This window comes from Heterocephalus glaber, unplaced genomic scaffold, assembly GCF_053883595.1.
Source record: "Heterocephalus glaber isolate CG9 unplaced genomic scaffold, H.glaber_assembly_v1.0 deba00001429, whole genome shotgun sequence".
NCBI lineage: Eukaryota > Metazoa > Chordata > Mammalia > Rodentia > Bathyergidae > Heterocephalus > Heterocephalus glaber.
In genome coordinates this window covers 17037098-17181276 of record NW_028258294.1, presented here as the reverse complement: position 1 = coordinate 17181276, position 144179 = coordinate 17037098, and the positions used below count along the sequence as shown (strand labels likewise).

At 35.3% G+C, this 144179-nt stretch overlaps 1 protein-coding gene and 1 long non-coding RNA gene across 7 annotated transcripts; one reads left to right on the top strand and one right to left on the bottom strand.

Moving 5' to 3' along the window:
• Positions 1 to 40104: 40104 nt before the first annotated feature.
• Positions 40105 to 73324, bottom strand: LOC147827898 (uncharacterized). 5 transcript variants are annotated; one of them, XR_015451632.1, is made up of 6 exons: positions 73152 to 73324; positions 69773 to 69828; positions 69412 to 69467; positions 67282 to 67438; positions 48153 to 48204; positions 40106 to 43643 (listed from the first exon to the last, which is right to left on the bottom strand). It is a non-coding gene; the product is annotated as an uncharacterized LOC147827898 (long non-coding RNA). The 5 variants fall into 5 exon arrangements; XR_015451630.1 differs by lacking the exon at positions 69412 to 69467 and adding an exon at positions 70359 to 70420 and having other exon boundaries at positions 40107 to 43643; positions 69773 to 69842; positions 73152 to 73293; XR_015451631.1 differs by lacking the exon at positions 69412 to 69467 and adding an exon at positions 70359 to 70420 and having other exon boundaries at positions 40107 to 43643; positions 73152 to 73291.
• Pgr (progesterone receptor) lies at positions 70726 to 135048 on the top strand. Of its 2 annotated transcripts, none has more exons than XM_004870806.3 (8): positions 70726 to 73156; positions 74355 to 74506; positions 91903 to 92019; positions 102224 to 102517; positions 110491 to 110635; positions 112412 to 112542; positions 116499 to 116656; positions 119234 to 135048. In XM_004870806.3, the coding sequence occupies exons 1-8, from the start codon at positions 71541 to 71543 to the stop codon at positions 119387 to 119389; spliced, it is 2769 nt and encodes a 922-aa protein (XP_004870863.2). In that variant the 5' UTR covers positions 70726 to 71540; the 3' UTR covers positions 119390 to 135048. The 2 variants fall into 2 exon arrangements, with proteins under 2 accessions (XP_004870863.2, XP_087068443.1); XM_087212317.1 differs by lacking the exon at positions 70726 to 73156 and adding an exon at positions 73397 to 73530.
• Positions 135049 to 144179: the final 9131 nt, after the last annotated feature.

Here is a 144179-nt window from a genome sequence, read left to right as displayed (position 1 = left end):
GACATCTTTCACTCATTTGTGTATCCCCAAAGCCTAATAATGACTTTGGCACATGGTAGTTGCCCAATAGGTATTTGTTAGAGGGAAGGAAGGAAAAAAAAGAGGAAAAATGGAAAAAGAAAAAAAGTAGCAAAGGTGAAGGATGGAAGGAGGAGGGGAGGGAGGATGTGAAGGAAGAAAGGGAGAGAGGGAAGGCAGGGAGGGAGGAAGGAGAAAGAAAAAAAGAGGACAAGAGGGAGGGAAAGAGAAAAGAAAGGAAGGAAGGAGAAAAAGACCAAAATTTTAAAAAGATACAGTTAGTGGGAAAGAGTAGCACAAACTGGCTTTCTTTTCAACAGTTTCTTTCTGTTTTGGGGTTTTTTTTGGGTTTTTTGGTACTGGGAATCGAACTCAGGACCTTGTGCTTGTGAGGCAGGCAGCAGAACCACTGAGCTAAATCCCTGGCCCATCTTTTCAACAATTTCATATGCTTCAATTTTACTTGCTGCTTGGAGAGTTATTATCTTAAAAGCAAAATGCTCACATTAAAACATGCATTAAGAAGTTTGGTTGACTTTCCAATAAAAGAAAAAGGACAGATTCATAAAATAATTCTTTCCAAACTTAACTTCTGCTACCATGTCCCTAAATTTCTTGCCAATCCCTAAACTCATTATAAATTTCCACCATTCAAGTGCTATTATCTTTTTCTGTAGCTCAGTCTCATTCTTGCTGGCAAACTTTTACTCATTCTCCAAGTACCAGCTCAAACATCTTCACTGTGAAGTTTTCTTAGAGTCTTTTAAACTCAGGCTTTTCATGGAATTTTGTTCCACCTTCACTAGTAACACTGTCTGGTTACATAGTTGATTTTTAAATAGGTTGATACATATAGTCTGGTCATTAAAATGAGGGATTGTCTGTTCATTTCCCAAACTCTTGAAATGGAGGCTTTATATGAATGAATGAATGAATGAATGAATGAATGAATGAATGAACTGACCTTCTTCATTTTGTTTCTAGAAAGATCAGTGGTCCTCAACCAGCCCCTGAACAAGGGTGGTGCTATTTTCAAAAGAATCACTGAGCAAAAGAGTTAAAGGTTCAAATCATCAGACTCTAAATCAATTGTTCTCAAGTGCAGTCCAGTAATCTGTGTTTTAACAAGCTCTCCAGGCAAGACCAGTGTTTGCATCAGCATTTTCCTCCACAAGTGCATCCAGCTACAGGTGTAGGAGCTGAAAGAAAGCTCAGGTGCCTTTCTTCATGCCAATCTGGAGTCCTCTGGGAGAAAGGTGTGCAACTGCTAAGATTAAATAAATCACTTTGGATGCTAGTGAAGCCCTTCTACAAGGATGCTAAGTTCAGTCAGAAATAAAGAGGTACTTATTGATCATATACTTGATTAACTTGTAACAGTATATAAAAGTAAATTGTGAGTTTCACCAACCTGGCCTGTTTATTCATTTTCTCTGCCTGGTAACATTGTACTTATTCTTCAAAGCCATCTGCAATATGTAATTCTCTTATAAAATATATGTAGCACTGGCTCATTGCTATGATTTTCCAAAATTAAAGCCAATCTCTGAGGGAGACAGAAAGCTAAAATGTAAGAGGTCAATAGGCAGATCAGACTTTTCCCATTTGACATATATTTTGCTAAATATTTGTACATTGTATTCAAGTACATACACAATGTATAATAGTACAATGGCAAGTTTAATATTCTATAGAGAGAAAGCTGGAGTTTTGGATCCAGACAATTCTATTAAGTAGTATCAGGAGCTAGGGAGTGACATCTACTAATGAAAGTTTAACTAGCATAATATGTTTCTGTTTGAGTTTCCTTAAATTGAAAATAGTATTCATGTTGACCTTATTATATACAGTATAAGGATTAAACAGTAAATGTGAAAAGATAGCACATACTGTACTGGATGCCAAATGCCTAAGAAATGGCCAGTGAGAGACACCGTATTTAGTGTTATCCAGGGAATGTCATGGTATCCAGACTTTTCCCAAATTAATAACTCTGTTTTCAGCTCAAAATTCAAAAATTAAGGTATTTTCCCACAAAAAAGCAACTTTTCAGGTAGAATATGAAATACTGATTGAGTGGAGTGAAAACAGCCTAGTATCAAGAGCATTTTGTGGAACAAGCAGGGAAAGGCCATTTCTTAGTAATTAATGCCAGATATTTACAGAGAGTAGGTTGAATAAAGCTAATATTCCTACTAGTAAGATGAATATTTTCTAAAATGAACTTTGAGGAAACGCAAAAGCCAAGAATGAGAGCTTGTTGGTAAATAAGTTTTATGAGGTGATTTCACTCTCTCAGCATTTGTACCCAAGTTATTCAACCTGTTTCTACACAAAACTACCAACTGGTGCATGGTTTGTGACTGTACTAAGGGGAAAGATGTCTGATAAGCTTGTAGCAGAAAGAAATGCAGAACAGACAGAAAGGACTGCAGAGCCTGAATGAAAGGCAAAATAAAGCAAAGTGTGGCGGCACACACCTATAATCCCAGCTCTTGGGAGGCTGAGGCAGGAAGATCACCATGAGTTTGAGGCCAACCTGGGCTACATAATGAGCTCAAGGCCAGCCTGAACTGTGGAGTGAAACCTTGTCTCAAAAATGAAAACAAAAAAAGAGTAAAATAGAAACATTAGTTAGAATAGATTGTCTATCTTCTTTTCTAAAAAAGTAGACTTCAGTTAACCATAGTTGACCTCATGGTGATGGTACAGGAACTTGAAATTAACATGTAGATAGCTTGTTATACACAATTTGCCTTTAGCTTTTCAGTAATGGTCTCACTGGTGTTGATATGATCCTCAATATTTTCCCCCTTTTTCAGAAAATACAAGTCTCCTCAATTACTGGTAATATTGTTCTCTGGACTAATTTCAGTGCCTACTACCTGTCCATTGTAATAACATTTCTGATATCCAGAGTAGGTGTATCAGCTAATTAGAATATAGTTTGAAAAAGTCTTCATTCTAACACAACTATAAGATTCCTAAGGAAATCTGGGGAAAAATAAAAATTACCAAGGAATATTATTTAGTCTCATTTATTCACATGCTCTTTTATTTCTCTATCAAAGTCGATCATATATTAAACCCAAATTCCCAAGTTCTTTAGGGTAAGTTATCTTCAGCTTTGTCATTAATATTTAAATATAGGCTGTTTGTAACTGACTAAAAATTGAAAAAGTCTCTGCTAAAATCTAAGTCAGAAAAAAGGAAAGAAACAATTTGGAACTTGCCTGTAGCATGTCAGAATGTATTCAATAGGACACCGTGACCCAGAGCATTGAAAGACAGTAATATTTTAGACAATTCCTGCTTTAAAAATCACCAGCCTGTTTGGTTTGAAGGCATTGTTATTCCAACCTTACTTCATACAAATAAATAACACAGAAAAAGCGGAAGATTGCAATGTAGGTTAGAAGAAGCCTCAAATGATTTTTAGTGGAATATTATGTGCTGAAATCACAAGAGTTTAAATTAGTAGCTTAAAATGTTCCATTTACCACACATCACAGAAGGAAGAATCTTTTTAGTTTCTCTTCAATTTCATTCCTCCAAACTCTTGACCAGCTGAACTGCTTGTTCCAGGTCATCAAACCCCTAAATAATTTAAACTCCTAAGTTCAGAGTGAAAAAGGATATGGCTGGCTGCAAATCGCTGTCAGTTCATGTGGCAGGAAAAAAAATAGCACTACATATACACACTCACATGTACACACTCACACTATCCACATACATGCACGGTTCCTTCAGAAGCACAGAGTAAGTCCAAGCTCAGAGCTAAACAAAGCTAAGTAGAAAAAGGGATTTTAATATATAAACCAATCTATTGGCAACAATGCCAAAGCTTGATTTAACTTTCAAATTTTAAATTCTTCATAATCTTTTTCATGTGATGCCATGTTCTTTGACCTCACTTCAGATCTCTGGCTGACATGTGATCCCATATCTCTATGGGGTTTAGATAGAATTCGGTGGGGAAAGGTTGATCAATGGGTACTGATTTGCATTAAAGTAGGAGCAAGAAGTTCTGGTGTGCTATCGCACAGTAGGTGACTGTGGATAATGACAGTGTATATTTAAAAAGTGTAGCAGAAAGGGTTTTGAATGTTTTCACCAAAAAGCAATGACAAATGTTTGAGTAGACTGTTTAACCTGATATAAACATTACATTATATATATATAAAAACATCACATAGTACCCAAAAATATGTATAATAGTTATGTATCAGTTAAAAGATGAATCAAGTTTTTAAAATTAAGTAGGTCAGAATTTCTCAATACAGCTCTAAAGAAAGATCAGTTTCATAAGATGTTAATTTTTACATGGGGGAAAGAGTCTCATGAGCAAAGTAGGTAATGTTTAGTTGAATAAAGCTAAATGGGCTTTAATTTTTTGTTTCCTAATTGCCAGGCTATGTTACTAGGGTCGTGTGTGTTGTTCATATGTGTTTCTGGGTGCTGTGAATTTGGAAATGGATGAAAAGTCGATGCTAAATGTGGTGTACAGCATTTCCCAAAGCTATCTGAACATCTCATGGAAGAGCTCCTAAATAATATTTTCTAAGATACAGCCATGTTGTGTATAGTTTGGATTTATTACTTTTCGTTGCTACATAATATTCCACTATACAAATATATCACAAATATATCAATCTATCTATTTTTCTACTGATAGTAATCAAAGGTATTTTTAATTTTGCTATTATAAACAGTGATGCTATGAATATTCTTGAACATGTACAAGATGTTCTTTAAAGTACATAGAAGAGAAATAAGAAATCGTATATGAAACTTTAAACCTAAATTCAAAGTGGATTGAACTAATATATAATCCCACTGGGGGGGAAACATACGTGTGTATATATATATATATACACAGAGAGAGAGAGGGACAGTGAGAGATACAGAGAGAGACAGAGACAGAGAGAGTTCTTAGGACATTTGGACATTCACATCAATAACAGGATTATTTTACTTGGTAGAAATTTAGAATTGCTATCAAATCCTAGTGAATTAACCTATCATTATATATTAACCTTCACTATGCCAAAGAATTCATTTTATCAAAAATATATTTTTCTAGGCCAGGGATTTAGCTCAGTGGTTCTGTCGCCTGCCTTGCAAGCGCAAGGTCTCAAGTTTGATCCCTGGTACAAACAAAAGTAATTTTCTGATATTAGAATAGCTATCCTCTTTTTTACCTCCCCCTTTTGGGTTAGTATTTGCCTAGTATATAATTTTCTAATCTTAACTTTCAAGGTTTTTGTCCTTATATTTCTAGGTCTTCAAAAATAATACACAAACTATTTTTATTTCTACTTGTTAAGTTTAGTCCATTTATATAATGATATTCATGATCATTGAATATTTGGAGTTATTATGATTGGGTATATTTCTTATATCTGCATATTTCTATCTAACTTGTTTTTACATGCTTCTTTTATGTTTCAATTTCAATTTCATTGAATGAATTTGGCTGTTACATTTTTGTGGCCACCATATAAAACACTCAGTATTTTTAAGCCCTCAAACAAGAAAAATGCTTAAGGATCTTGTCACCCACTATAATCTGCATCAACACCGCAGGCTTTACTGATAGTTTATTTGAAATGAACAGTCTCAGGCTCTGCCCTCCACAGCTGTTATAGCCACTGCTGTAAAAGGATCCTAAATTGGGTTTGAATGTCAAATTTGAAGATGCCATGCACATAGAAAGGTGTACAGGGTGTATTAGTGCTATAAGGAGGCCTTCTGGCAAGTATGCTGCATCAATAGGTAGAAAGACAACACAAAGACAGGAGACTGGCTTGGAGTTAACATGGGGGACAGTGGCAGGGCACAACTGATGCTGTGAGCTGGATGTCCAGACCACAGATACTACCACCAGAAGTATTTTTTTTCCCTTGCTTTGTTTTGTTAACTTTATTGGCTGCCTGCTAGCAAACTTCCACTTTGAGCTGTGCCATTTTGTGCTGAGTTTGCTGAGCCCTGCTAACCCTCTCTTATAGATTTAATATACCTCAGTCAAAAGTTTTAACTGGCATTTTAAGGCCAGGTGTATGGTATCAGAGCCTTTGTTAAAGAGACTCTGCCTCATGAGTCTTCATCCCACACCCATCTGTGTGTTTCATATTAAATGTAAATTAAAACAAAGACTTCAAGAATTAAAACTCATTATATCTATTTAGAGAAGACCTAAGGCCTACTTAGAGAAGGAATGATTATGCCTACTGCTTCTACATTTACTAGCCCCATTTGGCCTCTTCTTAAAGTTGGAAAAAAAGAATGGTGCCTCACAGAGTTTTGCCACAACCTTAATACCACCAGCCATGGTCCCATTCAAGACGCTCATACCCAATATTTTTTAAATTATTGATTCCATTTAGTCAGAAAGTGGTGCATATTTTGGTGTTTTATATTTGGCTAATGTTTAAAGTCTATTTCAAAAGTCTTTCACCATGATTTATCTTGACCTTCAAAGAAACATAGTATATCTATTAGGGGCTATGGTGTGACGTCTAAATATTCATATGTTGAAGTTCTAACCACCAGTAACTAGGATGTAACTGTATTTGGAGGTAAGATCTTTAAAGAGGTAATTAGAGTAAAATGAAGCCATGTGAGTGGGCCCTAAAAATATTACAAGAAGAGATGAGGACACAAAACACACAGAGACTGGGAGGTGACCATGCAATCACACAGGGAGAAAACAATCATCTAAAAACGAGAGAGAGAGGCTCCAGAAGAAATAAAACCTGACAACACCTTGACCTTGGACTTATAGCCTCGTAGACACTCAAAATATAGATCATTTATAAGGAAATTCCCTCTTCTTTTAGTACCTGTGAGAATTTAAGACCACATATAGAAACTCTGAGTCAACCCAACCTGTAAACACTGTAAAAACTTCAAACCAGTTTTTCATTTCTGGTACTCTCAAGCCATTTTTGGAAGGCTTGGTAGCTTCCCTGCTTTTCCCAGCAGCAGCAGCATGTGAACTGTACATCTTTTCATACCCACTAGGGCGTGTGTGTGTGTGTGTGTGTGTGTGTGTGTGTGTGTGTGTAGGGGGGTCATTAATATTGACAACTGAGCCAAATTTTGGGTGAAAGTTGTGGCTACACAACTCACTAAACGAGAATCTACTTGCTTAAACTATGCACAAGTAAATAAATAATTATATACTGTTCTACAACACTTTAATATTACTCTCTCTTCCCAGATAACAAGATTTTATTTAATGTTGTTCCTTTTTTACCGATAAAATAAGATAGTACTACTTTATTATATCATAAAGACTATGTTTACCAACTTGTTTCTTCTGCATTCTTTTTCTCCTTTCCTCCTGTACATTTTCTCTTCTTTTCTTTAGCAATTCTTTTATCTTACAGCTTCTATTATTATCATCCCTTTGTAGATGACCTGTTTCGTCTCTGTCTGCTGTTAAGACCTTTTATTCAAGTTTTATTTTGTCTTATCTCAAAATGTGAAGGTATGGATCTTTTTTCTAATTTATCCTGCTTAGAATTTACTTTCATTCTCTTACGTATGGGTTCATGTTTTTAATTATTTTTAGCCAATATCTCTACAAATGTTGCCTTTCCTCCATTTCCTTTATTTTGATTTTCTGGCAAACTCTTCAGCTGATACTGGATATTAGTTTTTCTTGAGTCTAGCAATGCATTCATTAGAAAAGTATGTTTTATTTAATTGATTTATAGCAGAAGGACCAAAATTAGCCTTATTCCTAGAAGCAGAAACTTAAAGATTCAAATTTCAGCCTTTTGTACTACAGATATACACAGCAGAGGTAAGCTGTGCCTCCTAACTTACACCCCAGCAACGGCTGTCCCTCAGCCTACACATGACAGAGGTCACACACTGAACAGAAATAGGAGCATCATCATTATATAACTTTCAGATTTCAATCTTTGCATTGTCTGCAAAAATATCTTTATTAATAATGTTTTTATTTTTATGTGATTATTTCTTTGTTTTATTTTTGCTACTTATTTCATATTTAAGTCACTAAGAAGTATTTTTTAAATGCCTTAGGGTGCAGGTAATAATTACTAAAAAGATCCACCCCCCAAACCATTTGTGTTTCATTCTGAAAAACTTGGACACATTTTAAACTTTTGCCTGGTTTTGTCAATCTAGATATTTGAATTGCATATTGAAGAAAACTAGTTTTGACTCTGTGGAGAAATTACTAAATATTCATTGAACAGTGCACCTTTCCTGAGTGACAGTTTTCAGTTAGTATAATTATTATAATTTAGAATCGTTGTATGCCACCCTGGTTGTTTATCATAACTAGTAATTTAAAAATTCTAAAAGAAAAACAGTTTTAAAAAGCAAAATAAACTTAGTGGCAGTTAAATCCAGAGTCATCCCAAAGAAAATAAATAATAACCGATTCATGTGTAAAATGAAAAGCTGCAAAATATGTTTCTAAACATCTTGTGGAAAAGTGACATTGTACCTATGATTTTCTTGTTTCAGCACTCTTTAGTTATAGAGATAAAAAATTTGTACTATATACTAAAGCTCTGCATAAAAATACACAAATGCCAAAATGGTCTCCATATGTTAGTACACTCTTAAAATATAGTTTTTCTTTCTTCCTAAGAAAAAAATTAATTTCTGCTTCTTACTTATGAAAAAATTATATGATTAAAAAGACCAAGAATTCTACAATCTCCTTTAATAACTAGAAAGACTACATGGTATAACCCTTTCCTGTCCAACAAAGGATTTCTCTTTGAATTTAATCTTCATCAAAGTAATTGAATGATTTGCTTCTACAATAGCTTCACTTCTAGCCATAATGGAGTAACTGGAATGGACTCACCTTCCGTCCATAAACAATGACAAAATGATGCAGGTTTATGATTTTTAGAAAAAGGAAGGCATCCATGGGTATCATGTTTTCCTGGACAATTTCCATGGAGGCCCATACAGATTATGAGACTGGGAGGTCAAGCCAAGTGCAACAGAGTGATCTCACTCAGTGGAGAAGTTCAAGGCTTGAGTTCAGTGTAAGTGAGACAGCTGGAATGTACAGAGTATATCACTTTGCTTATGAATCTGCAATTTGGGAAGGACTCAGTAAAGACACTTAAGTTCTGCACCACTCAGACACTGGAGCACCTTAAAAGCTATGAGCTAGAATCATCTGGAGCTTTTTGTTCACTCCTAAGCATGATGGTTGAGTCTGGGAAGACTTGAAGTGCTGAGTTGGGGAAGGCTGGAATTCCTTGGGATTCTCCATCTCTATGTGGCCTCTATATAGTGTTCTTTCCAGAATGAAGCTCAAGGTTAGTAGACTTCTTTTATGTCAAGGCAGGGCTCCCCAAATGTGATTCTCAAAAAAGGAAATAGGCAGAAGCTGAGTTGCCTTTCTAACCCAAACTTAGACCTTATGTTTCTTCTCAACAAAAGACCCTATGGAGGACACTCAGCCATAGCAAGTAAGAGCATCAAAAGGAGCCTTAGCTTAGCTGGAATGGGGGTGAGGCTGGGATAGCCAAACAGTGTAGTGAAAACTTAAATCTCAAAGATTTACTGTAGAAATAGGTCCAAACAAATCTTGAAAATGGAAACACCTGCCTTAGGGTGATTGCAGTTCAAGAGGATAAACTTAATAATGAAAACAAATTTGTGTTATATATTATTTAATTTCAAGAAGCCTCTTTAATAAAAATAAAGCAATGCCAAAGGGAAAGAGTAAATGAATTAGTACAAAAGGTCTTATACAGGGTTTGTTTTGGTACAGAAGCAAAAGAGCATGAGATAAAAAACTAAGCATGAAAGTAAACAAGGAAAAGATAAAAGAGGAAGTCAACAGTAAAGAGAGGGGAAAGACACTGAATTAAGAATTGAATCTGAATCATCAATAAAAATGGTGAATCCTCGGGTAAAAGGGGAAATTTTATTACTGAAGTATTTCAGCTACAGAAATATAACAGTTTTTTGGCAATAGAGAGTTAGACAAGGAATTTTTTAAAATAGGCAAAAATTTAAAGTTATCAAGCATATTTATTAAATATATAAAAACTAAATATTTTATCACAAATAGTCATTATTTATGGGAACTGCAAGGCCTTTTCTGGTATACAATAACAATATTCCAACATATGATAATATGCTAGGATTTCAGCATAGATATTGCACTTGCTCAACACCTTGTTTTTATAAATTATAATAACATAAGTAACAGATTTTAAAACTAAATGCAAAAGACTATAAATTGATATATAGGAGATTATAGATTGAATAGATTTCTGGAAACACATTTTGAAGTAAGCTGTAAATATTTTATTTATTATCTAGTGATGACAGAAGAGTGAATAATGAATACAGTAAAAAACACATTTATCTTCAAACATAGAAAGTCATGGAGGTTTTTAAATCCTTGTTCTGATTTGATGTGACTTTATAAGAACATCCAAGCAGCGTCCAAGGAAATTTTCACAAACATCAGTAGCCCTAGGATAACCTTGCAAACAGATATTACATGGCTATTATCCCTACGTTCTCAAGGAGATACAATGAGCCATGAGATTACCTCTGAGACACTAGTCTATGAGTCACTATCAGGATTTGAACCCAGCTCTGGCTCACAAGGATGTACTTCATGACAATGATGAGGGAGCTAGGCAAAAATATGAATTTGAGGGTAAATTTAGAGCTATATCTAATTAACACTTCTAATCACAACACCTGCACATATGCCCATCAACACATACCTGTACACAAAAAGCATCTGAGCACCTAAGAAGGTCAATGTTGGAGCCAGAAAGACTCATTTGGTATGGAATAAATTAACCATGGTAATATATATAAAACAAATTTTTATTAATGCAAGATGAATTAATTTTTGGTTAGTTTGTGCTTTATTTTCTATTCATCCTCAAAAATTCTCCCAGTAAATAATATTAAGCAATATAAAGCCCAAGTTTACAATCTTGGATGTTCAAAATATTTACATTACTCTCTCAAAAGGCCATATTTCTATGTATGTGTATCCCATCACTCTTGTGACTTTCTGAAGCAGTTCTGGAAGTCCTCTTTTGTAAGTGTCTTTATGAGAGGTGATCAAAGCTATGGTGAATGCGACTGCTGACACAAAGACAGGCTTGTGTCCTCACAAGTGAGTCCTCATCCATTTTATTCACTGGATGTGGCAGCCTGTGACTTCTGGCTCTTCTCCAAAGTCAAAATGTCCATAAAAGGCAAATGTTTTCATTCAATTTAGTATACCTATATCAAGACATGCACGTGACTACACACAACAGCGGACTTCTAGAACTGCTTCAGAAAGTGGCGAAAACAATGTCTCAAGTGTGTTTGAAGCAAGGGAAGTATTTTGAGGTTGACTGATGTTGATGTGTCTTTTAATACATTTTAAAATTTCGATCTCTGGTACCAAAAATAAATAAATAAATAAATTTTTAAAAATTAAGCATTCACTATATTTACCAAACTTTATATATGTGCAAGTATACATTTCTTTATTTGTGTCATCTAGTTTTCTCTCCCCCCACACACACATACACACACACACACATCATTACACAAGAGAAAACATTCAGCTCGATACTACCTTGAGAAATATCTATTTTAAAGTCTTTATTCTACAATGGCTGTATGTTATTTCAAAATTCATATTCTGACTGAAGGACAAGGCATGGCATTTATATAGTAGCCCTATAGTAGTATACCTTTAATTTTACATTAAATTCAATCATTAGGATTAATCTAACTTTTTGCTTGATAATATAATGAGCTAATAAAAATGCAACTACCTGAACTCATGGTGAGATAAAGCTATGGCATTCAATTTGTTACGAGAACATATGCTATCCAAAAACCCAGAAAATGTTATTGGTTATGACCATGAATGATTGGGGACAAATGGGAACCTATTTTAGAATGACTATTTCCTAATACTTTTTCTAGCCCCAGCTGTCATGGTACAGCCTAGAAAAGCAAAGCAGTGGTTTTTTTCCCTTTATTTTTTCTAAGGAATAAAAACTGAGGGAAAATTTCAAAGTGGATTTTTTGTTTAGTGAGAGTCCAACAATACTTACTGAATTAAAGATTAAGGAAATACTATGTTCCAGAAGCAGAAGCCTATTTTATAAAGCTGACAATGGTGATTTGGAGATGAGAGAGTTGAGCATGTTCTTGGTTCATTAGACATATGTATTATCTGAAACTATAAAACTAAATTCATAATACCTCTCTCTTATACAGCAACATAGTATGGAAATTACTGTGTAGTTTGGAGTCTGTCCAGAAAGATTTATTACTAGAAGTGGCAGAACTATTTTGATATAGTTATCTATGGTGCTACTTATTCACAGCAAAAACTCCTCAACCTAAGAAACATCTTGAATCCTCATTCAATTTGTATGACAGTGTAAGGTCAGTTAATATGCTACAAGTCCATGTCATAACAAGACTAATGTCTTTGACTTTGTAATAATTGTTTTTCTATATAGAGTAAATCCCCGACTTATGAACATTCCAGGTTCGAACTTTCACAGATAGGAACAGACCTCGAATTATCAACATTTGTATAGAGGAAAACAAATCACAGAAGAACCACACGCATCTGCTGGACACTCACAGTTGTGCTGCTGTGTGCTTACTGTACAATGTGATACAATAGTACAGTAGAGTCAGGGACTCACTGTATTTTTTGTGTGCATTTTGTTTTTTATTTTTATACTTTACACTGTATATTTGTCAAAGATATATATTGTGTTAAAGATTTATAAGACTTACTTTATTGGACTTATGAACAAATTTGACTTATAAATATTGTCACAGAACAAAGCTCGTTCATAAGTCAGAGACTTGGGGCCAGGGATTTAGCTCAGTGGTTCCACCGTCTGCTCCTCAAGTGCAAGGACCCAAGTTCAATCCCCAGCACCAAAAAAAAAAAAGTCAGAAACTTACTGTACCAAAAATTTAGATAGTTGCACCTAAATAGGATTGCAACTCTATGATGCCAAAATTTTTGAAAAGGAAAAGAAATGGAGACTGTAATATACATTAACAATTAATTCCTATTTTATTACCCAAATATACTATAAAGGAGACAAGAGATGAACCAGAGAGAAAACCAGCCTTCGTAGTGAAACCCAAAGACTTCAAATTCCACACTTGTTAACTGGTAGCTATGTGACCTTTGCTAGTGTCTGAGCTTTCATCTGTGAGATGGAATGAAACATACTTTGTGAAACTGTTAGTTGATGAGAAACGACTCAGGAAAACCTTTAAGATGTAATATGAATATTAGAGAAGTACAGTTATTTAAATTAGCTGAACTGAGCTGAAATGAGGCTTTCAGTTGAATCTGCCTTTTTAAAAATAATTTAATCAATATACACACTACCTTAATGCGTATATGTTATATATGTATATATAAAATATGTTTGTAATATGTGTATACATTGTATATATTATACAATATATATTATATTGTAATATGTGTCTATATAATATGACTTTAAAGTTCTTTAAAATGGATTCATTTGTCTTTGATGGAAACTTTCAGGTAGACCGAAACTTAGAGCTTGCATTTGTTTTCCGAGTGGAGATAACGGTAAGTTCAGTCCATTTGTTTCCTAGTGGCTTCTCTGTTGGTTCTGTCATTTTTCTCTTGCCTCGAGTAATATCTGAAATCATTTTTTAATATGTTACTTTCCTATTTGCCTTTGAATGAAGTTGTTGAAGGTCATCAGTCTGGCTCAGATCTCCCAGAACTAAGCACAATAGAGATGCAAATTAGACCACATCATAGATCAAAAATATTACTAGCTTTCTCTCCTTTTTCAAACAAATTTCTTTATTTTTCATACAAACCAAAAAGGACATTTTGAGAGACATTTTTCATATCGTTGGATCATGTTAAGTTCCATTAACTACCATTTATAATTTTTACTTCATGGAATATTTAGATGACTATCAGTCCCTTGTCAAGTAGCAGAGTCATAACAAAAGTTTGAAATTCCTTAACTTCTTAATACTTGACATTCCTGAATCAATTCCTATTAATTCTACTTCCTTGAAAAGAAAACTATAAAACCCTTCAAGCAGTTTGTAACAGAATGTAGTTAAATCTGCATTATAAATTTATTCGTATCAGTGTAATTTACTTACACTGTCTCTGTTTAATTCTATCATAAGGCCATTAGAATCTAACAATGATTCAAATGCTTGTTTTGAAATAATTTATTATTCATTTATCTTTTTAATGTTGAAGATAGTTATGTTACCTCCAAATGAAGTTAATATATTCAATAAGGAATACAATATTGAGTATCTAAAATTTTGCCACTATTGCAAGGTCAAATGTGGTATTTTTTAACTTTGGATTCACGTTCATGACACAAATGAGGTTACTGCTTATGCAGGGTACAATTAAATCAAGGTTAGACAAGAAGACTTTTCTAACACAAGATAGAACACAAAAAAATTGCATAGTATTGTTACAATCTGCATCATTGCTCATTCCTGATATATTACCTTCTTTTCTTAAATATTAACATAGATCTTTATCTGTAGTATTTTCTAACTTTTTATAATATACATATTGATAATCTGATACATTTTTAGTAATGTTTAGCCATGGCTGTAACATAAAATATTTCTTGTACAGCACATTTAAATTAGAATTGTAATAAATTTCATTGGAATACTTCCAGATTTTTCTCTTAAAAGTAGTCAACCCATAATTCTATTTAGAAGTATACTCTAACACAAAAGAACATAAAAGTTCTCATATCTTAAGTTTTTAAATAAGTACACAATGAGTAATATTATTAAAATTTGCTTTTTAGAAAGAAATTTATTTAATGAGTTATAGATTTTATAGTTATATTTGGGGAAAATATCTTATTATTAAATGTTAAGTTATAATAAATTTTAAAAAATATATCAAGTAGGGTAATTTGAAATTATGTCATAGTAATCCAAAGTGTATATTGTCTGGGATTTGCTATATACTTTAAGAAATAATTTTTTCCTATTGTTTTCCTGTTATTTTGAGACATAACTACAAAATATACACAAGTGGATTTGATGTTTAATGAGTAAGAATAGTTGATCTTCCTGTATTTTGTGTTACAATGAGATAAGTATGTTGGAGTGAGGTAATCTAATTACACTTATACTGACCTCATTTGTTAAAAAATAAAAACAGCCATATAAGCATGCAACACATGTTGAACAATTTCATTATTGTTTCCAAAGCCTGATTTTCTTGAATAGATATGTATTGGTAGAACTGATGTGATGTATGGTGCATGCAACTGCTTATCTTAGTGTCAGCTTTCACATAAAAACTATTACACAAATTCCATCATTATCAGGATGACTCTGTGTGCCAATTCAAACACTAGCTGAATAATTCTGCTGCAGATTTTTGAAATAGTAAGGAACGTTTTCTTCACCTTATGCCTTCTTTTAACTTTCTAAATCCTCAGAAAACCCTCTATATAAATGATTCCCTGATCCACATGGTTTTGCTAAACTCAAGATCTAAGACATGGATGTTTTTATGTTAATGTCCACTACCAAACCAAATTATACTTACTACAAACATAAAATAGTACTCCTATGATTTCTATATGCTTGTCTTCCTTCAGTTGAAAAACAAGGCTCATCATCCTTCTTCTAATCCTTCCTTCTAATCCTTTTGAATACCAGCTTCTAATGTACTCAAAGTAGTCATTGCCTTCTTGATTATCTAAAAACCTAAAAGCATAGTCGAAGCTTTCTCTAAAAATGTATCCCTTCCTCTCCATTTTCACACTTGTATTACTAACTCATGTATATTCACACATAGTAAACTCCCCTTGAAATTCCAAATGTTACCTTTTCTATTATTATTGATAATATTTTAAAATTATAGTACATGTTTGCAGCACATGCAGTTTACAGTCATCTTGGAGAGTGGGTACAGGAACATAATACAGTTTAGTTCTTTTTTTAATCCTTTCTCCTTCCTTCTACTTTCCTACCCTCAAAATTAGATACCTATTCCTATTCAAGTTCCCACTTACTGTCTGACTTTTAAATTCAAGTATGTGATGAATAGTCCTTCAAAATCATGGTTAGCTCAAATAAAAGGGCATAGTAAACACAGTCTAGCAAGTGAACACAAATTAATTAATTTTCCAGTGACAATAATAGTTTTTCTTTCCAATTTTTTTTTCTGTGTTAAAATATCAAAAATGCTAAGCAAATCCCCGCCAGCACACAACAGGTAAGCCGCTCCCAGCACACAAGAGGAGGCTCCAGGGGCTGCTGTACCACCCCTGCCAGCACACAGGAGGTGAGCCACACAGGCACCAGCAGCACCCCCCCCACCCCTGTCGAAATGAGAAGACACATAAACAAGTCTCAAAACCAGACTTCCAGATCACCTACAGAAACCCAAAAGGGAAAGGAGATGGAACACTCTGATACTCAACCACCTGGACTCCCTGAACTGGGAACAAAAGAGGATCTGCAAAAAATGAAATCAGAAATAATTTCTCAGATAACAGCAGAGATTGTGCTCATAGTGCCAGACATGATTAATAAATCTAGAGAGGATGTGAGGAACATGTTGGAATCCCAACTTAGGGAACAAATGGAATCCATAAAACAGATGCAAACACATTACCAGGAGATTAAAATCTCCATTGAAAGTCTACACAGCAGAATGAGCCAATGTGAGGACAGAATTTCAGATACAGAAGATAAGATTGCAATTAGTGACCAGGAAAACAAAAATTGTTTCAAAATTGTAAGGGACAATGAGAAATCAATCCAGCAGCTGCTAGATGATGCAAAGAATAATAACATAAGACTGATTGGAGTCAACGAAGAAACAGGAGAGAGTGCAGATGATATAAAAAACTGTTCACAAAAGTGATGGCCAAAAACTTCCCAAGCAGGGGAAAACAACTTGACATATAGATAAGTGAGGCATATAGGACTCCAAATACTCTTGATCAAAAAAAATCTACACATAGGCATATAATTGTTAACATTCCAGAAACACAACAGAAGAACAAAGTTCTCCAAGCAGTCAGAGAAAAGAAACAAATCGCATACAAAGGAAAGCCCATCAGAATCACAGCAGACTTCTCAGTGCAAACCCTCAAGGCAAGAAGAGCTTGGAGTGATGTATTTCAAGCCCTAAAAGAAAACAGCCTCCAACCTGGATTGATGTACCCTGCAAAATTATCTTTCAAAATTGATGGAGAAATAAGATACTTTCATGACAAAGAGCAGCTTAGGAACTTCATGAATACCAAACCAGCACTGCAAAAATGTTTAGACAATATCCTAAGAAAAGACAATGAGGATCACAACCCCAGGAAACCCAGCAGAATGAATCCATCAGGCGCAACGAAAAGTTAAACGCAAAGGGGGAGAATCCAACAAAAAGAAAAAGTCATGACAATGATAAGTCAATACGTATCTGTTATAACCATCAATGCTATGGTCTCAATTCACCAATCAAAAGAAAGAGACTGGTAGAATGGGTCAAGAAGGAAGATCCAACAATATGCTGCATACAAGAAACAGATTTTATTCAAAAAGAAACTCATAGTCTGAAAGGTAAAGATTGGAAAACAATACTCCATGTGACAGGAACCCCCCAAAAAGCAGCAGTAGCTATCCTCTTTGCAGATCAAGTGGATTTCAAATGAAAATCTGAAACACTCTGGTCCCAAGAATTTCAGATAAGGGATAGTCAACTTGTATGTACAAATCTATTGTGAACATGTGTTTTCATTCCTCTCAAGTAAAAACTTCAGAAAAGGACTGTTGGTTCTTAACAGTAATACAAGATATTTCTATATTGTTTTCCAAAATAGTTTTATCATTTTACATTCACATTAGCAGTATTAGAAAGTTCTAACTCGTTCACACCTAGCTGACATTTGTTCTTTTAAAACTTTTAACTTCATCTCCCTAATGAGTGTATAATTCAATCTTGTTATTGTACTGATTAGTATTTTCCTGATTCTAGTGTTGCACACCTTTCCTTGTGCTGTACTGGCTATTTATCATCTTCTTGTGTCTACTTTTTAATTGAGTTGTCTATTAATGGTCTGTAATAGTTCTTTATATATTCAGGTCAAAGGTTATATGCATTATAAATATGGTCTGTTTAAGGACTACTTTTCATTTTAATGATGTCATTTAAAGATCTAAATTTTGATGGAATCTCATTTATCAATTATTTTCTTTTATACATCATGTTTTTTGTATCCTAGGAAATTCTTGCCTACCCTAAATTCATAAACATTTTCCCTTATAATTTCTTAAAGCTTTATAGTTTTCATCTTTCATATTTAGGTTCATAGATCCTTTCGAGTTATTTTTATGTATGGAAATAAAGGGTTGAGGTTAATTTTTTATATACGGATACCAGGTGTTCTAGTGCCATTTGCTCAAAATACTATCTTTTCCTCTGCTTTTGAATTGAGTTTATGTTCTATAAAATGTTAATGTTAAATAATCTTTCAAAACTCAGTGGACCATATATGTGTAGCTCTATTTCTAGATTCTGTTTTATTCCAATGATCTATGTGTCTTTCCTTACACCAGCACTGCCTTGATTAATGTAGCTTTAGAGGAAGTCTTAAAATTGGGTACTAAATGTCTTTCAACACTGTTTTTTTTCTTCTTCTTTTTACTTTTGTAGGTCCTTTGTACTCCTACATAACTTTTAAATTTCAATATCCAATTCTTCATTTATAGTAAGTATGCATAGACCTAAATTTTTATATATAGCTTGTGTTTTCTAATCTTGCTAAATTCAAATACAACTTCTAGGGGCTCCTAGAGATTTCTTAGTATTTTCTCTGTAGATGATCATTTCATCTACATATAAAGATTTTACTTCTACCTTGCCAATTCTATCCTAATTATGTCATTTTATTAGCAGGTTATTTTGGTTTGGGCCTATGTTTCAAAGTTTAATGGGCAGATGAAGAGTAGCATATCTGCCCTTGTTCTCCACCTTAGGGAGAAAGCATTGTATCTTCTCCTTTCATATAAGGCAATTTTGCTGGAAGTATGGAGTACTTGTCTTTGATCTGTTGAGAAGTTTCTGTTCTACTCTAGTCTCCTGATAGCTTTTACCATGAATAGCTGTAGAATTTAGTCCAATACTTTTTCTGCAACTAGTGACAGGATCATATGGCTTTTTCCTTTCCTCTATTAAAATGATGACTTTTGGGGGTGGATCTTCCAATGCTGAACCAACACTGCCATCCCTATAATAAACCACTTTCTACATACGGCCAGATCTGACTTCTAATAGTTTGTTTCCTTAAACAAATTTCTATCTATGCTCATACTTTTTTCTTCTATTATATTTATCCAGTTTTAGTATTAGCACAATGTTGATTTCCTAAAATGAGGGGAGAGGTGTTCCTTCTTTTTTCTGCCTTAAATGTGTGATATAATTTATCAGTTAAAATGCATATGAGCCTGTTGTTATCATATAGGTAGGTTTTCAAGCTAGGAATATACTTTCTTTAATAGATGCTATTCAAATTTTATATTTCCTCCAGAGTTAGTTTCCTTAATTTGTCTTCCAAGGTACTTCTCAGAAGTTGTCAAATTTATTTCAAAAAAGATTTTTGTAATATGCTTTCTATATCCTTTTAAATTCTGTAAAAATCTGTGGTAATGTCTTCTAGATCTTGATATTGTAATTTTAAAAATGTATAATTGATATTGTCTAATAGGAAGAAAAGGTCTAAAGGAGCAGGGGAAGTGGGAGGGGTAGGGCAAAGGAAAGAAGGGAAAAGAAAAAAAAATGAGAAAAGGAAAAAATGGAAACAAAGTCTTTGCAAATAGGCAAGGGTAGAGGGGGTGAAGAGAGGGCAGGGGAAGGGGTAAAAATAAGAACCAAGATACTCATGTAATGGTACACAATCTCAGTGATGACTGTAACTGTATTTTATGCCTAAAATGTACCAATAAACTTAATGGGAAAAAAAAGAAAAAAAATACACACGCAGAGAGGAAAAAAAAATGCCAAGCAAGTGGGAAGAAAAAATAGTTTGGAGGTTAGGTGACAAAGTATAAATGTTTTAAATTCTTTCTGGAAGAAGATACAGTAAAATTGGAAGCAAAGAGGATGATGGACTTTGTGAGATGTCTATGTAAACTAAGTACAATATTATAGTATCTTCAACATACAGTATAGAAATTGTTTCATGATTGGCTTCTCTACCTGTTGACAATTCCGCTCTAATCTCTTTCTACCAGAAAACATGATAAATCTTCCAAAACAATGCCTTTCATGCATTATTTTATGTATTTCGTAGGTGCCTTGTTTCTTACACAATAAAATTTATAAACTTTGATTTAAAATTTAAGGTACTCATAAACCTACCTGTAAACCATTATGATCACTTTTTTTTAAAGCCCTGTGCTGAAGACCTGTGATGATAAATTTTATTTTTGAAAATTACAATTCTCATGACCACATCCCATATCACAAACCAGAGAATCCCAGGTACAAGACAACTTATCCAAAAGTCACAAGAAGGGCACAATGGCTGAATGTACCAGATGCCACCCAGGTCCCCGGAGGTAACCAAGAAAGTTTGTCGGATATTTCATGTGTATTCTTCCAGATATATACTATGTAAAAGTAATAAAACTTATACCCCTATGGTATCTGCTATGTTTACACAAATAGTAGTGTACTAAACCAACCTACTAACCCTTGGGGGTTATTCTTTATCGATACTTACACAGCTTTCTCCTTTTTTTCTTCTTTTATTGTTAAAGAACATTCCATTGTAACATAATCACTTTCCCCTATCCAACAGTGATATTGATGCCATTTATATTGTTTATAGTATTCTATAATCATAAATAATGTTTCATTGGATAACTTTTCATATGTCATTTGAATATGTGCCATTGTATCTATGGGACAAATTCCCTGAAGTAAAATTTCTGTTATCTAGGGGTGTGGTGCATTAATAATTTTACATGGCAGAATTTACCAATGAAACCTTGCTTTTTTCATATCTTTGCCAACATAGCGAGGTTATCAAGTATTTTATCAAGATGATATGAAAACTGGGCATGGTAGCAAGCCCCTGTCATCCCAGTACTCGGGAGGCCGAGGCAGAGGATCGCTGCAAGTTTGAGGCCAGCCTGGAATATATAATCAGTTCAAAGGAAGCCTGAACTACATGGTGAGACCTTGTCTCAAAAAGGAATAAATAAATAAATAAATAAATAAATAAATAAAAAGATGATTTAAAAATATGGTATCTTATCTGGTATGTTTTCATGGCATACTTCTATCATGGGTGAAACTGAGCATCTTATGGTTAATAAAACATTTGTTTCACTTTCTGGGAGGATGATTATATGTTCTTTCTCCATTTTTCTACTGATGAAATGGTGTTTTACTGAGTTATGAACTCTTAACATGACGAGAAACTTTCACTCTCAGAATTGACAATATTTGCTGAGTATCTTTTGACTTTGCTCATAGTGTTATTTGCTACTTTGAACTTGCCTTAAATTCAATTTAATTAAAATTTTTTCTTTGAAGGATATTCATTTTTATTACACTTATAAAGAGCCTCATTCAAATAATTTTTTAAATTATCTTAATTTGTTAGAGTTTAATTATAATATGAAAATCTAAGCCTAGTGTAAACTTCTTTTAAAAGCTTTCTTAGGTCCTAATTTCTAGGCCTATAGTTTTGGGAACACTTCTGTTGTCATGATAACATTATATTTAGAACCTGGAAACAAATCATTTTTTATCTATTCAATAATCCTGTTAAACATATTTCTATGTGTACTTGAGCTCCTCCAGAATATTTCCTGGCCTCTAATCCTTTCTGTTCTTGTAAAGTGGTATATAACCTCTTACTATTCTTTCTCCATCACTGATTTCTCATATTTTCATCTCTTTTAATGTAGCTCTATCCATCTTTTACTCAGCATTCTCTGTTGATGGTCTGGCAGCCTAATCACTATGTCCTCTAAAACAAATTATTTCTTATCTATTATCATATTTACCTCATTATTTTAACTGAATCATTTTCCCCTTGAGAATCCTATTTCTTTCCTGACCTAGTCAAGTTGGGCCATTTATTCTTTAAAAAGGAAAGTTTATATGCCTTTGCTCTCAACTCGTACTTCTAGAGTCTCATTCCATCCATATACTCAACTACTCCCTTCTTTGTGGTCCCTTCTACTCCCCTTTGTCATAAAAATCTCTTCCTACTCACCATGTCATCTACTGATATCTCTGACTCATGCCTATATTTTCTCAAAAAATGTTAGCCCTTAGTTTGAATTCAACTTAGTGCAAATCAATCTTCATTAAAGTGTAGGTGCTACAGTTAGTCCATGAGGATTAGATTGTAGCTTCTCCATTAATGTTGTATGCCACAAACTTCTTGTGCCTTAGTTATTTCATTTATAAAATGAGACTGGTACTTCTATCTACATCCTAAATGTGGTAAGATGATATAAAAATTAAATTAGATGTTATGAAATTCTTAAAATAACTACCATATAGAAGGTACTCGATAGACGTTAATTATTCTTTCAGCTTTTCCAAAGTCCCCAATATCTTCCTAATTAATAAATTCAATGCTATTTTTCTGAAGAATTTGATTGTTTTTTATTTCTGCTTACATGTATTTCTACTCCTTTTAATGGCTGTTCTTTAGATTTTTCTCAGACTGCTGCTTCTAATCCCATGTACTTATTATATATAATATGATGTTTTGAAATAATTTTGCACTTTGGAATGGCTAAATTGAGCTAATTAACATGAATTACCTCACATACTTGTCATTTTTTGCAGTGAGAGCACTTAAAATCCACTTTCCTTGTGATTTCCAAGAATATAATATATTGTTATTAACTAAAATCACCATGTTGTGCCATAGGTCTCTTGAACTCATTCCTCCTCTCTAGCTGAAATTTTATACCTGTATCATTTCTAATTTTTTGGCTATTCCTACTTTATCTCCTTCATGGTGCCTTCTCTTTTACCTGTTCTAAATATAGATTTTCTCTTGGTTCCTCCCACTCTTCCTTCTATTTCAGTGTATGTTGAAATTTGTCCATGTCAAGTGGATTCTCTTTCATCCTAATTATAAAAAATAAGAAAAATACCACTTTAAAGAATTTTGAATCAAAAAAAGAAATACTGAGACATAGGTGGAAAAGACATGGACTCTGCCCTCCATACTGAGAAACCAGACCCAGCAAGTATGGTTTTCAGAGGAGGCTGGATCTGAAGGTGTTGCCATAAGTCCAACAGTTTGCTTGAACCTCTGACCTGCAGCCTACATCCAGCAGAGAGCAATGGGCTGATTGCTTTACCCATCTACAACATCATCAAAGAAGCACCTTGGCTTGAATGGTTGCCACAGTCAGTGGTATATAGTCAGAGGGGCCCATGGAGCAGGAAAGGCACCTCACAAACACATAAGCCATAAAGCTAGGCAGAGAAAATTGTGATTTGCTGGATTCCAAGAATGCAGATCCTAGAAAGAAACAACTCATTAAAAAACAAAGTAATTTTTTAAAAAAAATTCATTGTTTTTCTTTTTCCTTCATTGGTTTCCTTCATTCTCTTTTTGTCTCTTCTCCTTTTAACTTTTTTTCTCATCTTTTAAAAAATTTTATATTACTCTCTGTTCTTTCTCTTTTTCCTCTTTCTGTTGTTCAGTTTTTTTCTGTTACTGTTGTCTAATCATATTAATTTCCTTTTACTTTACTTTTCTTATCCTTTGGTTCCCCATCACCTTTACCTGTACAATACAACCATTAAGCTTTATGTATCTTTAGATAGTTAACTCTATGCTATTTTTGTTGAATACTGTTCAATTGTTAATGGAGGTGAACTTGTTCCATTTAGCAGATATTACTGAAGGTCAATATTTGGTTTGTCTTAGCATTTATACTATAATTATAGATCTCTTTTTTAAGGTTAAAGGTGGTACATTATTGGTTCATAGGATATGTCAATATCAAGTTTGTCTTTAATGCTATTATTGTTGCTAATTTTATTAATATAGCCAAGGTAACACAGTTGTTGCTGTTAATTGGTTTTCTAATTATATGCTAATATCTGGATTGCCTTTGTGTCATTTAACAATGCTACAGCCCATTCCTGGAGAACTGGGTACAGTACTAGGCTAAATACAATGAAGAGTCCCCTCCCAAATAAATGGAGGGGGTTTGGATTCTGAGATAGAAAAAAAAAACCCTATAGTTAGCCATGCCCAGAGGTCATCACTGAAAAACAGACATTAACTAAAGAGGGCTCCATACTAGGAACAAACCCTTATAATCCACCAGCAAGCCTCAACACATAAAACAAACAAAAATATAAAAACATGAGACAACATGGCAACAAAATACATCCCAAAACCCCAAAGTCTCCAAAGCTGATCCACAGACCATCAAGGGGGAGGAAATCAAAAGCCATACAGCTGAATTATTTGAAAAGATAACAAAGAAGATAATAAAACATCAAAAAAGTGCTTGATGAGCACAAGGAAGACATAACTAAACAGATACTGAACCAATCAGCAAGTCTACAGAAGACATGAATAGCAAGGTAACTAAGCTAAACAAAATGATACAAACATGAATGCCCAGCATAGAAAATAATTAGAATCTACAAAAATGCATGAAACAGAAATTTAGGAGATTAAAAATTCTATCAAAGGTATAGACAGCAGAAATGACCAATGTGAGGACAGTGTCTGAACTATAAGCTGTTATATAAAAGCAACAAAACACTCATAAAGGAATTACAAAACAACAAATCACTCATTAGAAATAAAACAGGCTTCTCAGCACAAAACTTAAAGCCCAGGAAAGATTAGAGTGAAGTGTTTCAAGCCCTAAAAGAAAGCAACTTAGCCCAGATCAATGTATCCTGCAAAACTATGTTTCAAATTGGATGGAGAACTAAGATATTTTCATGATAGATAGGTTTAACTGATCTAAACATGATCCAATGTATACATTATTGAAATATCAAACAATATCTTCATTAATAGGTGCACTTTTTATGTTTTATGTATAATTATAATTTTTTGTTAAAATAAACCTGTATGCCTATCAACAGATAACTGGGTAAACACATACACAATGGTGTATATATACACACTGAAATACTACTCTGCCATAAATAAAGGTAAACGAGTCATTTGCATGAAAATTAATGCACCTTGAGACTTTAAGGTTAAGTGAAATAAATCAAACAAAAGCTTAAATATCTCATGGTTTCTCTTACATGAGAAACCAAAAATATAAATAAAGACCAAAAATAACATAGATAATAGGAAATAGGGAGTCAGACCTTTTTCAAATGAGGAGATCAAGATGGAGGGAGAGAGGAGAAAGGGAAGTAGGGGGGGAAAGGGAATGAAAAGGTGAATTGAAATGTGTTATATACATGTACTATCCCTCTCAAGGAATGCAATCATTATGTAATGTAAACATGTATTAATAAAAAATTTTAAAACTAAAAAGAGAAAAATAATGTATATATTTCCTATGTATTTTTATTTGGTTCTTTAATCTACTGGCCTTCTGTAAAAATGTATGATGGCTTCAAGATGTTTTTTATGGAAATAAAAACAAATAACTAAAATTTAAAAATATTGAGATAACTTTATTAGTGTATAGTGGCAAGTATCTGACCCTGAAGAGTGCCTTTGATGTGTAAAACAGGGAAACTCAATACCTTTACCAATAACTAGGCATTTTATTGTATCCATTTCATGGTATATACATCATGAAAAAGGTTAAAATCATGGTGATGGTAGTGGTAGAAGTTCTACTGGTAGAATATTGATTTTCCTATAATTTCGGTGTTCTCTCATTTTTTGAACAATAATCTCATTATTCTCCAGTGAGGCACAATAATTTTCATTGATTTTTATATCATTTAATCCTAGTTGTGATGAGATTCCTGACATTTTTCTTTTTCTTGATTAAGATCACAATCCTTACCTTAGGAACCATAGTGACTCATATGGCTCTGAATTTGATTCTCTAGATTCTAGACCGTTTTTCCTACTCTTATATAATTTAAAAAATTACTCTCTCTCTTTCTTGTATTTGTCCTCTGATGTCTACCTGAGAAGATGTATAGCTTCTATTTTGACTTTGACTCCATGCTTCCATCATTAGATGTTACTGTCACTGCAGGTTTCTTCATGGATTTTATTTATTATGTATTAATGTGCCTGAATACATTTAATTTCCCTATGAAAAAACTGGTCACAAAGTATTATAAGATTTAACATATTTTGTACATGAATACATTAAAAAATGAATTTAAGTTAAAATGTAATTCAGGAAATACTGGATAGGAATTGAAATACTAAGTCTTTGGTAAAAAATTATTTTTGCTAATAGTTACAAATATAGAAATAAAGTTGCATATATAAAAGTGAAATAATAAGGTAAGCTGAGCATATCTGATATTAAATAACATACTTTCAGAAGAGCAGTAAATATAACATATGATATACTCTTAGAATTCATAAATCAGTTAGTAAGTTTTAACCAGATTGTGTGGCTCATGCAGAAGAGAGCTGTAGGGGCCAGGAATGTAACTCAGAGGTGCAGTCCCTGCTTGGCAAGTGCAAGGCCCCAAGTTTGATTCTTGATACCAAAAAAAAAAAGAAGAAAGAAAGAAGAAGAAGAAGAAGAAGAAGAAGAAGAAGAAGAAGAAGAAGAAGAAGAAGAAGAAGAAGAAGAAGAAGAAGAAGAAGAAGAGGAAGAGGAAGAGGAAGAGGAAGAGGAAGAAGAGGAAGAGGAAGAAGAAGAAGAGGAAGAAGAAGAGGAAGAAGAGGAAGAGGACGAGGAGGAGGAGGAAGAGGAGGAGAAGGAGGAGGGGGAAGAAGAAGAGACCTTCAAATTATCCTAATCCTCTTTTAGCTGCTTAAGATATGTTCCAAAAACCCTAGTAGATGCCTGAAACTACAAATAGTCCCAAACTCAAGTGTACTGTGTTTTGTTCTTATTACAAATCTTAACAAATACAGCATACATTTTTTTTCTTTCCTTAATAACATTCACCTTTTTGCTTTTGTTATTAAGGAAAGGAATATCAAATTTGGAATATCAAAATTGCCAACATTACTACTGTTGTGTTTTGGTATTATTATTGTTGTTGTTATGTAAAGTAAAGGTCACTTAAGCACAAACAGAAGCACTGTGATACTGACAGTGGATGGGGTAGCTGAATGAGATGGCTACTGAGTGACTAATGTGGTTGGGTAGATATCCTAGACAAAATGATGATTCTTGTTCATGGTGAGATAGAGCGGGAGGGTGTGAGATTTCATCATCTTCCTCAAGCCAGAGCACAATTTAAAACATATGAATTGATTAATCTCAGCAATTTTCCATTTAATATTTTGGGAAAGAAAACTGTGGGTAAGGAGGGACTAGTGTATACTATATATGGATTACTTGCATGCCTGACATTTGAGTTATCCAATTACTTCTTAAATCAAAACCAATGATTTGCAGTGTTGGTTTTTGTGTCTCATTCTACCTTAAAGAAACTTTCAGGACTGAAGCCACATATATCTAGCAGAGCTTCTAAAACTTCTAGAGAGCTTGTATAAGGATGGGTTAAGCCTCTTACACTGCTGGATTATTGCTTCAATGATATAGTAAATATCAATTTCATCTAAAAAAGAACTGTGATGATATTGACATGGATTTAAACACTTCTGAAATTCCAAGCTTGAAGGCAAAAGTGTCTATTGATCACCATAATACCTAAATGAACTGGTCTTTTGTGATGCAACTATATAATAGTATCATTGGCAAAGAGTTAAAAGTATGTTATTCTCATCACCTCTAATATGAGGTGAATTGTTATTCATTTCTTATTGAATTAGCACAACATTCAAGTGAATAAGACTCTAAAGACACATCTCTGGAATTTCTAGTTTCTACTCTAATGGTTGAAACAATTTCTTAAATTTAAGGTTTTGGAGGCTGAGTCAGAACTGTATGTTTTCCGTGAAGTGGGACCACATGCCTCATATGCTCACCTCTCTACTATGAGTGCTTGGCACATAATGGATAAGTAGATAAATTAAAAGCTATGCATTCATCTACATGACTTCACCAGAAAGAAATTCCATGTAGCATATAGCTTATACTTCTAGTAAAAATTTAACTAGGTTTGAATAATTACAAGAATCAAATAGAGACAAAAAGCTATTCTTTTCTCTGAAGCTTTGCCTTCTTTCCCACTAACTAACTTTTTAATATCTTGCCATGTGTTGAAACCCTTTTCTAAGTCCTTCTTTAGACTAGGCTAAGAGCTCATCTGCTGCATAAATATACTTTCTGGTGAAATGAAGAATCAAAATCAATTTTATGCTATTTGAAAAGAAAAGTGAGAGTAGCATGAGCTAAAACTGGGGAGGAAGGAGGAAGCTGGGCCATAAAACTTTGTCACATTGCTAAGGGGATTGAAGATTGTTATCTTGTGTATGATGTGATGTCACAAAAGGGGTTTAGTATGTAGTGGCATTGACATATTTTAATTCAAGATGAATAATTTGGAGAAATGGTAGAGATTTCTTATTCGCTTTCCTGTCACTAAGACACAACACCTGACACCTACAACTTAAAGAGGTTTATTTTGGCTCATGGTTGTAGTCTATAGTCAGCTTGATCCAAGGCATAAAATGGCATGGTAGAAGGGTACAGGATAAGAAAAGCTGCTCATTTCATGGCAACTAGGAAGCAGAGAATGAAGGGAAGAGACAGGGAGAGAGATGAGCCCTTCCAGGTCATGGCCCCAGTGACTTGCCTCCTCTAACTAGACCCTAGTTCCTAAAAGCAAATCAGCTGTATCAACCACATAATTCCATCACCTTTCAAAACTCTGCCTATGAGCACAAGAGGACTCTGAGGGACATTCTTGATCCAAAACATAAAAAGAGGGAATAAGATTGAACAGAGATTACTACATCAGGCTTGATAAGAGATAAAGGGACCTGAATAGAACAGAGGTGAGAAGAGAGAGAATATTAAATATATAACTATTTGGGAGATAGAAATCTTTGAAAATGGTTTAGATATAAAGAGGTGAACAAGCATGGGGACTTTCATCCATTAATTTAAGTACTTACTGACTACTTTCTTATCCTAAGTGTTGTTCCAAGTAATAGAGAAAAGATGATGAATAAATATTATCCTTATCTTAATTACTTTTCTCTCATTGCTGAGACAAAATACCTGACATCCAAAGTTAAAGGAGGAACAGTTTATCTGGCTCACAATTTGTAGAAAATTCAGTCCGTTGTTGGTTGCTCCAAGGCAGGGTGCCACGGCACAGGGGTATCACAGAGGAGAAACAGTCCATAGCAAGCAGGCAGGCAAGAACAAATTAGTCCTCTTTCTGTCCCTTATATTTTATTCAGGCTACTCACTCTAGGATACCCAAACCCTTAATTCTAGACAGTACTATGCCAAACCAATCAGTGGACTAGTATAATAATCACACACCCTTGATCCCAAAACCACACACACTAGACCCAGCCACTGCTGAAAAGCACCCCCTATGACTACGTGAGGCTTCGGGGAACATCTAGACACAAGTCATAACAATCCTCAACCTCAAGGGGGCTATAGTCTAGTAGAAGAGGGAATAGTGTTGAGTTGAGCAAAGGAATGAGGTTTTGATGACATCTAGTTTCCTAGCTTGGGCCACTGAATAGATGATAGTGCCCTTAAGTGAGGAGCAAATATTGGTAGAAAAACAAGACATAAAATGTTAAAAAGTCAATCACAAGATGTCTTAGTTAATTCAAGCTGCTGTGATGAAAAGTTGTAATTTTTTATTGGTACATTTTAGATAAACATGATAACATTCACCATAAGGAAGTTGTATCTGTACATGATATATCATGCTTCTTTTTTCTCATTTCTCTCCTTTTCCTTCAACCCTTCTTCTCCTCCTTATTTACAAAAGCTTTGTTTCAATTTTTTTCCTTCTATTCTTTTTTTTCTTGTCCCTTCCTTCCTTTTCCCCTCCTCTCTCTATTGTTCCCCTTCTCCTTTGAAGAATTTCTTCCCACTTCCCAATATCTGTTATACATTTTGGTCCTGATTTGCACTTTGGGTTTCTCACAGGAGAGAAACAATTCAGTATTTAATTTGTGTCCAATTTATTTCACTTAAGAATATGGTCTCAAGATGCATCCATTTAGCTAGAAATATTTCAAGTGTATTCTTCTTTATGGCAGAGTGGTACTCCATTGTATAAAAAAAACACATCTTCTTTATCTATTCATCAGATGATGGACATTTGGATGTTTCCAAGACTTAGCTATTACAAATTATGCTGCTATAAACATGGGTGTGCCTATATCACTGTGGTATGATGCTTTTAAGTCTTTCAGGAAGATACCAAGAAGAAAAATAGCATTAGGTCATAAAACATGCTTATGTAAACGCAAAGGAATTGAAATTATCCCGTGCATATCATTAGACCATAGTGCAATGAAATTGGAAATCAATGGCAAAAGAAACCACAAAAATTTCATAAGCACATGGAAATAGAGTAACACTCTCCTGAAAAGACAATGGGTAACAGATGAAATTAAAGAAGAAATTAGTTTCTACAATTAAATGATAATGCTAATACAACATACTGGAACTTACGGGACTCAATGAAAGCAGTCCTATGAAGGAAATTCATAGCAGTGAATTCCCAAATCAGAAAAACAGAGCAAAAAGTTATAAATTGAGTAACTTATAAATGAAAGAAACATATTTCTCACATTTCTGTAGGCTAAGAAATACAAGATGAAGGCACTAGCAGATTTGATGTCTGTTGAAGGTCTGCTTTATCACAGCCAGCACCTTCTCACTGTATCTTCTCATGGTAGAATGAGCAAGGCCTTCTTTTATAAGGGGGCTAATCCCATTTACTAGATCTCTGACCTTGTGATCTAATCACTTTCAAAGGCCCCCCATCTCCTAATACCAATCACAGTTTCCAAAATATAAACATTCATACAACATATAAATAATATGATTATTAATTTAAAAATTAGTGTTTAAGACTAAGCAGTTTCCTAAGACTAACATCCTATGAGTCCGTGATCTTTATTTATAGAAAAAAATCAGAAAACAAGTTTCAAATTAAAAGGGAAAAAAACTATATAATTTTTCTTTAAACTACTTCTTTGATTTCCTAAGCAGAGTAATTTCTAGGAAGTTTATTTTAAATATTGAGCTCCCTCTAGTGAATTCAAAATGTGATCTGCTCTGCTAATTCTCAGAAATTTAACTCTCCTTTAGCTACTAATAAATATAAATAAGGTAACACAGAACAAGGAGTGATTAAAATGGAAGGCACTGTAATGACTAAGAGTTTGTAAACTGGGAGCAAATTCAGAAACTTAAAAGAAAGGTGGAATGGGTTGGAACCAGGAGCTCATACTGAGTAATAACAAATGAGGAACTAGGATGACCTTGAGACAGCTGTATCAACTAAGAAACTCCGATTTGGTTTCATATGAAAGAAGGCATTCCTGTAGAGTTGCCAAGGGAATGACCTATACATGTTTGAAGAAATTATCATGTCACATGTGTCAATAATGATGTAGATGCTGGAAGGATGGAGACAGGGTCACTAACGCTGTGATGTAAGCAACTGGGGAAGATAATTGTGACATGATGGGACAGTGCAGCAGGGATAGGTGTAGTGCCTAATTCTACACATGAAATGTCTAGAAAAATGGGTTGGATGGAAGAAGCACATTCCAGAAGTACACCTACATTTTATAGGGCTCCTGTGAGGTTATTTGCAAAATATCACTCTTGAGAGAGATTCCTTCACAAAAAAGTCATAGCAAAATCTTAGGATATTGAAATTAACACGAAGTGCTTCAGAGATCTCAGCCATAGGAAAAAGCATACTAACAGAAGGATGGCAAAGTGATAAATCTTATATCTGAAAATATTGTGAGAGTATAAATGGCATTATAAGATTAACTTAAATGACATAACATTAGCTGAAGCATCAAGGAATCATCAGAAAACAATAATATTATAGATACAGGGATATTTACTGCATCAAGAAAATCTAGGTTCCTTAGATTAATAGTAGAAGAAATGGGAACAAAAATAAAACATGTTCCGTAAATAATAATATACTTCCATGGCCAAATGTCATCACAATGACATTTATGAGATTAAGTCAAGCCAAGTTTCTCATTTAATCCAACAACACTTGTTGCAAAAGAACTAGAGATCTGGCATTTATCTGAAAGTTCAGACACAAATTTGTTATTTTTTGCTTTTTTGGTAATAGCTATTCTAAGTAGGATGAGAACTCATAGTGGTTTTGATTTGATTTTCTCTGATAACTAATGATGTTGAACAATTTTTCATATACTTCTTAGTCATTCTTATGTCTTCTTTTAAGAAATGTCTAATTGGAGTATTTTATTTATTTTATTTGATTATTTGTTTTGTTATTATTGCTATATTTTTTTGTTTCTTATATATTCTGGACATTAATCAATAATTGGAAATATAATTTGTAAAATTTTCTCCCTTTCTCAGGTTGTCTTGTTATTCTGTTTGTTCTTTCTTTTGTAGAAGCTTTTTTGTTTCATATAATCATACTTTTTATTCTTGGTTTTATTACTTATGGTTTTGAGGGCTTATGAAAAAAATCATTGCCCATGTTAATATCTTAAATCCTATGTTTTCTTCTAGTTGTTTCAGGTCTCACATTTAGAACTTTGATCTGTTTTGAATTGACTTTTGTGTATGGTGAGAAATAGCAGTCTAGTGTCATTCATAGTATAGACCTTTTGAGTTTATACATAAAGAGTTACACCTGTCATTTTGTTAATATTGTTATGTTTCTTTTGTATATCATTTAGTCTTCTTTTGTTTATCTTTGTGCTTTGTGTGTCTTCTGTGTTAATAAGGTTTGATTCTTTTCTTATGTGTTGTATTGTCACAGTTCACAACTGTGGTATGGCATAAAGAATGAGAGATTACTCAGTCAGTGTCCAATTCAAACTTCAAGAAGACCCAGAGGGTCTCCCCTCATTTGAGACCCCTCAGCATGAAAGAGTGTCATAAGGAAAGCCCTAAACCGAAGCTTCTGTGGCTTTTTATTGATAGAATCAGGAAGCAAGGATAAAGGACAAAAGAAAGATGTCTGTGCAGGAATTCATGTAGAGGACAGGGAATAACAAGGGAAGGTCAGGTTGGTCTGTTACATGATGGATCTTAGGTCCACTCCAACTGATAAATTGGAGTATGAGGAGGAGAAGACCAGAGCATTCATTTCTTAAGGCAATGTGTTTTGATCCTACTTGGACTTGTGGCCCTGTAGGCTATCTTTTAATCTCTAACAATGCATTCTAGAAGGTTTTGGGTGTGTGACTCCAAAAGTTCCTTATCTCTGCATATCCATCTCATATGTACCTATTTTGGTGTGTTTTCATGGTGATAGTTTATATCCTTTTGCTTCCTTGCGAGTTTTAAGGACAGTCTTGTAGTGATGAACACTCTAATGTGTTATGTACATGTACCAACAGCCTGTGATGAATGTAATCAGTATGTACTGCAAACATATACTAATAAAAATTAAAATCTAAAAAAATTTAAATACTTAATCTTTGGAAAATTTTATTATGACCTCTATACCGAAAAATATCAAAGAAAAAATATACATTACTTCATTATGTGAGAAGATTGTTGACACATGAAACAGGAAGGATGTAATTTTTTAAACGAAAAATAATCACTACTCGTGTTGATAAAGAAACAACTAAATATAATCTAAAAAATAATCTTAGAGGACAAAATACTATAGTTCATACAGATTTACATCAATCCAGAAGAACGAGAAATATGATCAACTGTTAATATAAATGTACATGTAGATTAAAATCCAAAAATTTAAGTTAACCAGTTTTTAATTAAAACATATACACACATATCAATCATTTAAAGACATTAAACACTAATATAGTTTCAAAAAACAAAACTTTCCCATTTATTTCTGAAGGATAGCTTTGCTGAGTTTTGATTGTTTTTGTTTTTTTTAACTTTGATTATGCCATCCCATTCTTTCTTTGTAAGACTGAGAAGTCTACTGGTTTTAGTTTATTGAGGTTTCTTTTAAAAGTGACTTGGTACTTTTGTTGTTTTGAGAATTCTCCTTGGTCTTTTGACAGTTTGACTATAATATGTCACAAAGAGGACCTTTCTCTGTCAAATCTATTTGGGGTCCTTAGAGCCTCTTGTGCCTAGATGTCTGTTTCTTTCCCAGGATTTGAAAGGTTTTCAGCAATTTCAAATGATTTTTCTATGCCTTTTCCTTTGTAGTCTATACAAAATATTTTTTTTCTTATTAACATGTCCCACAAATCTCAAAGGCCTTTTTCATTCTTTCTTTTCTTTTTGTCTGACTGGGTTATTTTTAAAAGTCCATCTTTAAGTTCTGGAATTCTTTCTTCTACTTGATCTTCTCAGTGGTTAAGGCTCTCAGCCATATGTTATCCTAAACCTAATGAGTTCTTCAACTTGAAATTTGTTTGGTTCTTTTTTATTGCCTCTACTGTTTGGTGAATTTTTCATTCATATCATAAATTATATTACCAATTTCCTTGAATTGTCTAAATTTTCATGTATCTCATTAAGTTTCCTTAGAGGTATTAGTTTGCATTCTTTTTCAGGTATTTCATTAATTTATTATTCTGTGGGAGCTGCTTTGAGGCAGTTATTGATGCCTATGGAGGCATCATTTTGCTTTGCTTTTTCATACCTTTTGTGTTACTATTATATTTGTGCACCTTGTGGATCTGTTGTTTCTATCAAATTTACAGGGTGGCTTTTGTAGTAAAAGACTTTCTCCTAAAGATGTGTCTTTGGGTTGTTAAACTATGTTGGGTGTAGTGCCAGCTGGGCACAGTAGTGTAATCTCTGTATAGCTTTTTCAAGCTGAAATCAATAGCTTTGGGTATGGTAGGTATGGCAGCAAAAGCCTGAGCAAGTGAGGTGGTACACAGTACCAGGGTGGAACACTCCAGCAGCCTGGGTGAGTCCCGTGCAGTGCAGTCTACACAACTGTAACCAGGCTATTCTTTAGTCATTGGGGTTTTGGTCCAAATAGTAGTTCTGATCCAAATGTTTGCCAGTGATTATGACTAACATTTACTTGAGAAAACTGCACTCCATCCTCATGAATCATCCATCCTGTATTCTTCTGATAGTTCAAATTGAACATGATCCTTGTTGACTGTTGATTTATTTTTTGTTACTATGGCTTGTGTCTAGATGTCCCCTCAACGCTTCATGTGGTCAAAGAGGGAGCTTTTCAGAGGTGGCTGGATCTAGAGTGTGTAATGCTGGGATCAAAGGTGTGTGATTACTGTATTAGTCCACTGATTGGTTTGGCACAGTTCTAGGTAGGATTAAGGGTGCCCCACCCTGGGTGTGAGTGTTACCCACCATAGGACCAGTACCTTGGATAAAATACAAAGGGCAGTAAGAAGGGTAGTGTTGCTTATTGTTTGTCACTTGCTGCTTGCTGTCTTCTGCCTGCCCTGCTTTGCCATGGTCTATTTCTCCTCTGCCATGACCCTTTTCCATGCCACCCAACCTTGGAGTCAGGCAACTTGAGCTGAAACCTCTGCAAACTGTGAGCTAGATAAACCTTTCTTCCTTTAACTTTGGGTGTCGGGTATTTTGTCTCAGAAATGAAAAAAATAACCAAGACATGCAATATCTTGCATAGCAATATGCAATATCTTGCATAGCGATACTGTGCTCTTCATAATGTTCATTATGTTCTGTGGGTCATAGACCTCAGCTGTTGCTCTGATCCTGGTGACCTTTATGATAACTGAATTCATCTGGCTTCTGAAAGTTACATGCTCCCACTAGTGTCAATAGTTTTGATTCCCATCACTGCCATTGTGGTCAGTGAACCCAGTTCTAGAGTGATCTCTCCTACCATCAGCCTTGCCCTACAAAAAAGAGTCTCCACTACACTTCTCAGTGATGCTGGCACTCCTTCCATGGATGCATTCCTTCTGGTATTATAAATAGATTTTCCAGCCTTGCATAAATATCCACTCCACATGCCCAGTTTTCTGAATTTATAAATCTCTTCTACTATTTCCCACAACAACTCTGGCATTTCAACCTCACTTAGCATATATCATTATTTTTCCCATGCTAGAACTAGAACCTGCTCTAGTAAAATTCCTAACAACATTTTGGGGTCCTTCTTGGGGTACAAATTCCATTATCTTGAGAGAGTAGTCTCAGGATGATTAAACTTATCTGTCTGTTCCTATGTTCCTGTTCCTTTGATCTAGCACCCTCAGAGTCAGTCTTACCGAGAGTCCTCTGGTTCTTGTCTCTTTCCTTCCTTTTCAACCTTAGTATTTCTTGGCTGCCTTATTCCATTATGTAACAGTTGTGATGGATGTGAGAACAGATTTTGAGGGGTCACACGTTGCCTGTAAAGAAGAAGCCTCAGTACTGTCTTCAAGCAAAAGAGGTTGAGTGGTTGCTCTTAATAGTGAGACCTGGCCAGTTCTGTAAGCGCTGAGACTTTCGGGGATATACAGGAAATAGAGGCTGCTTGAGCAATAAGACAGAAGTTCCTACTGCATGTGTCAAAATGCTATTCTTTTGTAACAGACTTGCTTTGACTAGGTGTTTAACCCTCCTTGAAGCTCAGCTACTCTGACAGTTACATTCACAGATATCATACATTCACTAATGTCAGTGTATCAAGTGTTTATGTATTTTATATATAACCCCTAGACAAATCTTACAATATTAGATGTATTCCCAATTTAATTATAAGAATATATGTCCAAAGTCTCACAGTTATAGATTGACCTACCATCCAAGGGACTGATGTGTGGACTTTCAGTGCTAATGTTGAGACTACATAGTTTCTCAGGCACAGAACTTTCAGGATTAAAACTGGACATATGTGGGCAATCCAGGAGTATTATTCACTCTACTGATAGCTGATGAGCCAGGTTTTAGCATTGAAGCCATGTTTTTTCTACTGCCTTATGTTGCATCCTCTAAGAACTCTGTTTTTAACTCTGTAATATCTTTTGAAGATTCATTCATGACAATGCTTACCTTTAGTACTGTATCATAAGCACATGCATATTTGTTATAATTCCTCCAGTAAACTCCTTAAGTATGAGGCTATGTGTAACTCATCTTTGTAACTCAAAATGTACCTGCCATGGGATCACGTTCTTGACCCCCAAGTTACCTCTCTTACCCCATCACTTACACCTTTACCTTCTCAGAGGCCTATCTTCACTGTCCTACTTCAAGTTGCACCCCAGGGCACAATCAACTCCCTTAGGTCACTCTAATTTTCTTTTTTTACCTAGCATTATCACTTCCCAATATTCATGTCATACACCCATTTATTATTAGTGGTTATTGTGATAGTCTTCTGTGATTAAAAACTCTGCTAGGACAAAATTTTTCTCTTTTGTTACTGTGTATGCCAAGAAGCTAGAACACTGTCCAGAACATAGAATACTGCCAATAACTATTTGACAAATAAATGTAAGAATGGTGTTTTTTAAACACAATAAATAGACATTGCAACAGAATTATTGTAGCTAGGAATATAATTATTAGAGTTGCAAACAGTGCAAAAAAGAGACATGTCAGGGTGTAGATTTCCTGTTAGTTGAAATTCAGTGCATCAGAGATGAGCTTTCTGTTTTCTAAGACAGATGTTCCCAGACATCTCTAAACACCTCAGTTCAATACAGTAGCCACTGACTATGGAGCCTGTGAGTATGAACTATGTTCTAGTAGTTCTGATCTCAATTGAAATCTGAAGTATAAAATATACATCAGACCTCCAAGTGAAGGTAAAATATCATATTACTATTTTTTATATTAATTGCACAATGAGATGGTGATTTAGATATATTAAATAAAATAAAACAAATAAAACATTAAGTTAAAATTAATGTTATCTACATTTCTGTACTTTTTGTTAACGTGGCTACTATAAACTTTAAATATATGTTCAAGGAAAGAACTTCTTTTAAACAGTCTCATTACTAATGATGCAAATACCGTGAGAAAGACAAAGATGTCAGAACTTAGGACTGACTAGCAACAGAATAGACTAGACTCAGTTTGGTGAAGATTCAAATGCCACAGTCTCACAAGAGAAAATCAGGTGATCTTCAAAGTTATAACCTGAGATAATGCTACGATGCCTACACAGCTAAGTACTCAACATCAGAGGGAGGTCTGGAGCAGCAACAGGTACAGATCCTACCAGGTTAGCAAACTGCACTCAGGTAGCATATAATCACGGGATATCCGGGACAAAAAGGCGAGTCAGGAATCACTGAAGACAACAGAAAAAAAAAAGTCTCAGGAAGACTCCTGCATCTGAAGTTGAGGGGAATGAACCAAGCTCTTGGTAAGAAAGAAGAGAGCAAGAGCTTGGTCAGGAAGAATATTAGTAAGAACAAGGTAAGTACTCAGATTTTAGCAGTGGAGTTTACAAGAAAGAAAGTCCATAGAGCTGAGTCACTGAGCTAATGACCCAGGAAGTGTCATATTTCCCTATCTCTGTGGAGACCACTGTCCCCAAAGTCACGTATGAGTCAATGGCAGTGTTGGAAGGAAGTGAGCAGAAAGTCAAAAAATCATTCATTAGCTCCCATAACCTAACCAGACCTCAGCCATACCACTTTGATGAGAGTCCAAGCTCTTCTGCACTGTGCTATGAAGTAGAAGGAGTGTTGGAATACAGCAAGCAGTGAGGAAAATCCATTACTTGCTGAGAAGTTAAAGCAGGGTCTGACCTTAGAGGATGTCAAGGGAGGAGCAGAACTATAAATCCCACAACTATGAACAAGGACCATAAACAATAACAAAAGCATACTGTCACTGCTGCCTTTCTTATTACCTATTTATCTCTGCCACCCCCAATAATCTAGTGCCTGCTTTCATTACAGTTACTTACCAGTGACCTCCAAGTTTCTGAATCTAATGGCCCTTTTTCACTTCTCATCTTTCCTGGTGAACAATGGAAGCTTAATAAATATTTGTTGAATGAAATAATCCATGACCCAAACTCTACCCAGCATTGGTGACAACAGACTTGTTCTGTGCCTAGAACACATTTTTCTCTCCTCCCTCCCTGGTTATCTGCTAAAATAGTTTCAGGGAAGGATTTTCTGACTATTCAAAGTAGGCCAAACACTAAGTTCCAAAAAATTCTTATACTGTATTTTCCCAAGGACACATGGGTAGTCATTACCAATTACTACTTGGGTAGACACTTGTTTGTGTTGGTTTAAACTCTATTTGCAAGACTGGAAACTCTATATGAGATTGGTTTTTGTTGTTGTTTGTTGTATCATTTTAAGTGTTTTAATCACAAGACCTGAATCACAGTAAAGACTTAATAGCTATGTGATAGATAAATAAAGTGACTAAGCAATTATAACAATAGTAACATTTCCTTTTAACTTATGGTTAATAAGTGAAAGATGCTTAACCTCATAAAATAAGTCATTTCCATCAGCTGGAATAAAACTCAAAATATCACAGATGATCATATCACAGAATCACAAAATCCTGAATCAGTAAGCATTCTAAAGCTCTTGTAGTCAATTCTCTCCATTTATTTATTCATTTCTTCATCCATCTATTCACTAAATAATTAGGGGGTCTATCTACTGTAGTGTAGCATGGGCTCTGAAGTCAGACTGCCTGAATTTGAACACTAGCCTTGCTATTTGTTCAGTATGTGACATCGAGTATGTTAATCTGTTTTTCCACCTTACAATAGGTATAAGAATAATGTCTATATTAAAAAGTTGTAAGGCAAGCATAGTGGCACATACCTGTAATACCAGCACTTGGAAGGCTAAGGCAGGAGGATCAGCATGAGTTCCAGGACAGCTTAGGTTACATAGTGAGTTCAAGGCCAGCCTGGACTACGTAATGAGACAAACAAAGAAAAACAAGAAACAAAAAGGCTGTCCTTAAACATCACCTGGCACACAGAAATGTGTAATAAATATTAATGTGTTTATTACTGTTGTAAGTACTGAAAATATGTAAAGAAGACAATCTTTAACTTCAATAAGCTCATAGACTAAGAAGAAGTTTAAAATCTAAGAATTTCAGATGTAGAGATACTATACATACCAGTCTTCAAAAGAACTTATCTTTCCTGATATGTGGAGGAAATAAGCTTTATTTACATTAATGGAGTCATATTATTATTTATAATAACTGTAGAGATAATATGTTTGTGGTGGGTATAATTTACCTATAAATAAAATATACTTACATATTTTTTTTCTGGATGGATAAGTCAAGTTGAAGCTACTAGGCATATTTACAATTATAACTGATGCCACAATGCTACCTGTTCCAAAAGTATGCTGTAACGTTATGTTTCACATTCCTTTAACTACTTTACATCTGTGTGTTCATTTTAGAACATAAGGACAAGATAAAATATATTTAAATAACATGTCTGAAAGGACCAGGTGTAACTTCTGGCCAAAAATGAACAACCTGAATTTAACCATTAAAATAATCAGACAAACTTCAAATAAGAAATGCTGAGTATCCCAAGTGCCTAAGACAATAGCATGTTCCCAGTAAATAGTATGCATCCATCTGGTGAATGGATGCATTATTAAATTAAACCAAAGAAACGAAGAACTGTTCTTGAAGCAGAGGAAGGCATGATGTAAAAGAAATCTCCAAGCTATTCACCAAACTTACAATCTCTCCTCTTTTTTTTTTTGTATTAAATTCTTTAATTGGTACATTGTAGGTATACAACACAATTACATTTCTCATTGGGAATTGTACCTTTACATAATGCATCTTGGTTCTTATTTCTTCCCCATTCCTAGCCCTCCCTTCAACCCCTCCACCCTTCCCTATTTACAAAGACTTTATTTCCATTTTTTCCATTTCTCAGCATTTTTTCCTTTCCCTTTTTTCCTTTCCCCTGCCCCTCCCACTACCCCTGCCCCTTTGGACCTTTTCTTCCTCTTTTACATTATCGAATATTCATTCTAATCATTGGTACATTTTAGGTATACAATATAATGACATTCATCATTGGAAATTTGCACCTTTACATAGTCTCTCTTGGTTCTTATTTTTCACCCTTGCCCAGCCCTCCCTTCAATGCCTCCAGTCCTATTTACAAAGATTTTCTTCCTATTTTTCCATTTTCTCATATTAATCCCATTCCCTTCTATCCTTTCCCCTAGCCCTCCCACTTCCTTCCCCTTTGCCCCTTTTCTTCCTATTTCACATTACCTATTATACATTTAGTCCTTATTTACACTTTCAGTTTCTCACACCAGAGAAAGTATTCGGTATTTACACATATGTGTGCCCTATTTATTTCACTTAAGAGTATTGCCTCGATGTGCATCCACTTAGCTATAAATGTCTCTAATTTCTCATTTTTTATGGCTGAGTAGTACTCCATTTTATAAAAAAACCACATTGTCTTTATGCAGTCCCCAGTTGATGGGCATTCGGGCTGTTTCCAAGTTTTAGCTATTACAAACTGTGCTGCTATGAACATGGGTGCACATATATCAGTGTGGTATGATTTTTTTAATTCTTTGGGGAAGTTCCCCAGCAGTGGAATAGCAGGGTCAAATGTCCTAGTTCTTTGAGGTATTTCCATACTGATTTCCACAGTGGTTGCACCAGTCTACACTCCCACCAGCAGTGGAGAAGGGGTCCTCTTTCCCCACAGACCCACCAGCATTTGTTATTGGTTGATTTCATGATAGCAGCCATTCTTTCTGGAATGAAGTGGAATCTCAGCGTTGTTTTCATTTGCATCTCTCGAATGACCAGTGATGTTGAACATTTTTTCATGTATTTATTACAATCTCTTCTTCCTGGGCAATTAACTAGACCATACTTTTCAGATTGCCCTGAAGTTAGGTGTAGTCAGGTGACTTAAGTTCTAATCAACAGAATGTGAACCAAGATCATAAGCATTATTTACAAGTCTGCTCACAAAATCCTCCATGTGAAATCCTCCACTTTTTTCCTCATCTTTGGGCTAACTACAGAGGATTCAGAGATCCTAGGGGACAGTGGTGAGTCACAGGTTATAAGGTGCCTCTGTACCTGAAAGACAATGATGAATGCTGTCCACATCAGAAACTCCATGCTTGGGCTTCCAGTGAGTTATACATTAATTTGGCTGTGCAAAGCCACTGTGATTTGGCTTTGTTTATGGCAACTGACTGCATTTTTCTGATCATCTGAAAGTCACAATACATTTAAGAGATTCCTCTTCAGTGGAATCTTACATGTAAAGGAGTATAACAGAATAAGATCCCATCAGGAAGGACAAAATAGTATCTCTAAAATAAGAATAAGTCTTATTTAAGCTAGTTTGTTTAAAATAGGTAATCAAGGGGCCGGGGATTTAGCTCAGAGGTTTTGCCACCTGCTGCGCAAGCACAAGGACCCGAGTTCTATCCCCAGTACCAAAATAAATAAATAAATAAATAAATAAATAAATAAATAAATAAAATAGGCAACCAGTCTTTAAGTAAAATGAATCCGTTAAATTAATAAAATGATTAAAAATTTCTAATGAAATATATTAAGCAGAGCCAATAAGCAGTCAATTTGGCCAAACTTATTTTCAAAGTTACATTTTTTCAAGACAAAGGAAAAAGAGTTAAAATGGAGACTTCAATAAATGAACTCCCAAATAAATTGTACCATGGAATAGCATAGATGTTTCATTTAAATTGGACACATGAACACTTTAAAATATATTTAAATTCAGTATTTAAATTCATTGGATTTGGCTATATTGTGCAGAATTCTCTAAAAAGCTTAACTTTTCTAATTTTCCATGCATATAAATGTAAACAGGCATAGTACTGCTATTTAGAAGCAAAGACTATACTCATATCTGCAGCAAATTGTAACATTAATTAATACATAAATGCAGTATCAGACTGATCAAATAAAATTAATTGCAAAATCTTTCAACTCCACTGTCAACCTCATTATTTGCAAAGATGTTTTCTATATATTATTTTACTTTTTTAAAAAAACTAGTTCTTTTTTAAAAAATGGTAATCTCTGAGTTGCAAAAGAGTCAGTATCTCCTCATCATACTGATTATTGTGAAAGTGTACTTTCACCAATACAGCAAACTGTTAAAATTAGAAAACATCATAGTATTCCTCATTATACATAGCTATCTACATATGCCAATTCATACTACAGAAATAATCACGAAAGAAAGAACCCTTAAGGTTTCATTGCTATGGAGCCCATGAAAGTCCACTTATTGTTGAGTTTTGTTCCACATTAAAGTGGTTTGTCTACTTTAGTCCTTCAGTCAAGCACCTCCAATGGACAGTTGCACTTTGAATTGTCACTTAAAAATTTCATCTGAGCAATCATCTACGCAAATACTTGCCACTGTTCGTCCCAAAATGTTGAGCCTCACTGGTGAAGGTGAGAACCAGCTTAATGAAAAAATAGAAAGAATGAAGGAATAAGGGAAAAAGTTAATTACCAGGTATTGCAATTATTAAAGAAGTATGACATTATTGGGCTAAGGAAAACTAGTTTTTGAGATTAAAATCTTCAACAAATTCTGAAATAGCTCTCAACATAACCTGAATTCTCTCTGAACTGTCTCTCCTCTAGGTCTATGAAATAGTGACTACAAGTGTTCACAAAGATTATGTTTTATTTTGAAAACGAAATTTAAAATGGAAATACTTAAAAGCCTACCAAGGCAAGGGCAATTAATTATTTTGGAATTAAGCTGTAAAGATAGTATATACTATTTTTAAAACTGCAAATTTTTGAAAATCCTGAGACACTTTACAAAAGTAAAAGATAGTACAGTGTCTGGTCTAATAGTATACTAAATAGTATTTAGTATCATACATAGCATAACTGTGTTTGTCATCTAGTTATATGAAAGTAGGTATGCGGAGGGCATGACAAATGAACAACTCTTTGTGAGAGTGACCTTGACTGAGCTCCTCCACTGCGCAGGAAGAGTCCCTCCCCTCTTGCCGTGGAAATGGCAGTCTCCCTGGATGAGAAAAAAAATTTCTTGGACCTAAATTATGCTAATAATTTTCTATTAAATCTTAATTTCGGAGCCGGGGATTTAGCTCAGTGGTTCTGCTGCTTGCCTCGCAAGCGCAAGGTCCCAAGTTCGATCCCTAGTACCAAAAAAAAAAAAAAAAAGCTTAATTTCAGTAGCCTCCATAGCCCATTCAAAGAGAATGTAAAGCACTGAGAATGTAGTGTTACAATTTTTTTTAATTACATAGTTGGCTTTTTCAAGATTTTAAGTTATTCATTAATCATATCAATATTTTCTATTGCTTTCCTCCATAATTTCTAAAACTCATAGGTGAAAATATTTATCTATGAATGAGCTTTCCACATAGGGTTAAGCAACACATATGATTCAGATGGGATAAGATTAGTGGAAAGTAATTTTTACTTTGTTTTGGCAGTAATTCACTTTTATTTCAAAATCTGATACTAGAGGAAAACAGATGTCTAGTGAGATTGTACTTTGTACAGGAAAACAAAAGAATTTAATATATGATGCTCTGGAAGGTGCTAGTAGTCGAGTTCAACAGGAAAGAAACACTTTTTTTGGTTCCCCTTCTAAATTTACTCTTTGTTTCTAGTGACCAGTTCTATAGAGTTTTCTGCTAATAAATATCTCCAAGTAATCTGCCAGAGAATTGTGCTGTCCAAAGCTAGAAAAGATCATGTAGATTTTTAGTCCAGTTGTTTGATGCTTAAGAGGCCACACAGAAAACAGAAATGACTGGAATCGAGTATGGGTACTGGAGCAGAGTAATGGGGCTGTGGAAAGCTCAGGAATAAAGGTCCCATTGAAAAGCATCCAAAACAAAAAGGCAAAGAAAAAAAGTTTCAGCAGCACCTAAAAGTCTAACAAAACAGGGATGCAGACTGAATACCAGTTTGCCCTCTCGGTGAGCTTTTTATGCTTTCAAAATTGCCTTTCTTGCTTTCTCTTGAGACAAGAAGCTAAAACTTAACTGTACTTAACCTGAGTGTTTTGTATTTTGTTAATTTCTATTTTGCTCTCCCACCTACTCCAACATCTTACAAAGTCCTAAGAACGTTCTGTGTTCAATGAATGTATGAATTGAGCATTGAATGAGCTCCAGGAACTCTGGATCAAAGCCTATCTCTCTCTGTCTGGTTGTAACTCCATCTTCTTACCATCCAGAACCTTACTTCCTTTTCCTCATATATTTTCAGTCTTTCTTATTTCTACAGGCTCCTTTCCTTTATGCTATATACATTTTCCAGTTTTTTCTTATGAGAAAAGTAAAATAAAATTTTTCCTTGGTCTTGTAGTTACTACTGTAGTAGTTGGCCCTTTCCTAAATTCTGGTAATGTAAGAATTCCTCCCATGGAGTCTTTCTTCTAGCAGGAAGCACAGATAATTAAACAGGGAGATAAAATGAATTGCTTCCCAAAGGAGGCACATTTGACAGAGAGCTGCCAGGGCACATTTCTCATACACTCTTACCATTCAAACCACTGCTTTTTTAACCCTGTTACTTTACACTGGTGGTATGCATTGAAAAAACAGTAACATGGCATACAATGAAGACCTGCTTTGAATAATTTCTACACATTTCACGTAAATTTTTGAGGAAAGCACATATTCTGTTGTTTTGGGGTAACAGTTCTTCCTTTATCTTCAAGTAGGGGACTGGAACTAGACAGAGAGCGACCCAGGAGAAGAGCAGAAAAGTGGACTCCTAAATCTGAGTAATGAAATTTCTTTTTAATATTTCTTCATTCTTTTGCATCCTATCCCCAAGGGAGCCCCATGACAGTGACATCAACTGCAGCTATCATAAATAAGGAGGGTGGTGTCTTAGTCCATCCAGAACATTGTATAACAAAATTCCTCAGACAGGGTGGTGAGCAAACAGTGGAAATTTGTATCTCCCAGTTATGAAAGCTAAGAAGTCTGAGATCAGGCACCAGAAGTTCAATGTCTGCTGAGGACCTATTTCCAGCTTCAGAGAGTACTTTCTAACTATGTCCTCACATGGTGGAATGAGTAAAAGTTCTTGCTGGGGTCTCTTTTATACGGGCACTAAACCTACTTATGACAGCTCTGCCTCCACGCCCAAATCATGTTCTAAAGGCTTCATCTCCTAATATTATCACATTGGTCATTCAGTGTATCAATTATTGGGGGTACACATATACATAGACCATAGAACAGGGGAAATTTCTACTTTGATCAGATAGCTGTGGTCCAAAAATGGTAGAATGAACATGTTCCTTGCACTTTGGGATAGTGTGCATGTGAACAGGAATGGGGTCGTTAAAGGCTCAGATCTACGGCCAGAGAGCTACAATGATAACAGAACTGAAGAGTACTATACAGAGGAAATCATGGAGAAAGTGAAGCACAGGAAAATGACTCTATAGAATTAAGAACTGCCAAGCTTAACCTGGACTACATATATGAATCAGATACTAAATGTCATATTAAAGACAATAAAAATAGAACTATGGGATAGGTTATCTCTCTAATCCCAGCCTAGTCATATATGGCCCAGAATGAAGAAGGACTGCAAAAACATCATACATGGAACTGACATTGAAACACAATAGAAAACAGGCTAGTCAAAGCTTGCATCCTAAAGCCAACCAAAATTACAGTTTTCCAAAGGAGTTTAGAAAGTCCCTGTGTTTCATAATGTAATAGTCCAAAATATCCAAAATACAATCTATACTTACTCCATGTTCAAAGAAATAGGAAAATGTCCATTTGCATAGGAAAATATAATCAACTAATGCTAATACCAAGATAATACAGATATAGGAATTATTAGAAAAAGTTTTCAAAGCAAGTATAAAAATGTTCAGAAGCAGGTGGTGGCACATGTCTGTAATCCCAGCACTTAGGAGACTGAAGCAGAAGGATTGCTGCAATTTTGAGGTCAGCCTGGGCTACAGAACAAGTTCAAAGCCGGCCTGACCCAGTCTGAACTACACAGTGAGACCCTGTCTCAAAAAACAAACAAAAAACATGCTCAAACATGTAAGGCTACATATTTTTTAAAAACTGAAATGTATAAAGTATCAGCAAAGAAGTATAATACATAATAAGATCCAAATGAAAATATTTAGAACCATGGATTACAAAAACTGATCTCTCTTTCCACTTAAAAATAAAAGATGAAAGAAGAAAACGTTAGTCAATTTGAAAATAGAAAAAGCCAGGCATGGTGGTGTATGCCTATAATCCCATCACTTGGGAGGCTGAGGCAGGAGGATTACCATGAGTTTGAGGCCAGCCTGGGCTATATAGTGAGTTCAAGACCAGCCTGGACTACATAGAAAGATTGTCTCAAAAAAACAAAAACAAACAAAGAAAAAAAAAGAAAAAAGAAAGACACCACCGCCAACAAAACTCTCCCAAAACAGAATAGTATCTGGTATCTGGTGAAATCTAATAGGGTATTTTTATCCATCTGAATTTTAAAAAAATGTTTAATGATTGAAAAGAAAACATAACATTTTCTGAAGAGATTTAATGTGTGGATATGTCACACAAGACAATTACAAATAAAGAGATAGGGCAAAAAACTTAATGTTGCTAAATTTTCTACATTCCATTTCAAGTAATAAAATATTGGTTCTAAGCAGACTGTTAAATGTTAAATGATTTTAATCTCTAGAGCATCTGTTCAAAAATTAGACAAAGAGGTATAGTTTAAAACATGATAAGGTAATAAAATTGGGAAAATAAAAAATGTTTAAAGAATAGTTCAAAAGGCAGCAAAGGAAAACAGGAACAAAAATTAAAAAGTAACAATCAGAAATTAAATAGTGCAATGATAGATGTAAACCTAAACACAAATATAAATTTTCTAAATACCAATTCAGATACATAAATTTTCACAAAAGAAAGAAGTAGAAGTCCTAACCATATACTTACTATAAGAAAGTCAACTTGGGCCAGGAATTTAGCTCAGTGGTTCTGCTGCCTACTTCACAACAGCAAGGTCCCGAGTTCAATCCCCAGTACTGAAGGGAAAAAACAAAAAGAAAGTCAACTCAAACATAATGTTTTAGGTATATTAAAAGCAAAAACTGGTCAAGTATAAGAAACATAAAAGGAATAGAGACCACTTTCATAGATACCATAGTCATTCCAACAATATTGTGTTTTAAAAATAGGAAAAGAATAAAAAACAAAGAAAAACAAAATATTCCTATAGAAAAAAACAATCAACAGTTTTATAATCAATTTCATGAAAATTATAAACCAATACTTGAAAAACTAAGGAAGCAATCACTATACTGAGGGAAAACCATAAAGAGAAATACAAGAACTCAGAGACAAGACGGCCAAGAAACAGTGGGTTATGATGGGACAAGAACTTGAAGAACTCCAGTGGAAATAATAGAAGAAACAGGGAAAAAAATTCAGAAGTCAAAAGTAAATCTGAAGAAAAATAAACATTAAAAACCTTGGATAAGCTGGTCTTGGTGGTACAGGCCTGCAATCCTAGCACTCTAGCAGTCTAAGGCAAGAGAATTCCAAATTTGAGCCTATCCTGGGCAACTTAGCAAATCAGCGAGCCTCTGTCTCAAAAATAAAAAGTGGGCTACAGATGTAGGTCAATACAAAGGCCTTGTGTTCAATCCCTAGTACCACCACTAAAAAAATAAATAAAGTTGGATAAAATAATGAAGTTCAAATTCATAATAACTAAAAACTCTTGAAACAATAAATTTATGATTAAATTAAATATATTACCTTTCAATATAAATTAGGTATAGATATAGATCTCATAATCTTATAGCAACATTTCACCTAGTAGCAAAGCCCTACAGGATTTCAACTAACTTCAGAAATAAGGAAAGAATGCCTACTATCTCTACTACTACTTAGCATGATACTAGAGGTACAAGTCAATGCATTTAGACCAGACAAAACAGAGGCAAATGAATTAGAAAAGAAGAAAGTAATCTTTTTAAACAGATATGATAGTATACATTGAAAACCTATTTATTCAAACAATATTGTTTTTTTAAACAATAAATATTAGAAATAAAATTGGAATATTCAAAACTAAAGAAAACTATAGATGGGAAGATATGCTTTTTCTTGGCTAAAGATTCTCAAAATCAAGACAAGCAGGTCGGCCCACACCCTGCCAAGGTCCCCAGTCGCACGGAACACAGGCTGAATCAGCCCGCCCCAGACAGGTCTGTGCACGCCCTACCGAGGTCCTGAGTCAGGCAAAAGATGCTGAATCAGCCTGCTGCAGACAGGCAGGTCTGTGCATGCCCTACCGAGGTCCAGAGTCATGCGGAAGACTCCGAATCACCCCACTGCAGACAGGCAGCCACCTGATTCCACATTACAAAGGCGCAGAGGACACCAGACCACCAGACCAAGGTACAGTGTCCCACTGTTCCCGGCCCAGAGATAGGGGCTTCTGAGCCGACATCCCACTGCTCCTGGTCCAGAGGAAGGGGTTTCCCGGTCACCATCACTCCCGCTGCTCCCAGCCCAGAGGAAAGGGCTTTTAGGCCACCTTCTGTCCCGCTGCTCCTGGCCCAGAGGAAGGGGCTTCCAGGCCACCATCCCTCCCACCACTCCTGCCCAGAGGGAGGGGCTTCTGAGCCACCATCCCACTGTTCCTGGTCCAGAGGAAGGGGTTTCCCGGCCACCATCCCTCCAGCTGCTCCCAGCCCACAGGAAAGGGATTTTGGGTCACCATCCCTACCCCACTGTACCCAGCCCCTGTCCCACCTCACCCACCTCAGAGGAGGTAATCCGAGCAGGCGCTAACAGCCCCCCGCCCACCCCAGTCGAAATGAGAAAACACACAAATAAGTCTCAAAACCAGACTTCCAGATCACCTGCAGCAACCCCAAAGGGAAATGAGATGGAACACTCTGATACTCAACCACCTGGACCCACTGAACTGGCAACAAAAAGGGATCTGGAAAAAATGAAATCAGAAATAATTTCTCAGATAACAGGAGAAATTGTGCCCTTAGTGCAAGACATGATTAATAAAACTAGAGAAGAGCTGAGGAACAGGATGGAATCCCAACATAAGAAACAAATGGAATCCATAAAACAGATGCAAATAGATTTCCAGGACATGAAAAACTCCACTGAAAGTCTACACAGCAGGATGAGCCAGTGTGAGGACAGAATTTCAGATATAGAAGATAAGATTGCAATTAGTGACCAGGAAAAGAAAAATTGCTTCAAAATTATAAGGGAACATGAGAAATCAATCCAGCAGCTGCTAGATGATGCAAAGAAGAATAACATAAGACTGATTGGGCTCAAGGAAGAAACAGGAGAGCGTGGAGATAACATAAAAAATCTCTTCACAGAAATAATGGCAGAAAACTTCCCAAGCAGGGCAAAAGAGCTTTACATACAGATAAGTGAGGCATATAGGACTCCAAATAGCCTTGATCAAAAAAAATCTACACATAGGCATATAATTGTTAACATTCCAGAAACACAACAGAAGAACAAAGTTCTCCAAGCAGTCAGAGAAAAGAAACAAATCACATACAAAGGAAAGCCCATCAGAATCACAGCAGACTTCTCAACACAAACCATCAAGGCAAGAAGAGCTTGGAGTGACATATTCCAAGCCCTAAAAGAAAACAGCCTCCAACCCAGATTGATGTACCCTGCAAAACTATCTTTCAAAATGGAGGGAGAAATAAGATACTTTCATGACAAAGAGCATCTTAGGAACTTCGTGAATACCAAACCAGCACTCCAAAGAATTTTACACAATATCCTAGGAACAGACATTGAGGATCACAACCCCAGGAAGCAAAGCAGAATGAACCCATCTGGCATGACAAGAAATTAAATGTAAAGGGGGAGAACCCAACAAAAAGAAAAAGTCATGGCAATGACCAATCAATACGTTTCAGTTATAACCATCAATGTTAATGGTCTCAATTCACCAATCAAAAGAAATAGACTGGCAGAATGGGTCAAGAAGCAAAATCCAAAAATATGCTGCATACAAGAAACACACTTAAATCCAAAGGAAACTCATAGACTGAAAGTTAAAGGGTGGAAAACAATACTGCATGTGACAGGAACCCAAAAAAAAGCAGGAGTAGCTATCCTCTGGGCAGATCAAGTAGATTTCAAACCAACACTGATGAAGAGAGATGAAGAAGGACACTACATCCTTGTAAAGGGAAGAATCCAAGAGGAAGAGATGACAATCATAAATATCTATGCACCAAACACTAGTGCACCCAACTATATAAAACAAATACTAATGGACATGAAAAGTCATATATGCACTAATACAATTGTAGTGGGGGACCTCAACACCCCACTGTCACAAATAGATAGATCAACTAGACTAAAAATAAGTAATGAAATACTAGAACTCAATTGACCTCTTGAACAAATGAACTTAACAGATGTTTACAGAGTCTTCCACCCCACAAAATCAGAATACACATTCTTCTCAGCTGCACATGGGTCATTCTCCAAAATAGGCCAAATACTCACACATAGAACGTGTTTCAGTAAGTGCAAAGGAATTGAAGATATCCCCTGTATATTATCAGACCATAGTGAGATGAAATTGGAGATCCATAGCAAAAGAAACTCAAAAAATTTCATAAACATGGGGAAATTGAACAACACACTTCTGAATAACCAATGGGTCACAGAGGAAATTAAAGAAGAAATCAGACAGTTCCTTCAATTAAATGACAATGACAATACAACATATCAGAATCTATGGGACACAATGAAAGCAGTCTTACGGGGAAATTCATAGCAGTGAATACGCATATTAGGAAAACAGAACGAGCCCAATTAAACAACCTGATGCTGAACCTCAAACTTCTAGAAAAAGAAGAGTAGCACCACCTGCTGCGCAAGTACAAGGACCCGAGTTCGATCCCTATTACCAAAAAAAAAAAAAACAAGAAAAGAAAAAGAAGAGCAGGACAACCCCAAAGCTCATACAAGGAAGGAAATTATGAAGATCAGAGAAGAAATCAATGCAATTGAGACTAAGAGAATGATACAAAATAATCAATGAAGCCAAGAGTTGGTTCTTTGAAAGAATCAACAAAATTGACAAACCTTAGCCAACCTTATCAGAAAAAGGAAAGAAAAGGTCCAAACCCATGCAATTAGGAATGAAAAGGGTGAAATGACAACAGACCCAGCAGAAATCCAGAGGATCATCAATACTTACTTCATGAACCTATACGCCAATAAGATGGAAAACACAGAAGAAACAGACAGATTCCTAGATATGCAGGAATTACCAACATTGAATGAAGAAGACCTAAAACATTCTAAATGACCCAATATCAATCAATGAAATTGAAAATGGAATTAAAAACTGAGCAACTGAGAAAAACCCGGGTCTTGATGGCTTCACTGCTGAACTCTACTAGACATTTAGAGAGGAACTACTACCACTAGTGTTTAAACTCTTCAATGAAATTGAAAGGGAAGCAATACTCCCAAATTCATTCCTGGAAGCAAGCATCACCTTGATCCCCAAAGCAGAGAAAGACCCAACTGAAAAGGAGAACTATAGGCCAATCTCACTAATGAACATAGTTGCAAAAATCCTTAATAAGATACTGGCAAACAGAATGCAGAAGATCATCATGAAGATCATACACCCTGATCAAGTGGGATTCATCCCAGGGATGCAAGGATGGTCCAACATACACAAATCAATCAGTGTAATACACTATATCAATAGAGCCAAGGACAAAAACCATAGGATTATCTCCATAGACGCAGAAAAAGCATTTGACAAAATCCAACATGCATTTATGATAAAAACCCTACAAAGAATTGGAATAGATGGTCTCTACCTCAAATTGATAGAAGCCATCTGTGAAAAACCAACAGCCAATATCATACTAAATGGTCAAAAACTGAAATCCTTCACACGAAAATCAGGAACAAGACAAGGATGTCCACTAACACCACTTTTGTTCAATATAGTTCTGGAAACATTAGCCATGGGAATTAGACAGGAGAAAGAAATAAAAGGAATAAAGATAGGAAATGAAGAAGTCAAATTGTCATTATTTGAAGATGACATGATACTGTATATAGAAGACCTCAAGAACTCCATCAAAAGTCTTCTAGACTTAATAACCAAATTCAGTCAAGTAGCTGGTTACAAGGTCAACACACAAAAATCAACAGCTTTCCTCTACACGAATGACAGACTCACTGACACAGAAATAGGTCAAATAATTCCTTTCACAATAGCATCCAAAAAACTGAAATACCTAGGAATCAACCTAATGAAAGAAATCAAATACCTCTTCTCTGAAAACTATAGCACTCTAAAAAGGGAAATTGAAGATGACATCAGAAAATGGACAAACATCCCCTGCTCCTGTGTAGGAAGGATTAATATAGTAAAAATGGCCATACTTCCAAAACTGCTATACAGATTCAATGCAATTCCAATTGAGACCCCAGTAGCATACTTCACAGACCTTGAGAAAACAATCCAAAAATTCATTTGGAACAAGAAGAGACCGAGAATAACAAAAGCAATTCTAGGTAAAAGAGGCATAGCAGGGGGTATCACAATCCCCAACCTGTAACTATAATACAAAGCTACTGTGATAAAAACAGCATGGTACTGGCAAAGAAACAGACTTGAGGACCAGTGGAACAGATTAGAAGATGCAGAAACAACTACAGACCCACTCAGCCAGCTCATCTTCTATAAAGGAGCCAAACACCCTCACTGGAGGAAAGACAGCCTCTTTAATAAATGGTGCTGGAAACATTGGGCTTCAACTTGCCAAAGATTAAAACTAGGCCTATACTTCTCACCATGCACTAAACTAAAATCAAAATGGATTAAAGATCTAAATATTAAAATAGAAACACTGAATCAGCTGGAACAGAGGTTAGGTAGAACTCTTGAAGACATTGGTGGAGGAAAAGATTTTATGAACAAAACCTCAGTTGCCCGTGAAGTAGCACAAACAATCACAAGTGGGATCTCCTCTTATTAAAAAGCTTCTGCACAGCAAGAGAAACCACCAGCAGTGAGAAGAGACAACCCACAATGTGGGAAAAAAATCTTCACCTGCTCTTCCTCAGACAAAGGTCTACTATCTCGAATCTATAAAGAACTTAAAAAGATCAGACCTCCCAAATTTAAAAACCCAATCCAAAAATGGGCATCTGAAATGAACAGACATTTCTCAGACAAAGAAGTAGAAATAGCAAATAAAGACATGAAAAAATGTTCCACATCACTGGTCATTCAAGAGATGCAAATGAAAACAATGCTGAGATTCCACCTCACTCCAGAAAGAATGGCTGCTTTCATGAAATCAACCAATAACAAATGCTGGCTCAGCTGTGGAGAAAGAGGAACCCTGCTCCACTGCTGGTGGGAGTGTAGACTGGTGCAACTACTGTGGAAATCAGTATGAAAATACCTCAAAGAACTAGGACTGGAAGTCTCATTTGACCCAGCTATGCCTCTGCTGGGGATCTTCCCCAAATAATTAAAAGAATCATACCACAGTGATATATGTGCACCCATGTTTATAACAGCACAGTTTGTGATTGCTAAAATTTGGAAACAGCCCAAATGTCCATCAACTGGAGACTGCATAAAGAAAATGTGGGGTTTTTTTATAAAATGGAGTACTACTCAGCCATAAAAAATGAGAATTTAGAGACATTTATAGCTAAATGGATGCACATATTGAGGCGATATTCTTAAGTGAAATAAATAGGACACACATGTATAAATACCGAATAGTTTCTCTGGTGTGAGAAACTGAAAGCGTAAATAAGGACTAAAATGTATAATAGGTAATGTGAAATAGGAAGAAAAGGGGCAAAGGGGAAGGAAGTGGGAGGGGTAGGGGAAAGGATAGAAGGGAATGGGATTAATATGAGAAAATGGAAAAATAGGAACAAAATCTTTGTAAATAGGGAGGAATGGAGGGGTTGAAGGGAGGGCTGGGCAAGGGTGAAAAATAAAAACAGAGAGATTATATAAAGGTGCAAATTTCCAATGATTAATGTCATTATATTATATACCTAAAATGTACCAATGATTAGAGTGAATAATCAATTATGCAAAATAGGAAGAAAAGGTCCAAAGGGGTAGAGGTAGTGGGAGGGGCAGGGGAAAGGAAAGAAGGGAAAGGAAAAATGATGAGAAATGTAAAAAATGGAAATAAAGTCTTTGTAAATAGGGAAGGGTGGAGGGGGTGAAGGGAGGGCTAGGAATGGGGAAAAAATAAGAACCAAGATGCATCATGTAAAGGTAAAAGTTCCCAATGAGAAATGTAATTGTGTTGTATTCCTAAAATGTACCAATAAAAGAATTTAAGAAAAAACAAAAGGAATCTGTGAATCAATTTTGATAATGAATAAGGATGGAAGGAGGGAGGAAGGGAGGGGAAAAAGGAAGGAAAGAAAACAGATCTTTTACTTATAGGAGTACGCTAATAAAGATGGAAGAAGAGTTGGGGTAAGGAACTCAAAATTATTTAACTATAATAGTAAAAATTGGAAGAGAAAAATAGCAACTACACGGTAAATCAATATCAGCAGTGAAGGGCAATAGGCCTCCAAAAGTGATATCCTCAGAATATAATATCACAAATCCAATGTTTTAACCAGCAATTCTTAAATCTAATCATAAGAAAATATCAAAGAAAAATGAAGATTATTCTATTTTTATAATGGCCTGTATATTTCACAATGTCAAAGTCATAAAGGAGCTATTCCAGAATAGAGGTGACTAAAGGGAAATAATAGCTAAATATAATACATGATCCTGATATAGAGGCAAAATGCTATAAGGAATACTATTTATCAATTGATAAAATTAGAAATATTGTAAGTATTGCACCAATATTAATTTTTCTTAAGATGATAACCATACTATGTTACTGTAAGAGAATATACTTCTTAGGAAATGAAAACTGGAATACTTTGGGGTAAAACTATGATTTGTGTAACTTATTCTTGAATGGTTCAGAAAAGAATTTATATCTATTTATAGGACTATTTATAGTCATATATTATATTGTCATGATTAGATTAGATTAAACAGACAATAAGGCAAACAGTACAAAATGTTGAAAAATTTGAGTAAAAAGTATATGGGAGATTCTGTACCTTTCTTGAAATTTTTCTGCAAGTTTGAAATTATCTATAAATAAAATGAATTTTTAAACTTGAAGGAAAAAGATTATATACTATGTGTTCTAGGTTGAATTGTGTCCCTCTCCAAAGAGACAGTAAATTCCTAAACCCTTACACTTGAGGCTTTGACCTTATTTAGAAAGACGGTCTTTGCAAATGTAATAAGTATCTTGAGATAAAAACCATACTGGATTAGGGTGGGCCCTAAATCTAATGACTAGTGTTCATATAAGAAGCAAAGATACAAAGAAGCACACAGAGAAAAGGCCAGGTAAAGAGAAAGGCAGAGAGAGATTAGAGACATGCACACACAAAACAATGCCAAAGATTTTGAAGAATTAATTCACTTGATCATGTATTCTGAAATTTTATTTACTCTATTATATGATTTGTCATCTATATGGGTATACTCTTACTTTACCTTTAAGAGCCCAATGTTTTGCTATTGATAATACTTATATATAGTAGAATATATAATGAACTGTACAACTGCCGTGCTTAGCAGGGACTTCTCACGGAAATTGCTGGGATGTAAAAGGCTTATGGAAAAGTGATGGGTCAAAATATCCATAAAAATGTATGCTCTTGTAGATGTGAAGACATTATGCATTCGATTTAGACATCCTGAAATTCAGCCATCAGGTCCTTATTTGTATAGTAATAAAATGAATGATGTTGTGAACAGACTTGTTGCTCCCAACTCCCAAACTAAACAGAATGTGACATTCAATAATTGGTTTATCAGTTTCCAGCTGATGTTACATTTGCTAACAGGGCACAAGTTGACCAGTGCAGGAACTATATGCTGAAACAAAGCAGAAATTCCAAATGAAATATTGCAATTTCAAAACAGATTAATTGTATAGTACAATTTTTGGATTTCAGAAAGATTTACATTGGCCTCGTATATGGCAAAGAAAACTAAACTGGTACTGCTGTCAGCATTGCACCATGATAGAAATATTGATAGTGAAACCTCAACAAAATGGAAGCCTGAGATGGAAACTTCCTACAATAAAACCAAAGGTGGAGTAGATGCTGATGAGTTATGCAGCAACTATGATGTCGCTGGAAACACAAAGCATTGGCCAATGGTTTGATATTTTATTTTATTGATACTTTATTTCCCTGCTAAGTTCATGTTGTACAATATGGTAAAAAGCTCCTGACAAAACAGGAAAAGAAGAGAGGTGACAACACCGCCACATAGGAAAGGAAAGCTAAGCTTTAAGTGCTGTCAGTGTAAGCAAGACAAGTGCATTGAACATGCAGTTGTCATGTGTGAAGCCTTGGGTTTGACGATTGAAGAAAGCTTATTTTTGTTTTTGAGTTCTAGTGGTATTTTCATTATAGTTTATATAGGAATTTATTTCTGATGTTATCTTTTTGGTATTGTAAGCAAGTAGACAGCTAATGTGAAAATGTTGATGTAGGGGCCAGGGATTTAGCTCAGTGGTTCTGCCGCCTGCCTCGCAAGGGCAAGGTCCTGAGTTCGATCCCCGGTACTAAAAAAACAAAACAAACAAACAAACAAAAAAGAAAATGTTGATGTCTATTCCAAATGCACAATACATATTAATATTTTATTTTATTGATATTTTACGTTCCTGTTAACTACACATTGTATAATATAATAAGAAACTCCTGACAAATCATCAAGACCAGTGAGATGTCAAATATGTCCTATAAAAAGGCCAGGAAAGCAAAACACATGTGCTGTCAGTGTAAGTGATACATGTGTATGGAACACGCTGTTGTCATGTGTGAAGACCGCCTTAAGTGTGACAGTTGAAGTAAAGATACTTTGTAAAGTGCTACTGGTATTTTCATTGTAGTTCCTGTAAGAATTTATTTGTGATGTTCTTTTTTAGATTTTGTACAACAAAACACAGTCAATGTTGAAAATTTTGATGCTTTTTTATAAACACTCAGTAAATATTAAAAATTCAACACCATCTTTTTGTGATTTATTCCTGTTAAGTACTCATTATTTAATATAATAAAACTCATAAAATTAAAATTAATAATTCATCAATAGAAAAATTCTAAAGAATAAGCGTTGGTCTGGCAAACCCACGTTTATGTGCCTTTACGACAAAGTTAGTATTATGCTCCTAACCCTAACCTCAGTCATCTGTGAAAAGCTCCACCTATGACTGCATGAGGCTTTGGGCAGACATTTAGATGCAAGTCAAAATATGGTTCTTGATCTTCATGTTCCTTACTAATACTATGGTACCTTTACTCTTTTTTTGGTTGTTGTTTGTTTTTTGTTTTTTTGGTACCAGGGATCGAACTCAGGTCCTTGTGCTTGCGCAGCAGGCGGCGAAACCACTGAGCTAAATCCCCGGCCCCCAACAGTTACTCTTAATAATACAAGATTAATGCTTCCTGGTAAACATCAACTATAGATTAACTATGAAAAATTTCTATCTTTAGCACTTATATTTGCTAATCTTTTCTCATCATAAAATGCCTACACATAGGCTTTTTTTTTTAAGTTCTTTTATTGGTACATTTTAGGTATACAATTCATTTACATTTATCATTGGGTGTTTGTACCTGTTCATGATGTATCTTGGTTCTTATTTTTTCCCCATTACCTGTGCGCCCTTCACCCCCTCCACCCTTCCTTATTTACATAGACTTCATTTCCATTTTTTTTTCTTTTCTCATAGTTTTTCCTTTCCCTCCTTTCCTTTCCCCTTCCCCTCCCTTCACTCCTTCGTCTTTGGACCATTTTTTCTATTTCAAATTATCGATTATTCATTTTAATCATTTTAACCCTTGTTTACACTTTCAGTTTCTCACACTAGAGAAACTATTCAGTATTTACACATGTGGGTCCTATTTATTTCCCTTAAGAGTATGGCCTTGATATGCATTCATTTAGCTATAAATGACTCTAGCTTTTTGATCTTTATGGCTGAGTAGTACTGCATTTTATAAAAAAATGGAGCTTTTAAACATAATTTAGAAAATTCCCTAAAAACTATAGGAAGAAAAAAAACTGTACTACAAAATAAAAATTGAAATATTTTTTAATTTTATTTTTTATTAGTACATGTTTATAGCACATAATCTTTACATTCCTTGTGTGGCATCAGCACATGTATATAACACATCTTAATTCCTTTTTTCATCCTGTTTCCCTTTCCTTCCTCTTCCTCTATCTTTTGATTCCTTTCCCTATGAGAAAGATCTATCTCCCTACTTCCTCTTATCTTGTATTTTATTCTTTATTCTTTGGGGTTTTCATATAAGAGAAACCATGTGACATTTAAGCTTATGTGTCTGATTTATTTCACTTAACATTATGGTCTCAAAGTGCACCCATTTTTTTTTAACCAATGACTAAAGTTTATCTTTTTTATGGCAAAGCAGTTCTCCATTGTGTATAAATACCACATTTTCTTTCTCCATTCATCTGTTGGTGGACATAAAAGATGCTTCCAAGATTTAGCTATTATGAATTGTGCTGCTGTAACAATGGGTATGCATGTTTTACTATAAAATGATGTCTTTAACTCTTTTGGGAAAATAGTTAGAAGGTGAATAGCTGAGTCAAATGCAATTTCTAGTTTCAGTTTTTTGAGGACTCTCCATACTAATTTTCAAAGTGACTGTAGTAGTTTACATTCCCACTAAAAGTATAGAAGGGTTCTTTTTTCACCACAGCCTCACAGCATTTATTATTATTTGATTTCTTGATGATGGTCATTCTTTCTGGGGTAAGATGAAACGTTAAGTGTTGTTTTAATTTGCATTTCTCTAATGGCCAGTGATGTTGAGCATTTCTTCATGTATTTACTGGCCATTTATATTTCTTCTGTGAACCGTCTGTTCATTTCACTTACTCACAGATTGAGTCTCTTATGTGGGGGGGGTCTGATTTTTTAAAATTCTTTATATATTCTAAATATTTTAAAACTGAAGTAAAAGTCAAACCTATTTAAGTGTATGTAGAGCAAGGATACAAGGGTGTAACAAATGTATCTGAACATAACTCTGAAAGCCTATGTTCTAAACTTTAAAACCAAAGAAATGAGAACCAGTTACCTGTAATTAGCACATAAAGTTAAAAAAAAAGTACGTAAGGGAATATTTTGAGTTGATAGTCATTGTAAAGTATTATCACACATAGAATATATAGTGCATATATATTTTAAACCACTGTTAATATAAATGAAAATATATTCACAAAAATAAGTGAGATATTCATGTGAATTTCTCAGTTTAGATAAAGTATTGTTTAGGAATCTGAGGGAAATGAGACTTTGGTATAATGTCAGAACCTATTCATTGAATTCCAAACTTCCATAGCCCCAAAACTCTAAGGAGATGTTCTTGTCTGAGTGAACCCTAATTTTATTCACATACTGGTAGCAAAGTACGCAGAGCAGTAGACTCAGCTGCAGGAGATGAGTCATGATTAGTCTAATCAAATTCTTCTTTGAGTAACTGGTTTAGTGCTGGGCAGATGACTCAGTTCTAGCCAATAAGTCTTGATAGGATATCAATGAAGTGGACTTCTGTATAAGATTTTCTTCCCTGATAGAGAGGCAGGGGGTGGGGAGGAAGAGAAAATGCCAAGAGAAAATCTCATGCTTCATAATTTTGGGAGAAGTTATGTGAGGCTCTGATACTTGCAGCTTTAGCAGTTATGTTTGGCACTAGAGAACAAGGAAAAAAACAAAACTTCAGCCCCTAAAGCCAGCCGAATAGAAAGATGGGGAGTCTGGGGCTCTGTGAACATTACTAAACCACTGATTGACCAGGCCTAGAGTTACTTTCCTCCAGACCTCTTGTCCTGTCAGGCAATCAGCACCTACTGTATATGCTGCATGTTGTTGGGAACTTTATGACTTGGAGCCAAAATATATCCTACCCGATAGGGGTATAAAATACAAGTATACTTTTGGGGATAGTCAGTACCTTTGCAGAAGGGCCTAAATAACCTATGAGTAGGATGGGACACTGAATTCAGAACCAAAGGCAGTGTCAGGAACATCAGAGAACTGACCTTTGTATATTCTTTCCTTTGTCGTATGCACCAGGGGCTGACTTTCACTAAAAATTACCCCTTTGCAATTATGAAAAAGTTGACTCAGGCTAGAATTGCAAATAGAAAATCCTATTTCTTAAAGTTGACTAAACAATTAAAAAATTTTAACTAACCAAATCATAGGTCTTGATGGCCCAGTTGCTTCTCTGGATATGTTCATATTGTTAAGTCTTTAGATCATGTAAATGTTTCTACACTATTCCATGTACAGAAGAGAAAAATACAATGCGTGAAGTGACAATACACTAGATTTGATATAGAAGCCCTGGTACTGAGTTCTGGCTCTACCAGTAACTAACTCTAAAACTCCAGACTTCAATATCCTTATCTGTACATGATACTTATGTAATGAAATTCTATAAACATTATATGTGATAGTGCAGAAAATGTTGTGTACAAGCAAGCTATTTAATGACATATAGGCTGATTTTCTGAAATGAATAAATGATTCCTCAGTTTACTACAAAAACTGAAATTCACCCACAACAAAAAAGAATCATTGTTTTGAGTTTCAGGAAGCATCAAGCTTTCTTTGAACATTATGCTCACTGTTGATGTTGATGTTTCATGTTGGCAATCAGCATCAAAGAAAGGTTTGTGTCAAAATACATGTATTTGTGCAGACCCTAAGTATCATTACACTTTTTATTTTAGTCTATCAATATGCAAATACACCATTTATGTAATTTGCAATTCTCAAAATCAAAACTAGGCAAAATTGTTAAAATAAAAGAGACCAGTAGACTAGTATTTTTCATGAAAAAAATTTAAAATTCTAAACTACCCTTTCACAAATCAAATGCAATATATAAAACCATTACCTTATGACACAATGAGGTTCAACCCAGAAATACAAGTTTGGTTTAACATTCATAACTCAATTAATGTTATCCACCCTATTAACAAAAAATAATCATTTTTCTAAAAAAGAAAAAACATAGGATCATCTTAACAAGTGCAGAAACATCATATGATGAGAACCTACACCTCCTTCTACTAAACCTCTTGCCAAAATGGAAATAGAAGAGAACTTCCTCTACCTGAGAAGGGGCATCTATGAAAACCCTAATGCAAACAACACACTGAACAGCAAAAGATGGAGTTTCCCCCTGAAATGTGGAAACTGGCAAGAATGCCCACTCTCATCTCTCCAATTAAAGAATCAATTGTTATGAACAGTAGAAATGTTCGATATAGAATGGAAATTAGGTATAATTAAAATGGTCTTCAAAATTCCCACCCCGTGTTGTACCCAATCTATATAATTGTTCCCTATTGAGTAATAAGACCATCAATATATTTCACTCCTGTGATTATTTTCACTTATAGTAAAAAGAAATTTGCAGATTTTATGAAGATCCCAAATCCATTTATTCTGAATTAAAATATAAATTATCTAGGTGGGGGTGGGTCTGAATTAGCAGAAGCCCTTAAAGAGCACAAGTGAAAACAAAAAAAAGATAGAAACCAAATGAATTCCATGGGTGCAAGGGATGCTGTCAATGACCTGACCAATCATTCCTCAGGTGGGAACACAGGGTTGGATGATTCACTGATTGCAACCATTGAGCCGTGAGCACTGCATCTCAGTGATGCTCAAACTCCTGATCAATGGAAACTGCAAGGTAATAACTGGGTTTTTCTTAAAGCCACTAAGTGTATAGTACTTTATTACATAGGAATATTAAACTAATATAGATCTCACTCATGACACCATCTGTCTTAGTTATTTTTCTCATTATTGAGACAAAACATTCAACACCTGAAGTTAAAGGAGGAAAGGTTTATTTGGCTCATAGTTTGCAGAGGTTTAAGTTCATAGTAGGCTGGCTCCACGGCAGTGTGGCATGGCAGAGGGCTATCACAGAGGAGAAACAGTTCATGGCAGGCAGAAGGCAGCTAGGCAATAAGCTGCAAGCCACAAATGACCAAACTAGACCTCTTATATTTATCCAAGCTAACCACCCTTAAGGATACACCCAGGGTAGGGCACCATTAATCCTACCCAGAACTATGCCAAACCAAACCAATCAATGAACTAATTTAGTAATCACACACCCTTGATCCCAGCATTATACACTCTAGATCCAGTTACCTCTGAAAAGCCCCACCTATGACAGCATGAGTCTTGAGGGGGCATACAGATACAAGCCATAACATTCCACCCTTGCCCCCTGAAGACTCATGCACATCCCTTCATGCAAAAGGCATTTGGTACATCTCTAACAGTTGCCAACATCTTAACAATTTCAGCACTGCTAAAAAGTCCAAGTCCAAACTCTCTTCTGAGATTTAAGGCAAACTCTTAGCTGGGATTTCCTGTACAAATGGAAAAAAGTTACACAACACACAATGGCACAGGATACACATTACCATTCCAAAAGGTACAAATGGGGGATACAAAGGAATGGGATCAAAGCAAGTCCAAAATCCAGCAGGGCAAACATTAGGTCCTATAGCTCTATGTCCAGGATCAGAGGCAGTCTGTGGCAAGATGTGAAGTCCAAAGGGCTTGGGTAGCTAAGCCCCTACAGCACTGTGTGTGATTGCACCTCCCATGGCTTCTGTCTTTAGCCAGCTTAGCTCACTCCTTGCAGCTTTCCTCAGACAATCTACACTGCTGGCTTCTTTAACCTTCTGATGTCTCCAATGCATCTTCAACTTCACACAGTGCCCTCTCATGGGCACACTGTCTGGCCTCTGAGAGCTTCCAAAATCTGGATGGAAGTCTTCTGGACCCCACAACTCTTACATTCTGCATGCATCTAAAACCAGCACCGCATGGATGATGCTAAAGTCTGTTGCCAGCTGGAGCAGTAGGCAGGATTCTTTCTCTCTTGGCTGTAGTGTTTGAGTTGCCTATGAATCAAATCCCAAGGAACAACTTCCCTAGGCCACCAACATTCTGGAACATGGTCCTTTGGGACTCTCTTCTTAAAGCAAAGTCTTTCCCCTTTGCAACTCTGAGGCTGAAGAGGCTGGAGTCCTGTTGATTCTTGTGATGTCCTCAAGCCATCTTTTCTATTGTCCTTTTCTGAAATACTTGGCTTTTTCTTGCTAGTCTCCTCAGTGACCAATTTCTCCTCTGTTCCATCTTTGCAGGCCACAACTCTACTGGAACTTTCTTTCTGGCCAAATTCAAAACATTTTAAATCATTCTGCTCAGCTCTTTGCTCTTGATTCTCAACATAAATCTGGCTAAAAGCCCCCAACTTTAGCTATGTCACAGCTTCAACTTTAGACTGCCTTGAAATTTCTTCTGCCAGATTAATTCATCCACTGCCCTTAATCTCAGTCTCAGGCAAAGTCTCTGGACATAAGTGAAATGCAGACAAACTTTCTGCCAAGAAAGAGTCCATCATCTGGAGTCCAATAGCCAAAGCAGTTCTTTCCAGCAGAAACCTCCTGAGCCTGGTCTTTACCAGCATCATTTCTACCAGCATTTCTTCTGGTCTTACAAGCTCTGACCAGAATCTTCCATCAAGTACAGTTTCAGGGCTGTTTCTTCAGCCAGCATCTCTGAACCTTTCCAAATTTTTCCTACAGGCCAGTTCCAAAGACCCCAGAACCATTTGGTTAGGTACAGTACCAGCAACAGCCCCATTCCCAGTACCAAATTCTGTCTTAGTTACTTGTGCCATTGGTGAGACAAAATACCCAATGCCTAAAGTTAAAAGAGGAAAAGTTTATTTCGCACACAGTTTGCATAAGTTTCAGTTCATAGTTGGCTGGCTCCAAGGCAGGGTGGCATAGCAGAGGAGTATCACAGAGGAGAAACACTTCATGGCAGGCAGGAAGCAGCAAGGCACTAGACCTCTTTCTGTCCCTTATATTTTATCCAGGCTACCTTCCCTTAGGGGCACACCCAGGGTGGGGCACCATTAATCCTACTAAGAACTATACCAAACCGATCAGTGCACTAATTTAATAATCACACACCCTTGATCCCAGCATTACACACTCTAGATCCAGCCACCTCTGAAGAGCCCTACCTATGACAGCATGAGGTTTTGGGGGGATATATAGATACAAGCCATAATACCATCAAAATGTGAAAGAACTGGAGATAAATTTGCCAAAAGATGTGAAAGACCCGTTCACTGAAAGTTTCAAAACATTGCTGAGATAAATTAAGGATCTAATTAGATATCTATATCTATATCTATCTATCTATATATGTATCGTGATGGGTTAGGACACTCAATGTGGATGAGAAGTCAGATTTCTCTAAATTAGTGAACTATAATTTCCCCTCAATCTCAATAACAACTGCTTCTAAAATACATATGGAAATGCAAAGGACCTATACTAATCAAAACACATTTGAATGAGAAGAATAAAGGTGGAACATTAATACTTCAGATGTCAAGGACTTACTATATAACTGCAACAATTAAGATAATGTAGTATTGATATGAAAGATTATCAAATAGAACAATGAAGTAGAATGAAAAGTCAGACCCTCATATATATGAATAACTGTATTTCAACAAAAAAATTAGTGAAGAAAGAATATTCTTTCTAGCAAATGCTACCAGATTAACTGTATAGACACATGCAAAAAAATAATTTACTTAGATCTAAACCTAAGCCATATGAAAAAGTAACTTAAAATGTATTATAGGTATAAATGTAAAACCTAAAAGTATAAAAATGAAGAAACCATGACAAAATTTCTGAATCTGTGGTTTTGATAAAGATTTTTTGTTATGACACTAAAATCATAATTTATAAAAATGTAAATTGATAAAATAGTATCTATTCATCAGTACCAGAAACATCCACTCTTCAAAAAACACTTTAAGAGACCCTGAAGACAAGCCACAAGATACAAGAAAATATTTTCAAATTATATATGTGACAATGAACTTGAATCAGAATTCAAAAAGAACTTTAAAATTCAACAATAAGTTAACAGATTTTTAAAATGCAAACAAAAGATTCGAACAGGACATAATATACAGAAAGAGAAATATGCATATGACAAATAAGTACCGAAAAGATGATCATCATTAGTAATTAGGGAAATGCAAACTAAAGCCAAAATTAAAATACTGGCCAAACGAATTGTTTTCCAGTATTTCTACCATTTTATATTCTTTCTAATGCAATTAAAAAAAAATCAGTTGCATATGCTTGTATTCCCAGCTACTTGGGAGGCTGAGGTAAGAGCCCACAAGTTCAAAGTCAACCCAAACAACATAGTGAGAACTTGTCTTAGAAAAAAAAAAAAAATCTGTCTACCGATTTTTAAAAAATCAAACTTCTTTGGAGAAATGGTTGATTACAAGACTGGAGCAAGAAATATTCAAGATGAGTCTGGAGCATCATGTAGTACCAGGAAGCAAGAAAGTATTCCAAACACTCTCTCTCTCTCTCTCTCTATCTGTCCTTCTCTCTCTTTCTGTTTCTGTCATGGAAATGTGTCAAGAGGGACAGGATTACAATAAAAGAGCTCCTGATGCTAAAAGCTGGAACAACTTCATCAATAAAATGAGTCCATATTGGAACACTAAAAGGCTGAATAAAGTAGTAAAAGGAAGAGGAGTTAGATCTTTCAAGCAGAATTACAAATAAATTATGTAGATATTCTATTTTAAAGGAGAAAGAGCATAACCCCCTACTCCTCCATAACCCCAAGTGACTCACAGTGACTACCTTTCAGAGAGTATAATATGGAAAGAGGGAAAAAGAATAAGTGCAGTACAGAAACTTGACAAACCTTACTTCAGCCAGGTGATCAAGGTCAACATTAACAGTCCTAAGTTATGTGACAGTACGTACAGATATGACATAATGATTTTATTTTACCTTTTGATTTTCCTCCTCAAAACTCAGGACTTCAGCTCACTCAGAGAGTGGTATACTACAATACCTTCCAGGATTGTCAAGGTCTTGAAATACAAGGAAAGTCCGAGAAACTGTCACAGCCAAGAAGAGCTTAAGGAGACATGCCCCGCATGGGATCCTAGAAATAAAAATGAACAACAAATTAAAACTAAGGAATTCTGAATAAATTGTGGATATTAGTTAATAGCAGTGTATCAGTATCAGCTCATTAAATGTAACAAATGTACTTTATTAATACAAGATGCTAATAATGGAGGAGACTTTTTACAAAGGCCACATCATTTCCTATTATCTGCTTAGCTCTTCTATAAACCTAAAATATTCTAAAAGGAAGGCTATTAAAAATGTACAGAGAAACATTAGATCTTAAGAATATATATATAGTGTGTAAAATTTATGATGATGTTTATTAAACCAGATGTGACTCTTTAAACCCTAGAACATAGTGACAGAAAGCAGATTAGTGGTTGCAAGGGGACCAGTAGTAGTAGTGCAGGGAGGGGATAAGAAAGAAATTAAAAAGTAGCATAAGCACACATTTAAAAAAATAAAAGCACACTTTTGGAGGCCAGGGTTATGTGTGCCATCTTGTTTGTGGTGATAGCATACATATGTTTGACATACATACATGTATGTAATTTAATAAATTGTACAGTTTAATATGTACATCTTATTAACAAACTGTACAGTTTAAATATATGTGCTTTATTGTATGACAAGTGTAACTTAATAAAGCTTACTTTTTTTAAACTAGGGAAAAAATAAGTTCCAGGTTTAACTTTTCTTCTAAAGAAATAGTTGTTGGGAATATATTTACCCCATCACACTTGAATTTAACCAGTGAATTTTGTCTCACTCAGAGATTCATATAGTATTTGGGAAGTTTCTGTGCCAGGCATGTCAATCACCCAGCACCAAGTTTCACAGTGTAATGATGTATTGGAACATGCTGGGAATCTTTACTGTTTTTTCCCATTTAAACCCCTGAGCTAAATCCCCGGCCCCTCCATTTAAAGATTTTTTTAAAGTCTTATGGAAACAACATAGTCAGATAATATGGCTTGAAAGAATTTTTGTAACCAATAAAAATTAAGCTAAATAGTTTTTCACATTAAAAATTAGGCTAAGAATTAATTTTATGGCAGCAAGCTAAAATCAAATTCAAAACCATCTAACATTTATCATCTAACATTTGATTGCTTGGGTTCAAAGTTGGCTCTCTTACTATTTTTATAATACTGTATTGAGTCACTCTGCCTCAGTTTTCCAACAACAAAATGGAGATAATAGTACCTATTTCATGCGACTGTGAAAACATGTAAAGGGTTTAGAAGACTACCTCCCAAAGTTGTCTAGATTCTTCCAATTCTACAGATTCTATGGCAGTAGCCATTAGGGAAATAAAAACTAAAATCACAATGAGGTACCACTAAGAGATATATAGTAAAAAAGACATGCCAAAAATGTGGAGAAATTCTAACATTCATGCACTATTGATGAAATTATAAAATGTACAATTACTTTGAAAAAAGTCTGGCAGTTCCTCAAAAAGTTAAAAGCCTTGAGTTACCATGTGACCCAGCAATTGCAGTCCCAGGCATTTACCCAAGAGAAATACACATGCGTGCACCAAAACTTGTACATGAATGTGCATAACAGCATTTTTCATAACAGCCAAAAAATTGAAAAAATAAAAAGTTCAACAACTGATGAATAAATGCAATATATCTACACAAAGAAATATTGGCAATAAAAGCAATGATGTAATTATATATGTACATGTATGTGCATGCATGTACAACATGGATGAATCTTGAAAACATGCTAAGTGAAAGAAGCCAGTCAAAAAGACCGGAAATGGTATGATTCCATGATATTAATGTGCAATATACCTCAATCCACAGAGACAAAAAGTAGATTGATAGGTGCCAAGAGAATTGTAGGGAAGTGGGGAATTACTGTAATGGGTATGATTTTTTTTAGAGTTCTATAAATGTTCTGAAATTGGCAATAGTGATGATCACACAACTGTAAATATGCTTAAAAAAAACAACTGAATTGTATGCTCTGAGTGAGTGAACTGTATAGTACCTGAATTATAACTCAGTAAGGCATGTCAAGTGTTTTTAAGATGGACTGGAAAAAGTCTGAAAAAAATAACAATAATAATAATAATAAATTAGGTAATTTTTCTAACCTTATCTATTTTCTTCCCACTCTAACTCCATGCTCCATCCATAATAGTCCCCTTATAATTCCCACACTGTATTTTCTTATTAGATGCCTCCTGGAATACTCTGTAGCCCTTTGTACCTACCTAAACCTTACATATCTAAAACTAGTGAGTTAATTAACTGTTAGAACAATCAACTCCAAAACCCAGTGATCTAACTTGCTTATTTCTCATTCATGTGGGCCCTCCCGAGTTGATGCAGGGATGTAGGCTCCTTACCCCTGGAAGCTCCAAGCATCCTGAAGTCTGGGAATTTTCCTTTGTATCCTCCACACCTGAGTGAGAGAAACTGTGAGGCATTAGCATACCTTGACCTTGACACCCTAAAAGGAACTCTCCAAATGATTACATGATTAACGACTGATTAATTAATGAATTTGAACATATTTAAAATGATGTGAAGATACCCAGTGACTTTGGTTTAGCCCAAACATTTTAGTTTATGGCTCTCTAGCTGAAATATCTATCATGATATTTTCCCCTCTCTCCACAGAGTCTTCATAAATTTTGAAAGTTGAAAGATAACTATTTTTAAGAATAAGAATACTGAGAGGAGAGAATACTGTTCATTCTCTACTGGGGATCTTATGTTGTAGTATAGGACATAAACCAGAGCTAAAGGAAACTTTCCTGAAATGGGTATTTACTAAGAATTAGAATGCATTCCTTAGAACTATCAAAGTATGGCATAGAACATCCAAAGTCTCCATACAGGTAGAGAAGTGTTACCAATTATCTGCCACTCTCAAACTGCTAAATCATGTTGGGCACTTTCCAAGAGGAGAACCACAGTGGTCATGCACACCTGTTATCCCAGCACTCTAGGAGGCTGAAGCAAGGTGATTCCAAGTTGAAGTCCAGCATTCACTGTCACAGGGAAAGAATTTCTTAAAATATTTAAGATCACTCTTGATACGTTTATTCTAAAACATCATGCAGCAAAATGTCTTTTATATTAAATTTTTATAAAGCTGAAGTCCTGAAATGGTGACAAAAATTTTGTTTTCTATCTAATCTATTCATTTTCCTATTTAATTGACACAAATCTTAGTTGATAGTACAAAATGTGGCATGCTTATGAGCTTCCATCTAAGGCAGCACCAGCTATATTCAGAGTGGAATTCAAGCTAGTGGATTGGAATACCTACTCCTGAGTTTCAGATCTGGTCCGTAATTGGGGTGGGGAGGGGCTTTGGGCGGGCTTCCTTTGAGGGAGGAGGCAGAGGCGTTGCTAGAAAGCTGTGGAGCCCGACTAGGGTTGTTACTACTCAGGTTAAGCCTTGTAGTATTGAGTGAGGACTCTCCCCTGTGGATGGCATTCTTCACGAAAACTAGCTTCCCTTGGCATTTGAATGGGATCTCAGTCTGAGGCAGCTCGTTCTCCAGGACTGAACTGTGAGAGCTGCAGAGGAGACTGTCGAGTGCTGAGGGGAGCCGGCAGAAGTACCACTGAGGATCAGCTGTCCTGAAAGGTCCAACCAGCCCCCTGGGCTTTAGTGAGAAAAGCAGAGCTAACCTCTGAACGAGGTCAGGGATTGAGAACTGCACAGCGTGCCTGGGGTTTGAAGCCAGAGCGAAAGTCGGAAGATAGAGCCGCGTGTAATCTGCTTTAGCAGCACCAGCAGCAGCCACTCCAGTGCCAGATTTGTGAGTACTCTGCGTCTCCTGTCCACAGACGGAGCGGGAGAACTAACTCTCTCGGAGAACTCTGCTAGGAGCCAATCCCTACAAACACCTTTTCCTGCCCTCCTCATCTGCCTCGGGGACAGACGACCGCCACCCTTCCTCTGACCACAGGATGGAGAGCAAAGGCAGGCGCTGACCAGCACCGCCCCTCCAGACTCAGGAGGTGGAGATCCCCCGGGTCCGGCCAAATTCAACACCCATTTTCTCCTCCCTCTGCCCCTATATTACCGACACCCCCTCCTACTTCCCCTTTCCCTCCTCCCTAGAGACAGGGGAGGAGAAAAGGGGAGTTCAGGTCGTCATGACTGAGCTGAAGGCAAAGGATCCCCGGGCTCCCCACGCGGCGTGCGGCAGGCCCTCCCCCACCGAGGTCGGGCCACCCCTGCTGGGGCGCCCGGACGCTGGTCCCTTCCAGGCGAGCCAGACCTCTACGGACGCCTCGACGGGGGCCGCAGCCATACCCATCTCCCTGGACGGTCTGCTCTTCCCTCGTCTCTGCCAGGGACAGGACCCCCTCGGCGGGAAGGCGCAAGAGCAGCAGTCGCTGTTAAACGTGGGGGGCGCGTACTCCGGAGCAGCAGCAGTAGGGGGTGCAGGAAGCAGCAGCTCTAGAGCCCCCGAAAAAGACGGCGGGCTGCTGGACAGTGTCCTGGACACGCTTCTGGCGCCCCCGGGGTCCAGGCAGAGCCGCACCAGCCCTCCTGCCTGCGGGGCCATCAGCCCTTGGTGCTTGTTCGGCCCAGAGCTTGCAGAAGACCCTCGGGGTGCCCCTGCCACCAGGGGGGTGTTGTCCCCGCTCATGAGCCGGCCGGAAAGCAAGGCTGGAGGCGGTTCCGGGGTGGGAGCGGCCCCCAAGGTGCTGCCCACAGGGGTGCCGCCGTCCGGGCAGCTGCTGCTCCCGACCCCTGGGGGCCCCCACTGGGCAGGGGCCGCAGCGAAGCTGCCTCCTCCGCCGGCTGCGGTGGAGGTGGACGAGGAAGGCTCCGAGTCCGACGGCTCAGCAGTCCCGCTTCCGAAAGGCAGCAAACCTTCGGCTCTGGGAGGCACCGTGGCCGGAGGAAGAGTCGCAGCCGCCTCACCTGGAGCGGCCCCAGGAAGCGTCACCCACGTCCCCAAGGAAGATTCCCGCTTCTCGGGGGCCAGGGGTGCGGTGGCGGAGCAGGACACGCCGGCGGCGCCCGGGCGCTCCCCACTGGCCACCGCAGTGGTGGATTTCATCCACGTGCCCATCCTCCCGCTCAACCATGCCTTCCTGGCCGCGCGCACCCGCCAGCTGCTGGAGGGAGAGAGCTGCGACGGCGGGGCCCCCGGGCCCAGCGCCTTCGCCCCGCCGCGCGGCTCGCCCTCGTCCGCGGTCACCCCGGTCCCCTGCTGCGAGTTCCCCGACTGCCCCTACCCGCCCGACGCCGAGCCCAAGGAGGATGCGTTCCCTCTGTACGGCGACTTCCAGCCGCCGGCCCTGAAGATCAAGGAGGAGGAGGGCGCGGAGGCCGCCGCGCGCTCCCCACGCCAGTACCCGGGGCCCAGCCCCAACCCCGCCGCCTTCCCGGACTTCGCGCCGCCGCCGCCGCGGGCGCCCTCGTCCAGACCCGGGGAGGCGGGCGCAGGGGCCACAGCGGCCGGCGTCGCCGTCTCGTCCGCGTCGCCGTCAGGGTCGACCCTGGAGTGCATCCTGTACAAAGCCGAAGGCGCGCCGCCCCAGCAGGGCCCCTTCGCGCCGCTGCCCTGCAAGCCCGCGGCCGCCGCCTGCCTGCTCCCCCGGGACGCGCTGCCCCCCGCCGCGGCTGCCACCGCGCCTGCCGCCCCCGCGCTCTACCCGCCGCTCGGCCTCAACGGGCTCCCGCAGCTCGGCTACCAGGCCGCCGTGCTCAAGGACGGCCTGCCGCAGGTCTACCCGCCCTATCTCAACTACCTGAGGTGAGCTCGCCCGGCCCTGCGCCCGAGGCCGCGAGGGGGTGGGCGACCCGGACGGGCGCGGGGGCCGTTCATCTCCTGCTTCCCTTTTCTCCTTAAAAGGGGGACACAAAGGCGGCACAGAATGTGCTATTTTTAGAGCTTGCCTCCCAGAAAGCATTAAAAAAAAACAAAAAAAAAAAACACTCCCCGAAGCTGCTAGATTCCGAATCAGGACCAAGCCTGATTTAAAAGCGCAACGTCATGATAGATGCGCTGTTGCCCCACGGAGTGGAAACGGAGAGAGGAGTTGGGTGCTATGGAACATGCTTCTTTCTTGGATATTTACGGGAGTATCTGCATAGGAGAGGGACTAGGGCACCGTCCTCCAGTAAGGGGTGAGACTTGAAGGGTCGGGGGGACAGAACCCAAAGCGGAAAGACCTTATCGGGATTTGGTCATCGCTCGAGTTCATGTGAATCTCAAAACTAAAATTAATTTTAAATGTGATATATTTATTGAGGATTTAAACATCAATCCCTGCAGTGCCTTGTAGTCTAATATTGTTCTGGATTCCCTACAACTTTTGTCATATATAGTCTCAAGAACGTTTTAGATTACATACTGAAGTAATGCAATGTAAAAGAAAAGGAATGTTGTTAGTAGCCTTTCGTGCTGTGAATAGGCAAAACAGTGTATAGAGCACTGCAGTCACACAACACATATATATCTAAATAAACAATCATTACATGATTTTTTTCAAAACTCAAAATAGGCATTGCTGATTGAACTCTTAAAACCAAACCACGTTGTTATCTAGCATACAGAAAGGCCGCAATATTTCATTTGTCAAAGTCTAAATTTCGATATAAGGACTGCTGTAGAAAAATTTCTGTTTAACTGATTGACAGACATTAGCCTTTCTGAACATAAGTGCTGCACTCATTGCTGTTTTTCTATGTTGGTACTACTGATGAAGGCTAATACTTAGCAAGTCTAGTGGGCCTAATTACAGGTGGTCTATTATATGAAGTTCAGTATTATATCAAGTTCCAAATGTGTGTGTGTGTATTGTATTATATCAAGTTCCAAGTGTGTATGTTAAAATATCGTGCAATTTTTAAAATCTCCTCTCACTTTGTCAGTGCTGGTCTAAGAAATCTTTAATAATAGATAGTAATGCACCTAAAAATAAATGGAGTACTTTGTCTTGTGTTTCAAGGCCGGATTCAGAAGCCAGCCAAAGCCCTCAGTACAGCTTTGAGTCATTGCCTCAGAAGATTTGTCTCATCTGTGGGGATGAAGCATCAGGCTGTCATTATGGTGTCCTTACCTGTGGGAGCTGTAAAGTCTTCTTTAAAAGGGCAATGGAAGGTAGGCTTCTTTTTCCTGATTCTCTATTATTGGTTTGATTGTCAAAGGAGACCATCTAATATTAATTGTCTTTTATAGCGTCTAAGAAATGGTGACATTTCCCTATAACTTAAGATGTAGAATGACATCATAACAATAATATTTACTATAATACTCAACAGTGGATGTGGTTGTATCATAATTTCATGTTCTAACACTTTCAGTAGTCAACACAAGTCATAATCTTCAGGACAGTGCTACTGTTATTCACTAACTAGTGGACTTTTAAGAACAACTTCGTTTCAATATTTGAAATACAAATCTACTATATATGTAAAATAATCTAAAATTTTGAATAAAAGTGCTATTAGTTGAAATTATATATGCATATGTATATTTATATGAGTTATATATGCATGTGCATATATAGCACATATATATGATGTAGTTAAATATATAACACACATATACATTAATGTACATATATATACAAAATATGTATAAGGTGCAGTTATTAATTTTGTACATGATTTTATCTTTTCCCTACATGAATATTTATGCAATGGTAATTTCAAACAAAAGTCTTAATTCTTTTTGTTTAGTATATTTTTATGTATGTAAGAAGATAGAAGTAAAATGTTTAAAAGAAATGAAAATTGTGAGCATCACAGTAATGTAATTTCTAAAGTATTGCTTTAAGTAAAATGTGCACATTTTAAAACTCATTTAAATTACATATTTATCAAATGATTTTGGATTGACTTGATTAATGTATTTTAGAATTTAACTTTCATAAACATTTTAAATTTCCCTTTCCACTTACACTAAACTCTATTAAAAAGCAAAACATTTATATTTGAAGATAGAAAACATTTATAGATCATTTTACATTTGATTATTATCATAAATGTATTTTATAACAAGCTGAAATGAAGTGCTGGTATCATACTTGGACAAGGAACTAGACTTGATTGTCAACTTTTTAATTTATTGTTTCTGAAGTTTTCTGATTTCACAAGCTTTTGACTTAATAAGCAGCAAGGGAGGAAGTGGAAAATTTTCATTATAAGGGGATTTCAAAGGAGTTCTTAATAAAAAATGTGCTTTGTATATTTTTATAATTTACATATTAACATATTTAATTGATATTTAATGTGTTTGTCTTTAAGAGGTTTAATTGCATTTTAAATTAATTGAGGCACTGTTAAAAGAGGGCACTTGAGGACAAAGGGCAAGTGAAGTGACCAGAGCTTTGCTGTGGATGTGATGTAGCCAGTTACAGATGTAAGTTATAGAGGTGTGGGAAAGTTGGTTTTCCAGGGATTGGAGTTGCCATTTCTTCTAGCTTTGACTTCTGCACCATTCCCTTCTGCCTTATGAATCCCTCCATTCTTATCACCGCCTTAAGATACTATAATTTTACAAGTGGGTAATCCCTTTAGAATCTCCAAAAGGTCATTTTATTAGAACTTACCTCCTTTTTACAGATAAGCAAATCTCAAAGACATAAATCTGAATTCCTAAAAATCACACATTTGGTTAGTAGATGATTCGTAGTAAAAGTAGGCTAGATATTTTGAAATTACAAAGCTTATAGATCAAAAGTGATATGTGTAGATATGTGCCACTTAATTCGCAGAAGTTCCTTCATAAAATGGATATATAGAATAAAGAGCACTCCAACTACAAAATATAAATGTTTTCATGTCATCATTAGAATAGCATCCAAAAACTATAAAATATATTTCCCAGCTTACCCTTAGAAGGTATTTGTAGAATTTCTATTGTTGGCCTGGTCCTATTTTAGTCTTGAATAATAGAAAGAAAGCATCTTATTCAGCAATATTTACAAAGAAGTACTTTAGATAGATATTGAAAAATCACTCATGAAGCTAGGGCAAAGTTATAACACTCTGAGAAATTTCATTTATTCAGCATTTATTATACACCTCCTACATTTAGATTTATGCTGAAGATGCTCTTTCCCTGAATGCATCTCCCTCTTACATACAATGATGATAATAACATTTGATACTTTTTAGAGTTCATATGAAGATTAAATTAGTACATATATGCAAGGCATTTAAAAGAATGCCTCACATATTTTTTATTCCAGTGGTCTCCCTTTTACCTTCAAGGAACTTATAATAGATTTGGTGAAGTAACATGTATGCACATAAGATATTTAAATAAAGATTCTTATTAAATCCCCAGGTAAGTGGTTCTTTAATGTATAAGAGATTTGTGTCGTTTGTGTGTTTGTGCAGTGGAGAGGTGTTTGTGGGTTGGAATATGTGGTTCCATGGATGATGTGATTCTCATGTGCTTATTTAAGAACAAGTAAGATCTCCAGGTATTGAGGAGGGCTTTAAGTATACATATTCAAGAAAGTTACATAAATTAAGATTACATTGAATAGGAGTTGAATATTCATTTAGAAAATTGTGAAAGTTAAAGGTTGGAAAGTTGAATTGCTAATGTTTGGGTGAATTGAGAGAGAATCATTGGCTGAAACCAAGAGAATAGAAGTTTCCAGGAGTTTTCAGGAAAGAGAAAAATAAGTAGAAGGACCTTTATAGTTAGAGAAATACCAAGTTTGAAATCTCAGAGTAAAGCAGAGCTGGGTGATGAGCTGGTTCAGGGTAGATCTCTGTGTAGATGTCAGTATGGCCAGAAATGGACAGTCATTGGAAACAATTTGAATATTAATGTTATCAGGGACATTAATGATAGAAATGGCATTATAAAGTACGTTCTATGTGCCAGTGACTAAGTAGTTTATAAATCTCAATTCATTTAATCCTTATAACATAACTATGATTATTTCTCCCACTTTGCTAACTAGGATCTTAAGCTGTTTTAATCACAGTTAGGAAGTATAGAGTCAAGACTCAAACTCAGATGGTGTGATCTCTGCTATCAAATGCCATGATTCCTTTCTCATAACAGGAAATGTGATCAAACATGTTTCCAGGTGATGATGCATCTAGAAAGGTAAAGTGAATCCTAAAGGAGAATGAGAAGTATGTGATTTCAGTGGGTGGATTATATTAGCTTCATATGTAGGGTGGCAGTAAGAAGACAAAATCAAGGGCTGAGAGCCATTTTCTTCACCTCTCTTCCAAGTTAGGAGTGGGAAATGAGAGAAGCTATAAAGTCACTCAGAAAACTCAGTTTCACTTGGTATGTATGGCACAGAAGAGTGAGAGAGAGAGGTAGAGAAAAAAGATACTACTGAGGAAATAGAGAAGGAATTTTTCTTAACCTAACTGAACTATTTAAAATGTGTTAGCTGAAAAGGCAGTTGGTTGAATAATCCATTGAATTCCTTTACCAAGACTTGTAGGGTTGGAGTGAACGAGGAAGTGGTCAAGAATTACTTAATGTTTTTCGAGATGAAATGGCCTGCCTTTCCTACAAATTCAGGCTGATGAACCAGTACTGTGAAAGAAAAAGACATTTTTCATTGGTTTATCTCTGTATGCATTATGGCCAGTTCAGTGCTAGGAAAACACTAGACATTCAGTAAACATTTATTTGCTACATGAAACAGATATCATAACTGATAATGCTACACTCTTATTCTTTGGATACGGTACTCTGACAATATTTATAGACATACATTTGATGTAATGTGGTTAAACAAATATAGTTAAGATGTGCTATTTAGAAGACAGGCTCTGTAGGTATTGATGATTTTTTAATTGTGTTATATTATCGTCATTCTTATTCACGTATTAATTTTTATGAATTAATTACCTTAACTAAATTAGTTTGGGTATTAATGTCTATGTACTGTGCTAGGTGCTGGTGAAAGTACAATAAAATACAACAGACCTGGCTGGCCATTGCTGTAGTGGAGCTTATAATTGTGGGTGAGGGACATTTTACCAAGCTATAAGGACATAACTAATTGAAGATATGATTAAGTTATTAGATTGTGCAAGTGTGGACAACTAGAGAATTGACACCTTACCTTCACCCCAGTCAGAAGCTGGATATAGTATGGAAATTCAGAATTAGAGCTATTATTATAAATAGGCCACAGAGGAAATTGAAAAGAAATGAAATATTTTCATGAATAAGTTGTTCTTTCAGCAGTTGAATATATACTTGGTATCAAAGTTAACAGGGAAAACTGATTCAGTAACATAGTTCTTGATATGGATTCTGAAAAAGCAATATTAAACATACAATTTCTTTGTTAACAACTTGAATAAATTACTTTTCCTGTCTTTAGATTGCTATAATGCTTTCTCTTTCTTTGGTAGTTCACAAAATTATCCTGTTCCACTATAATTTATTTGATTAGTAGTTGGTCTTTTAAGAAGATATTTTACCAATCGTCTTATTTAATTTACTTTCCAAAAGAGTCTACCCTTTGGCAGTTTTCCTATTACTCTAAAATTAAGTATGTAGTGATTCACTAGACTTCATTTCAAAACTTCAGCCAATTTCTTCTCAACCTGCACTTTTCTTAATTTAATGTTTAACATGAATAATAAACCAGTTTTAAGAACAAATTTACATTACAACACATTGAAGTAATCTTCTACTATACTAAAAAAGAAGTAGCTACAATGAGAGCATTTGCTATCATCTGTTCAGTATTTGGTTATGTAGCATCCTCAGATTATTAGTGCTCCTTCAGAGTCTGAATAGTCACACCTCTGCAAGAGCCATTGGGGAAGCAGGAGCACCCAGCATCCATGCTGGTGTCAACAGTTACGTTTTTGCTTTGGCCACTGAGCCCTGGAATTTGATTATACAAGTAATATAACAGTACATTCTCCTTTCAAAAATTAAAACATTACCAATGAAGCTTAACTCCATTCTATTCTGTATCACTAATGTTTTCACTTCCATACAATTTTTAAATCCTTTACCTCAATTTTTATGTGTGTGTGTGTGTAATATGTTGTTTGGGTTATGTTAATACATGGTGTCACATTTCATAGATGTCATTACTTCACATTACCTTTTACATACAATGACTTGATTACTGGTATGTATGTGTAGTTCTAACTATAATTCACAAAATGAAAATCCTCTTGTCTAGGTATTACTAATTATACCATTCATTACTTGAATAAGCATTTGATGCACTTGTCTCCTTGGTGTTACCCTTCACTTCTTTCTAGATTATGTTTAAGTCTTTTGATACAGCTCTAAATGAGCTAATTATCTTCCTTCCTTCTGCCAGAATGATTTGATTCATCAAATTATCCACTCCATACATGTGGATTTATACTTACCACATTTAAAAGTTTCTTGTACTGGTACTACAAAGATGAATATATATGTAATTCCTTCCTTTGACAAGCATAATACCAAGAAGAAGGAACCAAATTTAAACAAAAACAATTCTGCTCTACAGCTAGTGACATAAGAACATTTTGATGAGTTATGCCAAAGCCATAGAAATGTTTTTTCATCGTCATTTCCTAACCAATGCACCATGACAACTATTTATATAATTATTTGCATTGTCTAGATATTATAGGTAATCAGGACATAATTTAAAGTATATGGGAAGATGTGTGTAGCTTATATGCAAATATTACACCATTTTATATAAGGGACTTGAGCATCTTTAGATTTTGGTGTCTGAAAGTGGTCCTGGAGCCAGTCCCCCACAGATAATAAAGGACAACAGTGGTTACTGAGGAGCTATCGATTGCACATGAACTTGGCACCTGACTTTCCTCCACACTGACTCTGCCTAGTGCTACCTACCTAATAGCCACATCTGCCACTTGACCTAGAATATTGAAAGATGCTAACGAAGGATGAAACTTGTGATGGGCAATTGAAGAAAAAAGCTTGAGATCACCTTCCATTAGGAATTACAGAATCCAGCCTGATCAGGTGGAGCCAAGAACACACATAGGACTATAATTCCTCTCACAATTTCAATATCCAAAAGCTTTTCAAACATTAGGTTATGTGGTTCCCTTCAAGCTAAAGACAGTATGTTTGATAGAAAAAAAGAAAGCAATTCCCTCTTGTAGAGAGAATTTTTAAAAACAGCGTTTGGAATGATTCTATTGTTATTTGATTTGATATGAAAATACCAAAAAAGATCAAAAGTATAGTTGGGCATATTGGTGCATTCCTATAACTCCAGCACTCTAGGAGGCTGAGTCAGGAGGATTACAAATTCTGGTCCAGGGCCGGAGATTTAGCTCAGTGGTTCTGCTACCTGCCTCGGAAGTGCAACGTCCCAAGTTCGATCCCTGGTAACAAAAACAAAAAAACAAAAAGTTTCAAATTCCAGTCCAACCTGGACAATTTAGTTACTTAGTGAAACACCATCTCAAATTGTAAAAATACAACAAAATAAAGGATTGAGGATCGACTTCAGTGAAAATGTTGAATTCAATCCCCAGTACCACCCTCCCAAAATCAAAAGTTTCATAGCTGCGTACAAATACTTGGAAATAGAATTTTTCTAACTTGATAAATGATGTCCTGATAGGTTCTGAACATACTTAATAAAGCTAAATATTAGATGAAGCACAAAAAGGTTAAATTAATTGCAGAGGTAAATAGCAAATAAATGGTAGACCTGAGATCAAAGCCTAGAGAACCTTCTTTTAACCATTACATTATGTCTCATCTATTATCCAATGTCCCTTTGTTCTAATTATTTGTCTTGAAACCTGACTGATATTATGGAGGGTAGAAATTTGCTAGCTGAATTTCTAGGGAAAAGAAATTCTGTAATTGGGATGTGGGATTAAAAATGAATATCTTGACTAATCTGCCCTGTAGTCTACTCCCTCCCGGTGAGATCTGGGTGGCCACTGTATACCTTCTCTTGTCTCCTCAGCCTTCCAGCAATCTCCGTCCCTTTCAGCTGATGGCCTTGCTTCCTAATTTTCTGAGGAAACTTCCTGAAGTTTTAGGTTGTATCCTTGTACTCATGCAGCACCTGAACCAGAATCCATTTTTCCTTCTCCACTGAAAGCCAGCCCTCCCTGGGGTACCAATCCAGACTACTCCCGCCCACTCAAGGGTAGGCACCAGCGACACCCTTAAATCATTTCCCCCTCTCTATTGGATCACTCCCCTCAGCCTGCAAACATTGTCCGTCTTAAAAGATGCCTATTGATTTTACTGGCACTTTAGCCGCCAGTAATTTTTCTGCCCCTTTTGCAGCAAAACTCTTTTTTCTTTTCTCATTCTCTCTTACATCTAATTCAACCAGTGTTCTGCCTCTGTCACTCCACTGAAACCTCTCTTGTCAAGGTTACCTCATTGCTAAACCTGATGAGTGCTTCTCAGTCCCATGTGCTAGACCTATTGATATATTTGCCAATTTGTCACTCCATCTTCCTGACTTTTTTCTTTTTTGGTACCGGGGATCAAATTCAGGTCCTTGCGCTTGCACAGCAGGCAGCAAAACCACTGAGCTAAATCCCTGGCCCCAGGATACTACACTCTTAATTTCCTCACTGGCTCCCTGTCATGTTCCTTTTCTCTAGCTTTCAATCTCTGGGGCCCAGAACTCAGTATGGTATTTGGACCCATTCCTTTCTGTTTATATATCTACTTCCTTAGTGAACTGATTCAGTCTTGTGATTTCAGATAGATCACCTATATGTTGATCACTCCCAACTTTCTATCTCCAGCTTAGACTTCCCCCTGAACTCCAGATTTGTATATCAAACTGTCTACCCAATACCTTTACAGTACTGACCATCTCAAATGAGTAAGTACAAGAGTTAGCTTCTCATCTACTTTGGATTTTGCCTGGTGAGACAGTGTTCTTTGATCTTCAAACTATTTGCTTCAGAATCCCTTGGGATCATCCTGGTTTAAGATGAAGAATGCTGAACCTCACCCCAGACATTCCAAATTAAAATATCTACAGAGGGGCTCAGAAATCTACATTTAAATGAGCTGTACAGATGATTCTTAAAGTGTTTCACAAACTGGGGAGCCAGAATCTTTAAGCTGGAAGGTGACATGGTCAGCTTTGTTTCTAAGAAAGTTAATTCTATAAACCATGGGAAAGATGGATGAAAGGTTGTGCGAGGGAGGCCAGATCTAAGACTATTTAAAATACTCTATGATCTGGATCAAGAAGGAGTTCCTTACTGAGAAAAAGCAACTTTTCAGTCCCGAAAGCACCACAGTTAGTGTATAGGGCTAGTGGACCATTGCCGCTACCAGTAGGGCTCCATCCTCCAAGAAGAATTCTAAAAAAATTAGGAAGGACATAGGGGGAGGATGGTCAGTAACATTTTTATGTTCTTCTTATATACCAGGCACTATAAGTAGACCTTTTGTACTGTATTCATTGCCTCCTTGAATTCTCTGTTAAGGAGTTTTTTAGAAGTTACTGCTATCTGCTTTTGTAAGATTAAGGGTAGAAATGAGAAAAGGTGGTAGTCCTAAAATCATTCAGCCATTCAGAAGCTAGTTATCAAACCCAGTTCTGCCCAATTTCAAAAACTAAAATACTCTAGGGCCGAGGATTTAGCTCAGTGGTTCCAGAGCCTGCCTTGCAAGCACAAGGTCCTGAGTTCAATCCTCGGTACCAAAAAAAAAAAAACCAAAAAACTAAACTAAACTAAAATACTCGCACTGCACTATACCATTTGACACTGTTTGAAGATGTGGAAGTAAAAATTGATTAAATGATTTATCAGAAAAGGCTTAAAAGTGTGTTGTTAGCCCAGTCTTAAACATATGTAGGCCTAGACCTAAACTAAATAACAATCAAGAAACTATGATTATTTATAGTCATATATTTATAATTATTTATCCATATAATTATTTTTTAAAGCCAATTCCATGTGAGGTTGGGAGACTTTGAAGAACTATAACAGAATCTCAGGACACCTAAAGCAGAGTCTTGAAAAATATAATGAAGTTGAAGATTGAGAATTTCAACATTTCAGTACTAAAGAAGAAAAATAGAATACATGAATATGAGGGAAAAATTAACTACATGTATATAAAATGTTATAATCTTTCATTAGAGTAACATAATGATTTTAACCACCTTGTTTACACATAGTTTTATACATTTTTCATATTTTATATACCTGTCTTAAGCTTTCTTGTTGGTATGAGTTGTCAAACAACTGTGAGGTTTTTAAAAATTTTGTGTGTACATAGTATATACTTTTTTACATTTTCTGAATGCCTATAGGTTAGCTAAATAGTTGTAGGTGTCAGGTCTATCTAGTCAAGCACTGCATACAGTTTGGTGTTTTACAAGTTAAAAGACACGTGACCAATTTAGAGAGAGTTTGGAAGAGAGGCAGAGGATTGTTGTGTTTAGAAAGAAGAGAGCTAGTTTCAGGAAAGATGAATGAGAAGCTGGTTCACAAATAGGCAGAAATTTAAGGGAAATGAAGAGAAGAAAGAACAAATAACTTTGGCCGGCACCATGGAGTGCTTAATTTCCTATAAAGATTAGGGATTTGAATGTGTCACCAAGTGAATTCTATAAACCAGTTAGCTGTCGCTTCTGAGTACATCCAGAATCTGGCCCCTCACCACCACCTCCACTGACCACTTTGGTTCAAGCCACTATTATCCCCCTTTGGATTTATTATGTTTTGTTTTGGTACGGTACTGGGGATCGAACTCAGGTTCTTGTGCTTGCAGGGCAGACGGCAGAACCACTGAGCTAACTCCCTGGCCTCCCTTTGGATTTACTATGACAGACTCTTGATTGTTTCATTCTTGCCCTTGCCTCCTAGATTCTATTTTCATCCTAATATAATATGCCTAAAGGATTCTATTAAAATGTAAGTCAGATCATTCACTTCTCTTCTTGAAACTCTCCAGTGGCACCATATTCATTCAGAGAAAATCAAAGCTTGTTCTCTGAGGCTTAACACAGTCTCAGACTGTTGCACTCTGATATAACTTTTTACTGTTGTTCTTCCTGCCTCAGTCAGTTCTATCCTGACTGGCATGCTCGGACAACCCAAGCCATGGCTCAGTATCTTGGTGGCTGGCTCTTTCCTCTAATTTCCTTTCCTGGCATTTCCTACTTATTTAGCTCATTCTGCTTCCAGCACTAGTGTATGTCCTAAAGCATACCGCTCTTTTGTGTTGGCCAGCCTCTCATTGAGCAGTCCTTTTTCCCTACTAGAGAGTTGTCCCATTGTCTACTTTAACACTCCTGCCAGTAATAAGCACACTTGCTCTAGGAAAAGTATTCTTAAAACTTGCTTCCTGAAAGAAACAGAAGAAATACATGGATAAGTAAATCTGCTTTGAGTTATCATTTAAAAAAAACTGTCTGAGAAACAAGAATGAATGTTGTAAGGAAAGAAATAGATGAGAGGAAGGTATTGGATGGATGAGATTAAAGAAATAAGACAGTAAGATCCAAACTGTAGTAATGGAGTTAAAATCTATATTGGAATCCATAAAGAGCAGAAAATAAAACCAGTTATATACAGTTCATATTTGAAGGGTTACTTTAGAATGAAGGAAAAATGGCAAACTGATGCAAGCTATGATTTATTGTTTTTATTATGTACCAGTTATGATACATTTCTTTAATTTAGCTCTTATAATCAACATGACAGCCTTATATAATGTTTATCATTGTGTATATTATAGGACAGAAAACAGACTGATTAGATAATTTTCTCATGGTGCAGATACTAATGGAACTGGATTTGTATGAAAGTTTGACTCTAAAGCACATGATGTCATTGTTTTGGACTTTGATAACAAATATGATGAATAGAGTATAGATGTCTAACCCATAAAAATGAGTGTTTTGGAAAAAGAAACTGAAAAATAAATCCAGCAAGTGCATTCGTTTATTATAGAAGATAACCCTCTGGAATCTATTTTACATTGTATCATGCATCAACACCTCGAACAATGTTGCTGTATGGTAGATTGTCAATAAATACTTGTTTATTGAACTGTAATAATTACTACCTAGTAAGCATTTATTCTGTCTGTAATGATGCTATAGGCTTTATTTACATTATTGTAATTAATCCTTAAAACAACATTTGAACTATTTTATAAATGGTACACCAAGAAATTAAGTATTGTATTCAAGGTTGTAGACTAATAGATAGTAGACAGATAATAGTTAAAGCACTTATTTTGTACATTAAAAGTAATCAAAAAGTTAATCTTTGAATTTATTGGAAATTTTTAAGGATTTTCCTTAAAAATAAATTACCCTACATGAAAGTAGGACCAAAGAAAACTGGTTCACTTCCAAGAAATAAAAAATTGAGCTGTCATTAGATATCCCCTAAATGCTAAGATTGATAAGAATTGGATTAAGTTGAGTTGCTATTCTTGGGTGAAGACAGCATACATTCTTACCTATGCAAGAGTTTAGGGATATGCCAATCCTGTTCTGAAGTACTTGCTGCTGATTCAAATTTGTGCTTGTGGGGTAGATTATGTTTGAAGTTTGGTAGCTTTTTGGTATGAGAGACAAGAGTTGCCATTCTCTTCTCTGCTGCCTGCCATACACTGAACCTCTCCCAGCACCCCTGTTAGGTGTCATGTAGTCCTATCAGGTGCCCAGTGCCCATGTCTATGATCTCCATTTGGCATATTCTGCGCCACATGAGTTCCTAGCCCAAGACTCATTAGCTCTGCTCTATCCTCAGGTAGTTCCAAGCAGCTTACTAGGTTTTCTTCGGGAAAATCAAATTACTTTCGTATTATATGCTTTGTTACAGGGTTACATAAACTAACCAGTTAAATTTCTAGTATATGCTCAATACGTTTTTGTTTTCCTTCCTTCTTCCCCTCCCCTTACACTTTTTTATCCTTCACTTTTATTTTTTTAAAAACTCTTAGGTCCTATCTCAGGGATACTTTAAAACTAACTGGTTCATTATTGTCTAGTTTTCTTTCATACTCTGATGGATATTCCTTGCTCTCCATTTCATTCCAGTTTTATACAACCAGCTCCTGATTGACTAGTGTGAAAAACTATCTCAATCTGTGTGCATCTTCAGAATATTTTGGCTTCTGCCCAGGTGTGGTGGTGCACCCAGGAGACTGAGGCAGGGGGATTGCTGAGAGTTTGAGGCCAGCCTGGGCAACATAGTGATTTCAGGGCGAGCCTGAACTACATAGCAGGACCCTTCCTCAAAACACAACAACAACAAAAACAAATCTAGAATAGTTTGGCTTCTAGAAAACACACAGAAAATTTGAAAGAATGATATAATAAACTTCTGTACTCAAGTATTTGAAACTAATTGTAGACACATGACATTTCACCCCTCAAGACTTAAAAATTTATGTTCCACAGACAAGAACAGTCTCTGTCATAATTGCATTATCATCACACTCTCAAATTTAATACTGATGAAATAATTTTTCTGATATTCAGTCACTATTAAAATTTCTTCAAATATCCTATATAGATTTATTTTTTCATTCAGGATCCAGTCAAGGTCTATGTATTTCTCTTGGTGAACGTTTCTCAATTCTACTTGGTTTCCTTTGATCTAAAAATCTCTCTCTCTCTCTGTCCTCTCCCCCATCTCTCTTTCTCTTTCCTCTCCCCCAACCTCGACTTTGACATTGTTGAAGAGTCCAGATCAACTTTTTTTAGAAACTCCTACAATCTAGATTTATCTGACTTTTTTTTGTTTTGTTTTTTGGGATTTTTTGGTACCCGGGATCGAACCCGGGTCCTTCCACTTGTGAGGAAGGCAGCGGAACCACTGAGCTAAATCCCCGGCCCTGTCAACTTTTTAACCATATAATTAGGTTAAACATTTTCACAATAATTGAACACTTTGGTCTCATAACCCATTTACTTAAAAAATACTGAGAACTCAAAGACCTTTTGTATATGTGGATTATGTCTGCCAATATTTACTATATTAGAAATTAAAACTGGTAATTTTTTTAAACTTTGATTCTCTCATTTGAAAAAATAGCAGAGCCATTAGATATTAACTTTCCAAACTGAAAACCTTAGTGACAAGAATGCATTATTTTATAATTTTAGAAGTCATTTTATTGTCTGTCTTAATAGAAGACATCTGGATTCTCGTATCTACATCTACATTCAATCTGTTGTTTTGGTTAGATTATATGAAGAAAATGCGACCTCACACAGATAGGTAGTTGTAAAATGGAGTATTTTAATCATCTTTTCAGACTTCACAAGTGGTGGACATTTATTAGGGATCACAAAAGGATGATTTTCTACTTTTATTATCCCTTCCGATTTTATTGGCTCTACATAGTTTTTTATAGTTTTTCTTTCTTCCACATGGCAATTTGGTATTCTTAAAATACAGTTTATAATGGAAGGCTTAAAAGGGTTTAATTATTTATCTTTGGTTATCAGTTTTCAGAGTACCGGATTTGTACCTTAGCAACCTCCAGTGGTTCACAGTGAAATTTGCTTCTTTCTCCTATTCTTTTCTTTCTTAAATATCATTATGTTCCCATGACTTTTTATATATTCAATTTGTTTTAATCACTTGAGCTAATTCTTTGTTCAAATTGTTTAATCTCTGGTCAGTAGATTAGCTCATTTTCTGTTGCTAACAACACAATAACACAGGCTGAGTAAATTCCCAAGGAAAGAGGTCTATTTTGGCTCACATTTCTAGTTCAAGGTTGAGGGGCTGCATTTAATGATGGCCTTAGTGCCAGAGTCCTGAGGCAGCACAGGACATCACATGGTGAGACCAGAAGCACGAGAGAGACCTTGAACAACAGACTTTTTCTAACAGGTCCACTTCTGCGTTAGCCCATTAACTCATTAATCTGTTAATGTATCAGTCATGTGGGTAGATTAATTCATGCTTGCAGACATAACCCTAATCACCTGCTATAGGTCCCACCTTATCCAACCCTGCACTTTGTCACAGTGAGGATTGAATTTTTCCGTGAGTTTTGGAGTGCACAAACCACAATCACACCATGGAATCAGTGTGGCTGTGACACGATTTTATTAGCCCCCAACAAAATCACATAATCTGTTATAGCAAGACCTCAGGCTCAAATTATACATTTTCTGCCTAGTCCTTGATCAGCCATTTCTACAAGGATTGGTTAATTTGGGATGATAATATTAGACATGACAATCTGAACCATAGTGTCTGTTGCTCCTAGCATTGTCTTTACTTCTGGACATTTTCAGTAGACAGACTTAACAAACACATTTTTTTTTTTAAAGTGAGGGAATCAGGAATTTATACTAAGATTTCTCTGTCACACTATAGACATCTTGGGTCAGGTAATTCTTTGTTGTCAAAGCTGTCTTGTGCATTGTAGAATGGATGTTTGGTATCATTCCTGATTTTTCCTCAGTACCTTTCTACCTCCTAGTCATGTAAGTCAAAACTGTCTCCAGGAACTGTGAATATCCTGAAAATCGATGGGGAAGGGTACAAGATTGCCTCCAGTTGACACTTTCTGGTTTATATTTATATTTCTAGTAAGAGCAAACTAATTACATAATTTTTCCATATATATGTGTATATATATATGTGTGTGTGTGTGTGTGTGTGTGTGTGTTATTTTTTCTGAATACTGACACCAGCATAACTTGTAAAAATAAAGCTGTAGGCTAGTTCTAGCATCCTTGGCTTGAAATCCTAGGCCAGGACCATAGCGTTTAATCAGAAGAACAGTCTCTTCTCAATAATCAGAATGTGCAGACCAGCATTGTATCAAAATTTCAAACTCCCATCAAATTTCAGATTTCTCCTTTGCCCCAGTTCAGCATACACTGCACGGGGCTTGAAGCCAGCAGGAGGAGAATGCACGAGGTCAACTCCTTCTCTGTTTACTCCCAAGTACACACCCTGGGCCCACTAGCAGCTCCCTGTGATCTTTCAGGGCCAGGGGTGGGAAAAAGGGTCAAGAGGGAGGTGCACAGCTGTACACAGCAGGTGGATGTGATTGTCACTGGAGTTCTGTGTTTGGCGGATGATTATAGTGTATGCTTCCTTCAGTGGGGTGTTGTGGGGGGGTTCATGGAAATGTTTCTCTGGGAAGCTCCAACTCTAACCCTGTAATGCAGGGATGCCTCTAATCTCTGGCCATTTCTGACATTGCCCCTTAACCTCTGGACTTCAGAGATTGTCCCTATACAGATTTTGTAGGATCACAGTGCCCTCTAGGGTTATCCTTTTAGTTGAAACCATTTAAAAATACAAAAGAAACTTTTTTTGACAAATATTTTCAGAAAACACTCAAATGACATACAGAGTTTATGAATTATCACTGAGTAAATGGAACCATGTTATTCTCACCAGATCAAAAAATTTAAAAACCATTAAGATCCCATAAGCCCCATTTTATTCCTTCCGAACATTCCCTAAAAGTAAACACTAACCCAACTTTGAACATCATAGATTGGTTTTGATATTTTGAAACTTTATATTAATGGAATCATATAGAAATTTTCTGTGTTTACTTATTTTTCATAGCACTATACATACCACCAGCTCATGTCTCAAGCCCACAATGGGTCATACTGTGCTGACTCCAAATTTTATTCCTCTGCCTGTTGGACATACAGATTCATTTCTCCTGTCATTTTTCTACATAGTTCCCTCTTCTTTTCAAAAATCATGAAAAATTGTGATCTCTCTCTGTTTGAAAGTGGAATGCTCTGCATTGTTTAATAGAGTGAGGTGTAGTGTTTCATATCAACAGTGTTATGTTAGACTGAACAGAAGCAACAGTGTACAGCTTGAGACATAAAAATAAGGAGTGAGGACCAGGGATTTAGTTCAGTGGTTTTGCTGCCTGCTGCACAGGTGCAAGGACCCGAGTTTGATTTTCGGTACCAAAAAAAAAGGAGTGAGCAGGTGGACCTGGATGTGGATGTGTTTTTCAAAACCAGTATATAAACTAAGAGCTGTTACCTGAAGAAAAGTGGTAGCAATTGATTACATTGAATTTTTAATCCCAAAGTTTAACAGTTTAGTATTTTCAGCCTGTGCATTTGTGCCTGAAGTTTTTTTACCAGCCAGGTGAATAAATATTCAGCCAGTATCTGATGGCATGAGAGGAGTAGCCCTTTCTTCAAGAAGGCTCAGGAGGCTCTGGCCTTCTTGGTGGCTGTGAGTCCTGGCCAAGTATAGTGGTGCAGAGGCAGTGCCTGGGGCCCATGAAAAATTACGTTGGTCAGCTTTAGTTGGCACTGCCTAGCTGCAACATTTCTTTGGACAAACAATTTTACAGAGAAGATAATCTTCAGCTGTACCCCTACATTTTGCTTGCAGGATGATGTATCCACTTTGCAGTCTTAATGGTCTGACATTTAGTGTTAAAAATGATCATAACTAGCCAGGTATGGTGATGCATGCCTGTAATCCCAGCACTCGGGAGGCTGAGCCAGGAGAATCACCGCAAGTTTGAGGCCAGCCTGAGCTACACAGTGAGTTTTAAGGCCAGCCTGAACTACAAAGCGAGGCCCTGTCTCAAAAAAAAAAAAAAGAAAGAAATGATCATAACTTGGAATGGACTAAATTTTCACATTTCTTACAGACATTCCAGTCTGTTAAGAGCAGTCCCCAGTGCTATCAGTTGGGCCAACCCCTCAAGGTATGAAGGTGATTTCATATCATAGCTCTCAGTTATCCAAAGTTTTCCTTTCCCTTCAAACTTTAAATGTTGGACCCCTAAGCTCTTTATTTTTCTGCAAGACATATAAGAATTGCATTCTACTTGATAACTATAGTTTCCTCATTTATATATGTTGAAATGTATAAATATGAAAGGTGATTAAAACATATGATGAATATTTAAATTTTAAAAAATTATTATAGTAAAAGACATACTACCATTAACCTCCCTCAAAATTCTCTTACTTTGAAGACAGTTGCCACTTTTTGAAGCAGTTTTGGAAGACCTCTTTCGTGAGTGTCTTTACTAGGTGTGATAAAAAATACAATGAAAGCTGCTGCTGAGTGCCAGCCAATGGAAAGGCAGGTTTGTAAAATCATTATGCTGTGTCCTCATCCCTATTATTCTCTGGACACTGTGAGACTTACAGGTGGTCCAAACGGTCAAAATGACCACGAAAGGTAAACATTTTGAATCAAGGCAGGATACTGAGGCAGCCATGATAAAGACACAAGAAGACTTCCAGAACTTCTTCAGAAAGTGACAAGAATGATGGAATAAGTGTGTTCAAAGTGAGGGAGAGTATTTTGAGGTGAATTAATGGCCGTGTGTCCTTGTGATATTTTTCAATCACACCTCATAAATGTTTAATTTTTTAACATTTATCATTTGAAGACACAGGTAAAATATTGAGCAGGTTTGGAGCATCACAACGCTCAGTGATGCCCAGCAAGAGGCCAGCTAAGAGTCATGCACTTGCTGATGTGCATCTGTCCTCTGCTTCAGTTGTCACTGTGTAAAATATCCAGTAGTCTTTAGATACTGTGAGTAATTTTTACTTTTTAATTTTTTAGGGCAGCACAACTATCTATGTGCTGGAAGAAATGACTGCATTGTTGATAAAATCCGCAGAAAAAATTGCCCAGCATGTCGCCTTAGAAAATGCTGTCAGGCTGGGATGGTCCTTGGAGGTAATTTTAATGCTTTCTTCAATAATATACTGTCTTATTCTGTAACACTGTGACACTGTAACACTCCTAATTTACTTTTTCATTTTGGTTCTTGCTTGGATTTTTCTCTCTTTATTGTTGTTATTGACTTCACACTTGAATATCTGAATGAAGCAACCAATGCTTCATTGGTTCATAACTTTATAGATATCCAGCATATTGAGGTCTCTTACAAGAAGTAAGAAAATTCTGTCCATCAAGTAGATGTTTTGGGTCATCTTAATGACCTGTCATTAAGTAATGTAAGTTGACTCTGGGCCCTGTCACTCACTACCTGTATGACATGAATAAGTCACCAACATTTTCTGGGCATTAGTTTTCTTATCTATAAAATGAAAACACTGAAGTCCTTTCCAGCTCTAAAATTGACTGTATAAATTTGCCAGGTTTATTGTTCTCCAGATCCTAAAGCGACTGGTTAATGTGAGGTTGCTAGCAATGGAATAAGAATCCATGGAAGCACAGTAATATTAGTGATTCCCTTTTCCCATATTTGTGTCACTGGTAGGATCTATAAAACTTTTAAAAGTATAGACAAATGGTTTGAATGAAAATAAAACAGCTTAACTCTCTAACTATTTTTTTACTTCACCACATCCTGTCCAATACTGCCTGGGAATCATGGATTTTATTTCTAGATGCAACTTTTCAAAAGCATAATAAAATATGTCCGTAACTGTTGAAACTAAACATGTTTCTACTTCAGTGCATATCTAAAAACAGCTTGTTTTCCATCAATGTTATTCATCTTTTCCTTTGATAAATGTTAATATTTAGATCAATATTTGTCAAGTTTAAAGCCTACCTAAATATTACCTCCTCCCTAAAGTTTTTTGGCCAACATGCTTGAGCAAAATTGATCACCAAGGCAACATGCTGGACACTTTATAATAATTTACTTAATTAGACCACTCACAGTATTTTGTAACTTCTTGAGTAGAGATTTATTTTCCCTCAGTTAAGGGAAGCACCTAAGTCTTAAATATGTCTACAGAAATGCCTGGCTTAGGGAAGTTCTCAGTAAATATTTATTGAATGAATATATCCTCTCCCAGAAGATTAAAAATTTTTGAGTGTTTAGAAGGGAAAGGAAAAATTATGAGAAAAGGAAAAAATGGAAACAAAGGCTTTGTAAATAGGGAAGGGTGGAGGTGGTGAAGGGAAGGCACGGAATAGGGAAAAATAAGAACCAAGATACATCATTTACAGGTACAAATACCCAATGATAAATGTTAAATGTATTGTATACCTAAAATGTACCAATAAAAGAATTTAAGCAAAAAAAATTTTTTTCAGTCTTACACCTCAACTTTCTGTTCTTTATATTTTAGGTTTACCTTCAGTAACCTCCTAAACTTTAGCAATTAGGACTTTCTTACAAATCACACATCCGCTTACTGGTGGAGCTAGAAGAAAGAGCTGACAATACTCTGACCCGTGGTGCAGTCACTGTTTTCTATAGTATGCTTGCTTTGGAAAATGGCAAACTCTCTAAGGCTGAACCTAGACTCCGTTAGGATCTTCCATTCTGTGTATGTGCTGCCGAAGCGAGCACAGGATTTTCCATTTTGAATGTTCTCCCCAATGGATTTAAAAGACTCTCCAACTTTATCACAGAATAGAAATGGCAGAGTTTTGGTGGAACCTTCAGAATGTTCCTGAGGATCAGCGACATAACCTAGAAAATTTCATGTCTCATAGTACTCTAGCTTTATAGCCTATTTTCCGAGATCCTATAACATTTCACTATCTCCGTTATCCAAAATCCTTGTTCTTTTTTCTATTACAGTGCTTCCCAATCCATACCTGACCAACTTTACAGTCATTGCTATATTTTCACACCTTCCATAGTATGATTTATCTTCAACTCTTTCCCTCTTCCTTCACCTCCCTTCTTCTGTTTCTCCTTAATTTCCTGTGTATCTACTTTTCTCTCTCCTTTTTCAGTAAATATATTTAACTTAATATTTAACAGGTACTATTATAAGTTCTGGGAATAAAGCAGCAAATAAAATAGACCAATCCATGCCCTTGTGGAGTTTAAATTCTGAGGATGGGGAGAAAGGAATGACATATATGTCAAATGATGATAAATGCTGTGAAAAATATTAAGCAGGGTGCATTAGTAAGGAGTATCAGGGAGAAGAGTCATTTTTAGCCCTTTACTCTGATTAATATTTTCATTTCATTTAGCCAATTCCTAAGCAGTAGTTTTGTTGAAGTCATGGATTTGATATACTACTTATAATTTTCCAAAATAAATATAATTCATAATGATAAAATTAATATGCAATTAAAATATAAATTATGTTTAAATAAATTCAAAACTAAATATATAGTAATGTATACCTAAAAATAGCTCATGTATCAAAAGTGCTGTATGATCCACTGTAGGAAAAAATGTATTAGACCAATATTTCTTTTATGTCCATTGTGATAAGCATGCTGCTTAGTACAGTCATTGCTTCCTTGGGCACAGCAAGTGTAATCTCTAATAAAATAATTATGTAACAGAAAAATAAGTGATCTTAGAAAAGTACCGTGTACATTGCTATGCTAGGAGAAAAAAAGAAAGAATAAATTCTGAGTTGGAAAAAAGTTCAAGAGTGAAGACACTCAAAGTGTCCATAGATTCTTTGTAAGTGGAAGAGAACAAAGGTGTTCATAATGAACATTGTGTGTATCTGAAAAAAACATGATACTGTACATTCTGGTGGTAATTTTTCTAGAAAGTTATTTAACATAAATAGGAAAAAGTTAAACTTGAAAATTAGCTTGGGACAGTTGGAATCTGAAGTTTGAACTCTATTCTATAGCATTGGAGCCAGTCAGCTTTCTTCACATATTATCCTTGGACTATCCACGAATAAGTACAAATTTCTAAACATGATGTTTGGGGCCTCTCATTGCCTTGCAGCTATTCTCTTCTAAGCCCTTCTCCCAACCCAGTCCTTTGTAAATCCTATGCCATAGGTCAGCTAATTTCACTTGACCTAGCAAGTGTTTTACCTTTGCCTGCCCACTCTCCTTTCATGCCTCATGAACTTTGACTTATCCTTCATAATAACTTCAGATGTGACAATTTCTATTAAACCTTCCCATCTTTCCAGTCAGTACAAGGGCAGGGGTTTTGTGGGGACCTAGTCCAATATAGTGTTTTCATGTATGTGGAGCCTGGAGGCCTTTGAAACAGCTTGGATGGAAACTTACCCTGATTGTTCTTATTTCAGCATTCCTTCTCTTACAATGGAAGAATGACCAAGTTGACCACAGTCTGTTGTGTATTCCTGCACAACTACACCACTCTCTGAAATGCTATAGTTGCCGACATTTTGACACTCGGTAGAATACGTCTCCCTGAATTACACTTCGTCAAAATTTTGGGTTTTCTTGGCCATCTGAATCATTCTCTTAAAATTTTTTAAAGGTTTATTCACAGTGATTTCCAATATTTAAAGCCATGCATGGGTTTTTAAGAATACACAGGAACAATTAACTGTGTATTTTTTGCCTCTTCTTAGTCCATCTTGCAAACAACATCCCAAATTACCACTAACAAGTTACTCAAATTAATTTGTCTTCTCCAAACAACATATTGTCTTTCAAAATAAGATGAAGTTTCATAATATGAAGTAGCTTATAAAGACAAATATATAATGCAAAATCTTTTATATTTTGAGGGATAATTTTGGAATTTTAAAAAATGTATTTCAAGTTTATATTATATAAAGATTCATTCAAGTCTAATGGTGTCCTGTAGTCTACATCACAAACTGAGAAATATAGCAGTGGTGCACTTAATTACCTCTAGTAGATTTGCACAGAGGTTTTAGAAAGAAATGGGCAGTATCTAGTGATATGCCATAGTTGTGTTATTATTCTGCTTGAGAGAGTCAGTGGCAACCGTTTAGGAAATAAATAATCCAACTGTGTAAACCAGAAAAAAAACGGAGTAAATTCATTGGATTCAACTCACATTGCTTGGACCAAATTAAATGTGTGGAGTGAAGGGGAATGTACGTGTGGACTGTCAAAAATTAGAGTCCTCTTTTCAGTGATAATCTCAGTTGTTCGTGGTTGCTTCTTCCAAAATTAAGAGGAGATTATCATGGAACAATTACCTTTATACTACTGAAAACGGAGTCCACCTCCCCTATCTTTCTTCCTGTCTCCCTTCTTCCTCTCTCTTTCTTCATTCATTCATTCATGTTTGTTACTCCTTCCTGATGTTTCTCATTCCTGACATACAAACCATTTGAATAAAGATGAAACAGGAGAGAACACTGGAAAACTTTTAAAAGATTTAGTAAAATTATATGGCAGAATATCAGAAGTCAGAAAATATGATTTTGATATGTCGACAGATTTTTGTTAATGGGCAGTTTGTACTATCTGCTTCAGTGGCTGTGTTCTTGCTGTAAGAATTATATTTAAGTTATTTGGTTATTTCATTGCATATGATTCTTGTTTTCAATGAATCACTTCCTTTACAGGTCAGAGTGAACTTTTGCATCTAGTTCATTGCTGTACAATACTGAGTAGGGAGATAGTTACACCCTTAACCATGGCAATATATCTTCTAATTTAGGTGTCCTGCTTCCAACTTCTTTCCTTTAGAACAGATTTTCCCTTAATGACTCACACACATACACACACACACACACACATTTCAAATTGAATAGAGCTATGTATTTTGAATTTATGATAAGAATGCTATATTATTAAAAAGGTAAATAATTCTTTCAAAATAAAGTAACTTTTCTATGTAAAGGAATAATTAAATGAAAAGTTATGTTTGCTTAAAAATATTTAAAGCCAAAAAGTATTCTATGGATTGTTTTCTCAGAGAGCCTTTTTAAATTTATAAAAAGTTGTTTTTAGAAAACCAGTTTTCTCCCTACTGTTTCACCTAGATTCACTCCTACTTCTCTTAACAAGAATAACTTCCCAGTGTAGAGAGTATGAGTTGTGTAGTAAAGTTTTACTGTTTTGTTTTTCTTTCTACACTTCACTGCCAGCAAGATTCCGATTCTCTTTCTGAAGAATTCCAGAATTTTGGAATTTAGAAAATAACACCTGTTTTGTAACATTAATTAGCATTAAAAACTAAAGCCATGTGCTATCTCTTTAAGGCAAAAATTGCCAAGGATGACGGCTGCCACCTACCTCTTTTAGTGCTCTCTTCTGGGCATCTCCTTTTCTTCTAAAATCCTGAATTTTGACCCAACATCTCTCAAAGACGATGCCTCTGACATCACTACCCAGGGCACTGCATGAAAGCCTGAAGCACACGATGTCTTCTGGTCCCTGGTTGTTCACCTGGAGCACCATCTCACACACAATAGCCTGGGGAACGTACTTAGACTGGCATTCTTCTTTCTTGAAATTTATTGTGTTTATATTTTGAACTGCTTTCAGGGCTACCTGCTAGAACTGTCCAGTCATATCTACCAGTGTTCTATTATTTTCTAGGCCCAGTAAAAAGTGGAGGTTGAAGGTTTCAAGTATCTCCTTCATTTGCTGTAAAATTGGAATGATTGACATTACAGATACATTTTTAAAATTCTAGTATGTATTTTGGCAAATAGTTACTTTTCCCATATATTTCTGTTATCTAGCATACTTGAGTGTTTGTTTTGTTTGTTCCACATACTCTTCTGATGTGGAAAATGGAGGTGGAATTGGATAAAGGGAAAGCAAAGCATGTTAGTTCAAGAGGGTTTGTAAGATCCTAGTCCCATTAGACCAGCAATAGATAGACCTATCTAGACATTCCTTTATAATTCTCTGCAGGTACTTTTGAGACAACTCTCTGTACATCCACCCAAACTACAACATGGTTATTGTGTCCTTCATAATGTCCAAGGATTTACATCAGTACTTCATTGTCTGCTGATCTTTGTCCTTTGTTTCCTTACCTTTGTCCCAGGGAGCTCCTGGTTGCCATCAAACTTACATTTTAATAGCCAACACAATACATTTTATATCCTTTCACACAACAAATTGGACACTTTCACCCTGACATTTGTGTCATTCATTCAATCTAAAATATTTTGCCAGAAATAAAGTAAAATAGTAAAAGAGAGGAGACAGCACAATAAACAGCGCTCATTTCAGAACAAGATCCAGATTTAGCAATCATTTTTTGTTGAATCTATTTACCATATTCAAGTATGAGAAGGATCACAACTATCCCATTATTCCTTAAATATTGCTTTCCGTTATGTCCCTCTTTCTACCTTTCGAATGCTTACTAGTATATGATGGACTAGCTCTTTATCTCCTTCTCTGTTAATCCTTTTTACTATAATCCTTGTTTTCTATATCATTATCTGGCATTGTTCGTATAATTTAGTTAGTTTCGTCTTCCAGTTCATGATTCTTTATTGGACTATGTTCTTTAATTTTTTCTTCCACTGTAGTGGTTTTTAAAAAAAAATATTAGACATTCTACTTTTACAGAGTTGTCTCATTTAGAGTAGTTTTTCCATTCTTTTGTTTTCAATCCCTTAACAATTATAATTATATCTACCATGTATGAGATGGGGTGCTATAAACAAGAGGCCTATATTTTAGCTGAAGACATAAAGAAAAACACACAACATAAAACTATTTTTGCCTTGTAGAGTACTTGACAGGTTCAATATGAATGGAACAAGGGGAAGAATATAAGAGAGATAATCTATGCAAGATTATGTTGAGCCTTGCAGAGCTTGATAAAGTCTTTAAAGTTCATACTAGGTAGGATTGGAAGTCATGGGGTGTAATGAACAAGGAGTCACAGTCTGATTTAAGTTTTTAAAGCCTCACTCAGTTTTATAAAGAATAAACTATAGAAGTTGAAAGCTGGGAAAACAGCCACCACATTTTTCAGTTGTCTGTGTCACTCGTGACCTAATATATGGTGGAAGCAGTGGAAATGGGGAGGAGCATTGTATTTCCATAGTATCCATTAGAATATGCTGGTGGAGGGGATGTGACAGGGCTTCCCTGAGCCTCCAAAAAATCAACTTGTCTACGTCTTAATTTCATCCCTCACATCCTCATTCATCAGGTTGAATGGCAGAAGACTCTTAAGCCACTTTCTTCATCTGTGGTGTTTTTTTTTTTCATCTGTATTTTTAACCCCTCATGCCCACCCCTGGCATCGTAGTCCACATCTTCCCTCCTTTGAACAAAACTATGAAAGCACCCATATATATCATCTTCTGCCAGTAAATGCAAAAGGCATGAGGGGTGTTACTGATTCAAAACACCTAGTCTCCTGTTACGTGACTCAAAACACCAGGTGCTATTATTTTTCAGAAGTACAAATAATGTTGTAATTAATACAAAGTCAAAGAAACCAATAGTGTAACCAAATCCTGATGAAACCAGAATTGAAAAAGATGAAAAAGAGAAATGAGGTTAAAGTAAGTTGAAAAAAAAAAAAAAAGCAAAGCAAGGGAGGATCTGTGATAGGTGGGCTGGTGGCTCTCTTCAGTGAAGGATAAGGCTTAAGAGCATCTTCTGAGGGCTGGCAGTGTTCAGCCTTTTGGGCTTTATGATGGTTTGTTTAGCTGTACGTTTTCAGTTGTGTTGTTGCTTTATAAATCACAATAGAATGTGAAGGTGGTTATGGGAAAACTGGATGGGATAGGTATAATTCCCATAATCTTAAACCATTTTCTATTCGGTTTTCAAACTATATGCATTATTACACTTAATATTTCTAATGTAAATTACTATACCAATGACCTTGGATTAGATAATTACATGAAATTTTGATTTTATATGTTTAGTCTATATAATCTTCAAAACATAAAGGCTTGCTGTGCAAGCGCAAGGACCCGAGTTCGATCCCCAGTACCAAAAAAAAAAATAAATAAAGGCTTGTTTTTGTAAGTATATAATAATTGTTCTTAAATACAAGTATTATTATTATTTTCTTTTAGAATCTAATATTCTGTATTAAGTTCTGCTTTGAGCTCCTGCTGTTTGATGTAGGTCATTAAATATTAAGCTTTAACTATTATAAATACAAAAAATATAAAGAAAAAAATAAATTGGAAGGAAAAGAATTTCATTCCTGGAGTTATTATCAGGGATATTGGAGGGTGTATTTTTTGTTAGTCATGGAAGTTTAGGATTGTAACTAACATTAAAAAACACTGAATTCAAATTTTGTGCACTTTTGCACAAACTGTTGCTTAGACCTCTTCACCAGAATGGTAGGGAATGAAAATGCAGCCCGGACCAGAGACTCCAGTGGTGTTAGGAGGTAGAAAGGGTTTGGACCTTCGTGACCACAAAATCTGAGTTCTACTATTCTAACCTCAGATGTGATCTCTAATCTTCATTTTCCCAGTCTAAAAATGGAGTTAATAATCCTCACTTTTCAAGATATTTTGTGAAGCTTTTGTTACTTCCCTTCTCTTTGGTGACTCATTCCTTCCCGGAGAAGCCCAATTGTTCTCAGTACAAAATTCTGAATCCTTTTTGTATATTGACCCTGACAGTTGTTTCCCTGTCACCTGAGTTCTAGCTTCAAATTCCTTGGGGTTTTGGAAAAAGTGTACTCCTTTTTTCTTATGACAACACTTGAGCTCAGAAATCACAAAGATGAATGCTTATAGAGACAAGCAGGTAAGTTAATTGGGTAGAGTGGCAAGACTTATGAAAACTGACTGCTGCTCCACTACCAGTCTGTGCTCAGAATTGGACAAACAAATGTGCATTTCTAACATGTCACTGCCACCTAATTAACTCAGGGATGTTTTTATAACTCTGACCAGTGTTATATGAGCCCCTCAAAAAAATATGTCTATGAGCAGATCAGGTATTAGAGCCAGCATATTACAACTTCCATTTACATCATTGTAAGCAGTTACCAGGCCTTTCTTAGCTAAGCAGCACAGCCACTTCATACTGACAAGCAGCTCATGCCTGGCACACAACAGGTGGGACTGAAATCCAGCCTGCCCTCAGGTCACCAGAACATTTGTTCTAATCCACTTCTAGGCCTCTGTGAAGCAGAAGCAGGCTGCATGAGTATACCGGTCTCCTTCAGTGCATGCTCACGAGGTAAATTCTGCTCATCTCACAGACACATTTTTTTTTTCCTTTCTAACACACCACAGTTCATCAAAGTAGACATTCTAGAAATTGTGTAAAAAATACAAATGTGGTGTGACCAGCACATTCCATGGAGTGCAAACTGTCTTCCCTTTACTTAAAAAAGATACTCTTAAGTTGGCTCCTTAGATCTTATAATAATCCATGGAATGATTTCAAGGGATCTGTGAACCTCCTGATATTGTATAAAAAGATTGTGCAGGGTTTGGATATATATGAATATCTTTTAACAGACTATTTAAAAGATTAACACCCCAAAGAAGATTTCAACAATCATTATGCAAATTTTAAACCATATTTCAACAAAGTAGTCTGAAGCTTTAGATTTTGGAAGGCAGTCCTATCAGAAGATCGATCAATACTGAGATTAGTCTCTACTAAAAACAACTTTTCTTTTTTCATACAAAGCTCCACAGCCCCCTGGTGGTCCTGGTGTAATTATCCACACCACACTAACCCAATGAATGATGATATTACTTAATCCAAATCTGAGACCTAAGAGTAAGATTTTATTTCATTTTATTAGACTGATGCTGTGTTAGTTACTTTTTTCTCATTGCTGAGAAGAAATACCCGACACTGAAAGTTAAAGGAGAAAGGGCTTATTTAGTCCAGTTTTATAGAGGTTTCCATCCATAATCAGCTGGCTCCAAGGCAGAGCAACACATGGCAGAGGGACTTTGCAGAGGAGAAACAGTTCATGGCACCCACATGGTAGCAAAAGCATCAAGGGAGAAGACAAGCTTCTTTCTGTCCCTTATATTTTATCCAGGCTACAAGATAAGGGTGATGCCAAACCACTGTACTGGTTTAGTAATCACATGCCCTTAATCCCAGCATCACACACTCTAGATTCACCCACCTCTGAAAAAGCCACCTATGACCACGTGAGGCTTTGGGGGGACATCTGGACTCAAACCATAACAGATGCCAAAATCTATAATGCTATGATTCTTAAGACCAGGAAAAATAATACACTTCTGGGATATTTAGTTCAATATTTAGTTCCTATATAATTAAAAGAACTTCTCTTCCTTTTTCTTTACTGTAGGTCGAAAGTTTAAAAAGTTCAATAAAGTCAGAGTTATGAGAGCACTAGATGGCGTTGCTCTCCCACAACCAGTGGGCATTTCAAATGAAAGCCAAAGAATCACTTTTTCACCAAGTCAAGAAATACAGTTGGTCCCTCCACTGATCAACCTGTTGATGAGTATTGAACCAGATGTGATCTATGCAGGATATGACAACACAAAACCTGATACCTCCAGTTCTTTGCTGACGAGTCTTAATCAACTAGGCGAGAGGCAACTTCTATCTGTAGTCAAGTGGTCTAAATCACTGCCAGGTAAAAATGATATTTAACAGCATTCAACAAAAATGTACTGTTTTTGTATATTTGTACATGTATATTGTTAAATAAAACTGTGTGTTAGCAAATTAACTGTAATGTAAAAAGCATGTTACATTGTATGTTCCAGCAGTTCAAAATGCTACATACCTTCATGTGTGCTATGGAAATACAAAAGAAGTATGAGTCTTGTTCATAAATCAAGAATTATATACATGAAACAGTTAAGAAATAGAAAATATGTGTCCAACCACTGATATAATAGCAGTTCAAGAAAGACATGTTGACCATTTTTTAAAATGTCTAGTTTATTCTAAAACTTAATTGAACAAACTTTAATTGGTCAGAAATAAAACTGAATGTATCTACTCATGTAACAAGTCAGAATTCACAGTATAGTAAGGTATCTAAGGTCAACTAAGAAAAAAAATTCCTAAACATAAAAAAGTTATTTGGGCTTAGAGAAAATAACCTCCAGTCACTATTTCTTCTAAGTTATAACCAGATAAAGGGGCTATAGCCCAGCAACAGTGAGGACTTAGATTATATCATCATGAAAGTATTTCAGTCACTTTATCTCCCATTTTGTTCCTTCTACATAGCTCCATCGGAGCCAAGTGGTTGAAAGAATAAGGATGAAATTCTCACTTGGGTAAATCTTAGACTGCAGTACAAGAAGAAAATGTGCAGCAATTGTTTGTGGAGGTGTTAATCTCATGATTAGAAATAAATCTTTTTTCAAAAATTACATTCTCTTCACACCAGTAATATCTTTATACTTCTTTAGACCAATTTATTTTTTCCAGTCTCTGATCAAGAATATTATGTCCTTTTAGTCCCCAAGTAAATTCAGTAGGATGTTTGGAAAAAAAATCCTTTCCAATTTGCCTTAATATATTTTTCAATTATTATTCTACCTGAAAGGTTTGAAACATAATAGATGAATTGTTATTGAACATTCAAGGTTGCTTAAAGAAATAGAAAAATAGATCCCTGTTTGGTGAATTTTTAAAAAAACTACATATTGAATAAAAGTTGCCCAGCTTCTTATTAATTTCATTCTAGCTGAAGGCCTTGGACAGGTAATTATTTTTTTTCATTAGGAAAGTTCTGAATAAGTTCTGTAAGATTGTTATCAAACTTGACCACCCTTTACTAAGCAAAATGTTCTAAGAACATTGATAAAATTAGTATATAAAATATGTATGTTTAAAAGTATTTTTAATTTATCTATTATTTAGATACGATTTTTGATAGAGGTTATATTTCTGTTGTTTGTATTTTATGTTCCAAAAGACTCTAACATTAGCTGACAAATTTAGAAAATCAGCAATTATATTCAAAAGATAAATTATTTACTATGGATAAAAGTTAAGTGAGCTTTTTAAGTTGAAACAGATACCTACCAGTAGTGTTTGACCCCATTTGAAAGAAAGGAAAGAAGGAAAGAAGGGGAAGGGGAGGGAAGGAGGGAGGAAGGAAGGAGAAATTTTTACTTTGATTTTGGTGACAATTATTTTATTATCGAAAATATAATTTATATGTAGCAAATGAGAATGATAGCAACACTGTCATTACATATACTGTTGCCATTAACTATAAACAAGGGAAGTATTGGAGTTATCAAAGCATTGTGACCATTGTGGCCTATGGTCTTTCTAAACCATATTTGCATAGACTGCATTTGGAAGTAGCACTACTGATTGAATGATGAAAATGCTCAATGAACTCATCTATCTTGGATTCCAAGAAAGGACTCATAGGGACATGTTTATAATCTAGTATCATTAGCTACTCCAAACTGGTTTCAGTTGACTTTAAACAATGTTAGTTTTTATTTACTGATTCACTCATTACATGACTATTATATACCTTCTGTGTGCAAGATCTAAGAAACAGTAGTGTTAGGAAATCCAGAAAGCTAGATTCATGGTGTGAATACATTTTGGTGCAAGATACAATACCATTTGGTCCATCAGTTGCACACATATGAGAAGTTTACTTTATCCATTCACTTATGTGTAATAAGACTAATAAAACTGTTTAATATAGACTTTTGTTAAAGTTGCCCTTATAATAAGATAGAATATGAATTTACTTACAGTGCAAAAAAATTCTTTGCTAGACTTTGAAGTCATTCTTTCACAATAGGAAAGTATATTTTGGAAATCAGATTAAGAGCAGGTGCAGAATAATCATTATAACAATGATGATAACCATACATGGGGATCCCTAGGCATAAATCTGCAGATATTTTGAGGATTCTTGTTGCTTAGTCAGGACTTCTTTTCTTATTTGTCTATATATTTTCATTATTTTTGACCAGTTACAATAATTGCAGCTTATCTTATTTCTCTATATATTTCAAAGATATTCTTTTATTATTTAATAGAGATTTGCAAGATGCTCTATCCTCATGAAAGGATATTTATAAACCATCGCTTAGGGTACACTGCATCAGACATATGGTATTTGTATATAAATGATTTTACATTGACCTTTATGTGTAGCTTCAGTGAGCAATATTTGGAGTTTAGAGCAAAACATTATCTGTGAAATTTAAAAATTGAACAACATATTTCTTCTACTAAGGAACTTTTGAGCCAATAAGAGACATAAAATATTGAACAGCATGTGTGGATGTGGCATGAGATACAAATATAAAAAAGGTTGGCGCAGAAGAACATTCAACATTGGGGAATAAAGAAAGGAGATATGCGATTTGTCAGGCTACCAGACTTTATCCTTGATAAAAAGAAGTGCCAGATAGAAGGAAGAATGTGTATGATGTTGTAAGGAAAGGAATGCTCCAGATCTATCTGGTGATTAATGAATTAAACCAGCATAAGACAATGGTTCCTAACCTTTTCAAATGTGAGAGTCTCTTAAAAACATCAAAACTTTTATCATAGGTCACTCACCACACAAAAATGAGTGGCCTACTAGGACTAAAATTAGGCTTTGATAAAGGCTTTTATGAAGACTTTCAAAAATCACTTTTCTAACACCTTATTCCACTGAAATTACTGTTGTCCATGTCAAAAAAATATTTTTGTTAAATGAATATTTTAAGCCCTTACCATGTTTCACATACCTGTGAGGCCATTGACAAACTATTTCATAACTCCTGTTTGTTCTTCCATTCATATCATAAATTTGTCATGGCCTAAGCTCTGTCCTCTACTCCAGTACGCTCTCACTCTGCACAGTCTGGATGATTCATTCATAGCCTTTCTCTAATTACCACGATATCCAAATACTTTTTTTTCAATACTTTTAAATATGTACCATCAGCCCAGACCTTCTACTAAGCTATTGGACTGTATATTTCAAGAGCTTCTTACACTTCACTATCTAGATGAACTTCCAAGTGAACATGACCTTCTTCTCATGAAACCTAACCTCTTTTTTCTGTATGTTGAAATGACACCTCAACCAGACTCTTTGGCATCCTCTTTGGCTCGTTTTCTTCTTAATCCCTAGGTCAGCTGTCAAATTCTGTAAACTCTGCTTATTAAATATATCATGCATTATACATACAACTTCCACTGCTAATGCCATCCTGATTTAGTTTTATATCATATTTTACCTACATTTCAGCCCCCAAACAATCCTCTATCCTGCCCCAAGAATCATCCTTTTTTAAACAATTATAACAAATTATGTTTTCGCCTTTTCTTTTCAGAGTATAAGTCTAAACTCCTTAGCACTCGTATCAAAGGCCTTTCTGTGATCTGGCTCTTGAATTTGTAATATTAGCTCTTAGGAGTTTTTCTTTAAGAAACTGTAAGATCCAGTTCCCAGAATTCTCTTTGACCCATTTTCTTCGTCTTTCTGCCCATGTTGTTATTTACCTACCTGGAGGCCCTTCTCTTTTCCCACCTCTTCTGGCTGGCCCTTCACTAGCCATCAGGATTCACATCATCTGACAGTTCCACTACAGTGATTTCCCAGAGTCTTCCGAGATTAGGTGAAGGCACTCTTCACTTGCCCACTCTCCCTCACATCTGTCAACCACAGCACCAACACTGTAGATTAAAATCGTGTTCTGCTTTTATGTCTGTCTCACTAGATTATACGTGTTAAAGGCAGAAACACCATCTTCGTAATTTTTGTGTTTAGTGGAAGCCATAATGCTTCACTTCAATTAGGTGCTTGAAATAACTTACAGAAATTTAAAGAATAGAATTGTTATACAAAGAACTACACCACTTTTTAAGTCGTCAAGCACATGCCGCAGATCACACACATTATATATACTAAAGCTTCTCTGTCCTTTTCTGAGTTCATATTTGCATGTGAAAGTTCCTGCTTTGTGTCAGAAGGTGCTTGAATATATAATCCTCTGCCCTTGTTTCGCATTAGCTGTTTCAGTTGCATGACATTTTTTTTAACCTGAGTACACCCTGTGTATTTTATCAGAACTCTGGAAGTAATGTAATACAGGCCATCTCTTTACTGTATTGTTTCTTTTAATATTTTTAAGAGTTAAAAATTGGACATCTTGTAACCTGAGTTTTTTGGGGAGTTATCAAGTCATTTAAAAAGCAAGGGCATTTTTTTATACTATTGCTAAGCACAATTAGTGACCATCAGTTCTCTGTGTTTTCCATTTTGATCATCATCTCAAATGTACTAAATTTACCTCATCATTATCACCATTTGCAATTTGATCTCAATGTTCCCATCTTTGTTTCAGTATAAAATAATAGAATATTTCAGTTAATGCAGAAAAAATTATACTTCCATACAAGGAATATTCACATCAATTTAACACTGTACATTTATCACAGATAAGCCCTGCAAAAGGTAAAGTAAATAGAGGTTATTTTCTGAGTTCTGTTCTGTTAAATGGAAATATATTTTCTGCTATAAATGTAGGTAATTGGATACATTTTAAGATATTTTGATAAAATTTGCCTTTTTATTATAATAAAAGTGTTCCTTTATTTCAAGTCTTTAATAATCCCAGAATTCAAAAACAAAACAGAAAAAGCAAAAAGACAAAAACAAAGATTAGGGAAAAGTGAATTTAAATATAAATAGAATCCCTATTTTTTTAAAAAGAGTAAGTGAATGGCTTGTTGTATAAATTTATAGAACTTTTTTTTTTTTTTTTTGGTACTGGGGATCGAACTTGGGTCCTTGCGCTTGCGCAGCAGGCAGCGAAACCACTGAGCTAAATCCCCGGCCCCCAAATTTATAGAATTTTTATAAAACTAGCTAGGGGTTAACAAAATAAAAGTAGAAAAATATAGCGTAGTTATGTCAGATATTTAAGTATTTTAAAATTTTTTCTATAGAAAGTTATAAAAGTGAATGTGAAAGAATATAGAGAATAATAAATATATTGTAGGAATTTATATTCCTGGGCATTAATCTTTTAATATAGCTAATTAACTGTAAAAAAGTTTTCTACAAGCATCTCTATACATACATATATATATATATATAAAACTTTTGACAAAATATATATGAAGCACATATTGTAGGAAATATATATCCCAGATAGAATATTTATCTTTTGAATTTATTGCCATTACTAACATTTATACTTTAGTTGTATTACACAGGTTCTATAATATAAAATGACATAAATTTCAATCTCCTGTTTTAAAATTAGAGACTTTCTATCAAACAGTACTGGCTTTCATACACCAATTTCTCTATGGAGCAGCTCTGTTATAAAAACCATTGATAGATTAATAGCACATATTTGTATTGTGCTTTACAATATGCATAATTATCTCATATGAGTTTATGGCAAGTGATTGAATTAGTTATCATTATTGTTGTTCTCTTATCTATGAAGAAATGGCTTGCCCTCAGTGGTTTTCACTAAGGATAGAACTGGGATGGGAACTTAGGTCTTCTGTCCAGAACTCCTTCTAAGAGGAGTATTATGTATATATGCACTTGACAGTATATCTAAGTTATATGAAAATAAAGAAAATGATGAAAATTACATGCCAATTTTTTTGGATGGTTATTTAGAGCCTCTCTGTGCACCTGAGTAAATCAGAAGTCTTAGATGCCCACAAAAACCAGAAACAATTGTGTTAATTCTATAAAATTTTTTAAAAACTCATAAAAATGCTAAAGGACACCATGGAGTCACTAAATAGAAGTTAGAGGGCAAATATAGAAAATGGGCAGAAACTGAGGTGTCTCTAAAGGACATAAAAAACAGCATTACAACTACAGCCACTGTATCCTACCACCCGAGTGCCACCCTCATTCAGAATAAATATCTATGTTTGCTTCACTAATTCTGATTCAGCATCCTGGTAATCTGTGGTCCATAAGCCCAGGAATGCAGAGGCTTTAGCCAGCTTCCTTAGTATGAAGGTTGGACACTTGGTGTCACCAGACTCCAACCAGTGGTAATCTGTCCACACAGAGAAAGGATGAGAGACAGGGAGGGAGGTTAGACACTGAACAGTGCTTCGTGTTTCCTACTCCCCACCCCCAAGAGGGAGACCTCTTATGAATATGCACTAGAGTTGTTCTGGGTCCCAGTAAATATGAGGAGTTCTAAAAGGTGAGTAGCAGTCCTCCTACTATTCACAGGAAGGTGGGGCATTTGGATTAGGTAGAGAAAAAACAGCTTGCTTTTCTGCTACTATCTTTAAGTATCTAATGTAGTCAGGAAATTAGTTTCTTTTGCCCTTGGTATCTAATGAATTAAGTTTTGCTTTGGTTTTATTTCTGAAATGAGTCATTTGTAAATGTGTTTTAATGGATTTTAAGAGAAACATGTTATTCATAGAGCTTCAAAATAATGGTTGCTGTTTTTACCCACGTTTTTTCTTTTAACCTTTAATAAAAGATTTTACCTACTTTCCTTGTTTCAACTACAATCAGATGTAAGTATATTACATATTTATATTTCCAGCCCAGATGTCTCCCCAGTCCTTGTTCACATGCCTGGTTGGTATCTGGATATTTTTGAGGTCCCTCAAACATGTCCACAATTTACACTTTTCTCTCCAGCTTGTTTCTCCTCCATTACAGCACTTTATCTTACCAATGCTATGATTACTAAAGCATTTGGTGAGGGGAGGGCGGAATTACTGAAAGATATATTTGAATCCTTCTTCCTGACTACATATAATTGCTAAATCTCTTTTATTTTACTCTGTACATAAATATTTCTCTGAGAACTCTCAATTCCTGTATGTTGACTTATTTCAAGCTTTTTTCATCTCACCTGTCCTTTGTCAGTAGCTCCCTTAACTCCAAAACTTACTCCCCTGAAAATATCTTCCACATAGATATCAAGGACCCATCTATAACATATACAAGGCTGCATCTCTTCCACTGCTTCTTAATAGATGAGACCTTTCATAATCTGACCCAAGCTTACACCTCCAAGACAAGTGATGTTAAAGGAAAATTAGACAGCACAATTGATAGCAGTGATTTTACAAACTAAAATCAATTTATTTTTAAATTCTCTAAGATTGAGATTCCTCAAAAAACTAAACGTATTCCACCTAAGCATTCTCTTTATCTTTTAGTAAGTTTTTCTTGGTCTGCTTTCCAGTTCACTGCTGTACACCTTTTAAGGTCTCTGTCACAGATCTCGTGTGCTTGACTCTCCTGTTGAGTTGTGAGCTTCTTTTGAGGGCAAGGATTGGATATCACTCATCTTCATAACCCTAACACTTCAACATGGTGCCTGGCATGGAGCCCTACACTGGAGGGTGTTGTCTAAATGAGTGACAGATGATTGATTCAGTTAGCATATTCCCAGAAATGCTAAGTCACAGTGATTAATTTTCAATGACTCCCAAAGTTGTGCCCTTTTTTCATTTTAAAGCTATATTATTTGTTAATCTTTCCTGAATTTTAAGGTAAGAAATATTGAGATTGAAAACATAGCATGCTAACATCTATTTTCATATTCCTGTGTGCTTTCAACGTTTTCAAAACACATCTTTGTGATCATTTTAAAATGTGTTTTGTAGGCTTTCGAAACTTACATATTGATGACCAGATAACTCTCATTCAGTACTCTTGGATGAGCTTAATGGTTTTTGCATTAGGATGGAGGTCCTACAAACATGTCAGTGGGCAGATGTTATATTTTGCACCTGATCTAGTACTAAATGAGTAAGTAGTAACTTTTTTATTATCATGAGTGTGTATGTAAGATAATTTTGAAAATTATACTTCAATAAATGATTATACATTTACTTAATATCCGAAATAATAGAATTTACTGAAAGATTTCTCAGAATTACCTGAGGATACAGCTTGATATGATCATCTTAATAAGATTGTATCATTTCTATCAGTAATTTTGGTATTTGGAAATTTTTCCTTTAGTTTCAATATATACTTTTTACTCAAATTTATTAAATTCTTCAAAATTGCATCAACAAATATACTTAAAAAATTAAATGTTTAGGTTTATAAAGTTTTATACCTTAGTGCCAATAAAGATATTGAAATAAATTACAAATATCATTTTGAAAGTATTGACTTAACTCTGAAAAGTAGAAATATTATCTTTTTTCCTATAAGAAAAACTAGACTGGTAATTTATTTTAAAATTGGAAGATAAACATTTCAATTTGCTTTAGTATATTTAAATAATTAATTTTCTACATATAACATTTAAATAAATAAGAATCATTTCACGGTAATATTTATGGTGTTCCAATGGTGAATCCTGACTTCCTGTAAGTAATTAATAACTTATACTTGTTTAAGACTTCATAGTTCACAATTTTCATATATTTCATTTCATTTTTCTGAAAACCCTTTAAAATAGGCAAGGAATTATCATCCTTCATTTTACAATTCAAAAAACTGAGGTTCAGGAAAATTCAGTAACCTACCAAAGAATCTGGAAGAATTAATCTTAACTCTTCTGAGTAAAAATCTAATCTTTTCACTATTCTCCTTAGCTTTTTTTGACTAATGTGGACATTATAAAACAGTACATGGCTGAGAAAATACCTTAAGTAAGTGTCCTCTACCATTAGCATTTATTTTTAATCTTGACAATTATTTAGTTCTTGGTAATGTTCCTTTTTATTCTTTTCTACATCACCATTCACCATATATTTCCCCTAGAAAAGGTCACAATGTAATTACTTTCTGTTGAATTCTCCCATTCAATTGCAACCAAACATATACCTACATGTGTGTGTGTGTGTGTGTGTGTGTGTGTGTGTGTCTGTGTGCGCACGTGAGTGCATTTTCATGGGAAAAATAAAGAATTTCTAAGCATGCCTCAGCTCACATTCTCAACTCCTATGACTTTTCTATTCTTTTCTTGGTTTAGATATTTAAAGTGTTGATAATGAAAAAGAGAAACAATATTGTCTGGTCAATGTATATTTAATTTTTTTATAATTTAAAAATTATTTATTTTAACCTCAAAAATTTAGTGTCAGAGTGGGGCATAGTAGTGCACACCTATAATCCCAGTATTCTGGGAGCTGGAGACAGGAGGACCACAAATTTGAGCCCAGCTTGGGCAATTTAGAGACTTAGCAAGAACCTTTCTCAAAAATAAAGGCTGGAGGGCTGGGGATTTAACTCAGTGGTTTCGTCGCCTGTTGCACAAGCGCAAGGACCCGAGTTTGATCCCTGATACCAATAAATAAATAAATAAATAAATAAATAATAAAGGCTGTAGCTGTAGCTCAGGGCAAAGGCCTTAGGTTTAAATCCCAGTATTGCTCCCCAAAAAGTACTTGTTATGAAAAAGTTTAAAGATGTTTAAAATTTCAAATATTAAGTTTGTTTATGAAATATAGTAGTCAGTCTCACTAATATGAGAAATAATTACTAAAATCCTATTCTATGATATATTACGTAAACTGGCTGAGACTTTTTTCCTGTTGCTTTTTCATGTGTGTTTACGTGTGGAGCTAGACAGCGTATGAAAGAGTCATCGTTCTATTCATTATGCCTTACCATGTGGCAGATCCCACAGGAGTTTGTGAAGCTTCAAGTTAGCCATGAAGAGTTCCTCTGTATGAAAGTATTACTACTTCTTAATACAAGTGAGTACAAGTAACTTAATAAAAGATATCTCATTTCTCAATTTTCAATTCATTACTGAAGCCTCAAATAATAATATGATCATTTAATTATTTATGAGGTGTAAATCTTAAATTGTAACTGTCAAGAAATATCCAATGTTATCGTAGACATTAATAAAGTTACTTGATGTTTTTTGTATTTTACCCACCTATGATAATAAAATAGTCTAGCCATTGTACTTTAAGCTATGCTTAAATGCTTTTTCATATTCACCTAATTTAATTAATATTGCATAAATACAAACTATGGTTCCTCCATCCTCCCAAAGTATTTACTGTATAAAACACACAACTTTGTTTGGAGTGGTTTTCGTTATATCAATAGGCAGTTATTAGAAATTGTTGCAAAGATAAGTAGCTTAGTGCATTATCAATGTGTTTGTCACTTATACGCAGTCCAGAGAACGAGAAAAATGCAGGCTTCTTTGAAGTAGTGGCCCCACCCTTTCCCGTAGGCTGGAGTCCTTCATTGCATTTCACTAGAAGTGAGCATCGAGTGAGGGATGGTTTGGAGGCAAAACTTGCAAATGTTATATACTGTACATCACTTCTACCCACATTCCATGGCCCCCTTTACCCGCAGAAGAAGCTGGGGGATGAAGCCTAGCTGTATGCTCAGAAGAAGAAATGACATATTATAAAAGATAGTATTAATCACCACAATGACAGAATAAAATATCCATTCCACTTTCCTCATACACAAGGAACACTCACCTCTACCTCAGTGAATTCCCAAGAACCTGAGTGGGAAATGTGAAAGAGGAAGAAAGACGGGGGAGGAGGGAGGGAGGGAGGGGAGAGGAGGGAAGGAAGAAAGGAAGGAAAGGAATTTTTAAATAATAAAAAAGCTACATTTACTTGTCTTTTATGTCCTTTCCTTACATAGGCAGGTTTATTATGTCCTTTCCTTACATAGGCAGGTTTAGCCTTAAGATGTACAAACTGATGTTTCCTTGATTCAAAATGATTTGCAAGAAAGCCACAGGGAGCTAAAATTTTAGATTGAGGTAAGCAAAATGTCTTGCTCAGCAGCATCTTTGCAGAGACTCCCTTGTAGTGACACAAATCTCAACTGGCTGGAGGATACAGGTCGGGAGGACAGGCAGAAGATCTAATTCCTTAAAAAAAGATTTCTTATGAAATTTATATGAAAGACAGAACTATATGGAATCTAATGATCCATAACCTTTTCCCCACTCTTGGGAACCCTGTTTTGAGCAAAGATTTTCAAGCCTTTTTTGGTGAAAGAGGATAGAGTAAACAAGGACAATATAAATGAGACTGGCTAAGAGAGTCAACTGAAATAAATTCAATATTACGGTAATTAATTCCTGTCCTTGTTTGTTTGTTTGACAATAATAAATCATATAGTAGTTATGTCACAGATAGTCCCAGATCTCCAAATTTCATTTATATCATTAACATGGTTCTGTATTTATGGGTAGAATACATTCTGTTGGGGCACCAAACAAGCCCTCTGTATGTTCAGAGCAGACCAACAGAAGGCTCTGCTCATTGTCATCACTCAGGAATCCAGACAAACAGAGGCTGCATCTTGACATGAGCATCACAATCACCAGAGGAGTGGTAAGGAAAAGTTGACATGGCTTTCACATACATGCAGTAGAAAGCAAGATTCTTGGGCACTTACCACTTCAAGAAGAAGGAAAAATAAAAATATTCGGTCAATAGCACTTATGTTTTACACATATCCTAATCAAAACTCTAATGAAATTTTTGGCAGTGGGGAGAAGAATTTGGAAAAGCTATTGAAAATTCATCTTTAAATCTAGGCGGATAGGTAGATAAGCATTACAAAAGTATGAGAGGAATTAGAATGCCACAATAATGCATACAGAATATGAGAAGAATAGATACTTTGAATTGTTAATCAAGTTGTATATATTACAACATAATTACCATAGTAGAAACAATATAAATCAATTAGTACAGAATAAAATATTGTTGAGAAAAATAGCACTATATTTGCAGAAAATTAGTTTGGATATTTACGTCAAATCATATCCTAATCAAATACCAGAAAATTGAGTTAAATTTAAACATTCAAATCATTAAGACAAACTACAAGATATATACAGTAATTTTTCCCAAATCTCAAATAAAAAATACTTTATAAAAAGAAACACAATGGGAAGGTTGGTAAGGATAAATCTGATGATGTGTTACAAAGTTAAACTTCCTATTTACTATTTACTATTAAAAACTAAAATGCATATTTCTAGGAACAGATGGCAGGTTAAACATACTTTTACTGTTATTTCCTACAAACTACACAAAAATCTTCATAAGGGAATTTACTAAGAAAATATTAAGAAAAATGATTTTATGTTATTTAAGAGTGAGCAAGACATAGGTTTCCATTGAAAACCTTAGAGATACAAGAAAGTTTGAAATAACTTCTGTGTGAAATAATTTAAGAGAAGAGACCATAGATATACACACAGTGTAGAGATACATTCAAATGAACAAAACTTATGTGCTGCACTCAGCATTTGAAAACTCAGAACAAAGAATTAACTTTTGGGTTTGTCTTTGGCTCGTATATGTGACTTTTTTCCAAGAGGAGTGGAAGCCATGGTCTGATTAGGGTGTTAGAAATAGAAACTTTTTCTCACTGCTGGGCACATATAGTTGCCTTTAAATTAAAGGCACTCTTTCACAGAAATTTTGCTAAGGGCCAAGATCACAGATGTATAGTAGTATAATTTAAGAGGTTATGTGATTTTCTTTGAGAAATCCAGATATGCCCGCAGAAAGGGGCAGATGGTTCACTTAAGGTTGCAGAATTGTTTGTAAGATAAGAGCACCCAAAGCAAAATTAAGCAAGGAAACTGGAGATTAGTAGTAAAGGTGCTGGAGAAATCAACCAGGGCATATTGGCTGATAACAGAAAGACCTAAAACTTTTGGGAGAAAAATAGTGGTAAAATTGACACTGTAATATAAGCATACAATTAGCAGTTACGTCTAAAATCTGAATATAGGCATTAAAAATCTCAGAGGTGAATATCTAAATTACTAATTAGCATCATAATAGGAATGAATAGTATTTGCATTAAATTAAATAAGAATATCCACTACCACTATTATTATCAAATATTGTTCTGTAAATGTTGAACAGTGCAATGAATTATGAAGCAGAAATGAGTGATACAACTATTAGAAAGTGGAAAATAAAAATATTATTTGAATGTAGTATTTTTTCATACCAATAGAAGGAAGTCCATGAAAAAATTGCTTGAATTAAACATGGAGCATTTGGATGTAAAAGAAATATTCAGATATTAATAGTTTTTTTATCAACATAAAAGCATTAGAAAATTTAGTGGAGCAATATTAAAATAACAACACCAAAAAGATGTATTATCCAAGAATAATGATCTCAATGAAAATGTTGGAAGGGCTGGGGATGTAGCTCGGTGGCGCTGTGCCTGCCTGGCAAGCGTAGGTCTGAGTTTGATCCCGGGTATCGGGGGAAAAAAAAGAAAATGTTTGAGATTTGTATGAAGAAGAGAAAACTTTGTTAAAAAATGCAAGAGTTTGTTAAAAAGAAAAGAAAGACCCAAAGTGCAGAAACTATAAGCCAAATGCAACCAAGTATTTGAGATAAGGTAATAGAGTAATGGTGGGTGCTTTTTTGAGTAAATGCTAAGTTAAATGCGTAATTCATTGATACAGTACTTAAATAAGTAAGCTGTAATGTTCCTTAATGTACCTTTATTTGTATATTCTTCCAGAATTAGAAGTTTACATGTCCTATCATTATCACTGGCAGTTTTTCCTATTTAATGTGTTTTATCTAGAATTACACATCAAAAGAAATCATTACTTATTCAGAAATTTATATTAAAAATGTTACTGTCAACATAATTGCCACTTGTAATTATCTCCTTACAGTTCCTTTGGAAGGACTAAGGAGTCAAAACCAGTTTGATGAGATGAGATCAAGCTACATTAGGGAGCTCATCAAGGCAATTGGTTTGAGGCAGAAAGGAGTTGTTTCTAGTTCACAACGTTTCTATCAACTTACAAAACTTCTTGATAGCTTGCATGATGTAAGTATTTGTTTTCCAGAATATAAATGATTATTCTTTAAATTTTTCTGGCTTTTTAAATGTTAAATAAGAATTTTTATTGATACTGTTTTTTCAAATTCATATTTGTACTTGAATTATAAGAGTATTTGTATCACACTAAGAATTTATATTGTATATTTTTATTTTCAATGTAGGGCACTCAAGTATCCTTTCGCTAGTGTTTTGTTTAACCTGGGGGTAATTTAATGACCAATAAGAGTTATGATAATTTTCCAGAATATGTTCTAAAATATTTTTGCTTAAAATTAGAAAAGTGTTTGCATGTACAGTAAAAGTGTGGATGTGCAAAGTAAAATGTAGCATTTTAGATGAATTGTAAATAACATTGTTGGTGGGATGACAGGCAATATACAGAAAAGCTGATATCTGCATATTTTTCAAATTTCCACTTTTTAGAATTTATCTTTTCTTTTTGTACTGGGGATCGAACTCAGGTCCTTGCACTTGCGCAGCATTTAGAATTTATCTTAAAGAAAGAATTAGGTAAACATTTAAATTCTTGGAAATATTTCTAGGTTTTTTTCTTCTCTGCTATAGTAAACAGCCCAGAAATGCCTAACATGAGGACTGGATTAATAAAACAAGATATATGTGATTAGTCAAGACATATTGAATACAAGCTTTATTGCTGCTTTGTTTAGAAACCACATTAAAATGACAGTGAAGGCATAAAAAAGCTATTCACTCATCAGGTCAACTTTTAAGGCCTTACTCCTGAATATGAAGAGACTGCCAAGATTATGAGCTGTTTGAGTATAGTCTCTGAAATGAAAAAAACGTAGAGAAAAATAAGCATAAAAAAGTGCTTGCAGGAAAAAGCACTAGTGCAGAGAACAGAAGAAAACTAAGATACTCAGAGAAATAATAATGATATAATGTCCAAGAAAGGAGAAATAGAAGATACTCAAAAAGGAATGTTTAGCAATAAAATACTTTTAGATAATTAAATATAGAAGATCAGAAATTAAAAATTCAATAAAAGGGATAAATCATAAAGGAACTTCTGAGAAAAAAATCATTAAAATTAGAACATTGAAAATAGAAGAGATACCAATTTTAAAGGATTAATCGAGAGAGTTCCAACATTCAATTAATGGGAATTTCCATTAAGAAAGAATAGAGAAGAATTAGGAAGAAGAAATTGTAGTAATAAAAGTTGACAAAACTGAAGGATATGAATTTTCTAACTGTAAGGGCCAATGCACAGGCACTGCACAATTAAACCAAGGTATATTATAAAAGTTTTGCATACCAAGAGTGAGAATATCCTATAAATGCCAGTGATCAAAGAAATAAGTCACATACAATTTGTCAGCATTTAAAATGGCATTAGATTTCTCAACAGCAACACTGGAAGCCAGAAGACAATGAAATGATGCCTTCAGAATTTTGAGGGGAAAGAAAAAGTACAAACACAGTAAGCCAAAGAAGTAGTAGACCTAACTAAGAAAGATGCAAAGCAATGTCCCAACATAGTAATTGCACAGAGCAATAATTAGTTTTGATTGAAGGAGAGAATTCTAGACTACCAGGTTCAGGAAAAAATGGAACTAGGAGATTGTCAGCATGCATATACATATTGAGGTGCTACTTTACAATTCTGCCAGAGAATTTGACTGTGACTTCGTGACAAATACGTAGAAAACAAACAAATAAGAACATAAGTGATTATCTCTTGTAAAATAAAAACAAGTTGCATAAGAAAAAATTTTCAATCCACTAGGCAACAATACAGATTTTTACAATACAAATGCTAGATATTGAGTCCACAAAAAATTCAATATTATGTAGAGACTGGGACAAGAAAAATTCATTGAGGAGTGACATATATAGTATGAGAAAGGAACTAAATCCTATTTTGCAATCCACATTTTCCAGTCCTCAATCAATAATGTCAAAATTGGAAGGCAGAATTTATTAGAAATGGTGATAAATATTAAAAGACACAGGCTAAAAATACTAAAGTCATTGTATCTGGGGAGCTGAAATAAGAATAGGGAGACATTTTGGAAGCTACTAGATTTTGTTGTTGCTGATGCTGCTGTTTATTTTATAAATCTTGCAGTACTATTTGATTTTTTAAATTATATATAAATTACTTTAATAGAAATAAAAATTAGAATAAAATTAATTATGTTGAATTATTGACATAGAAAGTAAAGATATCATGGAGAAAAGCCAGATAATATTTATGAAATAGTTGCATTTTGAAATGGTGTGTGTATAATATTGCATATCTACTTGTATATGGGTACAAAAAGTAAACAAAAATACAACAAAATATTCAACTTGTTTATCTTGTGGGGACATGGCCAGAATTTATTTCTTTAAATCTTTTCCTATTATCAGAATGTTCCATCATGAGTATATAATATTTTGCATTTATTTCAGAGAGTGGTGGGAATTATTTTCATTTTGGAAAGAATAAAACATCTTGATAAGTATTTCTATTGGTAGAAAAGTAAGTTGTGTTTGAATAGCATATGAATTTATTATTTTTCTTACCTGTCTCCCTTCCATTTCTTAAACCAACAGCTGGTCAAACAGCTTCACCTATACTGCTTGAATACATTCATCCAGTCCCGGGCACTGGCTGTCGAGTTTCCGGAAATGATGTCTGAAGTGATTGCTGCACAGTTACCCAAGATCTTGGCAGGGATGGTGAAACCTCTTCTCTTTCATAAAAAATGAATGGCATATTTTCCTTTAAAAAGTTTAAATTTTGTGGTATGTACTTTTGTGGTGGTTAGGATTATGAGGTTTCTAGTTTTTATAAAATTCTTCTGAAAGCCTTACCTTTATAACATATCATGCAGTGTAAATTTATGTGAAAATTGTGGGATTCTAATTTTCCCTTGTAAAGCTTAAGTAGAATTTTTAAAGCGTTCTTGTGTACTTATATTTTATTTGAGTTTACAAGAATGAAAAAGTACTAAAACTTGAAGTAAGCTCTGTCTTATCTATATTATTTCATACCACTTAGGTGAGGATTTTTAACCTTTACAGCTAACAAATCTACTTTAGAGAAAGAGAACTTACCTGTAATAATAAAAAGCTATTATATGTGTTACTTCTAGGTAGTTCCCTTTGTTTCTGTAGTTATAACTCCCCAAATGAACTTTTAAAATGGTAGGAAAAAGTTAATTTCTGTGAAAATTCATAACCAGATTTTCAGAATGTTTTTAATGCACAAAATACAGGTCCAGACTTTAAAACCACTGAAACAAATTAATAGGTAAAATAGGTCTTATACTGGCTGTTTCCCAGATTGGAAACACAGATCAATCTGTAAAGAAAGTTGTATTCAACCATGTCATTAAGACCACAGCTGTGGAAATTTTGTAGATTTTTTTTTACTAACCTTCTTTAGGAGGGGCTCATCCTCAAATAAGGTATTTTGAAAAGAAATAAATAATAAGAAGATTCTGGGACGTAATTCCCCTCCTTTCCATCATTGGCATGTAGAAAGTCAGCCTTTCCAGTTTTCAGTTTCCTCACCTTTAAAAGTGGTGTAATATTATTTTTCCTGTCAAATGCTTCTTTTGGCCAGAGCTTGTTATTAGCATTTTCTCAAATCGAAGACAAGACGAGGGGGGCAGTATTTTTTTTCTCCACTGCTCAGTGAGGATGATGATGATGATGCTCTTTCAGTGAAGCACAGTAGATGAATCTCAGGTTGAAATTTTTTTGTGTGTCTCTGATCCAAATGTAAGAGAGATACTTCAGGAAATAGATGAGTCTCAGGTTGAAAATTTTTGAGTGCCTCTGACCCAAATCTAGGAGAGATGTTTTAGGAAATACTAGATACTGGCTTAAAACAATACAACCAATTACAGTAACTAGAAAACACAGTGCACATTGTTATTTTAACAGAAAATATTCCTTTGAAAGAGAGATGAAAGTTATTTCCTGAAATGAATCGCTGGAGATCCCTTTTAAAACAACAGAAAATATATATATACATATGAACCAAATTTATACCACTAGTGAAATTCAATCAAAATAAATTATTAGTTTTTTCATAAAGTAAAAACCAATTTTAGACATAAATATATGTGTGCAGTAGTATTTAACAACTCAGAGAAACTAATATCCTCAATATTTTCTAAGTTTCTTCTAAAGTAGACACATTGCTATCTCACAAAAAATTGCACATATTAATAGTTAATAAACTTTTCAAACAATAGAAAAATTCTATTAGGCAGTTTCTAATTTCCTAATGCATTTTTAAGTACTCACTTCTTTTAACTGATAAGTATTCACAGTTTACCAAAGGACAATAACAAAGTAATACTCTTAATAAGTATGTAGTCCTCAAAACAAGGTAAAGTGGTTTCATTTGGTGAAAAATTGGCATAATTATGTTACCATAAATTTAACAATACAGTCTTCAGTTTTAGAAATTAGTTAGCTACGGGGTTATCTATAAATAATGGATCTCTATAGGAGATTTTAAAATAGGAAGTAAAATAAGCTCTAACCAGGACCCTTCTTGGCTTGGGTTGATTAGATCTGTGTCAAATCTAATGGCAACATAACTTATGATTATAACATTCAACAACAATTAAACCCACGCATTTCAAATATTCTCAACATTAGAATAGAAATAGCTGCTTCCTCACTATCTATGTCAATGTCTTTTTATATAACATATATGTAATAACATTATACTCTTCACTGGTATTTGGTTCTTCAGTCTTCATACACATACACATATTCTCTCTTCACTCTTCAGGCCACAGTTATTCCCCCCCCAAAAAAACCGGATCTAATACCATGCCCTCACTGAAAAATATTCACTAATTTTCAGTCACCTGTCACTCATAGCTTCATATTGGAATTTCCAAGTGGGTTTTGTAAAAATACCATTACCTTAAAAAATTACCTGAACTCCATCCTTAGCAATTATATTTCACCCAGTCCACTGGATATACTCTTATTTTGTTCCAACCATAGCAATCTTGTAACATTAATTTTTCTTCCAGAATTTTCTGTTGATATTATAAATCCCATGAATTTATAAGCCTTCAAGACTCAGCCAAATATCATTTCTATAGTCTTCTCAAGTCTTTAAGATGACTTACTTTCTCCTAGGTTCATCTGCCATTTTGTACACATCTGAACTACAGAATCATGTAAATTTTTCATTCTTCTGCAAGTCTGAGAATCTCTTGGAGATGGGACAATAGTGTTTTGTTAATGAAGAGTTAAGTGACATATTCTGTGTTTTCTGTCACCATGAGTCTCTATCATTCTTTGGTTTCATTGCTGAGTATATTTGTACTTATGACTTACCACTTTTTCCATGTCTCTTTTTCTCATGATCTTATCTCAATCTTCATTTTTCTTCCTCACTTTTAAATTTTTCCCCCTTTCTCCTATTTTGTGAGATGTAGTAGGTATAAATCACAGGGTCTGACAAATAGTGGAAAATTGAATATTTGTTGAATATATAAATTTTCATTCATGAGATTTGATAGGAGTAAGGTATTATTGACATAGAATTTTACTAAGGAAAATGTAGCACAAAGTCACTACTTTAAAAATTAATATTAAATAACTTCCGAATATAGTCAGGGTTCAATAATTTATTTGCACTAAATCAATATGTACATTTTTTATTAAAAAAGCATTCAATTATTTTTCTCACAAATGTCCTCTTAATAACAGTATTTTTAATATATCCTGTACACAATAGTTAAGGGAAATTTACTTCTGTGAAAGTGTTTGTAAAAGAATGTAAAGTGTGTCCAGAAATCAAAACCAAAAAATATGTCATCACCCTTAAACTCAGGTAGTAAACCCAGGAACAGTTGCGATGTGACCATTTTATTATCTGATTCTCCTTACTTTGAATAAAAACAGTAATTTGATAGTACAAATCCTTTTCCACCATCACAATTTAATTTCCAAAATAACTTTAAATTTTTCTAATTTTACTTAACTGTCAAGGAATACAATGTGTCGGCACAGGGTTGGGTGTAACTGTTGTTTGGCAACTTCATAAGAATGTTTGATATTCTTGATTTTGATCTTGGTCCACAATGTAGATTTCTAAACAATAGGATTTAATACTTAAAGGCTAAGATTAGATAAGGAAACAATAAATTCCAAAAAGAACATGACATTACCAAATGGAAGCTATCTAGTCTCTAAATCTTTTACTACACAAATTCCTACTATTAATGTCTCTATTACTATGTAGCCACATAATCTTTGTCTTGGTTTTGCAGGTCATGTTGTTTTTGGTAGCTCTAAGGTAAAATTAAATCTTAAGAAGACAAGTTACATATCAAGAATACTTGATGATTACTGAAACAGATTTTTTAATAAATGAAAACAGTTTTATTAAATTGAAAAGCTATTTGAGTCAGAAGCAATTACACCTCAGATATTGTGTTTTTACTGTTTAAATGACTTTTTAAAAATGTTTAAATATGGGGCTCTTTTTACTTAGGTAACACTATGCTATTCTTTTTCACTTTTAACATTAAAATAATTTATTGCTACACAGATGATATTCAAATAGGATAGGTAATATGTTTCCTACTGAAACCCTGCCTTTTAAATAAATAAGCATTGCATGTGCACCCATATTCCCAAATTATCCACAGCTAAATTGATGTATTTAACAGTGGTCTAACAGAAAGAGCTGACCTAGGGCTATCCCACTGTCTTGCCACTTTCTGGATGAATGAGTATAAGTCATGCAGTCTCTCTCATTAAACCTTTGCAATCTTTTTTGTGATTAATAGAAATGGAAACAAAACATATACAAGTGTCCAGAAATAGTAATTGTCCTGATTGTATTTTCATTAAGCCATGGCCTGGCTATGATTTTATCAAACTAATTGTCTGTATTCTATAGTGAAAACAGAAGTCTAGAAAATCTAATTCCTTTACTTCTATCGGTATGTATGATTATATATTTAGCTGATTTGATTTGTAATTAGGGCTAGATGTATTCGATTAATTTCTTCCCTTGAAAAGATAGTCATTTGAGTTTAAGGCCTGTTTTCTCAGAAATCTGATGAGACTATCACACTTTTATTATAAATATCCAAGAATGATTATATTGACGTTGACTTTTTCAAGTATCTCTTTAAAATACACATATCCTGACTAGAACACACTCTTCCAAAAATCTATGAACTACATGCTCAGATTATTTTTACTATGGCAGTAACTCTACAAAATGCAACAATGGAGTTAAAAATCATGAATTTATCAACCAAAAATGACATTCCTATCCTAAAGAAGGTTATTATGAAAGAGATCTTCATATCTACTTTGATTTGATATCTAGGATGGCTATTATATTTTTAGTTTTTGCTGTGAATACCCAAATAATTTCTGTGAACTGTATTTTCCCTGTACATGTCAGATTTCAGGACAGAATATTAATCCTTTTAAATATTTTTTAAACTCCATAGCCTTCTATATAAGAAACCCTCAAAACTGAAAAATAAATTTTAATTTAAAGATATCTCATTTTTGTATTCAGTTAACCAAAAAATTGTCCTGCTACTAATAAAGCAAAATTGACAAGAGAATAGCTCAAGCAAGACATAACTTTCTTTTTCACCAAGTAAGCCTTTCAAATAGCACTGGATATGGGAATTTCTATATCATTTAAATTTAAAAGAAATACATAGCCATACCTTCTAAAGAAGTTTACCAAGTCCTAAATTGTTTATAACCACTTGACTAAGTCATGAATTGTGGTTCTGGTTTCACGGTTTCCCTTACTCAAGCTTGGGCAAAAGGACAGTCTGTCTGTATGTAGCATCTGCTATCTATTTAATTAACATTCATTAACATTAGCATCATTCTATGCTCTCTGGACCTAAAATCCAAAATTGAATAAAGAAAAGTAAAGCAACTGACTATTCATTTCATATTATTGAATACAATCCAACCTGCATTGGTCAATATGCTATAATATAAATCCAAGTTTAACTGGGCTAGATAATAGTTCAAAGTGGATTACACCCTATTCAAACTCAAGAAATGGCCCTATAGACCACCAGTTAGCTAATAAAATTAGTTAACTAATAAAAATTATACCTCCAGGGTCAAACTTGAATCAGTGTGGCCTTAAAAACTGAAAATGATGCACAAAGAATAGTTTCCTTTAATAATTTATTCCCCCCGTAATTAGAGAAGATTTAAGAATTTGAGGAACATTGGTGATTAGTAAAATAGGAGCAGTTTATAGCAGCATCCGCCGGGTTGATGCTAAGGGAAGAAAAACATGAAGGGATCTGTTCCCTCTTAGGAGTTGACCGCATTCCAAGGCAGAGCTCTAGGCACATGCCTGGAGGCTGCGCCCAGGCTTGTCCAAGCTGTATACAGCTGTGGAGTTTGGAAAACTCTCGCAGGATTGCTGGATTAGTCCCAGAATGTCAAGCTCATTTTCAGTTTACTGGCTCTTGTTGCTTTATGTCACGCTGACCTTATTGTTAAACACAGGTTTGTTTGCTTTCATACCACTCATGGAAAAATAGGGAAAGCATTACTTTTAAGCTGGTCAAAAGCATTAACTGACAAAGCACTTTCAGAGAAATGTGAATTAGGCAGCTAAGAAGCATACTGTCCCCATTACTTTAAAGAAAATGTACGGTCTTATTAACTCTGCAGTGTGACATTAGTGTCATGGACCATATTTAGACAGCTATGAGTAAAATATTTAAATAGCATTGTAAATAGTTTTCAGGACATACACTGCAGTTTATTTTTATTATCTTTTGAAATTGCTCTTAATATATCAACTCCAGATGTATCCAAGTTACCAAACAAAAATTATCCTAAATGAAACCCACTTAAATATGTTTTTCTTTTGTCAGTTATACATAAAGCTTAACATTTCTTAAGCTATGATGTTTACTTCCATATGATTTTTATTGTAAACTATTTTATACAGTGGCTATTTTAAGCTTTTTGCCATTGAAAATACATTTTGTTACCCTCCTTCCCCAGAAAAGCTTATATTTTAAAGTTTCCACTGAACTATGATCCTATGAAGATATAGTCATTTTAATTTTGTAATGTTTTATTATTTAAAGACATACCAATTAGAACTGCAGAGCAGTGGAACAATTATGTCCACACTAATTTGGTATTTTTGATGCAGCTTTAACCTGGTGGACACAAACATTTTATTTTTTTCAATAATAGTAAAACAATCAATGGACTTCTATCATAGCTTTCCTAAAGTGGCCTCTTAACCAGAGATTTGAGGTCAGACTTGTTTCTTTGTTTTGGTTTGGTTTGGTGTTTTGGGGTACCGGGGATTGAACTCAGGACCTGCGCTTGTGAGGCAGGCACAGTGCCACTGAGCTAAATAAGGTTAGAGTTTTTTATATAACATTTTATTCTAAGGCCTTTAAAACTCATAAGAAAGACCAAAACAGTGTATAGAGAATTAATACCAATATGTCATGTCTTTGTCAGAGCAGAGATGCAGCTCTGCTTCTTCTCTCTGGATTAAACACACTGCCCAGAATTTATTTCAGATGGTAATCCCAGTATTTGATATTACTAAGGATAGAAAAAGATTTTCATATGGAAGCATTTACTCAGTTTAACCAATAAATTATCTTAACTTTAGTGTTCTGTATATTTAATTTTATGAGATGTTCATATTCACAAGAAATATCAGAGCAAAGTTTTTATTTAACATTTTTATAAACCAAAAATCCTTTTTTATTGATATTTGGAATATAGATGAAACAAAAGTTCTCTGTATTTTTGAAAGAGTAGAATGATTTAACAAAGGTTAAATGGAGAGCTGTCTTAAATAGTAATATTTTTCTTTATTAAACATCATGATCACACAAAACCTGAAAGATTGTTATCTATGATATCAACATGCTAAATGTTAGAAAAATTATCATTTGCTATCTAAAGCGTAAAATACAGAAAGGCTTTTTTCCTTTCTGTTTCTTACTGGAAATATTCCAATTTGCGGCTACATGGTTTAGAAAAATATAATTACTCCATAAACTCTACTCTGCTTTCAACTAATGGTGTCTTAACTTGATATTAATATCAAGAAAGACTAAAGTCTAGAACCAAATTATCCCTTTTAACTCTGAAAGTAGGATCAAAGTACCATGTTGAACTCTAAAACTACAAGCTTTCTAAACATTTTACATCACTGTATCACAGGCAATTCTTGGTTAATAAAAGAAAAATATGCCCTAAAACACAAAAACAAAATACAGTGGGGTTTCTTTGGGAGAGGGGTAAAGTTGAAAAGCATTAATTTGGGTATCATTTTATTTTTTAGCAATCAGCTAAGTAGCATTTCCTGTGTTGTGTGCCAATCACCCTGTCAAATGTTGGAGATAAGTAGGATGACTAGTGAACATATTAGTTTCCTCTTCCCCAGCTTCCTTCAAGGGGAAATAAAGACAGATAAACTAATAGCTCTATAGTATTGTGAGTACTATGATGACGAACTTATAAGGGAACTATAGGACCTAAGAGTAGCACCTAGCTTAAATTTAAGAGTGGGCAAAGGCATCCTGAAAAAGGTCAGATATAACACATAATCTAAAAGTTATTGAAGCCTTAGCTAAGCAAGCAGGGTCAGCTACCATAGGCAAAAAAAGAGTATTCCAAACTAGTTACCAGCATACACACAAAAAACAGGTAACAACACACATATGGTGATGACAGCAAGTGTAGGGTGTGGGCTGATAATGAGACTGAAGAAGAGACCAAAATCAGATGTCATTGGCTTTGAATACCATATTAAGGAATGTAGATTTGATTTGGCTGTAAACAAAGCAGCACAATTTATGTAAATATATTAGGAAACTCTTCTACTACCGTGTGGAGTATTAGCTAGTCCAGAGGCACTGAACAATTTTAAGGAAGTTGCAATGTTTTGGTGAAAATAATAACCGTAAATATTAAGAGCTAGAGGTGATCATGACCTCCTCATTTTCCAGAAGGGTTTCATAAGATAACTTAGAAGCATTGACAGAATGATGAAAGTAGATGAAATACACCATATAAATTGCCAAACACAAGACCAGATGTCTAATTATTCTGCTTCTGTGTTGAAATTGCAAATTTTCAAGACAGACAATAAATACTAAGAAACTTGTTTTACTAAACCCAAGAATCATATCTCTCAAAACAATTTCTAGTCCTTCACCAATATCCCCACCTTTGTATGTCCCTCTAGTCTCATAATCCAGGTCTGTGCACAAAAATAACACCAGAACAGCTCAAGGTCCAGCAGATGGAAAAGAACAAGAAACACAGTGATACTAATGTAAAGCAAAATAAGTATGTCTTTCTTATATATCCTTCAGATGTCACAGTTCAGTAGAATTACAAAATGGAATAAGCACAACAAACAAAAACTAATTTTTAATGGAGGATCTGGACTTCATGAGCTCTCCCAACAACATGAGGAGCTGAGGAAGGGAGAATTGCTGAGTGGTAGGTTGAGAAGCAAACTTAACAAGAATATGACTATCTCTTTGAGCGTAAGAGATGTTTGGAGCCTTATGTCTTATTCATTAGTTTTTATCAACGGTCAGTCTTCCTTTTTACTTCCAGTAACCAGACAGCAGCTAGCAAAGGAAGGGGTTTTACTATACTGTGTATAAGCATAGTGATGGAAAGGGAGGATATGTTTAAATATGCTTTCAAAATTCCTGTGAGGTTTTCTGTCATGAGGATAGGACTTTCCTTTCATTTGCTTAAGCCTCACTGGGCACTCCAGTCACTTGCCATGCCTAGTTATGAACTCAGTGCTGTCATCTCATATATCAGTCTATAGCTTGTGAATTTCCCTGTTCTTCTTGCCCAGTACTGCAGGGTACCGTGCCTTTTCTTCCTTGATATTTTCCATTCCTTGCTGATGCAACAAATTCCTCTTAGATGATCTGTTTTCCCATCTGGCTTTTACTGTGATGTCACCTTGTTCTTTCAGGAGGACCATGGTTCCCACTAAACCTCCACCCAGCTAGCACCAGGCTGAATATAGGCTTCTCTGAGATGTTGCATATTTTACAGTCCCAGAAAGGGCTCAGATTTCTTGAACTCCCCTCTTTGTCTAGAGATTCTATTGCTTATCTCTCCTCTTTAAAATTTAGTCCCAAAGTGTGGGAATCTGACCTCCTTACCCTACCTCTTACTTCTTCTGCAGAGTAGCCTCTCATTCCCTGCTTCTGTCATTTGGAGACAGTTCTTGTCATGCATTCCTAGTCGCTCTCTCTGGCTGAGTCCACTGCCTGAGGATACTTTTGAGATTTAGAAAAATATTTTTCTCTTAGAAAGCTCTGCTCTACAAACGTGCCTTGCTATGGTTATCAAAGACCAATGGAGGAAGTCAAGTTGAATTCTGATTTTAAGCATTTCTGCTATAACAACTAAAATTCTCCTCAGAACAACATGCCTTCCTTCAAATGACCTGAAGAAGAGTCAAGTGCCAAAAAGACTAACACAAAGATTAATGTATTTGAATAAGCATGTATTTCAATGTGCTTTGGGAATTCACATGAGGTTTTCTGTCATGAAGATGGGAATCTCCCTTTATCTGCATACCTCTAACAGTTTTTCTGCATGGGCTGCTGACAGTTGCAAATCTAAAAACTGGGTGATCATGTAATCCTAACACTACCATCACATACTTATTTTCATGTAAGGATTTGTATCCCCTTAAAACAATTTGATTTAAATATATGTTCTCAGATTTTATGCTGAAGTTGATTAAATATTCAAAGAAATCCACTCTTGCTTATTAGTGAAACTAGTGTTACAGCTGGCAAGAGATGTGGGGAATCATCATTTCTTCCTCATGACCTGTGCCCTTTTTGGTTCTCTTTGTTTTGTTTTGGTTCTCTACTGTTTTGAATATATAGTAGGTCACTAAGTACATTCACAACACTTAAACTTTTAAAGATATTTAGCCCCAGATACCTACTTCTTGAGTGTAATTTTATACCCCCAGCTCTCATTTCTCAGTGGGAAAGACAATATTTGAAAGTATGTTAGAAATTGAAGGATTTTGCTAAGGTACAAACTAGCACTGGTTCCCTAGAAATGACTGGGTGACAACTGCAGATATGTAAAAATTAGGTGATAGAGGGAACCTAACATCATCTTATACTTATTCTCAATCTAATGTGAAAAATTACATCTCTGTTTTTAAATTAAAAGTGGATTTCAGAGGAAATATTTTTTGACTCAAACAAGAAAACTGAGTCAGTTCCGATTACCAGATGTCATACATCAAATTGGCTATTACTTTGAAATGAATCATCTTCAAATCACATGCTTCTTAAAAACAATAATGGGAGCCGGGTATTGTGGCACACTTCTCTAATCCCAGGCCTGTAGGAGGCTGAGGTGGGAGGAAAGGGCAAGTTCTACCCCAGCCTGAGCAAATTGGCAGTTTAGCAAGACCCTATCTCAAAGTTTTAAAACATGAAAAAGGGCTGGAGATACAGTTCTGCAAGAAGACTCTGGGCTCAACCTTAGTACCACACACACACATGCACACATACAAAATATATGAATGTGATAACAAGAAATTAACTATTTTCTGTATTTCTCTTTATTAATGAATTAGAGCACCTAAAATCCTCTCTGCTATATAATTACATAAAGGTACATACAAATCAATAGTACATTATTCTTTCCTACTTACTTTAAATTAAAAACATTTCACTTTGTATGTACATGGTATAAGGTAAGATTCAGTACACTTAACATTAAAGAGAAACAATGTAACTTAATTGCAAATAACAGTATTTCAAACTCTTTGTAGGATTATAATTTAGTATAGTACTGAGAATTTACAGATATACCCATTTTAGAAATAAGCGTCTCAAGTGATGTTGGGTCTTTGAAGACAAAAAGACAAAAAAGTAGAAAAAATTTCTTGTTCTAAGTTCCAGATGGTAAGATGCTAGATTTTACCAGCTGTTTAAAATGTAAACATACTTATTTCTTTAAAATCAACTGGCTTTGGAGTAAATTGGAAAAACCAGAAAGTTTTATTCAACTATTTGGCCATGAAAATATCTCACAAAATAAAATTTATTCCTGGTTAATACTATTTTCAGTTTTTAAATTAAACATGACCCATATTCATGTTTAAATAATTTAAATAATATTGAGAAACTTCATACTTAACTTATAAAACAATGTGTTTTTGTAAATATTTTATTCTAATCATTGGTGGAGTTTTTCTACTTTACAGTTAGGTATTTGATGAATGAAGAGAAAATATGTCTATAAATGTTACATGTAGGGTTTATTCGTCTATTACCTGTTGTCACTATTTCGACAATATGGAGTCACTATACTAAGCTAGAGTATATGGCTCTAATGCCTAAGAACCTAATTCTAAATATCTACTTTCTTAAAGCAATGTTTTATGTAAATGGCAGAATGTTATATTTACCTACTCAGATGAAGACAAGTCCCATCTTAAACAAATAGAATAACTATAGAACGCTGAGAGCAATGATCAGTTGTTTGTGAGAAGCTTGGAATTCATCATGCCTAAATGACTTAAGTACTCTTTGAAAAAGCAAACTATTCTCATGCTTAGATTATGTCAGTTGCCCATAATTACAGTGCAGCATAAGAAAGGCAGTGTAGCACAGCACTGAAGAGCACACACTCTAGAGCCAGACTATCACAGTCTGATTCCAGGCAACCCTTGCTAACTATGTGACCTTGTAACTGAATTTATCTCCTAGCCTTAGTTATCATATTTGTAAAATGGGAATAAAAATACCTCTGTCATAGGATTGTTATGAAGATCAAATCGGGCTAAATACAGAGTAGTACCTGGCATAACAAGCACTATCTTGGTGTTTTGTCTAACCTAAGTGCCTTTCTCTTTAATAGCTTAATGATTAAGAGTACCAACAATATTTACATTTTTATTTTACATAAATTGTTTAGGAAAATGAATTTTAATACTTAGGTCATGAGAAATTCAATAGCATCAGAATTACTCATCAAAATAAATTTATTCCAGTAAAAGAGATTGAGGATGGACTGTTAAAAGTGAAAAAAAAATGGATATGATTCAATAAAACCATTAACCTTAGTAGCCACAATTTTTTCACTTCCTACATTTGAAATAGTTTCTACATGAGGCAAATTGGACTATACTTCACTTTTAGAAATCTAGTCCCCCACACACCCATTAAAGTTTTAAAAAGAAGTCCACTAGGTGATCAAGAAATATAATCAGTGCTATCTTAAATGCCATTAGTCAAGAGGCAGTCATACACAGGTGTGTGAAATCCTTTTCCTTGTTACCTCAGGTGGACATGTGGAGACATCACTGTGGTATACGTATTTTACGTTCAATGAAGTATGGGATGTGTATTTGTTTCTTTATTAATGTAATTCCATTGCTTCTACTTTTCTGTGTTAATATCAATTCTTATTTATGATAGGTTAGTAATAACGCTTAGCCTGATCAGATTTCCAAGTTTTTGTGCAAGCATTTGTTGTGTTAATTTAGAAAGGATAATTACTGTTAATAATTTCTAAAAATAAAATGCAGTAATAACCTAGTTGATAAGTAGGTTAAAGTACACAGGTAGAAATGGAGGTAACAAGTAAACCAGAATATACATACATACTTGCAATCACCTAATAGAGATAGCCTATGCACTAATTTTAGATTCTTATTAGCAGCACCCAAATAAATAGCTTAGTAAAACAAACAGCAGTACTTGCCCAGGGTTTTGAAAGTGTGTCACAACTCTGAAAAGTAAATCATTGTGATTTAAATTCCCTGAATGTCAGGCTCCACCTAACCTACAGAAATGAATTCAACAAAGGGGTTTCCATTTACATGAAAAAATGCCTATAAAATCACTTCATGGATTAGAAAACCTTGTACAAATGTTTTTCCCTAAGTAATTGGTAAATACATGATTTTTAATAGCAAAAACATTCTAAACTGGGCCGGGGATTTAGCTCAGTGGTTTCGCCGCCTGCTATGCAACCACAAGGACCCGAGTTCGATCCCCAGTACCGGAAAAACAACAACAACAAGAACAACAACAAAAATTCTAAACCTACTAATATAGCTATTTATTGAAAATTCTGAAAAATATATACTTAATAAATATAGAATGTTGATAATGGCAAAAGTAGGCTGGCATATGAGAGACAGCAGTTCATGTGGAAACTCCCCCCAAGGATAGCATACCAAGTCCCCTGCGGACCTCCCAACCCAACACCTTCCTACATAGCTCAAGAAATTGCTGTTACATGTAGACCTGTGTTCTGCAATGGGAGATCAGTGAAGAGCTTGTTTTTGGAAAGGTGATATTTCTTGGGAAAGCTAGCTGTTTGCACACCCTTATGACATTCTATATTTTTCACCTTCCAAATAGAGAAGTATGTTTGTGTCAAGTAAGAGGGCTTTAGTAAGTTTTATGAAAAGGAAAAGATTTTATATGTAGTGTTTATGTATAAGAAATCTTCTCTATTGATATGTCAGTTAATAGAGTGCCTTTTGAATGATTCTTTCTTGTTTTGTTTTTTTTCAGGGCTGGGGATCAAAATCAGAGCCTTGCATATTCTAGGCAAGTGCTCTGCCACTGAGCCACATCCCCAGCCCCAGTTGTATATTGTTAGTGAGGACACTGGCCTAAGTAGAGGTGACCCAGGGACAGGAAAAGATTATTATTGTTCCTAAATTATCTGAAGTAGTTGTCTCATCTGGCTGAATTCATCAGATTCTCGTCTGATGGTTGATTTTAGTTTTGTTATGTAGCTACAAAATATGTTTCAAGAATAAAAATACTGAACTTACATTCATAGTTAACATCATTTTTGTATGTTTAAAAACTTTGTGCATAGAATTAAATACATGTATCATGTAGAGCTATTTCTTTAACATGCTGTTATCCTAAGTTATATATACTGAAGTAGGGGGTTTTTTTGGACATTATTCAGGGAGAGTAAATGTCTGCTCTTAACCCTGCATTCGTGCCGGCATTCATACAAGCTCAAGAACACAAGTAATCTGGAGAATGATGTAGCCAACTCTCCTTTACAAAAAAGAACAAAAATTACCATGCAGGCTAAAATACAGGGAAAAGAGTTTGGGAGCTTCAGTTTTTAAAGATGAATTGTAAGCTGTGAGCTGACCCTTCTATTGAGCTGGTGGGAATTAATTAACCTCTCTGAATTTATATGTATTATATATAAGTTATACATAATTATATATTTTTTTAAAATTTTACTTCATTTTAGACTCGCTATGTCTTATCCTTACACCGAAATCTGGACAGTAGTGGTTCAATGTAACTTAATAGATTTTTATTTACTTTTCTTCTATAAATTCTTGGTGTTTGTATTTGTTTAACACATATTTGGTTACTGGAAAATGCTAGTGACATGTAGTTTCTTTCTATTTCCTACATATCACTCAACAATCTGAAGTGATTTAATGTATTTACAAAAATTCCCTCAAATAATTTTACTCTAGTTTTATCCATTCCATTATAAAATTGGATAGCAATAGTATATAACACTAGCAAATCTTAAACTATGTTAGTCCCCAACGCTTTCACACCTAAGGCATCTTTATCTGAGTTTTTGTGTTTTCTTTCCTCTGCTTTCAGTAAATTTTAATTCTTCCAAAAGCAATTTTATATGATCTGCAAAAATAATTTATCTTTTGTCTTTCTTTCAATTTTATCTCTACCTACTCCCATTAGTAAAACATTGGTTCTGAAAAACAAATCATGCTTTTTGTTACTTTCCTAAAACTGAATTTGACATTACAATTCAAAATGTTAATTTGCAGTTTAGTTCTTCCCAGTTATATTCAGAAAAGCCCATTTTTAAGTGCTTAAAATAATAAGCAAATGGCTTTACACTATCCCAAGAATAAATGATTCAAGCAGAAATCTGGAAGATTATCTTATTTACTAAATTAAAATTAATTGTGAAATAAATTCAACTGAATATTTTAATAATGTGCATGCTAAATGTAAAGAAATTACTAAAAATCATGTTTGAAATGTATATTTCAAATTGATAAGGTTCTATATTTGTGTGAAAATGTAAAGAATGAGTTACTTCAAAATCATGTTCAAAATATGTATTTCAAATTGATATGGCTCTGTATTTGGAAATCTAAAAAATTACTTGAAAATCATGTTCAAAATATGTATTCCAAATTGATAAGATTCTCTGTATTTGCTTGAAAATCATTATGTTCTAATCTCTTTGAATCAGTATGTTTTTCTATATGGAACTTATGGGTGGCATGAGAAGAACCTGTACTGCTAGAGAATATGTAAATTTTAAAATATTGTAATAAATAATCTAATTCCAAACATTCCTGTTAAAATGCATTGCTAGCTCTGACTTATTTTACTCATTTCTGCATATTAGATTCATTGTTGTTTTCACCACATCCAAACATCACAATTCAGTATCTAAATTGATACCCATAGTCTCTCAGTAGAGTGTGTAAGCAGATTTAAAATAAAAATATGGTCAGAGTCATAGGATGTTAGAGTTGCTTTGTCTGAAGCCTGAGGACTGGTGTTGAGGCAGCTGCACTCCCATCAGTCTAGCATAATTTTAGTGTCTGAATATACATGTATTTTCCATTGCTCTCATGAACTTCTCAGAGAGGAACCAATGAAAAACATGCTAAGAAACAAATGGTCTCCATCACTTTACATTACAAACAGCCTGAGACTCAGGAAGTCTGTGACTCATCTGAGGTCACAGAGGGATAAGTGTGAGAGTTGGAGCCATGTGCCAATTTGTACATTATGAGGCGAAAAAGAAGCCATCTTTCTTCTATTTTGATACCACTCTCAATACTCCGCCTCTGATACCGAGCAGGATAGGGGTTCCTGTACAATGCAGTTCTCCAATTCACTCCAGACACCAACTGGGTGTCCTAAAATCTCATTTAATTCTGTTACTGTCTACGTGGAATTAACACAACCCACAGGTTAAAAGTTCAACCCCACAAGACCGCCCCATTTTAGGTGCCAGTCTCAGATGACAGGTTCCCAGGTTACCCACAGCTCCTGTTTGATTTGGCTACAAATCACAGGCTTCCAAAGCATCCTCCTTAGATTTAAACATTTGCTAGAATATCTCATAGAACTCTAGGAAACACTTAGGCTTACCAGCTTATTATATAATAAAGGATATAATAAATGAAGGGCCAGATGAAGCTATATATAGGGTGAGGTTCAGAACGGTCTCAAATGTCAGAGTTTCTGTCCCTACTGAGTTGGGTTATGCTACCTTTCCAACAGGTAAATGGGTTCATCAACCCAGGAGCTCTCTGAATCTTGGCCTCCAGAAATTTTGGTGAGGTTTCATCATATAGGTATAGTCTGATTATTAACTCAATCTTCAGTTCCTCTCCCCTCCCTGGTAGGTGGGAGTTGGAGCTAAAAGTTTTAAGCTTCTAATCATGATTTGGCCTATCTCCAGCCCTCATAGAAGCCCTCCAAAATTCCTCCTCATTAGAACAAACGATGCTCTTATCCAAAAAATTTCAAAGGATTTTGGAGCTCTGTGTTAGGAACCTGGTTCAGAGACCAAATATTAGAACAAAAGATGCTCCTAGCAGCCCTATTGCCTAGGAAATTCAAAGGGTTTTAGGAATTCTGTTAGGACCTGGGGCAGAAACCAATATATGTTCCTTATTATTTCACGAGGTTGACCTCAAAATGTTATTTATTGATCTGGTAGAGTTCCAATATAAGTGGATTTTCAGTTGACACAGAGGCTGGGAAATTATGGACTAAAGTAGTGAATTTGTCAGGTGTAGTGACTCATGCCTATAACCCCAGCACTCAGGAGGCTGAGGCAGGGAGGATCACTATGAGTTCCAGGCCAGACTGGGCTACATAAGTGAGTTCAAGGTTCAAGGCCAGCCTGAACTACATAGCGAAACTCTGTCTCAAAAAAGCACAACAAAGAGGCCGGGGGTTTAGCTCAGTGGTTCTGGTGCCTGCCTTGCAAGTGCAAGGTCCTGAGTTCGATCCCTGGTGCCAAAAACAAAACAAAAATTTTAAGTAGCAAATTTGATTGCCCATTTACATTGTATTACTATAAGGTAATTCCAATATTTTATCTATTAAAATATGCATTTATGAAAAATGAATTTCTCATAAATCTACAGATGAATATTTTTGAGAACCTATACACACACACACACACACACACACACACACATATATTTTTTTTTTTCTGTGTACCATGGATCAAACTTTGGACCTTGCACTTGCAAGGCAGGTGCAGTGCCACTGAGCTAAATTCCCGGCCCAGAGTACCATATATTTTTAACCATTTTCTCAATGAAAAGAATTGATAGAAGTTCACATTTCTGTTTCACCCATTATGGTCTTTAATCTATTTATCAGTAAATGTCACGTGAGCTTTTACTTTCTTGTTCTTTGGATTTGGGATACAAAATAAAAGTTGGAAGAAAGTTTAATAGTTTACCACTTCTAGAACTTTCTATGTCTCTTATCACTACTTTGTACAAAACTCAGTGGAGTGATTTCAAATATAAAATGAATGGAAGAAGGATGTTTGTAGTATGAATTTTGCTTTGAAATGTTTTAAAGCATGGTTCAGTAGGTCTGGAAGCAGAATGAAACTACATTGTTTTCTAACAGTAACAGTTGTATGCTCTGCATCTAAGCAGAGCAAAACCAAGATTTGAGTTATAAACCAAGTACTTGATCCAATAATCATTAAAGTAAAACTTTATTTAAAAAAAAATACTTAAACTGGATAAAAAAGATTGGGACACATGATACATCATCAGTCTCCTCCTTCCACTTGTTCCCATGGTTGCTCAATTTCAATGTTAGGGGACCCAAAGAGAGGAAAGCAAGAAGCTAGAAATGGCAATTACCTTAGTGATAGTCATATTTGTTATATGTAAACTTAACCAACATCTTCCTCCTGGAATTATTACTTCAGCTCTTGGAAGTATTCTTAGCAGCCTTCTCATGCTAGAGATCTAGCTTGAGAAGCAGGTTTTTTTAATCGACAATAAATCATGTGTGTGTGCGTGTGTGTGTGTGTGCGTGTGTGTGTGTAGGGTTTTATCCTATAGAGATAAATGAGACAGAGTCATTTCCTTCAAGGAGATTAAAGTCTGGAGATAGTAATTCTTAAAACTTCATGTTTCATATGGCTACACAAGGTGTCTTTTTGTATGCATTTAAAAAAAATTTATTAGTGCATGTTTGTAATTCAGAATAGTGATATTCATTTTTGGGAAAATTGTTACATGCATATAATGACTTGATCATTTTCAATTCCTTTACCTCCTGCCCTGTACTCCCCTCCTCACCCCTTTCACCTCTAAAAGTCTACCTTCTAGTTCCTGTCATCTCTATTTTATTCATTTATTTATGTTTTTGGTTTCTCATATAACAGAAAACGTGATATTTAGCTTTCTGGCTTATTTCACTTAAAAGATGGTTTCAAGTTCCATCCACTTTACTGGAATGAAAAGGTAAATTGAAATAGCCAAAGTGCTTAAATGTTGAGAAATTTATATTTTATTCTTTTTTTTTTTTTTGGTACTGGGGATCAAACTCGGGTCCTTGCGCTTGCGCAGCAGGCGGCGAAACCACTGAGCTAAATCCCTGGCCCTAACACCTTTATTTTAAATAGGACAATCTCTATGGTTTGACATTGTTACTAAAATGATACTGAATAAATAAGAAAAATAGAAAAATTATTGGATAAAAAAGTATAATTTGAAAAAAAATTAAACATGATTATCACCTTAAAATGCCACAGTAAATAAATCTCATCTTTACAATCATCTGCAAGAGTAATTCATTTAGGAATTATTTAACAGCATGAACACACACACATACACGGAAGGAAGGAAGAAGAGACATGATGAGAGAAGAAGAAAAAGGAGGGGAAGCTTCGGTGACTTAGTCCTTTACAAATTCATATTTAATTCCCTTCCAGAAACAAAACTTAAAACAAATTGCCTCAAATAGCTTCTTAGTTATATTAACAAAGCTTATATATTTTCATTTCCAATACTTTTAAGGTTTCAGTATTCTATCTCTGAAGATCAATCAGCAGTCCTATGAATTTTTGCATGTTTATAAAAAAGTAAATATGAACTATGGCAAAAGAAGTAGGTCTGGGTTAGCTGCATTTTTTAGGGTGCTACTCTAAATACAATAGAAAGCTAGCCAATTTCCTTTATTAGGCATCTTCACAAGTTGGAAGAGAGACCATGAACCATCAGCCCTAAGCTACACTAGGTCTCCCAGCTCAAGCTACTTGCTCCCTCCTGTAACTTGCCCACACTCACTTCTTGAAAACCTACTCTGAGTGACCTGCCTCATTTAAAAAAGTAGCCAATTACTATTGCAAAGAGTAAATACAAAAGTATACATCTTCCTGTGACAGGTGACTGTTAAAGGAAAACACACCTCAACCAAAGCAAAAGCAAATAGTATTATCAGGCACAGGTCTCCTGGGAACAGATTTTCAGGCAGTGAGATCTTAAAATTTGGGTTATTAGGTTTTTGAAAGGATCATATATTTTTAGACAATGGCCACTATGGCTAGAAAGTGAGAATGATGAAAATCTAATGTTCCACTTATAGTTATGAGAAAACATGGAAATGTATTCCATTGTAACTTAAAATGTTCATATACTGATACATTCAGATGCACAGTTGTGCCCTGATACTACTTCACATGAATTTTGTTTTATTCCTTAGGGGTCTGTTTGAAATTTGGAATATTTCAGGAATCCCGTTTGATAGCCCAAAATTCATGTTCATTGTTTAAAAGTGTGCCAACATCTTAAAGTTGAGGGTGGGAGAATATTCCTCTTTACTTTTTTAATAAAGAAGTTAAACACACAACCTTAGGAAGCTTCAAAAAAGCTGAAGTTGAACCCTTCATTTTACCCTTGAAAGGACTTTGGCTACAATGAGTTGGATTTTGAATGGACCAAGTACAATCCAGAGTAAATCAGTACACAGCTCAGAACTACATGGGGTCAAACTAAACCTACGATCAGTTCTATTGCTAGAACTTTTAATGGTTTTTGTTTTTTGGTTTTTTTTTTGGTACCAGGGATCAAACTCGGGTCCTTGCGCTTGTAAGACAAGCAGCGGAACCACTGAGCTAAATCCCTGGCCCCGCTAGAACTTTTAATGAGATCTGAATTTTTATTTCTCTCTTCTTAAAGAGCTACTGAAAGACATACTAAATGATTTACAATCACTAAATTTAAGATAAGTAAAGGGAAATAACAATGTAATAAAAATCAAGGCTCAGATACAGAGCTTAAAATGTTAGAAATAAAAACAATTACTATATTTTATAACAACAAATGAGTATTAAATAGTATCTATTGAATCTCATAATGTTGCAGTAATATTTTAACAGCATGCTGTGCTCACATTTTTCACATATAGCTGAATTGCATATTATCACTGCACCTGTGAGGTGGAGAAAATTAAGCTCAGAGTGATATTTAACTTACCAAAGAGCAACTGGCTGAATTTAAGAAGGAAATATGGTCTCAGCCACCCTCCTGACCAATTTCCCTCCTTTTAGCTCTGCTTTGGCTACTGTGTTAGACTAGCTTCTTCCTTTTTGTAGTAGATCAGTTTGGAAAAAAAGAATTCTGAACTGTTCTAGAGACGCTGGCTGCCAGTTAAACCACTACTACAGAAATTTAACCACTATTAAATTGTTCTCTAATATTTCTTTGAAAACAAGATTACACCAGTTGAAGACATCCTGGGAGGAACAAAATCTTCATCTACTCAGTTCCTCCTTGTTCTTGGATTTCCGCAGGCCCCCAGTCATTTGTTCACTTTGTTTATCCCAATTTACTGAACTCTCTGCAAGTCATTTGTTACATCTGTTTCTCCTGATGTACTGAATAAAAGGGGCAGTAAGTTGGGGGCCTTTGCTGCCCAGAGCAGCGCTGATCAGGCTCAAAGCTCAGCTTCTTCTCTAAGTCTCATTTTTTCTACCTTTCCTGTATAATAAATTAATTCGCCTTGTGCTGCTGTGGCTCCCAGGAGACTAGGACTTACTCCAGAGGTTCTAGTAACATCCCCTTTCCCTGTTCCCTACACTCTCCTACCCCAGATAATGCTCCAAAAATTAAAGACAAAATTAAGCTGGGCGTGGTGGCACACGCTTGTAATCCCAGCAATTGGGAAGCTGAGGCAGGAAGATCACAGCGAGTTCAAGGCCAGCCTGGGCAACACAGTGAGTTCAGAGCCAGACTGAACTACAAAGTGAGACCTTGCCTCAGAAAAACAAAACAACAAAACAACAACAAAAATTAAAGTCCAAGATCCAAAGATTCTGATAGTAAGACTCCAAGGGGGCCAGGGATTTAGCTCAGTGGTTTCACCACCTGCTGCACAAGCCCAAGGATCCGAGTTCCATCCCCGGTACCCCCCCCCAAACAACAACAACAACAACAACAACAACAACAAAAGACTCCAAGGGACTTTCACAGTCACAGAGATCTGAAGTTATTGATAACAATGTGTACTAAACCTGAGAATCCTAGGCTGGAAGATCTTGAATGCTGAGTGAAAAGAAAAAATTCAAGTTGGTTTTTTTTTTTTAATGCCCAAATGTGTCAATTTTAGAAGACCTTTTTGAAAGAAAAAAAATATTTGTGTTCTTGGCCATTTCCTGGTTATATCCAATCTTCTTTACACAGGGAGCTAAAATTTCCTTTGCCCTTTCATTGTGCCAATGAAACAATGCACCTTCCACTCAAACATCTTTAAACGCTTCTGAGCTCTCTTGTTTCCAGCAACTGTCGAACTCAAACTTCTCCTGGGAAGAACTATTGTTTGTTTGTTTGAAATGGAGACTATTTACTTTGAAGGTAAATGATGAAGCCAGCTAGACTGGTGACAAGACTCTTGAATATTAGGTAAGTTTTCTCATTCAAGAGAACCTATTTCTTAGAACAGAAAGGGAAAGGAAGAGGGCGCGGTGAGAAATACAGTTTTGGGTTTTTTGTAAGCCATATATGTGCCCTAAACATAATGTATGATTTCATTAAGGAGAGATCATATTTAGAGTGGTCCTTCCCTAAGAATACTGTAGAATATGGTTATATGAAATTCATAGTCTTGTGTACCAAAAATATGTAGTAGACAGGTGCAATCCTTCCTCCCCTGTCCTCTCCTTTCTCCTACTTTTCCACAAGGACTTTTCCATCTCCAGAAAGTCTACCTTTCTGTTTCCTACCATCTCTCCTTTATTTTGCTCTTTAAATTACTTGTATTTTGGATTTCTCATATAAGAGAAACCATATTTTCTGAGACCCAATTGACCAAAACCAGCACCACGTTGAGAACATTCTCCTCCATTTTGTAAATATGTGATTTCCAGCTGCACTCCGTCTCCCGGGAGAAAACCCCACCCCTAACCGATAAACAGAAACTCTGTTTCAGGTGATCTGCAACAAACCCTTACCCAGGGAAATGGGAGGAACTAACTGTGCTTATCCTCGCTTCTGTAACCAGCTTCTGCAACAATCCGTAACCCAGGGGAATGGGAGGAGGGACTTTTTCTGTGGTTTTTTCCCTTTAAATATGCAATCCTCATTTCAGTTGGGGCCTTTGTCCTCCGACTTGGTTGGAGTGTACCTGGGTCCCGGCTGGAAAATAAAGTTTTCCAGTAAGATCCCAGGACTGTGTCATGCTTTGAGAGTTCGTCGCTAATCTAATTCGGGGATGAGGTCCAACAATTTCACCTTCTGTCTCGGATTTATTTCACTTATCATTATAGCCTCAAGATCCATTCATTTTCCTAAAAATGATTTGTTTGTACTTTAATAGTAATACTCAATTGTGTATACATATCACATTTTCTTTATCCATTTACCTGTCGATAGGCCTTAAGGCTGTTTTCACAATTTAGCTATTATAAATTGTGCTGCTGTAAACATGAGTATACATGCCCAGCAGTTATAGAGTGTTTATTACTGCCTCTATTTCATTGTCTATTTTAGTCTATTCAGGGTTTTTATGTCTTTTGGGTTCAATTGAGGTAATATATGTGTCTAGGAATTCATCCATTTTTCTACATTGTACATTTTATTGGAATATAAATTTTCAAGAGCTTTTATAACCTGGATTTCAGCCATGTCCATTGTGATCTCATCTTTTTTATTTTTAATTTCACTGATACGTCTTTCTCTCTTTCTTTTGAAGGTTTGTCATACTGATTCTTTTAAGGAACTAGGTTTTTGATTCATTGATTCGTTTTTTGTTTGTTTTGGTTTTGGTTTTGTTTTGCCTCCATTTTCTTTATTTCCAATTCTGATCTTTATGATTTTTTTCCTTCTATAAAGTTTTGATCTGGATTGCTTTTGTTTTTCTAGAACTTTGAGATGTGTGATGAGGTTATTTATTTTGGATTTATTTTTTCCAATGTAGACACTCAGAACTATAAAATTCCCTCTTAGAAATGCTTTCTTTTTGTCATAAGAATTGTGGTATGGTATGCTGAGATTGATATTTGATTCCAGGAACTAATTTTTTCTCTGATCTCTTCTGTGATCAATTAATTATTCAAGTGTATATTATTTAATCTTCTTATATTTGCATAGTTTCTGTGGTTCCCTTTCCTGTTGATTTTTATTTTTATTCCACATAATCTGATAGGGTGTAAGGGATTGTTTCAATTCTTTTTCATTTATTTAAGTATGCCTTATTGTCTAAGATGTGACCTATTTTGGAGAAAATTTCATGAGCTCCTGAGAAAAATGTGTATTCTACTGTTGTTGGATGAAATACTCTGTGTATCTCTGTTAAGACTATTTGTTCAGTGGTATGGTTCAACTCTGATATTTCTTCATTCAACTTTCTGGTTGACCTATTTGTGAGAGTAGGAAAACTGAATTTCCCTGCTATGATTGTATTGGTGTCCAATCTATCCTTTTGTGTCCAGTGGTTTTTGTTTGATGAAATTGGGCAGGCTGACATTTGGTACATACCTATTTACAATAGATATATCTTCCTCTTAAATCTCCTTTTACTAGTTTGTAGTGATCTTATTTGTCTCTTTTGATCAGCTATAGCTTCAAGCCCACTTTGTCTAAAATTAGGATAGCTATTCCTGCTTGCTTTTGGGCTCTAGTTGCATGGAGTATTATTTTCCATCCATTCACTTTCAGTGTGTTTGTCTTTGTGAATGAGTTAAGTTTTATACAGTAACATACAGTTGAGTATTGTTTTTTGATCCAGTCTGTCAGTCTGTATCTTCTGATTGGGCAGTTAAGACCACTGATACTGAGTATTACTATTGAAAAGTATTTATTGAATTCTGTAAATGTATTATTTTTCTAGTGCTGACTTCCAGGTTTGTTCCATTTTGTTTAACTCTTCTCCCAGCTAGATGTAGTCTTTCCCTCTGGGCTTTTTCATGATGGCCTCACTGTCTGTCC

What these genes read in the sequence shown, in the direction of transcription:
- Pgr (XM_004870806.3), top strand. Translation starts at nt 71,541, where the DNA reads ATGACTGAGCTGAAGGCAAAGGATCCCCGGGCTCCCCACGCGGCGTGC. An exon ending in CTTTAAAAGGGCAATGGAAG is followed by an intron (nt 74,507 to 91,902) that starts GTAGGCTTCTTT and finishes TTAATTTTTTAG; the next exon opens with GGCAGCACAACTATCTATGT. An exon ending in ATTACTACTTCTTAATACAA is followed by an intron (nt 112,543 to 116,498) that starts GTGAGTACAAGT and finishes ATCTCCTTACAG; the next exon opens with TTCCTTTGGAAGGACTAAGG.